Source organism: Uloborus diversus, chromosome 10, assembly GCF_026930045.1.
Source record: "Uloborus diversus isolate 005 chromosome 10, Udiv.v.3.1, whole genome shotgun sequence".
NCBI lineage: Eukaryota > Metazoa > Arthropoda > Arachnida > Araneae > Uloboridae > Uloborus > Uloborus diversus.
In genome coordinates, this window is record NC_072740.1 from 65,852,236 (window position 1) to 65,974,131 (window position 121,896).

The 121,896-nt window shown below is 32.4% G+C and overlaps 1 protein-coding gene across 1 annotated transcript; it reads left to right on the forward strand.

The window, feature by feature from the left end:
• Positions 1 to 61,006: 61,006 nt before the first annotated feature.
• On the forward strand, positions 61,007 to 119,734 carry LOC129231202 (ATP-dependent 6-phosphofructokinase-like). Its single transcript, XM_054865449.1, has 19 exons — positions 61,007 to 61,256; positions 62,865 to 63,016; positions 72,946 to 73,135; positions 76,602 to 76,767; positions 78,217 to 78,261; positions 78,646 to 78,754; positions 83,959 to 84,054; positions 86,466 to 86,558; positions 86,691 to 86,816; positions 88,743 to 88,807; positions 88,892 to 88,976; positions 99,368 to 99,514; positions 99,831 to 99,901; positions 103,224 to 103,311; positions 103,411 to 103,563; positions 104,294 to 104,520; positions 104,668 to 104,779; positions 113,497 to 113,705; positions 119,401 to 119,734. The coding sequence occupies exons 1-19, from the start codon at positions 61,082 to 61,084 to the stop codon at positions 119,522 to 119,524; spliced, it is 2,433 nt and encodes an 810-aa protein (XP_054721424.1). The 5' UTR covers positions 61,007 to 61,081; the 3' UTR covers positions 119,525 to 119,734.
• The last annotated feature ends 2,162 nt before the right edge of the window (positions 119,735 to 121,896 follow it).

The following is a 121,896-nucleotide window of genomic DNA, read 5'->3' on the forward strand; positions in this document are numbered from 1 at the left end:
TGATTGTTCAACTCGAAATTTTAATTCGCAAAATCACTTTATCCTACTTAATCACTGATAATGACTTGTTAATTAAATTTGGATAAAACTAAAAGGTTTTTGTTTGCTTACTGTATAGATTACGTAGATTTTTTGTGTATCATTCAGAATTTGTTAGGAAAAAAGGCTTCTATTTAGAAATGAAGGCTTTTTTTTCTTCTCCTATTACTTAAGTATGTGCGGAGGAGGTAGAGGGATAAAAAATAAGATTGATTTAAAGAATTTAGCCTAGATTTGGTTATTTATGTAGTGTCAATCACTGCAAATTTTAATTTTTTCGCTTTCTTTTAGATAAATAGGAGAAAATTATGTTTAAATAAAAATATAATACTTCCTCTGTCCTAACGTAACCGAGTTGGTTTAGATTTAAAGGCTAATTTCGCGTTTAGTTAAATTTGTGTTCAACTCAAGTGGGTTGTCAGTTACGTTAGGTAGTAGCTTATAGAAGGCTCCGACTTCAAAATGTTATTCAAAATTAAGAGCTCGCATATAATTAATTAGGTATTAAAATAATTCATGGTATAGTAATTAAAATTTATTTTACAATTGGGTGTTCAGTTTATTTGATTTTTGTAGTGGAATTGTAAAATAAATTTGATTTATACGTTTGAGTAGGAAAGTGTATATAAGTATGACTCGTTGTTTTTTACTTTTTATTTCCTCTTTGTTTTTTGAAGTTGGTTTTTTTTTTTATTTGAAAATAATTTATTCATTATTTTCATTTTTTCCTTTTAATTATTTATTTATTTTCTGCTATCATTATTGTAAGAAAAATTTAATTCAACTGCTACTGTTATCATGGAACAGAATGAATAAATTATCGTTTGGTGGTTAATGTGAATTCTCTTAACTGAAAATAAAATCTAGAAAATCACTCCACTAAAATTTGGGTGCAAAAAAAGTCAATGACAAAAATTAACGTAAGGTAAAAGCACCCGTAGTCGGCGTTTTAAGCGCATGATTGCTGATTTTCGTAAAAGTATAAATTTTTGCAACTAGTACAACAACAAAAGCGCAGTAAGACTAAACACTATACTTTCCGGATTGTATTTCCCTTAATGGTTTCATAACTAACAACATTTTTATTCTAAAAAAATAAAACATTTTTAAATACTATCAAATTCTCTGTTAATCGGCTATAGTAATCAAGAGATCAGCCATATATGAATACAGTGGTCGACCATATCGTTTTTATTAATCTAATGGAGTATTTGAGTGAATTTTAACATTTTAATGCGAAACTTCACTGCTGAATAACGCCGGGGACGCCGACCCCCTCCCGCTTTCCCGAAATATTTGATTCCTTACTGAAAAGATGATGCAAATTGGTTGTAAATCTTGAACCTTTGATAAAGCATTCAAGTTTAACTTAGTAGGTAATAGAAAGATTGATTACGAGTTTGATACTCGTTGGCATAATTTGAGCTAACGTAGTTGTAGAAGTAATCTTTCTTTATTCCGTATCTGTGAAAAGTTAACTAATTTAATAACATGTCCATGATAAATTCCATTATTCGCTTCATAATTTAAGATTTGTTAAGAACAACGATTAAGCTGCAGTTGTCAGCTTTAGTATTAAAAAGATCAGCATTAAAACCTAAATTATTGATATATCGGCTGACTGAATTTGCAAAACTAGTTTCCGATTTTTATTCCTGAATTAAAATATATATCAAAAAGAGTACAGTTTCGATTTGATTGCTTTCGGAAAAGTTAAGTCACAAAACGAAACATCAAAATAAACAATGTTAGGAAAAAATGTGTACTCAACGGAGCTAAATTAATATTTTGTCTCAATACTGTAATTTACGCATCATTTGATGAACATTAGTAAAGCTATTTTATGAACGAGGATGGCTACAGGGAAATTAACCAATCACTCCAAGCAGAACAGCATCAGGAATTAGTCTACCATGATCGACTATAAGAAACACAGAACAAACCAATACCCAATGGATGGCCCACTACTTTAAACACGACGTAATTCAAAAATGTTTATTTTTCCATTAAAGCATTTTATTATGCACCCCTTGAAAATTCAAGTCGTAAAAAAATCAAAATAAGACAAAAAAACAAACGAGTAGTTGCTTTTTAAGGAAATTGCTTCCAGTTAACTGAGAAATAAGTGAACAGGCAACTTTAAAGGACGAGCACATTGCTTAAAATAAAATGAAATGATTTATTACTAATTCAAGAAAAATTACCTAAAACATACACTATTGAATGGTTATTGGCTATAGGTAAGTGAAGGCAGGAATGCATCACATTTGATTTTAAATTAGATGCATACTATTTATAGGGATGTTTTATGTCATTGTGGTCGACTTCGGAAACTGGCTGAGCACTGGTATGCTTTGCGTACCCCATACAAAAAGAAATAAAAAGAAGAATTACCTATAGTTAAATTCGAGGGTTTTTTTTTTTTTCTTGCAAGGTTAACCTAACAACTAGCCGTTCTATCGTGGCTTTAATCATTCACAAATGAGAAAAGAATGAAAGTTGAGCGAGTTTAGTTGAGTTGAAAAAGTATGAAGAATCGTATTGCAACTTGCTCTATCCACTTGCACAGATGAGACATTTTTATGCATATATTTGGCCTTTATTCTCGGGATTTTAAATCTTGGCTCGGCTTTCATACATTCGAATACAAGGAACTATCATGTATGATAATAGGAAGCATCTACTTTCTGACAGTTTTCTTGTATTTAAAAAATAACGATTTATACTCATTGAAGGCCGGACGCCTATAAACACCATTACCCCATCTAGGTACCTTGTAATAGTTTTGAGACTCTTGATTGGTCAGTCAACGCAAATGCGTCAGCCATTTTTTTTCCCTTGTCCAGCGTAGGTGAACACAGAAGTTCCTCAGAAGTTCTTAATTCACGTTTGAGTGTTTTAGCTAATCCTCCTCCTCCATGAATAATGTCCAGAAGATCTTGGTTCTAAATAAAAAAGAATAATTAGAGCATGCAAAACAAGCTATTAAGGAGATGTATAACGTTTCTACTTGGTAGCCAATCAGCTGTCTCCAAGATTTTACATGGTCTCCGGCAAAGTACAGGTTGTTTACATGCGCGCAGGATCGTACTGTCACTCCTGCAGCCCGTACAAATTATTATTTCTCAAGCACAAATTTATTTTTAGAAAGTTGATGCTCCATATTATGATACATAAAGATTCCTTTTATTCGAATATACCACAGTTAAAACCCTTAAAACTCTTAGAATAAAAACCAAATATATGCGTAAAAATGTCGCACTTGTGCAAATGGATTGAGCAAACTTAAATTGCTCACAAATATTTCTGAAATTGATAACAGTATAATATACTTCTAATTTACCTAATTTAAAATTACATCAGTTAATTTCAATGCGTCACACAAATTTTTTTTCTATAAATATACTTTTTTAAACAGGAAACTGAGAAATATTTGAACAACATTCTAGTACTTCCTGTATTAAAATATTTTATGCTCAGTGTATAATAATATGCGTTAAAATTTTACTATGTGTATAGAGAAAAAACTAAACATCACTTCAAATTTTTACTTACATAAAGATAACGTTCTACAAAAATAATCTAAATAAGTTTAATTAGTAGAATTAATACTCTTCGTTTCACAAAATATCTCGTTGTTGAAAAACATTCTGCCTTTTGCATGAAATTAAACAAGTAGCTTCCTACGATTATCTTTCTTTGTCGAATCGCTTCATCATCAATTTATGTCAAATTATTGGATTAAAATCGTACATTTTCTTGAGATAGTTTCATGCAAAACACACATGAAATATTCGGAAAATAGAGCTCACGGAATGGTTCGCAATTTAAGATTCTTCACCAAGCGCCGTGCATTCTATTATGTATTCCAACCGCGATGATTCAAACGCCTCCAGGACAAAAAGAATATAAGAATTTCTCAATCCGATCAATTTTTCTTTGCAACGTAAAAGTGGATCTCCGGAAATGAAGACACGCTAGACCTTTTCTTGCAAGCAAAGTGTTTTCTTTCCCGTCCACGTTTTTCTTTCCAAATAACTTATTCTCATACCAAGTAATACACTTGGGGAAGCTTTTACAGGAGACTTTTTTAATACTACAGGTAAAAGAGAATGTATTTATTATAAAAGAATATTATGTTACGGTCTGGGCTTAATTGTGATTTCAATTCGAACTTTTAATTACAAAAAACGTGGAAATCGATTTGTTTCTTTCTACGAAATAAAAAGTAAGTGGTATTTAATACAGAGTGTGGCACGGGAACTTCCTTTTATGTCACACATAATGGGAGATTATACTTTACACTGTTTTGAAAACAATATTTCGTAAGTGTTACCCTCCATTGTCAATACACTGATTCAGTCGAACTCGGAAGTTTTGGTCAACTCTTTGGGGCATGTCGACCGGTATATTGGCAGTTTCGGCTCCGATGCTGTTCTTCAGGTCCTCCAGGGTTTGTGGACGATCGATATAAACCCGCGACTTCAGATAACCCCACAGGTAATAGTCACAAGGGGCTGAATCGGTGAAGCGTGCAGGCCAGTTTAAACCCTCATTCCGATCGAGTGGTTCTTAGAAAAATACGGCTCCACAGTAAAAGCGCGATGCTGTCTCGACCAAAGCATGATGGCAACTGAAAGCAGAATGTAACAATACTTCCTTTTCAGATCTTTCCGTTGAGCCTCTCTCCACCTCTCTGTGATGCTCTCCACCTTTTGCGTGCCAAATTCAAAAAAGGAAGTACTCGTGCCACACCTTGTATCACCGTGTAAGGCTCTCTGTGATGAGCCTTAAAAGCAAAGTGATATTTAGAGATAAAAACCGTTTCTGGAACAAAATGCTTAGCTTAAATAAACTTAAAACCATTTTTCCCTCCATGCATTATGTAATCCGCTAGTAATTGACTGCAAGCTAGAAATTTACAATTCGAATACAAAAATGTTAAAAACAGGAATACATTAGTACATAATCGTTATCTGATTGCTAGAACAAATTTCTAGCATCCCATGAAATTTATAGCAGTAACTAAAGTTTTGATTGAAGGATAGGACGGAACACTTACAAAGCCATGTAGAAAGTTTCAAGGAAGTCACTTTTACTGTTATGAGATAAAATGTTTAATCGTATTTCTTGAGGTTAAATTTAATTCAAAAAGTTTATTAATTGCTGTATGCAGATCATGTATGTTTTTTTAAGCACATAAAAAATAATTTAATATCGAACCAGAAAATTGAAAATTAAAGGAACTTCAATTTAGGTTAAGGTCTTAGAGCGGGAATTAGTAAATTGAGGGAGCAAGTCCTATCACTGGCTTAGCAAAAGCTGAGGTGATGAAACCAAGTCATGTGACTCAACAACGACGAATGGCTGACATTTTTTGCGTGAAACTAGCGAAAGAAACCTGATTTCTTCCTAGATCTTTAACGTGACTTGGAATCTTTGTTTCACGAATGAAAGTCTTCACTCCCTCCATTTTATCTCTTCTTACTGGTTAAGGTACTGAAGAGAAATAAAACTAAAAGACTCAAGCTTAGAGTTTGTTTCAGTAGTCTTTGCCAGATGTCGTCAAATTTATTTAATGCTAATATTTTATATTTCCTATTAAAATGCAAGTTTAATTGCAGTGAAGTAACATGCGTATCCAAATTGTTTTCTCTTTGAAGCAAAATTATAGTCACATTTTTAAACTATAGTTTAGTTTTTCAATTTACAAATTGAAGTACCTTTTTCACATTTCTGTTATTGAATAATGCGACATTATACGTACAATAAATGACACATTATACAATAAAAATGATAAAATAACTAATATAATATAATCAAAATAAAAAGAATAACAGGTTCATATTTTAAGAAATATGAGCTTCATTATTAGATGTAAAACTAAAAAACGTGAAATACTCTAAATTTTATGGCTATATGTAACACAGTTTTACATTAAACCTTGATTTGTCAAGGGACTGAAAAAAGTTATCGTTAAATCAAGGATATCGTTAAATCGAGGAGCATAGACATTTAATACAGTCAATTCCAGACCAGAGATATGTATCATTAAATTGAGGGAATCGTTAAATCGGGTATCGTTAAATCGAAGTTAAGTGAAATCCCGGAACAAAGAAATTCAAGGGACCGCAGACTTTTGTTCGTTGTACTGGAATCCAAGCAATGTTATGGAAATTAAATTGGGACTGAAAATGCACTTCGTTGAAATGGATACTTCGTTGCATCGGTATTCGTTGTAACGGGATTTTCACTGTCTTTACTGATATTCATCAAATAAAGCATTAAATGCATAAACAATTTTAATTCAAGCAAATTTTATCAGTTTAAGTCTCAAAATATATTGCAAAATAATTACTTTTCCGCACTTCTTCCTTTATAAAAGCTTTCACGCTGCTCCAAATCACAAAATTAGAAAAAAATACAACAATAAACTAAGAAAGGAAATGAGTTACAGACATTTTCTTTACTTTTGGACTGACTTCGAAATTTCTAGTTAATGTTTCTCTTTTTTTCTGTGTGTGCGATTCTCTTGTTGAAAACTTTTGAAAGGCGAACCGCTTTAAATGAAACACACTTGAAAAAGATTTAGCTAAACTTTCAAAAAAGAAAATGAACGCTTTCCGCCACTGCATTGAGCTATTTAAATGTAACAATGGCAGTTAAGAAAAAGCAAATTTGAGGTGCACTTTTCAATTTTCGTGTCTTGTTCACTGAAAAGATAATTTCAGTTTATTTCACACTTTCCACAAAGAGCTCGGAAAGAGCAAAACAGTAATTTTTTTTTATCTTACTTCCAGTGCTTTTTTTCATTACTTTTGTATCAAATGTTTTCTTAAACTTTTGCTATTCTATCATCCTGGGTTTTGTCGCACTCAAAAACGTACGATAACGATAAATATTGTTCTGTGACAAACAGATATAAATATATTTCTCAATATTACCAACAAAATTTTCATTGCTGTATGCAATTGTCTGGAAAGTAAAATGCTTTTTATGTTATACTAGAAAATAGTCCGTTAAGGTATGACGGGTGAAAATTGGTTCTACATTTGAACGAAGCAATTGCCTGTTTGGTGATATTTTAATGGTTGACATTTTAGCCCTAACTCCAGTGGATAATCCTAAACTCCAGTGAACAACCCTAAACTCCAGTAGATTGCGTTCATTGTTTACCACTTTTTCGTTTCTTCATTCCCCTGAAATGACATGATCTTACCTGCAAAACAGTTTAGTTACCGGATCCAATTCAGCCTTGTCAAGATCAAGCATTTCCTTGCATATCAAACATTACCAAGCAATATTATAAAATTATCATGCTGTGGCGTGAGTTTCATTATTGGTGGCATCAGGAGTGTTACTCAACCAGTGAATTGGCTGTTATATGTATGAGGATTACTTAGTTAAATGTACGGTTTCAGACTTTAAGAATCTTAAGTCACTAATCAAGCGCTTCTAGCCCACTCCCACCGATCCTCTCTCTGTCGTACGAAAATCCTTCTACTGCATCCTCTTCTTCCTGGGTGAATATGATTTGTCAATCTTAAATTTCACGAATAACTAAAATTTTCTTGGCACATAGTTTTAGAAATTCTCACCAACTTCTTTTTTTTTCATAGACTTCTAACTTGAAAATATTATTTAATATATTTAGCCAGTTTGTATGATTTAGTAAATATTCCTTTGCTGTAAATATCCTCTAAACGGACACCCCTCAAATTTGCACAGGACACCCCACTTATGCGGACAGTTTTTAATTAAACGACAGGTAAGGCATAATGTATTAGAAACAGGGTTGCTATTTTCTCCACTTCTTTGTAAAAAGTCCGGGGCGCCAGAAAAAAATGAACAAAATGGAAAAAAGTGGACGAAATGGACAAAATGGATGAAATAAAAATCAACTATGTTTGATACATCAATTTATGGTGATAATGTAATAAAATTAGTATCTATTTTTTTTTTTCATTATCTATTGTCAGTTAATCATTTAATTGAAATAGAATAATTGTACACTTCACAATCTAATACACCAGAAAAATTGTTAAAAACACATAAGTTCAACTAATTTTATATTATATTTTACTTAATAAAGTGAATAAGCAAAGTTACTGTGATTACATTATTGGACTATTTCACCGTCAAATCTTTAATGTAGAAACTAGCTATGAATTTTGAGTTCTTCCGTTTTCAAAAGTGTCGAAAGATCATTAATTTACGTCTGCAATACTTGAAATATTTCGTTGTAGCATATCTAATAAAGTATTCATAGGTTTCAAAAGGGTTATTAGATGTTTTACTTCTTTATACAGGGTGACAAGAAATAACTTGGACACACAATGTATTTTATTTTAATGCTAATGAAAATATTACAGCCAAACTTCAAAATAAATATGAATACATAATTTTGTGCAATATATTTACAAATTTTCAAAGTGGCTACCTTTAGCCTTAATACAGAGCTCTAAACGTGTCACAAAATTTCAGCTATGGGCCGCAATTCACTAACTGGTATTTTATCCCATTTCTTGCATAAGGATTTCTTTAGGGATGCCAAAGTTTTATGGGGTTTAACACACACCCTTGTCTTCAAGATGAACCAAACAGAATAATCCATTGGGTTTAAATCTGGGGAATACGGTGGCCATTCTTGAGCACCAATGAAGTCCGGAAAATGTGTCTTGCACCAATCTTAAGTGCCTTTAGCTTTGTGTGTAGGTGCGGAATCCTGTTGAAGGGTCCAGTTTTTGTTTTCAAAGAATTTTTGCGACCAAGGTAAGACAACATCTTTCAAAATGAGCTTGATATGTTTCTTTATTAATCTTTATCCCTCGATAAAGATTAATAAAGATCCCCCTTGCGAAACAAAAATTGGTTGAGTGCATACAATATAAATATTTTAAACGCAGAGTCTAAAGTTTATTTATCAGTTATATGTTTAATTTCTCATTTAGATTATTTATTACATTGCATTTAAGAACTTTTTCTTTATGTCAATATTGTAGTTTTTTTATACACTAATCTTAGAATAAGGTTAACAAGAATCCAACGAGCTGATGTGTGCATCACATGACTTCCTTTTACTCCAATTTAATGTCATTTCCCCATTATTCGCTATTTTAATGTGATTCAATATTTATTCTCTAAATATCACCAACAATGGCCAAATTGAAACCAAAAAAAAAAAAAAAAAAACTCCGCCAAATTTGTCGCCAAGTTGGCGACAAAACTTGGCGACCAAAAGACTGGCGATATATCGCCAAGTGTCCGACAAATTATAACGCCACTTGAGTTTTCATCGAAATTAACAATGATTTCCCCCCAAAAAGGTGCAAAAGACCCCCTTAGGAACATCCGAAAGCAACCAAAAGGGGAGGTGCACAACTAGACCCCACTACGAGTCTATGTACCAAATTTCAACTTTCTAGGACATACCATTTTTGAGTTATGCGAGATACATACGCACATACGCACATACGCACATACACACATACGCACATACATACAGACGTCACGAGAAAAGTCGTTGTAATTACCTCGGTGATGGTCAAAATGGATATTTCGCGTGTCTATACATTCTTAGGCACTTTTCCGCATGTGGTCGAATCGAAAAAAAAACTCAACATTCATTTGGGGGTGAGCAAAATGGAAATTAAGGGCGATTTTTGAGTGAAAATTTTTTCGCGAATACAATACTTCCTTTTTTGTAAAAGGAAGTAAAAAGCACACTTATTTTTTATTACCAGTAAAAAAGAGTTTTGATTATGAAATTCCGTAAATCCTTCTCGCCGAATTTTCCTTACGCGAGTTCGAATTAAATCTACTCAACTTGCGAACAGGACCACCTTCTTTTTTGGGTGGAGTGAAAAAGAATTTTCCTCGCATTTGTAAAAGAGCAAGAAACATTATATTACAACTCTTGTCGAATATCAGTAGGGTAGACCGAGGCACGTTTACGCATTTGGTATGTTTACGCAGTGCCCCTTTTCGAAACGAGTTATAAATGGAGAGCCATCAGTCATACCAGATTGATGCTACTCCCTAGCAAATATTCTCACAAGTTTTTGAGCATCAGTCGAGCTTCGATTTAGCATGCGGATAGGAAAATCTGTTTTCTACCGAGCCGAGTAAATTTTGTGTTGAACGTTTTGAAGCTTTTTGTGAACAAATAATACTTTGTTAAAAAGAAATAAATATACAAAAAATAGCAGGTTTTTTTTTTTTTTTTTTTGAGAATTGTATTTATATAGACAGAAAAGTTATTAAATTTTGTTGCACGTTAAAAATAAATCCAAACTTGCCGACGGAGCACGATTACGCATTTTCATTGGAGCACATTTACGCACGTTCTTACTGTGTCTTAATTCTAAACGGGCCCGGAAGCTTTTTTCGCTTTGTACTGTCTCAAACCTTTAGTATTTTCAGTTTATTTAGTTTTGAAAATCACCATCCATTTTTAATTAAGAAACAAATTCGTATCTTATAGCTTACAATCATATAGTGTTGTCTTCACGCCTGTTCAGCTTTAACTTTATTCCCCATTCAGCCTGTAATACATTTTCTTTATTTTAAAGATTTTAAGACTTTACGTTCAAAACACTATTAGAATCACGTTAGATGTCAAAATAATGAAAAGGCTTATCGATAATTCAATTATTTTTCCCACTTGGGTTTCCACATTGTCACATTTGGACTACCCCAACTGAGACCGTTTGAAATAGTAGAACCAAAGTTTAGGAACCAGGAAAGGATTGTGAGCATCCTCTTTTTTTTCCCTAACTGATACTCCGATTAAAGAAGCCTTCAGACAAGATCAGTTAGAAGCTACAAAGAAAAAAATAAAATGGGCAAAACAAAAAAAGAGAAATTACTTTAAAATTTATACGTTTCTATTGAAGCAGAAATAGAAGACATCAAAGAAAAAAGTATGAAGCTAAAACCTGCGACAGGGAAAAAGTTAGTACACTCTTAAAAGAAAATTAATGAACGATTCTGTGTAAGAAGCAGAAAATTGTGCATGCATCTATCGTTTGAAAGCGCACAACCACAATCGAAAAAAGGATAAGACAGGGTTTAATGTCTTAGATGTCAAAATGCAGTCCCATGACAAGTATGCGAAAAGAAATACTTTATTTTTTTAGTTAAATAGAACAGTGATGAAGAAGATGACTAAATAGTTTTTAATCAGTAATAAGCACTATGAGTTTAGTTTTGCTTATAAAATATTCTATAATTAGTTCTTTGTGATTTTCATCTTTTCAAAGTGTTTTAAGAGAAATAAAACATTAAAATTTGGTTAATATCTATATCACTAACTCCTTGGTATCATTTTTATTATGCGTAAACGTGCCCCACTCGATGCGTAAACTTGCCCCGTGTTTGGGGCAAGTTTACGCAATTGACTTGGACTCGAAAAACATTTTTTTTTACGGTTAAAAACACAAGTTGAGCAACAACTAAATATACAAATTTTGACTTCATTAACTGTTTTATAAAACCACAATGTCTAAAATTTCCTAGGTTCAAACATAAAAATTAGAAAATTCATTAAAAAATATCCTCGTAAACGTGCCCCAGTCTACCCTATACTCTCAAAAAGAACCCGGCTCAAAATACACAGAACATATATAACAGTTATGCCGGGAGAAGCTTAAATTATTTAGTATAACATTATCAATCTCTTAACATCTAACTAATGAGCGGCCACTTGACAACTTGGTTGTAATGGGTTAAGATGGTACAAACACTAATACCGGTGTGACAGGACGTGTCATTCGTCGTCTAGAGTTAAAGCTAAACAAAACCATACAGTGGTTGATTTTGTTTGCTGTGTGCAAATGAACTTCCATTGATTGAGGCAGTTAATGCAATATTTGAAATGAACAACGAAAGGAATCGCAAGTCTTTTCATTCAGTAAATTAGAAAAGCTTTAAAGCCTACGAAAATTTACCACTGGAGAAGTTTAAAAGTATAGGGTCTGGTGGGGTAAAGTGGTCATAAAATCGTAGGTTTTCAACTTAGGTGGATAATAAATACAATTAATTCTTTAAACACTTCAACTTTTTTTTTGTTGTTTTTTTACATTGCATTATTAAAGAACACGGTACATTGAATTTCAGGAAAAAAATTATTGATTTAAGTAGTTTTATAATATTTTTATTTCCCTCTGTATTTATGACAACTTTACCCCGTGGGGTGGGGGAAAGTGGTCAGAGCATGCGGTAAAGTGGTCATAGTTAAAAATGAATGCAAAACCATTATAAATAGCCTTAATATTTGTATATTTCAGTTATTTTTATAGTTACAAGTATATGCACAAGTATATGTGTGTATACACGAGTATATACGTTTCGTGTAAACATGAGTAAACATATTCATATATGATGGGATATATGTATCAGATACATGTATGCGCTTGCCAACTCAAGTATATACGTGTATACACGAATATATAAGCATGAATACGTGATTACCTACAGGAGTGTATACGTGTCTACACGAGTATATACGTGTATAGTAGACGTATATATGCAAATATAAGTATACATGCATACATAAACGGGTATACACGAGCTAATTCGTGGATACATCCACTGCGTCTTTGTACGTGTCTACTCATGCATATATATATATATGTTCGCACGAGTACATACGCATGTATACGTGCACGTGTAAACACGATTATATACCTGTATAGACGCATATGCGTGCTATTACGCGCATACACCAGTACATATATGTATACACGAGTATATACCCTTACATAGATGTATGCCTACAGAGTGCATCCAAGCTCTTGGGCAAAAATCTAAGGGGTGTGAGAGGGGAGAATAAGAAGCAAAGAATCATAAAGAACTTATGGTCGCTGACGCACTACATGCACACAAAGCCAAAAACTGATGGATGCAAAACAGGTCACGAATTCGTTGCACAAAGATGATTTTACCCAAAGTTTTAGTTTTTAAGAAATATTTAGAGCAGTTCTTAAAAGTTACGGTCTGTAGTAGCTCTAATACAAACATCGCAACACAGACGCAGCGACTGATGAAAGTTTTTCATAAGTCTTGTTATTGCAAAAGAGAGTGATTTGTGATTGCGGCGGGTGTAAAAAACAGCTGGAGGCCGTAAATTTTCATCAATCGCTTTAAAACTTTCTTAAGACCTCAAAAGTTGTGTAAAACTGTCTTTGTGTAATAAATTTCTGACTTGTTTTGCATCCATCAGTTCCTGGCTTTGCCTGCATGTAGCGCGTCAGCATTGTGACCACATGTTCCTTATGGTTCTTACTTCTTATCCTCCCCTCTAACACCTTTTAATAATTTGCTCAAGAATGTAAACTCACCCTGTATACTTTTATATCATATGCTTGTATGTAAGTGTCTACTCGAGTACCTTCGTGCATATACGTGTCTACCTGAGTTTATAAGTGTTCGTATCTATACGAGTGTAAGTGAGGATATACGTGTATATATGTATGGAATGTATATATGTTTTGATAAAAATACTTGCAGATGCCCTTATACGTATTTATTGGTGCCTTTATGTGAATACATTTATATAAGTGCCTACACGAGTATATATACGCATGCATACGCATATACTCGTATATTTAACCCCGTTTACTGTAAAAACAATACACATTAAGTGAAATTAATAATTAATTTATATCTGCCTTTTATTTAAAGATTAAATGACATTAGAAGAACAATATTCGTTTAAGCCTAATATTATGACCACTTTATCCCATCTTACTTAAACTGTTCTAAAAAATTATCTAAAATGGATTCAGATAACTGCTAATGAGTAAGAGTTCTTGAGACATGTAGGAAGCGACCTGTGCAGTTAATCTGTTCATAATTCCAGCAAACAAAATTTCCCAAGCAAGTTAAAAAAAGGTGTTTAGATTTTTACATTTTTCAAATTCACACATAATATTCTTTCTTACCACGTAAAGTTTTGCTGGTTGTAAAATTTTGTGTTCAAAATGTAGTTTCTAACTGCCCTACTCTAAAATGAAATTTTCACATTCATTCGAACATTTATTTCCAAACTATAGCCATTTATTTGACGAATGACTACTTTACCCCATTGACCACTTTCCCCCACCAGACCCTATATCTTATAGAAGATGCCCTTCAATTCTGATTGGAACAAATCTTAGCTCACGTCAACAATATATTCGCTAGAAATTTGCAAAGATATTTTATTTGGAGATTGCTAATTGAGCAATGTACGCTGTATACACAGCGCGACCACATGTTCACTCTGATTCTCTGAAAAGTATCACTTTAAAAGACGGGCGGCAATTGTTATCTACTTGGAATGTACTACAGGACGAGATTTTTTATTTGCAAAATCTTTTGAGTAATGGCAAATTTCATACAAATATATTGTTGATGTGAGCTAAGATTTGTTCCAGTCAAAGTGGCATCCTCTAAGATACATACATATTTTTTAACTTCACCAGTGGTACATTTTCGCAAGTTTTAAAACTTTTCTAGTAATTAGGGTAGGTGGGGGTAAAGCCCCGCGTGGGGTAAAAACCCGCACCGACATTTTAACTTGATCACCTTGGAGTAAAAAATTTACGTCTAGGTGGTGGGTTTGTCCTATGGAAACCTATTGATCAATGAAATTTTGTCCTGACTAGGCACTCCAGAGACGAGAAACAGGGATAAGTCTGTTTTTACTATTTTGATCTAACTTTTATAATATAGTATTTCAACATTGTAAAATGTAGAATTTGAAAAGATGAATCAATGAATTACGCGTTAATACTGCTACATTAAAGCTTCACTTTCGTGTGAAAACAATTATTCTAATGACTGCTTAAAAGCAACATGGCGCGTTTTTCAGAAAGTGACAAAATGGGGAAAATCCCCGCAGTTGTTTTGGCGTAAAATCCCGCATCTCCAAAAGGTCAAGGATTCTCTCCACTCGGCTTAAAATTGTCTCTTTTTTGAAATATTATTAATATCTTTGTTTAGCATGTGTTTTGTACAGCTTATTCATCTTAAAAAAATAATTGTTGGTGGACATTTACACATGAAGTTTTAATTTGGTTAAGATTTGTTAGATAAAATCTTACATTCATTTTAATTCAAACGTGATTTCACTAATGTAATAATTTCTTCTCCCCCTTTTTTTTTTTTTTTTGAACATTTACGTACGTTTAATTTTTTGTTCTAGTACCTTCTGAAGAAAAACAAATCAGAACCATGATAAATGTCGAGCTTAATGAAGCATGTAACTCAATTGCATGCATCTCTTAGTTCTGTATGGTAGATATTAAAGTTAGGTTCAAAAATATCGATTGAAGACATTTCTGAAAAACGGAACAAAAGCTTGAGACTTCAAAGAAGAAACAAATTTCCCTATAATTTCAAGTGAACCCGCAGAGAATAACTCGAAGCGTATCCCTGCACAATGTGGCCAAGATAACTTCAATATGACAAGGAGGAGGTTATGTAGAGTTTTTTTTTTTTTTTTACATAAAACACCTAGAAGCCTGCAAATGTACTGAGACACAGGAAGAGTCATTGGAAATGAAGACGTTATAAATAAATAGTCGTAACCTCAGCAGGACACGGTTCCATCCACGACGCAATAACATTTTTAGAAAACTCTACTTAGTGTACTGTTAACTTAAAGCACTGGGTACTAGATATTCAATTAAATTATAGCTTCAGGCATTTAAATTATTTTTTATAATGCAGCTGTCATTTTTTCCCGGGTAATTAATCCTCCTTTTTTGGAGAAGAAAATATTTTTCTGACAAAGTTAAAGAAAATTGACACAACTTTCACATATTTGCTGACTGTCAGAAACATTTTCCTGCTTAACTCCACGTTTAGAAAATTACGTAATTTTTTTACCACGCTTACTGCATTTATTTCTCGCCCTAAGTTATCTCTGACACCTTTAAATTATTTTTCCATGGCTAGTGATATTTGTGAAGTTTTATCCCGAACAGTGTTGTTCTCCTCGAATAACCTATCTAACATTGATCCATCACGCAATCGACTAACAAAGACATGCTACAACATTGCATTTAACATAACTTTTTCCTTTTCATAATGTACGGCCAATGCTCTAAGTTCAGCAGTGTAATAACTAATATGTGTTGTTTCCGATTTAAAAACTTATGAAGTGACAGAATAATAAGCGGTGTCGAATTTAAATGTTTTCATAAAATATCTTTTATGTTTTCAAATTTTTGGTCAGAAGCAATTTCAGGAGCCAGCAATTTTTTTAAGATCTGATATAAACCGGGATTCAGTCAGGATATGAAAACATTGTTTCGAATATCTTCAGTCACATTCTGAATGTCCAAGTGAGTGCCAAATCGCTCAATGAAACTATCAAAAATTCCTGTGTCTTTATTAAATTTTTCAGACTGAATAGTTATTTTCTGATTAGGTGCTTCCTCGTTCTGAAGCCTTGTTCATCGGCAGCTCGTTCTATTTTAGTAATGCTTCAGTCTGCTGTTCCTTTTTTTTCCCTCCATTACAAAAGAAAAGATTAAACCATTTACGTTTTCATTCTTCAGGCATTGTTCTAATTCACAATGAAGCTGAATGAATTCGATATTCACATCGTTGCCAGTTAACGTGTATTCGAGGGGGGGGGGTAGTCTATACAATGATGAGGCACTGAATCACTAACATACTTCACTGCTGCTTAACTTATTTACAGGCTATGTACACCTTATACCTGCATGTTGCGTATTGGAACGAACACTTAACTCGCTCAGGAACCAACCGACATCTATAGTGTGGACATTCCATTATATTCGTTTAATCGATGTCTTGCTTGGACGGTTATAGTTACACCAGGGCTTACACAGTTACATTCCATAGATCAATACATAACATGACATGACACCACGAAGTCCCTCCACTTAACCATTTTCACGGTTCATCGATTAATACATAACAGGGGTACAGGGGACAACAACACCATTTAAGAATACACAAAAGCATTTTGATCATCTTTAGTCGTAAATATTTGGAAATAAGCGAGAAAGAACGACTGTTGATCAAAATCCTTTTTTCATTCTTCAATTTGATATTTGTCCCCTAAGTGCATAAGTGATTTAATTTTTATTGCGAAATGTAAGCTGAAACATGTTCTTTATAGGACATAAGTTGCGGATTGGTGATCTCTTATCTTTCGAGAAATTAATAAAAATTTGCACTTTTGAAAGTGCCTCAATACTTTTCGTTATATAGTGTACTTCAGACCTTAATACGGCTTAACATAATACTAAGTTATGCAAAATAATTTGAATACCTACTACGTTAGTCAGAATGGGAGGTCCGTTTGTCAGTGTTGCACTCTGGACAGCAATTCCTGACCATCTGCGAAGGGTTTTTTGGTCATAAACAGCCCATATATATATATATATATATATAATATATATAATGTATGTATGTATGTATGTATGTATGTCTGTTTATTTTTAAACTGCAAGACCTTTATTTTCGAATCCGTAAGTCCTAGATGTATAATAGCAAAAATGTTCAAAATCAGATGCAGAGTTAAGATAGTGAAAGTTTGAAGCGAAAATAAAAATAAGTCAAAAAATACAAAACTTAACATTTTATATGGGCCCCAGGTCCCTTAATTTATATTTAAGTAAATAATCTGCATTAAAAACTATTACTGACACAAAACACTTGACATTTGTGCGACCAAAACTCAAGGATATATTTGAGTTCAAAGTTTTTAGGGACTATACCGAAGATGAGATTGGAACTTATCGCCCTTTCAGGGGTTGTCAGGTTGTCGAAGTAAATAAAATAAGTATTTATATTTTTCATTGCTATTCCAAAATAAAAGCAAATGTTATGCCATGATACGCAAAAGCACACTACAAAACCTCGAACAAATTGAAAAATCACGCTATATGCACTCATATAATTTTAAACCGTAGTTAATCGCTATATTTTCCCTCTCTCATTGCTGGCAAGTGTAAAGTGGTGTAAATCACAAAACGCTGCGTTTCATAGCTCGGTGAATATTGGTCGTACTAATGTCAAACTTTTACTGTAGGAATGATTTTTCAATGGAGAAAATTTTCCTAAATATACCAAAGGAAACCTTGAGCCCGTATAAAAAGTTAAATTTTGTATTTTTTGACTTATTTTTACTTCAAACTTTCAATATGTCAACTCTGCATCTGATTTTGAACATTTTTGCAATTAGAAGTACACTGCAAAAAATAATTGTTGTTTTTACAGTAATATACTGCTTTTTCCTACAGTTTAATACTGCTCTTCTAAATAACAGAAAAAAACTGTAAAACTGTTTTAGATTGCGCAAAACGATGCGCAAAAGGTGTTTCTTTTCATACGGGAAGAGAAACTAATGAATTCAAAGTATCGACAGCCATGTTAGTTATTTTTCGGGTGTGCTGAGACAGGACTGCTCAGCTGTAATCCAAGTTAAAGGTAAGTGCTAGTAATATTATTCATTCCCTTTTCTTAAAATGTAGTTTTTTTTTATCATCGATAATGTATGTAAAATAACAGTATTTATTTTGAAATCATAATTCGTATTCCAATATTCGTTGACGTTGACTTTGCAATTTCTTTTAGTTGCTAAGTTGTAGCGATTGCTTTATAGCAAAAATCCGAGTAGTTGTTGTGATTCTGAATATTTTACTGCCCGTATGATAGTTTTTAAACATTTTCTGAAACTCAAATTTGATTTAAAAATAAATCAGTTCCTTTCTTTATCGTTTTTAAAGTTATTAGAACATTAGATTTTGTTTACGATAATATTTTGTGTTATATAGCATGTGAGTACTTAAAATTTAAATTCTTATGTCTTCTAGTAAATTTTTAGCGAATCGCGATTGACTTCTTCCTTCTGGTTTTTTTTTTTTTTTGCTTTCTAATGTTCAGTTTTAAATTCTTTAACAGTTTGCATTTAACCATTTTATTGATAAACTTTACGTTATAGCAATGTAAATAAATAAAATAATAACGTGACCGAGAGACATGCAAACAGTATCAAGTTTAATGATATTTTTGTTGAAGAATTTGCCACTCTGAAAGACTCAAAATTCTCTGAAATCTGGAGCCAGCTTTCATACTTATCTAACAAAACTAAAATAATTATAATTAAAAAAAATCATCAATGAAGCACTCCAAAAAAATAAAAAAATAAATAAAAATAAGCATCTTTAGATACAAACACGAAACCCTTGTGTTTTAAAAGTTTTATATTTGCGTCAGTAAGAAATTAAAGTTTTACTTCTGGAAAAATGCACTAATAGCATTGAAACTTGTCAACTTAAAAATAATTTTAGAAACCATATTCAATGGCACTCGATGGGAGGTCACGGGAAGTCACTATAACCTCCCCAAAACTGCCATATTGGGAACACTTTGTCTGCCGATTCGGAAAATTTGGGGACATAATTGTAACGATTCAAATTTTTGAATTCTCGAATGTCCAAATTTCATTAGATATTGTACTTAATTGTGCGTACTTAATTTGTGCATGCACCAGTATTTTATTAATCGGCAAATATGTAAGTTCCGTTCGACAAATTGAGATTTGTCATATTTTCTTCGCCTTGAAGGACATGCTCATTTAGAAAAGTTGATACCTAGAACTACAGTAGAATTTGAAACTCTTTTAACCTTGAAATCGTCAGTTTCCTTATGTTTTAACTTTAAGAACCCTTTGAGTCTTAAAGTTTGGTATCAATGCGTTTATGAGGAAGACAAAAACTATATTATAAATACTGAAAAATGTGATTCTGTACTTCACTGTCTTTCACTGGATATAAAAAGTAAAAATATGTCAGATTGTTATCCCCGTAAAAAGAAAAATTGCAGAATTTCGTTTAAACCTGTAACGGAGATTCAAGCCAAAGCCGGGTAAGATCTTTTGCATTTAAATGCGATGGGTTCCTTAGCAGTTGAGTTCTTTAGGGGGGGGGGATTATTTTCCCAATAATAGACGATTTTTCAAAAAAGTGAGGTTTTCGAATACTTTGTCAGGTTTCAAAAGAGAACAGAGAAAATTACGGGAAAGATTCGATTTCAAAAAGAAACTTCTGAACACCCGGTTTGAAATTTAAATTAGCGACCAAAGCATAAGAATCAAAAAAACCAACAAATCCTCCATTTAACAAAGTAGCGTCATAGAACATTATAACTAAACATTAATGAATGGAATTAGAACACTTTTAAATGAATCGGGTTTGCCTCAGCAGTTTTGAGCCGAATCAGCTATGTGCTTCCACTACTTACGGACTAGAGCGGTTTTAAAAGGAAGAACCAAAACCTTTTTAAAACTATTTGAGGGAAGAAAGCCATCTATTAAACACTCCCGTGTTTTTTGGCTGTATTTCGTATATTGCACTTCTAAAACAGAAAATAAGCAAATTGGATATGAAAGCTAAACAGGGAGTCATGGTAGGATATGCGTTTTATTTGAAAGGTTATAGAATTTGGGATCCCGAAAATAGTGAAGTGACAGAAATGCTGAATGTTAAATTCGATGAAAATAAATTCTGGGCGGGAAAAAAATAGGAACGGGAAACAGAGGTATACCGTTTTATTTCACTTCTGAGTAAATCTGAAGTAGAAGAAGAATATCCTGAAAATCATGAAATAGCATGTTATGAGAATTAAATTGGTTGAAGAAATACCAAGGCAAAGCATATATTGACACGACGATTCTAAAGTCCGAATCGTGAAACCGAGGTTAATTGTTCTGAAAATAACATTGAATATGACCCAAAATATTTTGATTTCATTTCTGATGATAATTCAAGAAAAGTATCAGATTCTGATGAAGATAGGGGGGATAATTCAAGTAAACTAGAAACTAACATTTCCGAAGATGTAATTCCTTCGAATTTGAAACAAAGTTTGAGAATGCCAGAAAGGGAAGATTGGCAAAACGCAACAGAACAGATGAGCAGAACGAAATAATTCGCTTCAAGGCCAGACTGGTAATTTTAGGTAACAACCAGCTATTGGGGGGGGGGGAGACTTTTCGCAAGTGTTCTCTTCAGTAATTTCCTTTCCTTTGGTTGAGGCTTTCTTTTCAATTTTTGTGTATAAGTTACATTGGGTTCATTTCCGAGCAGATGTCTGCAATGCGTATCTATATGCGGATTTAAAAGAAGAGATTTGTGAGACAACCTGAAGGGTTTGTCGGTCCCTGAAATCTAAATTTTGTCTGTAAACTGAATAAATCATTTTTATTCTGATACAGATTACGCCTCAAATCAAGACGACTGGAATATAATGAGGGGGGGGGGCGCTTGTAATGTTTTTGGATAGGGTACGAATAATATGGTGTACATTCAAACAAAAATACGTAGCACTCTCAACGATAGAAGCAGAGTATATTTCAGTTAGTGAACAATCTAAGGAAGTTATGTGAATAAAAAGAATTTTAAATGCCACGAAAAGAATTCAGTATTTTAGACTGATTGTCACAGTATAGAGTGCTATTAATCTAGTTGCGATCGATTTTTCTAGTTCTGCAAGAAAAAATTGCAGAACTAAGCAGATTGATGTGGGGTACCATTTCCTACGGAATTTGATTGATGAAAATGAATTTGGAATAAATTTTGTTGAGAAACTAAAAATAATTTAGCTGATTGTTTCACAAAACCTTTCTGTATTGAAAATTTACGTAAAGCTTGAATTGCAATGACATATTTTTCTAGAGTTTTTTTTTTTTTTTTTGAAATGTCTCAATTATTCTATTATGTTTAAGCTATAATTTGTGCACACAAACGGATGGACTATAATATTTTTTAATTTTTTATTCATGTCTTAATGTATTTCCTTTTTTCGGTGTGCTGGCGTGCCAAGAAGGGGGAAATTTGCTAGCGAATATTTTGTTACTGTCCCTCCAGCGCACGAAGGAAAAACAATTGTAGTTGATTTCATTTTGAATTTGTGCCTGGTGATATGGTTGCGGTTAGGTATTTCGGAAAAATTTAAACTATAAATTTCATTCTAGCCGCCTGAATTTACTTCATTTAAATTTATTCACTAATGCAATATCATTTCTTTATTTTTAGTGGTATGCAAATGTAAAGAACTACGTAACTTGTGACCAGAACTGAATGGAATAATGGTTGTCTCATTTTATCAAGATAACAGTTCGCGGTTGTGCTCCGCTTGGAATTTCAAATAAGCCTCTAGTCTGAACGATGTGCGATAATTCACTTAGTGACATGAATGCCGGCAACGGAAGTTTATAAGTATCTCTTTTCATTTATATTTTTGTGTTTTCGGATGTAATTTGTAATTACCAATGCTTTTGAGTTTTAAAGCGTTCTTAGCCACGTAAGCCTATTCGACGGTCTGCGTGCCATATTGGACACCTGAAGCTGATTTTTGTGGCCCGTTGTCAGGTTCTATGTTACAATCAAGAACTATCTTTTGGAAGAAGTTAAACTCAATTTTATTTTGTTTTGATTAAAATGTGATCGGTCATACAATTTATTTAATTCTGAATTTTTTAAATTTGTAATTCAATATTATATTTTACGGGTAATTGAATATTATCACTTCAAGAATCACCGGAATATAGAAATTTCTGTTGCTAGAGCTAAATTAGACGTAAATTTCTTTCATTATTATTTTTTTCTAATTTTCCAGTAAATTTTGGAACACTGATTCTTTGTTTTTACATGTTATTAAAATCGAAGGAACCAAAACAGAATGTTAAAAGTACGATGTATTACAGCGTATGAAACTTTCTTCGCATATTCAGACTTGCAAATGTGAACATGTTTAAATCTACAGTTAAAAGTGGTGCGATCTTCCGGCAAAGCATTTTCAAGAAGGATAGCATTGTTTATAACAAGGACGGTGGGCCAAATGTGGACTTGCAATTCCTTAATCATTAGAACTGGCCCTACCAGATTTACTCTATTTTGACATGTTTGACTATTTATTATTTTGTTGAAAACTTTAAACTTTTCTGACCGAATTTTCATTTTTTGCTGAATTTACTTTAACTAAGCCATTTTGATTTTGGGAATATAGAATTGTTTCTTCCAGAATTCAGGTACATTCCGAAAAACTTAAAGATAAATTGCCTATATCCTCGCAAAAAAAGTGCCACTTAAAAAAAAAGCCGCTGGTGGCTTAAATGGGGACATCGATAGTTGTTCAAAACGGGTGTCGGGGCGGGGGGCTTCCCCATTTTTAAAGACATAGAATATACATGAAACATCATAAATTATGCTTAAATATTAAGACATATATAAGATAGAATGTTCTTACGATATTATTTTATTTCAACTCAAATGACTCTTCAATGTGATTTCTTTGAACTTAAGGAAAAATCTCCAAAAAATTAAATTTTAACAATATAATAACACAATTATGGATTAAAATGCTATTAAATTTCTTTCATATAATTAAATTTCTAATAATGGGCAGCTGTCAAAGAAAAAGAAAATGAAGCTGGTATCAGTTGAACATACCTCGAGCTGTTAACAAGTGTTGGAACGGAATATGGGTTACAAAAAAAAAAAAAAAAAAAAGAAAGTAAAAACATCTACGGTTTTCAATGCTACTGTAGCAACTTGGGGGGGGGGACTAAAAGAGGCTAGATACAGTATTCATTGTTTTGAATGAATACCCCAATATTTCCCAATTGGTTGTCCTAAACTTCGACCTTGCTCCATTTTCTAAAAAAATATTTCTCTACCTTATCCTTATTTTCGTTTTGAAATAAACATATTGCAATTCGATAATCTGGAGCCTATTATAAGAAGAGACTAGTTTCAAGTTGTATCGTCCTTAAAACATTTTAATTTTTTCTTTAGGCCAAGATGTTAGTCCCATTTCGGAAAACTTTCCGCTGCTTTTTTTTTAATTCTTCACTTATAGAAGGAGTTACTCTCCCGATCACTTCAGTTAGCCGATCAAAAAAAAAAAAAAAACATTATTCTTAATCAACAGTCTCATATGTAATTAAAAATCCTTCAAAAATGCCGAAAATTAAAAGGATTTTTCTTTAAATTGTACTTCAGAAACCAGTACAAGTGCGTTTCTTTGTATGGAAGAAAAAAATGTAAGATATTATTTTCTTTCTTTTTTGAGTTCTTATGTAAAGTATCCAGATTAAGTCTACTTTAATTAGACATTAATAATCACCGTTACAAATGCTTAGCTTGCAAATTGCTGCCAAAAATTTTTTTCTCTCCTTAAAACAGCATAAGCGCTTAACTGGTTCCTGAAATAAAAGGTTCAATTACAATTTAGGTATATGTTGAGAGGTTACAAAATAAAAGCAACTCCCAAGGCAATTTCAGATCATTCAGAGTCATAATTTTAATCATGTTAGGGCGTATTTTTATACCTACGTAATTTGATTTTTCCATGTATGTTTTTTGATGTCTACAAGTTTTATGAGATTCTAACAATTTTTTATTTTGACAGATGCTTTCATAATATAAGTTCTAATGATGGCACCGAAGTCGGCTAAGGTGTCACAAAAAAGAAGCAAGTTTGTGATGTAAAAACGCTGACCTTGAAAAAATTAGCATTCGATTTTAAATGAATTTCTGCAATTTCACTGTAAAAACTACTAATCGATATTCAAAGGTGATGTATACGAAATAAAATAATTTGGCAATTTTTATTGGTGTGAATGTTTCGTTTTTTCTCATGAAAACATTATAACAGAATATAAAGTTATATAATTTTTGGAGTAGTAAAACCAATTTTTAACTTAATACTAGTAGTGATAAACCTGACAGATTTTATTATACTAAGTGAAAAATTGTTTCTGTTTTGTTCTGCTTTGGAATTTTGCACCGTCATATATTTGTTTTCATCTATGAAAATTTTAAAAGGCTAATAGGATAAAGTATTATCTAATCTATAATAATCAGTTTACAATAAAAACCATTCTGTGCAGTCTCAATACTGCACATATGGTGTGAAAAGAAGTTGATTTGTTACTAGTATTTCTGAAATAAAGTAGGTCCATATGCAACTTATAACATTAAAAAAAGAAAACCATAAAAATATTCTGTTTTACCAGAAAAAGAAAAATAAATGCACTGAATTGCATGTATAAAGTTAAAATAAGCTTAAAAGTTTAATGGATTGCATACAGCAAAACATTTCCCACGTTATGCTGCACATTTCAGCAACTCGATGCTGGAAGTGAAAAAAGTACTTTTAGTGAAGATACGATGTAGTATTTTCAGTTATGTATAAAAAACTTTCTAATTTTTAATACCTTCATGGATCAAAAAGGTTTGTTTTATGAAAACGCTATAACTGTTCTGAAAATAAAGCTTCAGACCATATTTTGCAATTTCCTTCTATTTGTAAATTTTTAAGTTTGCAATAGAGCTAAAAGTTTTTTGTATAAATGAAAATGCGCCACTTTTTCTTCTTTAACAGGTATTTGTTTTGTGTGCAAGGAAAATATCAATAAAACATATATTTAACAGCAGTTAATTATTTTTATGTAAAAGGCTTTTATATTTCTTTACTTGTCGCTTTTCATAGCCTAAAACATTATTATTATTATTTTTTTTTTTTTTTTTGAAAAACTTTAGAAAAGGAACCGATTTCGTATGTAGGCTGATTTCTACAACTTACATACAAAATCAATTGCTTTACTTTTCTAAATTGTTCTTCAGCTGTAAAAGCAGTGATTTCGACTATGAAAAGAAACAATGATAGGGTGAAAAAACCCTTTTGCATAAAAATTGATAACTATTTATTTTATGGTTTACTGCTGTTAATTTTACTGTACAAATCATTTTTTAAACCGTATACTACTGCTGCTTTTATGGCGCAATTTAGCTGATTCCGCAGCATAATACTGCTAACTTTACAGTTTCATACTGTTAATTTTGCTGGGCAATTCCGTTAAAAAACAGTATATTACTGTTAATTTTACGTATTATCTCTGTTAAATTTACAGGTTAAGTCATTCCTAAAACAGTATATTACTGCTAATTTTACAGTTAGATACTGTAAGCTTTACAGGGCAAATCCATTAAAAAACAGTATTTTACTGCTAATTTTGCAGTTAATCATTGTTAATTTAACAGGGCAATTCCATTAAAAGACAGTATATTACTGCTAATTTTACAGTTAGATACTGTAAGTTTTACAGGGCAGTTCTATTAAAAAGCAGTATATTACTGCTAATTTTACAGTTTATCGCTGTAAATTTCACAGTAAAAGTCTGTTATAAAACAGTATATTACTGCAAATTTTACAGTTTAGAATTGTAATTTTTGCAGTTTTTCTTTGGAATGCGAGCTGCCAGTATTTTACTGTAAAAACAACAGCTTTTTTTTTGCAGTGGACTAACATCTAGGACTAACGGTTGCGAAAATAAAGGTCTTTGCAGGTTAAAACGGAACACCCTGTTTGTATATATTAACTACCGTACTAGAAATGATAATATGTGTTTAAACCAAGGGTCCTAGATCTCCCTGTGTCACTGCTGCGCAACCAGTAATTTCCTTCTGGGGGGGATTTTTCGCCATAACAGCCCTTATACGTACATAAAGTATCGTAGTAAGATTGGTAATATATGTCAAATTCAAGGGGTCTAGTGGGATTCTGACCCCAAAACCACCCCCTCAAAGCCCCACTGAGTTTTTTTTAGCTCTTGCCTAAGCAAAAGATTATATATATATATATATATATATATATATATATATATATATATATATATATATATATATGGTAAATGATCTCCGCATTGGTTTTCGCTACAATATTCTTATGAATGCTCAAAACATACCCATCTGTATTATGCAAATGACTCTTATGGTGTTGAATATCTTGAATAAAAAATAAAAGATGTCTTTACCAGACACATTGGAGAATTCTTACCTGAATCATTCAGTTAAGCATGATTAAGTGAAAAACAAAGAAAATAAGAAAAACAAAACTGCCCGAAAAAGAAAATCATCCCTTGGAAATCTCAGTAAACCAAACAATACAATTAAGACCAAAAGTCATTTGGTTTGAGAAAAAAAACTTCTAATCTGCGTTTTACTCGTACTTTGCCTCTAGAGAGCTACATAGATAAGAAAAAGTAAATGAAAAAGCTTAGCACCTAGCTCTTCTGCTAGGATAATACAAGGAAACATAATGGAGGAATAAAAGCTACATGTGCGCTTGCGTGAGCTAATGTTTTTATGCCGATATATGAAAAGTTCAAAGCTAAAGTGGATCAAGTTCATGAACGACTTGATCCATTCTACCGCCAAACACCTCATATAATACGATCCCAAAGTGTTTTGTGTTGAGTGAGGCATTTAGAGCTGAAGTGGGTTAAGTTGTTGATGGTCATGATTCACTTTTGCTCTGTACGCCTCGTATTGAAAGCAAGGTTTTATGTTTCGTTAGCTGCTCAATTTCCTCGAGTATGAAAAAACTATACCCAAGATTTATCTGTCAACTCCTCTCACCTATTTCAGATTTTTTTTCTACATTATTACATTATTATTTTTAAAAAATGCACAATATTAACGAAAAATTTCTTTGAAGCATGATTTAAATCAATTTTTAAATTAATGCTGTGGTTTGAAATCGAAGAATATCATTATGCTTGAAACATTAAAACAAATGTTCTTTGCTCTTCATATTCTGCACTTTTCTAGCCTTTCTGAGTCATTTTGTTCAGCTCCTTTTAAGATTCATTGTCAAAACTATAGTCGATTTTCTATAACTCGAAGCCTTATAACTCAAATATTCCAATATCTCGAAGTTTTCACTCGATTCCAAAATAATCGAGTGTTTTCAATACAAAGTTGAATATATATCTCGAATATACTCCTCTTTTTAAGTCCAAGTTTTATGAAAATTTCGTTTCCATCTTATATGTTAAAAACTGAGTATTTTTGTATGTGACTATTTATCCATCTATGTTACTCTAACTGCTTTGAAACGCAAGAGAATTGACCATCGAACCAGGTAAAGATTGATTTGTAATTTTTTGGATATGATGTTTTTGCAATTTTCGGTTTTTTACTACTTAATTAGTGGAGATATCAATTAAAACGTCAATTCTCAAAGCGTTTCCACTTTTTTTGGCACCACCTTCCCGTTTATCCTACTCATTCATTCTTTCCCAAGGCAGCTTTTGCCTCAACAAAATTATGACCATTTTTTTCTTCTGCTTATAATTTCTCTTTCTTTTTATGCTTAAAGCGGAAGTGTTTTGATCTTTGAATGGTTCGAGCTTCTGGTTAAGAGCATAGACATGGGAATCAGGTGTCTCGTGTCTATGGCTAAAAGGTGCGGCGTGCGAGCAATGGAATGGTTCTAGAGGTGTGCCGCGATCAAGATTAATTTACAGTTCATTATCTAATTCCAGTTGTTGGTAAAGTGGGAATCGGAATGGAATGGTTTCAAAGATGCGACGGGTTGAAAATTAATGACCTGGATTTTAATTAATGCACCGCCGCTGGCGGCAAGATAGGGGTGAAGCCCCCGAAGTACACCGCCAACGGCGGCGTACACAGATCCGCCACATTAGCTGTTGCACCAGCCTCTATAGGCGGCTAATCTAGCCACCCTGGAGGCTAGTTTAACACTTATTAGTCCAGTCATTTAAGCTTAAATTAGGTAAGAATCTCGGAATTCGAGATACCCAGCAGTAAGTCTGTAAATACTTGTATATTGACACCCTAAAAGTTGTCTCAAAACCTACATATGGTAGGGTGTAAGCAACTATTAAATTTCAAGGTCAAAGGTCACAAAAATCGGTTTTTTTTGCGCTTTTTTGTAAATATCTTATTTTCTATGGGTTTTTTGCTATTTGTATTTATTATCAATATTGTAGAATACAAAATTCTCTACAAATTTTGTTAAAAAAAATTTATATGGTGAACCGTTTTCGAGATAGAGGGCGGAGAGCGTGCGGTCACAGTATCACTTCAGGTCAACCGGTGCCTCCGGTCGAAAACGCGCCACATATAGTTGATGAACTATCGAAAAATCAATGATTATAAATATTTGTCAATTTTTATTAACTATTATATTATATTTTATCACTTTCTTCATGCATTAAATGATGATGCGGATGTTCTTATTGTTGGAACTGCAATAGAAGAATCAAAGTCTGAAAAAACTGCAGTTATAATAGGACAAGATATTGATTTACTTGTCATTTTGATTGGGCGTACACTGTCTTACGAACAAGAAATTTTCTTTAAAAAAGTTGGGAAAGGAAATGTAAAAACGGAGATATACTCGACTAAAAGTTTTGATAATTATCCTCATTCCAAAACACATTTTATTTCTGCACGCATTAAGTGGCTGTGACACAACTTCTGCGCTTTTTAAAAAGGGAAAAAAATCATTTTTAAAAGTTTTTGAGGAACTGACAAATTTGAATGAACTAGCTGCAGCATTTGAGGAAGAAAATTGTTCGGCCCAGAGATTATTAGAGAGTGGTACTCAAACTTTATTGGCAGTCTATAATGCTCCGAAATCTGTGAAAAGTCTCGATCATCTTCGTTATATGCATTACGTCAAGTCTACAAAATTTAATAAACCTGTGCAGCTTTCAAATATTCCACCAACAAGTGCAGCTGCTCATCAACATTTCAAACGTATATATTATCAAGTTCAAACTTGGTTAGGGCATGATTTGGAACCCCAGGTATGGGGTTGGGCAATGCGAAACGATTTTCTGGAGCCTATCATGACAATTTTACCACTTGCTCCAGAAGATTTGCTAAATACAATTTTCTGCAACTGCAAGAGTGGTTGTGGTTCGCGATTCGGATGTAGGAAAGCGGGCTTGCAATGCTCTTTAGCTTGTGGCCAATGTGATGGGCAAGCTTGTCTCAATGCTCTACCATATCAGAGCGACATTAACGAAGATGGAATCTTTGACCCCGAAATCATGGAAGAAATTGATACAAATGTCGTTGAAGACGATAATGAAGACCAGTTTGAAATTTACCAGCAGCCGGAAGACGACGATGAAGAGGAAGAAGATGATTAAAATTATAAATTGTAGTTTTTGTACTCTTTATTCCATTTTTTACTTTTAATAAAAATAAATGTATTGAATGATAATTTTTAATAAAAAGATTAATTCATAATTTATTTGATTTTTTTTCATCCTGTAAGAAGTTATTAATATTAATTAGGTTAAAATTCAAATATAATTCCTATATTTTCATTAACAATTCGGCAAATACATGGGCAGGTAAGTGTTGTTAAGTAAATTAATACTGAATAAAAAGTGGATAGGTTAGGAAAAAAATGGTAAAATATAATGTAATAATTAATAAAAATTGACAAATATTTATAATCATTGATTTATCGATAGTTCACCAACTATATATGGCGCGTTTTCGACCGGAGGCACCGGTTGACCTGAAGTGATCCTGTGACCGCGCGCTCTCCGCCCTCTAACTCGAAAACGGTTCACCGTATAAAAAAAAATTTTGAACGAAACTTGTAGAGAATTTTGTATTCTACAATATTGATAATAAATACAAATAGCAAAAAAAAACCCATAGGAAATGAGATATTTACAAAAAAAGCGCAAAAAGACGATTTTTGTGACCTTTGACCTTGAAATTTAATAGTTGCGTACACCTTACCATATGTAGGTTTAAAGACAACTTTTAGGGTGTCAATATACAAGTATTTACTGACTTACAGCTGGGTATCTCGAATTCCGAGGTGAACTTACTATAATGACTGGACTATTATAGTATCCAAACTATAATGAAACTATTCCTGAAAAAAAAAAGTCTGGGAGATGAACTTCCGATTACTCGAACTACCGTTTTCTCGAAGGTTTTAGCCAGTCTTTTGGGACTTCGAGCTACCGAGAGTTGACTGTGACTGAAAAAAAAAGACATGTTAAAAAGTTCTGACCAGGGCTTGATTAACGAAAGTTCCCACGGATCCGCGCACCTGAGACACATAATTTTGGGGGCAACAAAATATGCTAAATTTCTTTCTTTTTCCTTTTTTTTTTTTTTTTTTGGAAACGGCTTCTTTGAAAATGTGCAGATTTTCTTGTTACAGGGGCACCAAATTTCATTAGGGCCAAGGCATCATTTTGTCTGGATCGGGCCCTGGTTCTGACAATCGCATGAATAATGACCAAATCATGCATCTGCACAACATTATTTATTTCTAAAAATTTTTTTTTTCAGTGTATATCGGAGTTTTAAAAACGTTTGCCATATTTTCTGTTTGTATCTTAATATTCTATTCTATTCTATTCAAGAGTCACAACTGACTACAACTGCATTTATGTCGAGGACTGCATACTAAGTGCCTTGCCTCCATTGTTTTTATATACCGATAGATGGCAGCACCATCACCGGATCGAGCAGTTAATGAGAATTTAGAACTAGTCCAAGAGCTAATAGCTACCTGGTACTAGCACCCCCAGAGGTATCGTTTCACTTGGAGGACATTGAGACCACGAGCATATTTAACGTCGCCCAGTCCCCTTTAATGACGACGGTGGGTCTTCGACCAGCAAGGATCGAACCCGAGGCCCTTCGGCCCCGAGTCCAATGCCTTACCGATCAGGCTACCACGGCCCTGTATCTTAATATAAAGGCAAAAAGGAAGGCGATGCCATACATTAAAAGAGAAACTTTTGCATGCTATCTTAATTCACAGCTAAATTTGTTACATTTATTTAAAATAAAACTTAAACATTAAGCGATTTCTGTGAAAATTGAAAATTTTATTTAACATTTACCCATTATTATTTAGGGACATCTCAACACCTTCAGCTGAAGTGATGAATAAAAAGTTCATATTTGTGGATTTAATCATTTGTTTTTCCATAAAATATTTCTTCATATATTCTAGTAGTATCCCACTGTGCGAAAGTTTGGTTTGGCCTAATAATTGTAGAACTCAATAAATATAATCAAACACCCTTAAGTCAAACATCCACTTCTCTCTTATCTGCCGATCTCGACAGGTATCTGCAGGACGAAATTGGAAGATTGGGCGCGGCATATTGGGCGCCGTCGATTGGGCAGTTGCTGATGGGATGAATGATAGAATTCCTTGACCTCCTGTGTCCTGTAAAGCAGGAGTTACCTGTGATTGAAGTGAAAAGCCAACGTAAATAAAGCACAAATTTTAAACAAAATACAGCATATAGCTATTTCAAGGCTACAATGGAGCCTCTTCATCAGTGCAAAAAGCTCGCCAACACAACCAAAAGTCGCGACATTCGGTTGTGTTGGCGAGTGGCGGTTGCAATAATCCCTAAAAAATCACGGGAGCTATGTCGAAAAATACGGTGAAGGAGGTAGATTTTTATGCAATCAATTTCTTTGCTCTATCCCACTGTACTGTCTTTTTTAACTTCATAATGAAACTTACTTTCCGAACGACCCTCGTACATATATACACTCGCTTTTTAATATATGAGATTAGGAGTCGCATTTTTTTTTTCTTTTTAATTGGCTCTACAATTACGGGGAGGGGAGGAGGGGATGTGATCACTCTTGTGAAGCCTAGCCAAAGTTTCTGCAGGCTAAAATCTGCAAAAGAGAACTGCCATTAGTAATTTTATTAATTACTTCCATTCTTATGACATTACATGAGAAAAGCCCATGTTTTTGAAATTTTTAGCTTTTATTTTCGTGAAATAAATCAATCTGTTGAGTAAAAAATCATTTTTTAATCAATCGTTAAATTTTAACTCTGAAAAGTGAATGGGCAAGGCCAATTTTGGGAAATGAGGGGCAGTTTCCTCCCTTGCCTCCTCCCCCCCCCCCCCTGTATGAACCGCCAATGAAAACAACCATTTTTTTTTACTGTCTAGACTAGAATATATCTACCCTAATCTGTAAGCACATGTTATAGAGAAAAGGTGCGCTGTTGCAACTCTATACCAGTTTTTTTTTTCAAGTGTGTACTGTTTAAGGGAGCCGGGGTTTCTTCAAATGTGTCCTTAAATTTCTAAACTAGGCACTGAACAAAAAAAAAAAGGGAAAATGACTACTCCCTCCATTTACTACTGTAAAAGCATTAACTTTTTATGGTGCAATTTCATTCATATTTCAATTTTAATTCTTTTCTGTCACTCGATGACTGAATTCCGAACTTTTTATTTATTTATTTATTTGAAATCAGAGTAAGAAAAGGTTTCATTAATTTTACTCAAATAAAAAAAGTTTTGTTTTTTCTTTTCTTCTATTTCATTTGCGAAAAAGTTATAAAACTAGTAATTTTTTGTCTTGAAAGCAAAGGTTTTTTCTAACATAATTTTTTAATTCTTCTCTGTTATTTCGTGAAATTTTTTGGGTTGTAATTTATTATGTTTTAAACATTTGTTTTCAAGGCATTTAAAGTATTTTTTCAAGAATTATGTGTGAATGAATAAAACACAAAAGGCAAAAAGGGAAAAGTAAATAAATTGAATATGTAGGAAATTCCGCTTAAACGCAAAAATAGATGGCACCACTTCTACTATTTTGAACTGCTTCTTGCATAATTCAATAGAGTTTCATATTAATAAGGACAAACCAGAAGCCAGTAAATTTCACGAAATCATCAAAATTGAGGCATATAATTTCACACGTTTCTGTTACCCATCCATATTCTAGTTTTGCATGTGGTTATCCAATACTTTTTCTTAAAGTTTTTTTTTAATGCTGTGTGAGCGTTCACAACATTTTTTCATGACCATTGAGCACTTACATTTTCATGTTAAAAATTAAATTGTAACATGAAAAAACAATGCGAAAAGCGAAAACTACTTAACGCAAAAAAAAAAAAAAAAAAATCTACGGGCAAAATGCTTTTAATTATAATACAAGTAGAACTTTATAATTTTAGGGAAGAGAAATGCCAAGCGCCCTACGGTCTCATGGGGATATCAAGCTCGTGTAGCGAAGAGGAGATAAATTAAAACCTCATAGAAATCTAAACATTCACTCTCAAAGAATAGATGACGCCACATGCTGAGGATTAATTTTAATTTTGAGGGACATAGCCTAGATACAGTGCCGGAATTTTCCAAGGTGGAGCAAAACTTTAAAATGCTCCCCCCCCCCCCCTTCCTGCACACACACAAGTTCATCTTGCTTCAAATGCTTCTATCAAGTCGTATTTTTGAATTTTAAATTTTCTGTAGAGTACGATTAAAAATTCATTTATGCGAAATCATTATGAACAATTTTTTCGTTAAAACGGAAATCGACCCGGATCCTAGTAAGCAAAATATCTTGCCTCCGTATTGCATCAACAGCGAAGAGGGAGAGAAAGAGAGAGGAGGGAATATATTCGAACGGAAAGAGGGATGCGGGAAGGGAATAAAGATTGACATGCAAGAAAAATCATCTTGCGCTGCCTCAGTATTGTTATGTTACTCCATTTATGCTGTCAGGAGGTTGCCACAATATTGACTGACAAGGTGTATGCAGCATAATATCAGGAAAATTTCAAGGTAGGCTGCTTTTGTAATCCTGCATACGTATTGATATGACAGGATTATATCAAGATGTTGTCATGACAGCATGAAATCAAGGTCTAGGCAAGATGATCTTGCTTTTGTAATTTTGCATACATATTAATATGACAAGATAATATCAAGATGTTGTCATGATAGCATGAAATCAAGGTCTACGCAAGATGATCTTGCTTTTGTAATCTTGCATACGTATTGATATGACAGGATAATATCAAGATGCTGTCACGACAGCATGAAATCAAGGTCTAGGCAAGATGATCTTGCTTTTGCAATCTTGCTTACGTATTGATATGACAGGAAAATGTCAGGATATATTGACATGACAGTATGAAATCAGTACGTTTGCAAGGTGCTTTATCTGTTTATTTATTTGTATTATTTTCACTTCAAACTCGAGAATTTAATTACATTCTTCAATTATTTCTGTTGTTCTTCAAGACTGATTAGTTTTCTAGCCTAAGAATATTTTCTTAAAGCTGACATCTGATCGGAAATTCATATAAAGATATTAATAGTACTCTCGCAATTTAATTTAAAAAATAAAAAGTTCTTCGTTTTGCATAATACTTGACTTATTTTTTAAAATTCGTGCTTCTAATTGTGTTATTAAGACATAAAATACTTAGTAAGGAATAATTGTGGAAGTTTTTGTAGCACACTAAAGAGTAAAGATAGCAATAAATAAATAGATACAATAAAGTACATTTCGGAATGGATGTCAGCATTGAAAATATCCCGGTCTAGGAAGATTGGGCGCCGTAAATTGGGCGCCGCATATTGGCCGCCGGAAACTTTGGGCGCGGAGCATTTTGGGCGCCGGGAACTTTGGGCGCCGAGCACTTTGGGCGCGGCGAACTTTGGGCGCCGAGCATTTTGGGCACCAGGAACTTTGGGCGCCGAGCATTGTGAGCAACGGGAACGTTGGGCGCCGAGCATTTTGGGCGCCGGGAACATTGGGCGCCGAGCATATTGTGCCCAGTATTCCCGGGGCCTAAAATGCTCGGCGCCCAATGTTCCCGGCGTCCAAAATGCTCGGCGCCCAATGTTCCCGGCGGCGAATTTTGAAACGCACTCAATGCTTACGTTACGGTAGCTACCGGTTAGTTAGCCACGTGACAGCTAATGATCACGTGCTCCAATCAACTGCTTAGAATGGTAACCGGTTGATCATAGAACGCTGCGGTTAGTAACCGGTCGACCGGTGAGGTTCGTCTAACGCAAGGAATGCTTGCGTTCGCCGAGCTCAACTGGTAGCTACCGGTTAATCGATCACGTGACACCTAATGATCACGTGCTTCATATTAATACGGTAACCGGTTGATGATAGAGCGCAGCGGTTAGCAACCGGTTACTCAGTGGTCGACCGGCTAGGATCGCCGAACAAAACCAATTACAGTACATTGGCGAAATGAGAAATAAAAACGAGCGCGTTCTATTAAACAGCATGGCAACCTGGATACATTAAAGCAACCCCGAGTAAAATGTAAACAGAGCCGCCCCTTTAAATTGTGAGGTAGAAATTGCAATGCGAAATATTGCTGTATAAAGTTTTAGTTCGTTTTAATTTCACGATTTGCTGTTTTTTGTGTTGTGAAATATTTCCGTTTTTGTAGGGTTTCTTCTGAATCTTAATTTACGTCTGTATTGTTGTTATGTTTGGAAAATTCTGCTTGCTGTAAACATTCGCAATAAACTAACATTGAACGAGACAAAGAACAGATTTTAACATGGTAAATCTGTAAGTATCAGATAATACATGCTGTTTCAAAATGAGTTTCATTGACTGTTGATTTTTTTTTATATTCTTGAGAATAGTAACTGAAATACAATCTGAGTGTGCTTCTCTTCTGTTGTTGATGTTTTAATTTATTGGTTTTCTCTGAACAATATGTTGAAGATTTTGGTTAGTTCATAAAGTTTTTTAACAATAAAAATGTCGTGAGAAAATCTGTAAAAAATACTACCATTTAATGATCTAAGAAATACATTTTATGTCAGGAAAGAATATAATCCTTTTCATTTAATTTAATTTCACCTTCATCTGTCTCAGTTTTTAGTTTTATAAAAAAAAATAAAAAGGGGAAAGGATGGGTGTGAAGATGTTGAGTCACTGCTCCTATACTCTGTGGGGCTCGTGAGAAATTGAGCGACCAGTGTCAGCCTTTTCACACTCCCCCCCCCCCCCCATTTCCTAAAAAAAATTAAAATGACACGTTTGGCTACCACCAACTACTCGCATTCAGTAGTCATTGGCCCCAGGAACTGTAAGCTGTTCCATTTCAATTGTTTTATGCTCCGAGCTTGTGTCTCTTCTTAACTGTACTAAATCATTATAGTCTAATAGGTGTGTGTGAATTCATTTGTATGCTAATGATAATAATATATTCAGAGCTCTAAAAAAAATTTTTTTTTTTTTTTGGCCTTGTTAATTTTGCCTAAATGAACTGATAATTGATAACAATTTACAGATTGCATCAAAATCTTAATTATATGAAAATGTTCCCTATCAAAGGAGTTTACAGCAAATATTGTATAATTGACGTTGAATTCATAGCACCTGTGATAGTTAAGTTAGAGGGGGGAGGGGAGCCAAAGTGAGTGCCCTTGGCTAGTGCATTCTTGCACCCTTTGAACTTGTTCGTTTCCGTTTTTTTCCCTTACATTCATGGCATGTGAAGCAATCCGGAAAACTTGCAGAAGGGGTTGCTATTCATATTGTATTGTAATTAACTCTGAATTTGGAGCACTTCAGAAGTGATTGGTTGTGGGGGAAAGGGTTCCAAACATAACAATACAGACGTAAATTAAGATTCAGAAGAAACCCTACGAAAACGGAAATATTTCACAACACAAAAAACAGTAAATCGTGAAATTAAAACGAACTAAAACTTTAAACAGCAATATTTCGCATTGCAATTTCTACCTCACAATTTAAAGGGGCGGCTCTGTTTACATTTTACTCGGGGTTGCTTTAATGTATCCAGGTTACCATGTTGTTAAATAGAACGCGCTCGTTTTTATTTTTTATTTCGCCAATGTACTGTAATTGGTTTTGTTCGGCGATCCTAGCCGGTCGACCACTGAGTAACCGGTTGCTAACCGCTGCGTTCTATCATCAACCGGTTGCCGTATTAATATGAAGCACGTGATCATTAGATGTCACGTGATCGATTAACCGGTAGCTACCAGTTGAGCTCGGTGAACGCAAGCATTCCTTGCGTTCGACGAACCTCACCGGTCTACCGGTTACTAACCGTAGCGTTCTATGATCGACCGGTTACCATTCTAAGCAGTTGATTGGAGCACGTAATCATTAGCTGTCACGTGGTTAACTAACCGGTAGCTACCGTAACCTAAGCATTGAGAGCGTTTTAAAATTCGCCGCCGGGAACATTGGGCGCCGAGCATTTTAGGCCCCGGGAATACTGGGCACAATATGCTCGGCGCCCAAAGTTCCCGGCGCCCAAAGTGCTCGGCGCCCAAAGTTCCCGGCGCCCTAAATGCCCGGCGCCCTAAATGCTCGGCGCCCAAAGTTCCTGGCGCCCTAAATGCTCGGCGCCCAAAGTTCCCGGCGCCCAAAGTGCTCGGCGCCCAAAGTTTCCGGCTCCCAAAATGCTCGGCGCCCAAAGTTCCCGGCGCCCAAAATGCTCGGCGCCCAAAGTTCCCGGCGCCCAATAGTCGGCGCCCAATCTTCCCATTTCGAAAATATCCCCTGGACAAAACATATGAATTTATCTTAAAGAATAACATAAATAATCATTGAATAAAAATAATCTAACTCGTGAGATTAAAGTGATAATAATACAAAATTCTCGGCTGCTGATCCTTTGTTTCAAAGTCTAGGGACGGTCTCTGCCATTTCTATCATTGATCGCACATCGTCTGCGATATGGCTAGTCTAGTACTATATTAACAAACAAATGCAGTTATCAGTCATAAGTTATTCCTTAAACAATACTATTCCACAGGGGCGGACTGGCCCTAAACTTTTGATGTGGAAAAAAAAATTCATGCCGGCCCCATCCAAAAAAGTTTGGCTGTAGTTTTCCAAACCTAAAAAGTTTCTAGTGGGATTTTCAAAAAAAAAAAGGTTCCTCCCCCCCCCCCCAGCAGCCCTCACCTCTCTCCTCCCGCTGAAATACCAAGATTTTTTTTTTCTTCCATAAATCCTTATTTAACTTTTCATTTCAAGCAAACTAGTGGGCAGATTGATTTAAACTAAGCATACAGCAAACGCCCATAATATACAGATGATATTTCAAGGATCTAACTTTCTCAAAAATATTTGCAAGCTTAAATTGCTCTACGCAATAAAAAAAACCACTGTGAAAACTGTGTGGCTTCTTTGAAAATCCGCATTTAGGAGTATTTCGTTTATGTAAAAATGAATAAAAATCTTATTTAAAACAAAATGTAATACATTTGAGGTAGTGAGAAGCAAAGGGGTGTAAGTAGACATTTTCAAGTTTTGAGTAAAATTCGTATAAAGATTACATCCTAGGTAGGCTTTCATTGATTTTTTTTCTAAATCATGCTGTACAGCGGCACCTACCAGGGCTGCTGGTACTATCTCTTGCCCCAAGACAGAGGAGGGGTCCACCTACCATTTGTACGGGTTATCTCCAAAATTTCAATTTTTCCTCTTGCATCCCTTGCTTCTCACTACTTCATATGGCCATGAGCGGTAATATTTACCCTTTAGAAAAAACTTTATTTTTTAAAGTCTTTTCTTAAAATTGTATTGTACGTATTCAAACTGATGAAAAATTTCATGTAAACCAAACGTAATATATCCGTTCAGAATGAATACATCACAGATCATGAGACAGTGAGAACTGATCGGAAATATCGGATAAGCCCGAATTAATCTACAAAAAAAAAAGAGTTTCGCCGGAAAAAGTCGGCATTTGTCTCAGTGAGAAAACTGATTTTCAAAGGTATCTCTCAAAATGTTATCTAGTGAATGAAATTTATTTTTTAGGTTCTAAGAACTAAAGTGAAAATCATGGGATATACACTTGGGATGGGGGGATTGCGGTCTCCTCTCCGGGCCCTTGGTTTTAACGCAGATTTAGATTGCCAATAATTTTAATACAGTAGTTTATATTCATGTAAAGATGGTTATGACCAAACTCCCCTCCCTTCTCCACAGAAGGCAAGTTCTGGCAGCGCTTGTGCTTTATGGTATACGTGTGGCCTATGCTACATATTAACTTGCCTTTAATAATAATATTCCACTGACTCACAACGTTTTCAAGTAAGAACAATTTATTTATCAGCTTCCAAGATTTAAAGTGAAAACGAAGAAATGTATTGGGAAAAGCAATAAGATGTGCGTATTCTTTTTCGTAAGTAAATATGTTCAACTAGAGTTTAACCTACGTAGATGTTCAACAAAGTGAAACTCAACCGCTTAAACCAAAAATATAACTATTTATACTTCTGTTGTACGAGTTTACATGCTTGCTGAAAATAAATAATAATCGAGTAACGAAAGAAAGCACAACACAGAAATGGTCCGACTTAAACCTTTTTAATGACATAAATTAAACGAAATTAATGAAAACGAAATAATATTTGAAAAAAAGCTACTCAAGAGTAATAAACTAAAAATGACAAAAATAATATTACTCTTCAAGAACCAGTAAAAATGTCTTCATACCAAGCCCTAATTTCGTCAAACTGAAAAATCTAATAATAACTTTGGTAATTTCAAATTAGTGCTAAATCTTATCATTTTATCCGGAAAAATTTTATCCGAAATTTGAATGTATGCTATTGAACGAATTTAAACATTGCATTTATCAATTTGACACTGAATAATAACATTAAAATTGAAAAGTGACATGGAGATCAAGCACCGAAAAGGGTTGTCTCACGGTAATGCAGACGCTTTATCAAGGAAAGAGCCGTCATTTTATCCATCTCGTGACAGCTCATGTAGTTTGTTAAAAACTATTAAAATTCAAAGGTAATGAACAAAGTTTTTTGTCAACAATTTCAACAGAATTGTGTTCATTACCCTTTGAAATTACTATTTGATGTAAAACATATGACATGACATGTGCGGGACAAATTGTCCATTTCTTCATGGAATGGCGCCTTAACACGTCCTTACTGAGACATAAGATGCAGTTTCAGTTTTTTTTATTTCTATTTTTATATTTCAAGAGTTCAATTTTATCTCTATAATATAAAATGAAGTCCCCAAAAAGCGTCTTTGCGTTTGAACTCACAAAACTGGAGAACTACCCGGTCGATTTCGCTGAAAATTTCGCAATTTGTTCCTTTAAGTCCTGAAAAGGTTTGCAGACCAGTTCGAAAAAAAATCGATGAATAGTTCTTTTTTTATTCCAATTTAGGCCCAATTTTCACATAAATTCCCGAATATGGGGGTGAAAAATTACTTGCATATATTAATATTATGTATCAGTGGAAAGAGTAAAACTTCCCGCGTTCTACGCAATTTGTTTCAGTGCTCTAACTTACTTACGGTGGGGGTTGTTTGTTTTCTTAGCTAAAATTTGTTTAGGCTTAGCTGAAATTTAGGCACTACTTTCTTCATTAAATCTATCAATAAAGAGTGAAGGAATTGTACCAGAGTTTTCTTTTTGACACCATTGTAAAAAGCGACATTTTTTACTCCAGATCTATCTCGTCCTACGGTCGAAAACTAAGCTTCTACCTCGAAAAAAGGTTACAAGCCTTTTTAAATTAAGTTCAAAAAATCTCATTTCCATTCAAATTGTTAACCATTTTCTTTCGCATTTTAATTCCTTAAAATTATCTTATTTTGTGTTTCCATGGTTACGCTTTTTAAATCCATCTTTCTCGATTTAATTTCTTTAAAGTATTTTAATATCTATCGTCATTGCTTGGGAGGGAAATTTTGCATGATGTTTTTATTTATTTATTTATTTAAGCCTGATTGTTGAATATACGTCACTTGACACAGTTTTTATTTTCAAAGTGGACTGAGCAAAGCCGGGCAACGCAGCTAGTATATATATATATATATATAATGAGTTTGGTCAGTTTACAGCAAACACTGCGAGTTAGGAAATTTTAATGGAAATCATTACATTAATATCTATTTCTAAGACATTAACAAATGATATAAATTTAAATTATTTATTCAATAAAATGAAAGAATCTTGATAAAGTAAAACTGTAGATGGAAGCTTTTTTTTTCTATCTTTTAATCAGATTTCAATAGACGATTTTTCAAAGCATGTGAAGATTTTGAAACTAAATGTTTTTTTTTTTTTTTTTTTTTTTTAAGAATGTAGGCATATTTCTTCAGTTGTCATTATTGTTAATATATTACTGTTGTTTTGCATAATCCCTATTCAGAATCCGCTTTCTTTTCCACCTCACTGAACTTTTATAGACCTCTGATCGGGGAGGTTGAATTAATAAAACAAATCAAATCACTAGGGAGGTGGGAGCATTGAGAAGGAATACTAATGGAGGGAGCCATAGCAAATGTCTCAGTGAAATAATCTTGAGGTCCAATGTTTCCCAGGTCAGGTGACTTTTTTGGCTGGGAAGTTGTCGCGTTTAGGCACGCAATCGCTCTTTTGGCATTAATATTTTTCAGACGACGCGATGGCGTTTATTATGAAGTCGGGGCTACAAATCAGAGCAACTCTGGCTCCAACTCCTTTACCGAATAATAAATAAATAAATAACGGATACAAATACAGGCCTATCATTCAAATTCCCTCTCCCCACTTCTTTCCGGATTTTAAAATATAATGTAATTGCATTTTTCATGTATTTTGATGTTTATTCCCTAAAATGAAGTTTTGCCACGGTTTTATCAACATGATTTTTGAAACTGGAGAAATGTTAATAATAAAAGGTAATTAAATATTTTTTTTTTCCAGAAGCTACTTTTTTTTTTTTTTTTTTTTTTTTTTTTTTTTTTGCTTTTTTCAAAATTTAGACGACATTCAATAATGTGCATGTATTCAACGTAATGAACTCAAAATAAATTGTACTAACGTTTCATTTCTTTTCGCCAACAAAACTCATACTGATAAAGCTACAGTAATGTCAACCCCTACGAAATTGAGATCATACTACATTGGGGAGGGGGGGGGATCTCATGCTTGGGAAACAACTTTTCTCTTTTGCCAACCCTTTTTTGGGTTGTTTTGGTGCGTAGGGGAAAAAGACCCGGTAAGGAAAAAAATTAGGGAAAAATATCCCGCTACTGTCCCTATTTGACCCCCCCGTGGGTTTGACTGACACCCAACCCAGCCCATGGGGAGGTACCCACCCATCAAACTCGGAGGCCAGTTTTCGCGGAGGCGAAATGTCTGGGACACCGAACGGCAGGCCTTGATAAGAACTTTTTTTTTTAAATAAAATTGAGGAAAACGGCACGTACACATTGAATGCACAGAAAACGGCTCGAGTTAAGGACGGCCCATGTGGAATTTTCCACATCTCACACGTGGCCAGTCCGCCCCTGATAGATAGATAAATAAAGATATTGAGATATAAATAGATAGATAGAGGTAAGTAGATATGTAGAGAGATAGGTAGGTAGGTTGGTAGATAGAAATTCATAGGTAATTAGGCATATAGCTAAATATAAATGTATAGGTAGGTAGATAGATAGAAATAGATAGGTAGCTAGACAGTTACATAGATAGAAATGTAGATAAATAAATAAATAAATAAATAGGTCATGTGTAATTTAATATATGATATAAAATAATAAAAGAGAACGAAAAAATACCCAGTATTATGCTAAAAAGTGTATATTTTGCAAAGGAAAAAATAAAGAAAAAATATAAAATGAAATATATAAATAAATAAACACATAAAACTATCTGCATTACAAAAAAGTACGAAAATAAAAATATCTCAAAGAAACTTTAAATTTATTTTTAAATAAAAAGGAAATTTTGTATATGTTCATTCACTGGTTTTTCGTAATTTTTCGTATCCAGTGAATGAACATCCCTTTACCTGAAAAACTACGCATTCTGCATTGACTGAAACAACTTAAATCGGTAGTCTAAATATGCATACATAATTTAACTTTCGCAGAATTAAAAAATTAAATTCATAAATACAATTAATATTGATCAAAATAGTTGCATGCACGAAACCAGCCTTGTTATTTTGGCAGAGAAAAAGAATGATGCACAATCGTTAACATTCTATATTTTTTTTCAGGAAAAAAATATGTGACCAAAGAGTAACCAATCAGGTGTCAGATAGCTTAAAATATCAATAAAGAAAGCTATAGTAGTCAATTGATTTAGAAAAAATCTTTTGGAAGCTTATTTTTTAAAAATATTACGAGTTTGTTCATTCACTGGGTAGTGTTCAGTCACTGATCAGTATACCCTAGCTCTTTAAAAAAGTGCAAGAAAATATAGAGAAATTAACACGAATTTGGAATTAATGAATAGAAAATAAAATTTTCCAAACATTCTCAATATGTAACGAATCGCATTTGCAAGAACATGATTGAAAATGTTTAAGATATAAAAAGCACATATGGTATACAATTACCTTTTGCATTAAATAAGGTGAAAAATACTCGAAACATACACTGCTGAGTCAAATGCTGTACCGGTCGAAATGAGAAGATTGTGCGCCGTCGATTGGGCGCCGGGAACATTGGGCGTCGTCGAGCACTTTGGGCGCCGGGAACATTGGGCGCCGGAAACATATTGGGCGCCAAGCATATTGGGTGCCAGGAACATTGTCCCCAATGTGCTCGGCGCCCAATGTTCCCGGTGCCTAAAATGCTATGCGCCCAGTGTTCCCGGCGTTCAAAATGCTCGGCGCCTAAAGTTCCCAGAGCCCAAAGTGCTCGGCGCCCAAAGTTTCCGGCGTCCAAAATTCTCGGCACCCAATCTTCCTAGATCGGTACCGGTTACATTATACATGCATACCGATTAAAGAAACAAAACAACATGTTAGCACTTGATATTAATGGCAGTTTTGCAGATATTACACTACAACACTCTACGAAACTAAATACAATTCCCCTTTAACACTGAATAAATGGCGGTTGCAAGTTGTTCGATGTGTAAAACTTTTAAGGAAAGGAAAAAAAATATCATTTGTGTATTTTAATTTATTGAACGAAAATTAAAAGCTCTCAAGCTGTTATATTTGCAGAAACTCTTGTTTAACTGTTAATCTTTCTGATAAATCTGGAAAAAGCATCATACGAAAACTTGTCTTGTCACCATGGAGCTTAGTCATTCATACTACTCTCGATCATCCTACTCATCCAAGGGCGACTGACAATGAGAGATACTAGAGTCCCTATATGAAAACGTAGTTTTCAGAGTTGCGACAACGCGGTATCATTTTCCTATTGGTCGAAGACCGCCTGAGGCAAGGTTTCTTCTTCTCCCGTAGGATTAACATGGAGCGTATGACAGTGCTGTGGAAAAACCCAGAATCTGAAAAATTAAAGGTGAGTCCAGGATTTTAATGCTCATATTACTGTTCTGCAATGTTCAAATTATACGTGTGTAGCTTTACTTGAGTGAGTCCATTCCTATTTCTTTAACTATCGCGTAATTATATCAAGAACATGTGTTCCGGTGTGCTAAAATTCCATCCTGACACTTTATTTGGGTCTTTTATAGTTATTCTTTCTGTTAAATCGATGATTCCAATCACAAAGTTATTCAAAAACAACACTTTAAGACAAGGCAAATGTTTAAATTGTGTAAATTAATTTTTTTTAACGATAGATCTCTGTATTCGGTTTGGCGCGATCAATTTCGTTCTTGGCGACGAGTGGAAGTAAACAAAACATACACTTGTGATGTGAAGAGATCTTAACTTGTGATTTGTATTATAAATGCTTTATGCTGCGGAAATTTTTATTTTAAATGAATGTGACTTGATATTAAAACCCATTTTAACTCATGTTTTAATGTTAAGGTTTTTATTTTTCCTGATCATTTCTTAGACAAAAATTGACTAATGTATCGTTTTTCATGTTCCTTCAAGCAATCTTCACTTTATGCAACGTAAGTATTTACAGTGTCAAATTTTTGTTTTTTGAAAGGAGATGCAGAGGAAATAAAATGCTTATAAATTATAGGACTTTCAGTGCTTGCTGGCAGTATCTTTTAATAACATTTTGATTTATGGAAACGTTTTGTTATGATATTCTGCTAAATGTTTATTAGTTAAAATTTGTTTAAAAAAATGTCAGTTCGATTATGAAATTAATGTGACCACTTGAATTTGCCAAAGCGTTTGAGGTGGATATGAAGTACAACACTTGCTTGACACACAGTACAGTTTTTATCGATTTTTTAGGTTGAGCGAGCCAATTTAAAATGTATTATTTTATTAAAAATTTAATGAATTGTAGGTAGTTTTGGTTAGTTTGGTAATTTACTCTTTTTTATTCAACAAGCATGCCAGTCGCTGTGTGTTCCATCATAAACAGAAAACTGAGGTGTTCTAAGTTCGGTTCAAGTAGTGTGTTGGTACATTTTATTATGCTCTAATTAGGGTTTACTAATTTTTAGGTTGCCTTGTTATTTCCTTTACCTGCTATTTCTTTATCACCTGAAGAATCAAGTGCATGCTATCACCCCACTTCAGGTTAGTAAAAATTTCTATTTTTATTGAGAAAATGATTTTTAATAATTATGGCCATGGTTGATACATAATTAAGTTTTAACAAGTTTTGAATTACCTTTGAGGTAAGGACTGTTATCATGGGTTTTTGAGATTATAAAAGTCCTCCCAGCCACAAAGCTCTTGTCAGTCAGAAATTAGGTACATTTAAAGTTTTGCGGGTTGAAATATCAATACTTTTATAATAAAATGCTGAATCAAAGATTTTTTAAGTGAAACTTTATGCAAGGGCTTTGAAGCTATATCCAACCTTTTTGTGTGATGAAAGGTGGTGGGGATAAGCAATGTCAGTTAGAAGGAAAATAGTGGCTTGCTTGCCTTCAGATATTGGAGGAAAGTGAGACCTTGCGCTCTTCTTGCTTTCTTTCTCATTTTGTATGGTTGCATGTGCTACGTTTAGGCAGCGCGGAGATCAATATGTACATTTGTAATTACTTACTTTAGCTATCGTAAACAGATCATTTCTCTTCTTAAGAAGGAAGAAGATGATCATTATAAGTGGACACATGTATATAATTTTATGTAAGAAAATTAATAAGAAATACAATCTATTTAAAAATGTTTGATGAACAATTAATTTTGTTTCGCGTCTATCGTGTGTCATTATGATACAACCCGTTTCTTGGAATCAAACTTTAGAAGAATTCTACTCTTCTAGATCAGCAGAAAAATAAAGTACATGAAGCTCTCACCCCACATCAATTTCGTAAAAATTTCGATATTTGGTGGAAAAATGATTTTTAAATAATCCTATCTCGATTAATGTGGAGTTAAATTTTAACTAGTGTGGCATTTTAAAACAAAGGCTGTCATAATGGGTTTTTGAGATTATCCATAAAGATCAGGGTTCGAAAATATCCGATATTTTGATATATATTGGATATTTTGATATTTATCCGATGTTTTCAATCAATGCAAAATAAAGTCTTTAGTAACTACTTCCTTAAATCAGAGTTGTTTATTTCTCTTATATTATTATTATTATTATAATGCATCCACTTTAAAAGTAATGTTTCTTTCATTATTTATATTCATTTATTACATGTTCGTGATTTTGCCTCACCCACTCAAAAGGTAATTCAATTGCATCCGAGTTCATTTCAACCACTCATAAAAATAAATGTATAAATAAACAAATATTCAATTTATCAGAGATTATCTTAATTTGTTAATGGCTTTAGAAAATCCATACTTTTTTCAGGAAATAGAACATTGAAATAAAGGGGAATTCAAATGCTCTAAGACAATGGTGCGCAATATACGGCTTTCAAAACTGATTCATGTGGCCAGCTGAAATATCTGGTATAGATAAATGAATTTAATGAAAAATGTGGCTTTATTTTAAAGAATCTAAATTTGAGCATCAGTTATATTGCATTCTCTATATTTTTACTTCACTTAAATTTATATGTTAAAGCCAAACAAGAACAGTTTATAAATAGTTTCTACAGTATGCACTCACATTTTTTCAATCACAAGCACAAGTAAGCTCTTTGATGAGGTAGTAGCATTCACGTAAAAGTTTAAGACAGGAGTTTAATTTTTTTTCTCCTCAATCTTGACTAAAACCATTAAAGAAATTAATTTATAGTTTTCTGAAAATTACTCAGGACTGCTGAAATAACACTTTCTGGAAAAAAATTTGTTCAATATAACTGTGCCATGTGATTTCGTGATAGGATTTGTAGGACCATAGGAGCTATTTGTTGGTCAGAAAATAAAATAAAAAATATTAATATTATTAAAATAACTGGGACTCGAACAACCTGCCCCACTGTCCAACATACCCCACCTACCCCTACAATTTTGCTGTGGATATTCCTAAGTGAAATGCAGAAAAAACAAGCAAGTTTTCTCACGGTTCCTATAAAATTTGGAATCACGAACAATCATTACTTATTTTAGTCATCATAAACTGATGATTTCTCTTCTTAAGAGCAAAGATGATGCACACTAAAAAATATGTACATAATATTATGTACATAAATGAATGAAAAACACAATCTATGCTAGTCAAAAGAGATTGATGAATTAAAATATTCCCTGTAATATGTGTTTTACTTTTTCATGTGTTTTTAGAACACCCTGTTATTTGAAATTAAACTTTACAACACACTTAATGCAAAGTAGTTGAAATACAGCTCTATTTCAATTAAAGTATGTTTATTTATTTTCCATTTATAATTTTATGAACTACTTTAAAAAACATTCCTGCCAATTCAAAACATCAGCCGTATTGATGATTTAGCACATTTGAAGAGTTTTACTTCAGCTTTTAAATTTATTTGCCCTTAATGTTTTTTAAGTTTCTTCCAGATATTCTGCAACTTAAAGAAAGCTCAACTACTAATTGAATTGTAGCTCTGATGCAGATGTTCTAGAAAACTCATGATAATATTGTACTGTTTGCTTAAAAAAATGTATAATAGAAGGATCTCCAGTATTAAGTTTACAAGGATGTCCAGAAATCATTTTCGAAGTTTTCTTAGCTTGACAGCTTTATTAAAACTAATTTTAATGAAGTTGTTTAAAAAAAAATAAATTTCCATGTATAATATGCCATTCATGTTTGTTATGTTGAAAACTTCAGGAAATTTGTTGCCGAAATGGTCTTTGGACTTTCAACAACGACATACAAACCAACGAAAATTTTGTGTTTAAATGCTAAATAGTGTAATTAAATGAAATTTTGATCTTCATACAGACAATGCTGTATTTCTGATTTGTTACGCTTATTGTCAAATTTATTATCATTCATTTGTATAATAATATTGAAATGTAAAGAGGTTAAACAAACAATACTTTTGCAACAGAAATTTTGCTGGAATTCTGTTTTGATTCTCTAAATTTAGAGTTTTGAATTTGTTTTGTAAATCAAGTGCTTTCTTTAGGTTTATGCTTGTTTGTCATGTAAAAATATTGTTTTCAATTCAGATTTATAATAAATTTTTTGATATTTAACGCAAGGCTAAAAAATTTAGGTATACATAAAATTATGAAAGATGTATTTAGGTTTGTTTATTGTTATACCTTATTTCAGCATTAAATGAACAGTTCATTTCTGCTTATTCTGTTCCTGTAGAACACCCCCCCCCCCTCTCAAAAAGAGATTTTTCTCCCCACTTAAACTACAGGACAGAATTTGAATAACTGCAAATAGCTCCAATTTTGGAAGGGATTGGTAGCAACTGTTATCTTAGTCCACTTCTGACTGTCAATGCACCTGTTCTGTTTCTGACTGAGTTCTGGAAGCATTTTTCAGTGTATTAGAACATGTGTCGTGTTCATCCATCCATGATATGGAGTAGTGAATGGAATAACAATCTATATGAAAAAGTCTGAACAAAAAATTGAATTTATTTCAATCAAGGGAGTTTTTTTCCATAAAAATTCACTTCACGAATAGTATAAGAGAAAATAAATTACAAGCATCAGTATATTTTGCCCTGTCTAATCGAAACTCCCTGATTGAGTACATGGGAATAAAGTCTATAACAAAATTTATTTTCTTTATGTTTATAAGTGACTGAAAATTTTGATTAAACTAATGTTTTGTCCATAATTATTAATTTTAGGAAATGATACTTTGGAGTAAGGAATTTTTTAAAATTTGGTAATAATAACTACATTTTGAACATCTAAATATTTTGACGTTACGTTGCATTTCAGAAAACACAAAGATTAATCTTTGCCTATTTTGTTACTTAAGCAGTTATTAATAATAATAGTTTGTCCCAAAATCTATAAAAACTACAAATCCTGTTTCGATACCCTGAATTTGAGTTTGATTGCCTAGTTGAGAAAAATGTCTTTGTTTTCTCGTTTTTTCCTCGTGTAAAAATGTTGGAAATTCTGTGTTTGAAATAAAGTTTACAGATGTAGCAACACCACAAAAATAAATTGAACATTAGAGACTTTGGTTGTAATTTTTATGTGGTAATGACCTGAAGACTTAGTATGGAATTAATGAGTTTTCTTCATGCTAAGTTGTATCTAAAATATCTGTCAAAATTAAATGTAAACATTGCTTTTCCACGAAAATAGAAAATAAGTACTAGTCCTCTACTTTTGCTGTGAATGATTTTTTCTTTGTAATATTGTTTTGATGTGAAAATATTGTTCAAAATTTAAGTAATAGATGTATGATGCAGAGAAATAAATAAATACCAATAGATACATTTGTTTCTTATTCATATGAGTTGAAAATAAGTAATGTTTAAAATTACACCCCCTCAACTCCTCAATTTATTTCTGAATATTTCTATCTACATCAAATTAAAGTAATAATATTCAACTTTATTCAAATTAATATTTTAACCAAGAGTGCCTAATGAACCACTAAAATATTTAGAGGTTCTTGGTATTCTTTCTTTCTTTTTTTTTTGGGGGGGGGGGGGGGTTACCTCGTTTTGACCATCTACCTATTTCTAGTTTTGAACTTTCAAATTTTCTTTTGCATATTTATCTTTCAAATTTTTAATTTAATGTTTAACTTAATCACATTTAAATCAGAAAATTGTACAGGGTAAACTTAAACATGCAATTTTAATTAGCATTTTTTTAAAATAGAAGACCATTTTAATTAGTGATATTGCTTTTTAGATGGTTACAGGAAATATTGTTAGATTTAAAACTCTTTACAACGTTTGCCTTTCCGTTCATTTATTTATTTTCATTTTCTTACCTTTTTTTATTTCTTTATTTATTTTGAATCAATTAAATTCTAACACATGGAGGTGAGAATTCACATGCTGCTAACCAAAAAAAAAAAAAAAAAAAATTATTACAAAAAAAAAAAAAAACTGTCGGCAGATTTATATGGATATATTTTTGCTGAAATTAAAAAATAATAAATTATCACTTAGTTTTAACTGTAAAAGGCATGTGACAGCAAAGTTGCACTTTTTGAAGATTAGCCCATTAGTGACTGAAGTTTTTAATTAAACTAATGTTTTCTTTTTCGGATGAAAATGCTGAAAATTTTGTGTTTTAAATAAAATTTATAGATACAATAACACCAAAAAGTAAATTGAACAACAGAGATATGTGTTGTTTACAACAACAACAAGATTGCAACAATAAGATCATGCTATTGATCTGAAAACTTAGCATGAAATAAATGAGTTTTCCTCATGCTAAATTGTTTTCAATTTTTAGTTTTTGCTTTGTCATAAAAATTCAAAATAAGTACAAGTCCTTTTTTGGTGCTCTGAATTGTTTTAATTTTGTTTCATTAAAAAAATGTCTACTATCTAACTACCTTTCATTCTAGTATTGTTTTGGTATAAAAATGTTGTTGAAAATTTTAAATAATAGATAGTGTACTTTCAAGAAATAAATATAAAATAATGGAGACATCTGTTTCTTATGCATATAAGAATGTTGAAAAAATATAATGTGTCAAAATACCCCCCCCCCCCCTCCTTTACTTCCCAATTTATTTCTGAATATTTCTATCTGCATCTAGTTTCAAATAAAAATGACCTCTGATTAATATAATTTCAGTTTTCAACTTTATACAAATTAATCTATTAACTGTGTACCCACTAAACCATTAAAATATTCAGAGATTCTTAATCTCTTTTTTTTGGAGTGGGTTGGGGCGAGATTGGATCCCCGCAGTGTGGGGTTCAATGGCCTCTGATATTAAAGAAAAAAATTGAAAAAACCTAGCACTAAGACTTATTTAACGTTACAAATATACACTGATGGCCTCTGGGGAGGGGCTATACAAATTTTGTTGCAGGAGGCCTAAAATGTATAGATCCTGGCCTGGATAGGATACCTTGTTTTAAGCTTCTACATTTCTAGTATTACTCTTTCAAACTTTCCTTTGCATATACATGGGTGCCACACCCCTAACAGTACTCCCCCCCCCAACGTATGTGGGCATCCCAGGCATATATTTCCGTTCAGAATTTTTAAGCTAATGCTAAACTTTGTTCCATTTAAATCAGAAAATTGTATATTTTTCCTTTTATAGAAAAAAAAAAAAAATAAGTAATGCTTTTGATATCAATATAAGAAATATTTCTATGTTCAAAAATCTTTATAGCTTAATTTAATGTAGCAAAAACAAGCAATTTTTTTTATGTTCGTTATTTGTTGCTTATTTATTTATTTTCATTTTCTTAATCAGTCTTTATTCTTTCATTCCTTTTGAATCAATTAAAATTATTATATAATTTTCGTTGTCTCGGAATCTTTTGATTAGTTTAAAATTGATCGTATTAAAGAAAATAAGATTTTAGAAAAATCTGCTCTTAATTCTGCTAACACAGGGCCATTTTGTCCTTTTTTTAATGTTTGAATCAAAATCGAGCGTTTCACTTATTGAACAGCATGCATTTTCGAATCCGCGTGCTTACATCCTTCAGAACCCGTTTCAGCCACTCTTTCCGCTCCCGTTTGCGACTATTTTTTAAAATGAAACTCGAAAGCGAACAAGGAGCCAATCTTGCAGCTTGGCGGCAACCCTATTTTCCCCCTGTAACCGGTAGCGCTTTCCGAGCGTAGCTGTTGTCGCAACTCTGAAAACTACGTTTTCATATAGGGACTCTAAGAGATACCAGATACGGAAATATTTTGCAACATAAACCACTCGGGGAAACTGACCCTGAGAAGAGTACATTACTAAATTACTACGATCTGCTATGATCCAAGTAAGTTCTAGCTACATTTTTAAAGGAAACTTGGTATTTATCGGCACGAAAACAATTAGATTAATCAGTGCAAATAATAATATGCAATCTTCTTGTGTAGAAATAAACACCAACAGTGACAAAGGTACATAAACAGCACAAATCGTCCCTAAATCGTAGAAGTAATGTAACATCAACGTGATCACATGTACCGAAATCCTCTTAAATTCGTAGAGAACTGGTTGATAAAATAGCAAAATGTCCGCCCAGCACAGCGATTTTACGTGAAATCGCTGTAGATATGATATGACTTTCAACATTTTTGGGAGCAATTATCAACGTTTTTTGGATGCTTACAAAATATCAACGATATTTCTATGTTGGTTATATTGTGCTCTGGAGGAGTTTTCAACGGATTTTAGAGGTTAAATGGATTTATCTACTAATATAAGATGAACTAACAACCTGTTTCAGTGGATTTATCAACGATTTTCTCATGTGTTTGTGTCACGAAATATCTACATAAATTGCATCTTGGTAAATTAATTACCAGTAATTTATAGACTGTTTGCACACTTTTTGAAAGTCTTAAAAACTTTTTTACCCTTAAACTTTTTAAAACAGTAATATACTTAAGATTTTCTAAAAAATCATTTGAATAAAATTCAAATTTGGAATATAACTCAATAAAATAATTAAGAAAGACAAGAAAAATGAAATAATTTTTAAATTAATTTCAAATATAAATAAATATGTATATTTTATTTAAATAATTTAAGAAAAAATGACGAATGTTAACGATTTTTTAGCGTTTTAAAAAGTAATTTTAAAGATTTAAGACTTCCAAGAAACATGTCAGTAATCTATGAATCATTGATAACCTATTTTGTGTTCATATTTAAGTAGACAATAAACCATTTCTTTTCTATGCACAATTCACAAATTTTATTCCAGCAATAATCTGAACAAAAAAACCAAAATAATAATAATAATAATAACAATAATAATATGAGAATTTTTAATTCAAAGCTATCTCTACGTCGTTCTTGACGATCAGAACATTGTTTCTTGAATTTAGAAAACATAATTTAAAAAAACTTAAAAAGCAGGCAATTACTTACTTCACGTTAATACAAGAAATCGCTAATTCATTTACACACTCACACTCGCAACAATACACAACCCGACAACTGACCACGTGGAAACATAGTCAGTAAATAGCCATTTTTCTAAACTGAAATTGTTGCGCATAAGCAGATTAAACAGTTTTCAAACATGTAAAAACTCGTCAAAATGATTACAAAAATTAGAGATACGCTATATACTATAAATGTAAACTTTCAAACATATTTTGGATTTATTTTGAAACCTGTGCCAATTTCGTACTTTTGTCAACCATATTTGGAAAAGCCCAACTACGTGAGGAAATCTACATCGCGGCGATATCCGTTTGTGATATGTTATGAGTTTTGCACCAGTTCAACGATATAACAACGAATGTTGGAAGATCTGTGCTGTCTGGGTAATCATTAAGTGCCGATTTACACGATTCCCGCTTTCGGACATCTGACGTCATTTTGAGCTCGAAAACCAGTTTTCGCGCCTCCAAAACCTGCCTGACTTCGTCGGGAATGGGTTGTGGATCGTCCACAACTCCAAGTCAGAAAAGCGAAGTCCGACGTGCAATGATTGGCTATTGATGTCACATGCTTTCGTTTCTATGGTAACAATAAACCTTCTAAAATCAGGGAAAAGGTAGCCATCTTTGTGTCTACGGTAATGATTTTGATAAAGTGAATTTCAAAGTGTAACTTCGAAATTGAACAAAGCTACGTAAATCATTGATAATCGCGCGAAATGAATGAGCCTCTTTTTTATGAAGGACCATCATGCACTGGAAAAAAAGCGATTTTAAACATGCTAGGAACTGCAGCGTAGCATCTATACGAATTAGCTGGGTAACTCTTATCGGCAGGATCATTTCTGTATATTCTGTCATAAGAATTATCTTGCTGGCAAAAAGAAGATATTATAATTTTATTCTTGCTTATGGAGGCAATGAGAAGATTTACTAGATTTTCAATGTTACACCTATAACCTTTTCAAGTAAGTACCATTGTGATTGTTTATCATACAAATACTTTGTGATATTACTTAGATTATTATGTAATAAAAATAATGACATTGTTTTCATTAGTAGCTAGAAGTGTTTAAACAATGTTTTACGCAATATTGTAATAGCTTCATTTCATAACAAATGAAGAAATCTTTAAATAATTATCAATCAAATGTTGTAAAGTCACTTTTTTCATAGGAACTTCCAAGTAGGTACATATTCTCAATTATGGGACCGCTTATAGTGCAATGGATTCTTTTAAATTTACTGTGTTTTATTCTAGGGCATAATTGTTCGTAATTTATTATGGGACATAATACTATGTGTATTGTAAAAAAAATATTCACGACAAATTGTTATGTGCTGAATCAGTTCATGATTTGGCTGGTCTGAAGCTCTGTTCCACTCCTATTTTTAATCAACAATTGTACTAAATGTTGAAACAACAACAAATTTTGGCAAAATATTCAGTATTCAGCTGAAGATAAGGACAGAATTTTAACTTAATGTTCGGTATTCAGTGCATCCCTAGTTTTTGGTTTATGCGGTCTTTTAAAAAAAATTCGAGTTTACGGAAAAAACACACACAGGTATAAATTTTACATTTAATGATAATGATAAAAATAAATACAATGTGTACAAGTTAATTACAACTTTTTTCTTCAATTTCCTGATAAATATTTTCCATGAACATTCAACAGGAGTTGAAAAGAAAGTTATTATTCATTAGTTGGCTACATAATAAGAATATTAAATGCAAAAATTTTGTTCGATATCTTTCTTTCCAAAGTTACATCAACATTGGAAAAGGATAGGCATTACTTGCGAGCGTCAAACTATCGTGAAAGGTGGGTGGACGAAAGGAAAACAATCTCAATGCATGTTACGCATGTTCATTTTAAGCTATATTTATCTGATTTTTCTGTTTATATACAGGAGGGGGTATCTTCAAGGGGTTTTTTTTCCTTGCCATCATTGAATAAAAAATGACCATAAACATCTTTCATCTGACTAAAATTTCAATGTTTAAAATAGTTTCCTCTCACATCCTTCACAATTAAACCTCTGGTTTTGCTAATCAACTTTAGCTGAGGGTAAAATATTTATCTTCGTGTTTGTTGTTTCTATATTCATTTCCTTTTGTGCTTGCAAGTAGCGAGAGTCAAAAAAATAATAATAATTTGAATTTTGACATCTTGAATTCAAATTATGTTTTTCGCAATCACGAGTGTGTATGTAGGGGTGTGTGTTTGTGTCCAGGCATGAATGTGGGTATATGTGTGTATGTATGCGTGTGTGTATGTGTCTGTGTGCAGGCATGAGTGTATGGGTGTGGGTGTGTATGTCTGTCTGTGGTGTCTGTGTGCAGGCATGAGTGTGTGGGTATTTGTGTGTGCATGTAGTTGTGTATGTATGTGCGTGTGTGTAGGACATGGATGCTACCTGGAGACGGTTTTGGCTAGGGGAATAGCATCGTGAAGAGCCGGTCGACAGTGATGCTGCAGAGGGTGCTGGTGGGAAAATAAAATCATAGGATATCAAAACAGTCAAATGAAAGCAATACGCAATCATGATTGCTCAAAAAAACCATAAAGATACACTTCTGAACATTTCTATGGTGCAGACTGCGTCATGACCCCCCCCCCCCCCCAGTAACTTCCCACCCATAGTCACTTCTTTGACCACCAGACAAGGCGGTTGGTAAAACTAGCATTTGTAAAAACCCCAACTGGATTTTTAAAGGAGCACCTGGATTTTTTCAGGTAACTTTTAAATTTTGGTTTCTTTCAAAATTTAAACTGATTATTTTTCAATTAAATTATGGAAAAAGTTAAATAAACAATAAAAGTAAAATCTATATATCTAAACAAAATATGATGTATGTTAGTGATTGTGTGTGCTATGTAGTTTATACAAATCCACAATTAAGGCCAGATTTTTGCCAAATTTGTCACAAAGGTCGTTTGATACTTGAGAATTTACATGAGGAGTTTCACCCCACGGTGCACAACCATGGGAGGGGGGGGGGTCCTTACACAAATACAGTTTATCAAATCTTGTGCAGAGGCAGTGGCGTAGCTACATTTTCTGCCGCCCGTGACAATTCCTCAATTTGCTGCCCTTTGGTTGAGAAACAGTCAAAAGTATTTAAAGGAAAAATAAGAACTTAATTACGAAGAAAAATAAAGAATATGCTCTATTCAGAAAAAATTTCTAAATTAGTCCTAAGAATGCATTTTAACCTTTTGGTGACACCAGGCAGGAGCTTAGAGGCCGCCGCTCTGCAATTTTATGGTTTCTTTGGTCCTTTCAAAGGGGGTAATGACATCCTTTTGGATCCGTGCTGGGGTGCCTGTCTTAATGTTGAAAAACTCGGAAATTGCCGCTTTCCTAGATCCAATACTGCCATATTACAGAATTTGGATGGTTTTCTTTTTCACTGATACAGGGTGATAAGATTAATGAGCCCTATAAGTTCGATTAACCATACTGATTCATGAGAAGGAAAAGTTGTGTATTGAAAATCATTACTTTCCATGTGAATGTGAAAGGTTTACTTAGACATCAATTCACTAATTAAAAACCTTCTGCTTAAATGAATGTCTCAGTTTGAAACTCGCTGTTTATAGGAATTTTACTGATATAAAGCAGTAAGATTAGTCGCAGTTATTATTTGAGTTGTGAGTAAGTACTTTTATAAGATAAACATAAAATTAATTCTGGTCTGAATAAAAGTTTTGTAATAAGTGACCAATTAAAGCAATTTCTGAAACAGATAATGCTACCCCAAAGATAAGCAATTAATTGCCCAGACCTCTCTTTTCTTACTCTTGTTGTAACTTTCCTCAAAAAAATAGTTTTTTTTTAATAAGGTAGTTTTCGAGTAACTTTCTTAAAATCAAGTGCTAGTTTCATATTATAACGAGAAGTTTTTTTTTTTTTTTTGCCTCCAGTAATTGATCAGAAGCATGATTTCCCTTTTAGCAAATGTTGAACTTTTTTCACATCAAGAGCATGAAATTGCCACCCCCCCCCCCGCAAAATGGTGCCCGGGGCGGACCAACCCCTCCGTCCCACCTTAGTTACGCCACTGTGCAGAGGTCGTGCAATGCTTAGGAATACACATAGGAGGGTATTCGTCTACCTAATGGGGAGAATCCCCCATAAGGAGTTTTCCTTATACAGCTCCATAACTTACAACAGATCTTTGCAAAATTTGGCGTCTTTTTGCGATTTTTAATTTGTGGTAATTCATCTGCTTCGTGTTATCATACATAAAAAATAGTTTGCTCATATGTATATTATTTAGATGTGCGTAACATTTACTGTCTGGCCACGGATTGTATGGAAAGACAAACATCCGTTTTACAGCCGGAAATGGACAAATCTATTATTTTTTATCGATGCCAGCTTTTGCAGAAGCAGAGTCTCATTCAAATGAGTGGAATACGGGCATCAAATTTTTACTTTTCCCCCTTATTCACATAGATTCGTCTTATCTGGACGTATAAAAATTCCATGCAATCCGTGGTTGGACAGTATGTACTTCGGACAATAATTTAGGTTAACTTTTTAGTTCTGAAAAGTAATGACTTGAACATAATTATTCAATTCCCCTCCCCCTCCCTTTATTTCTTTTACTATTTGTGTATTTAAAAAAAACCTTGGAAGGACTACATATTTGTTTTAGATATTAAATTCAATGCCTCTTGTAACAGTTCCGTTTTCTTGTAACGGCTGCATATTAGCCATTTCCCATTTTTCAAAAAAGTACTTATCAGACTAAAGTAAGCAAGAATTATTTCAATCAAATTCCAAGACGTTTTTTTTTTTAAATTGTTGGGGGGAAATGCTTTGATTAACTGAAAATGGCCATATTTTTTTTAACAACAGCTCAATGCAAGGTTTCCAAGAGAAAAAGCCATAATTCAAAAGTCAATTCCGATCACCCCTCCCTTACATCCACCCTTACTCGAAACAACTTCGAGATGAAGAGATAACTAACTCCTGCTCAAAGGTAAAAACGTACACTGTGTTCAAAATGAAATATATGTACATTACTTTCCTTTTGATACATCAAATAAATGCCAAACATATTTTTTCAATACTGCATTTGTCTATAAATCCTCACCCCAGGAGTTAACTAGAATTTTCTCGAACATTAATGCAATAAAGGCGCTCAAAAGACATTTGCACGATGGCACCGATCAGGCTCGGTGCTGGCCTGCATACACGTAGATTTGCACATGTGTTAAATGTAGCCTCCCCCCCCCCCCGAAAAAATATTTCAACACCACTGTTAGTATTATTCCACAATAACATGCAAAGCAGTTCTAAAAAAATATATATTTTGATACATCACTACAAGCATTTTATTAAACAGTGAAACTTCTCCGAGAAGCCACCCCTTCGTTCAGTGAAAATGTGGACACAGAAGGGGTGGCCATACTTAAGAGTTTTCGTTATTGAACTCGAGCTGTACTATGAATTATATAATTCAACACTTTTTAATGATGTTTCAAGAAAATAAAGGGGTCAACATACACAGGTTTCACTGTATCACTAAATGAAAAAATGCTCCTCATCGAGTTCTGAAAATGTAATAGCAATAACACAGCAAAAATTATCAACTGTTGTTTTCCGAGCGGCTATCCGAAAGAAAAACTTTTGCACACTGAGAACAGTGGTGTTCCCATACGGTATATTCCATGTATGCCGTATATTCTCAATTATTTTTTAGACATATAGCGTATACCTTCAAGTTTCAAAAATTTCCATATAAACACATATTACATATATCGTTGCCTCAGAGCAACACTAAGACATCTAATCCCCGAAATAACATTAAGATATCCTACTGTTGCTCTGAGGCAACGATTTGATCGCATACAAATATTGTGCGTAATGGTTTACTGGGAGTATACCCTCAGAAAAATGCATACAACAGCAGCATGATGTGATAAGATCCTAGAACATACACCATTCTATTTTTTAAATTAATCTTTGAATTTCAGGGGGGGGGGAGGGAATGCTTGTTCGATGAACCCAGAATTATCTTCTATTTATTTTTTTAGCCTGGCTTAATTGTGCACATGTTATGTATTGAATATGCACACAGATTTAAAAAAACCAGCGGTAAACCATTACCGCGAAACACGGGAAAGCACTGTTTGGCAAATTTAGAATTTTTTACTTCTATTTTTAGCGTGGCTCAAAAAAAAGATTAAAAAAAGCGCTATCCAAGACATGTTTTCTAAAAAATAAACCTTCAACATTTACGGAAAACACTTCAATTCTTTAACAATTAAAAAAATAGTAGGAAATAACAGAAGATTCAACGGAAGCAAATATAAACAAACAGGTGCAGACGCCCTGTCAAAACACCGAACCGGTTACGAAATTTGCATACGCTTCCCGCTTTCCGCCTTCGTGTAAATGAGCAACGATTTTCCTCTGACTTGTGACGTCACATGTCTGCCGTCCGATGTCCGAAAGCGGGAATCGTGTAAAAGGGGTCTTAACCACATACTCACATACTAAGCACAAAATAGGAAAACAAGGCAAGAATATCACTAAAAACAATTAGAAAAGCATTGATTCATTGCCAGCTTAATACCGTAGCAGAACATAGTAGCAGAAAACTGGTTTCGTTTTAATCCGATTTACAACGCTACTTATTAAAGTTACTTCCTCCCAACATGATTATACAACGTGGAAGAAACGTTTCGCAGTGTTTCTTAGGAGGTTAATGAGTAAGCCTATTCGAACGTGACCAATACGTATTCTATGCACCCTCTCTTATAATAAGCAGGAAAATACAGTAAAAACTGTCAATAGTAAACAAGAAGACTACATGCATAAAGGTTCTTCGTTGCTTCAAAAAATATTTCATATTCTGCAAAAAGCTTTACTTCTTGTTTCGTGAGAAGAGTTAACTGCCAACCGTTGTCGGCTATCCAAGGTCGAAGGGGACAATTCGTGCTGTCTGCTAGTTTGAAGAGTGAGCGCGTATATTGTCAGTTTGCATCAGAATTCCACATAAGTGGAGGCAAGAAATACTGACTTGTCAGATAAGTTATAATATAAATCCGTTGTACAAAGGCATTTTTTTGAAATCATTGATTATTTAAATTATTTTTTTTTTGTTCAAGTGTTCTATTTATTTACTTCCAAATAAATTTGAGAAAAATGAGTGATCGCTACTGCAGAACTGATACAGGAGCTATGCTTTCGCCCGATGGAGAAGAGGGTAAAATAGTACCTTTTGCTCCAAGCAGAGAAGGCAAAGATGTTCCTCGTGGTTCTTTTAGTGATAAAAAAAGTCGAGCAATTGGTGTTTTCACAAGTGGAGGCGATTCCCAAGGTAAGAAAGTTCTAACACTTGAAATGAAAACATAAGCATTTCACTCACATTATCTTTGCTTACATGATCAAGATCACGAAAAAAGTAAACGTTAAGGCTGGTCATTTGGAGGATCGGTGGGAGTCAATTGCCCCCCTACCCCCAATTTTTGAAACATAATGTTATGCAAGTTTAGTATGTATTTTGTTTGATACCCTTAGCCCCCCACCCACCCACAGAGAACTCAAATGACAGGCCTGTAAACATTTGCTTTAAAGAGCTTTATATGCTATTTGATTTTTATAGTGCTTCAAACCCCTATTTTGCTGTAATTGATCATTTATATGAGTTTCATTTTTGAAAAACTGATGCTAAAGTTAAAGGTTTTACAGCACAGTTCGTGCCTGTGATGCAGATAATTATATTATTAATCATTTGAAAGTGGTTTGAAAAAAAAAATCAACTGAATTGGAAACATTCCTTTCACTGATGCTAATTATTTTTTGTTTTCAACTCATAGGAATTTAAGCTTTTTTTTTTTTTTTTTTTTTAAATCTGCTGGCATGGCCTGAACAGGGGAAAAAAAAAACATGGCTTTTATTGACTCTAGCTCATATTATGTTCTGACAAAATGTTGCATATTTTATGAATCTGTGTATTCAAACTCATGTCTCACAATAGTGTCATCTTTTCATTTTCTTTTTCTTTCTTCCTTTATTTATTTTATTTATTTATTTTTTTTTTTTTTTTTAATTTTGAAAATGCAATTGACTTTGCAAATGTTTAAAGCAGTAGTTGTTTTTTACTTCCTTTTACAAAAAAAAGAAGTATTGTATTCGCGCAAAAATTTTCACTCAAAATGCGGCCTTAATTTCCATTTTGCTTAACCTTAAATTAATGTTGAGTTTTTTTTTTCAACTCAACCACACGTGGATAAGTGTCTAAGAACATATAGATGTGGAAAATACCCATTTTGACATTCCCCGAGTTAATTACGAGTTTTCTCGTGATGTCTGTATTTTATGTATGTTGCATAATTCAAGAACAGTATGTCCTAGAAAGTTGAAATTTGGTACGTAGTGGCTAGTAGTGGTGTTATAATTTGGCGGACACTTGGCGATATATCGCCAGGCTTTTGGTCACCAACTTGGCGACAAATTTGGCTTTTTTTTTTTTTTTTAATCTGGTTTTAATTTGGCCATTGTTGGTGATATTTAGAGAGTTAACTATTGAATCACATTAAAATTGCCAATAATGATGAAATAACCTTAAATTGGTGTAAAAGGAAGTCATGTGATGCACAGATCAGCTTGTTTAATTTTTCATAATTCATAAATAGATCTATGATTATAGATTTTGGGGATCTATTAGTCTTACATGAAAATGATGCAATAAACAAAGTTTTTAGAATTTCTAATAGTTTAGAAACATTTTTTTTTAAATGTGTATTTTTATGATAGATACATTTCTGCATATGCAGATTTCATGTATAGTTGAATTTTGTGAACAAGAATCTTGTAGAAAATTTACATTAGGTTTTCCAAAACAAGTTCTAAGATGCATGACTGTCTATACCTTTTTTAAATCTTTTTAAATAAAAATAATCAAAGCTCTTGTATGTTTTCAAAGGTATGAATGCTGCTGTTCGAGCTGTTGTACGTATGGGAATGTATATGGGTGCCAAAGTGTTTTTCATCAAAGAAGGCTATCAAGGAATGGTAGATGGCGATGATTATATTGTTGAAGCAACATGGGTTAGTGTGTCTGGCATCATTCATAAGGTAAGCTTTATCTTCTAATAATAAAATTAGAGATGTTTTGATACATACACGAAATAATATATATTTTATTGCTTCTTACTAAAAAAAAAATTGTGACATGACTAGCAAGCAGTCACTGCCCAGCTAGACTGTTAAGTAAACTAGGCTATTGTTCATGTTAATTGATTAATCCCCATCGCACGTAAAAGGCCCCCTAAAAGTTACTTTTCCCATTTTGGTTAACAACTGCTTCCAGTAAGATGTTCTAAGTGTTACCATACTGATCTATTTTTCCTGATTTCAAGATCAGCCTAAGATTTGAGAAGCTCAAAATATTTTCTTGTTCTTCTTCGGATGTAAAAATTTAGCTCGTCAATTTCTTTTATTTTTATGAACTCAAACAACGAAATTGTGGGAACTGATGTGATATACCCCACCCTTGGCGACTTTTTCCTGTTGGCGCAAAGAAAGCGTCGCCAAGAAAACGATGTATGACGACATATGTCATACATCGTTCTTAGCGATGCTTTTTTAGCGCCAACAGGAAAAAATCAGATAAGAAAACATGATCAAAGCACTTCAGAACACAATATATATAAAAACAACATAAAAGCACAACAAAAAGCATCACGAATATATGCTTCAAAAATGTACAGGGCCGGGGTTTTTTGTAAACATATTAAAATACAATGAAATAAATTATTGTATTAATTACAAGTCGAAATTAATGCATTAATTTTTTTTCATCATTTCTCCGGGATACGAGCCCTCGGTCTCATAGTACTTTTGTAATGAGACCTCGGCTCGCCGGCCCTGTCTCGGTCTCATTACAAAAGTACTATGAGACCTCTGGCTCGCCAGGACCTCGCTCCGCTCGGTCCGTTATCCCTCCGACTGTTAATATACATTACAGTCGAAGTATGATCACAGTTATGTATACTACAAGAACCCCTCAAGGATTTGTAAAAACAAAGAATTTTGGAAGTGAGAGGTTTTTTTTGAATTCTAAAATAAAGAATTTACCTTTTTATTTGGTATAAATATTCACACTCAGTCTAAAACAATACATCATATGACAATGGCACGTTACAGATACACACCACGTTGGAGTTAACTTTTAATTAACCTTCAAGTTTGAAGAAACTGGCATTTTCTAATGTTTTTACTTCAAAACACAACTACTGAATTTAAACTAACACAAAATAAGCATTCCTGTAAGGTATATTGCACGAAACAACACCACGTCATAAAATCCCCCCTAAGAGCGGAACATATGTGCACCTACCTCCACGGACACACGTGCGAAAAGAATTAGTTCACATCTTTACTTCCCAGGTATATTCTGCAGGGTTACTAGGGCTACCGGAAAAAGTTTTATCGCCGACGTTGGCGATTTTCGAAATGAGCTAAAAATTCTATCCTCGCCAATGGGGGGGTATATCACATCTGTACCAAATTGTGTCCCATCTGACTCTTTGCTTCAGACCATGTATATTTTGCTTTTTGTCATAGTCTTAATCTGAAATTCCACTTACAAACCTATTAGTTTTCCTTTAAACCCGTTCCAGTAACACGATGGTGCCCCCTGCTCAAGAGGGATGGCACCAAAGACATATGGGCAGTTCTCAAAAGGTGGGAGTAAACACAACTTTGAAACTTCAACACCAAATAACTTTCATTTTAATTAACTCAAAAAAATTTGAGTTAAATTATAATACTGTATAGAGACAAGAATTGACATAAATTATGGAAAAAATGCTCTTCAAATACCTTTAAAAAGATATTTTCTTTGCTAAAAGGCACAATTTTGGACATACCAAAATGTTAACTGAGCAAATGTACCATTAAAAATATTTTTTTTTAAATTATTTCCATACGTTTCAAAAAAAAAAAAAAAAAAATTAAGGGTAAGAATCTCAAACTGAATAATTTTTTGATAATATTTTCCACAAATTAAAAAATTAAAGACAGATTATTTATTTTGTGAACAATTTTAGAAAAAATGGAAGTTTGATGTATGTCCAAAACTTACGATCTTGACAATGCTATAATTTGAGAACTAAATATATGATTTATATGTTTTAAAGGTATTTTTCAATCCTCAAAATGAAGTTGTTATTTATTTTAAAGTGTTTTCATTTGTTTTCATGCAGTATCTTTGAAGAAAAATCATTTTTCTTAAACATACATGTAAGATGTCCAAATTGTGTTACAATGTAGACGCCGATAATTCTGTTCAATTATTCGTTATTATAAATAATCTTCTGTCTTGTAACCTTAATAAAAAAGGCTAATATAATGTTAATTCCTTCAATCCATTGACATTTTGCACAATTAATACGTTATGCATTGAACATTACATTAATAACAGTAGAAACACAAGTTATGATCGTAATGGAACATATTTAAGTAAACAAAACGGCACAGAAATTGCCAAGCAAATTTCGATTGGCGACAACTCACAGCATACGATAAGCAAAGGGTTACCAGCCAGAATTCTGGTTTTCGCCAACAGCATCAGTTTTGGCGACTTCATCACCTGCGCAGGCAAAATGGTTGGGGGGGGGGGGGTTCGGATTCTATAAAACTATAACAAAATTTTATTATTTAAAGGCCAGTATTTAAAGTCATTCAAGTACTTTAAAGCCTTTATTTTTCATTGCAGAATGTAAAAATAGATAAAATTTTCATTAGAAAAGTTCAAAAACTGTGAAACTTACATTAGGATGATGTCCAAAATCTGTTATCTACAGGACAACAATGTCCAAAATCTGTAACCTACAGACCGATCATTAAATTTGCTATTTATTAATTTTTATAAATACCTGCTTCTTTTTATGTTTGTATATGTTGTTCTAGGTGTACATGCTATGCAATAAAAACAAAATTGATGTCAAATTTCAAAATTTTAAAAATTGTTCAGAATTAACTTTTTTGTTCCCACCTTTTGAGAACTGCCCATATTTCAATGTGAATTCACCCTGAATGGGCCACCCTTGAAGCTGTCTATTTGTACCATTAGTACAGCGAACTAACCCATGGATATGCTTACACTGTTTCCATTAAATTGCTTCGCTCACTCCTCACAAACCAAAATATTTTTTTTTTTCACTATTGAAGAAAGAATCAGTACACTGGTTTGATTTGAATGATTTCTCCTGAAAGTTTTCAGTACTGAAATCTTAAAAATAAATTTTAGTTTATGTTTGGTAGTGATAACAGATATAAAAAAGGGGGAAAGAGCAAGGGTTCCTTTTCAAATTTTAGGTTTTCTTTAAAAAAGATTTCAAGGACACACCCAGAAAAAAAAATTTAATTGCAGTTTTAAGATCACAATTTTCAGACTATCTTTGTCAATGAAAACGTTTCAGCGGGGGAAGGTAGGGAACTCAAAAAACATTTCGAAATTGACACGTAAATAAAAGGCGCAATTTCAGACAATCTTTAATATTAATGTTAGGGAAAAGTGGGGTTTTAGTGGCCTCCTTTGGAAATTTTTCAAAATTGATGTCTGGAAAACAAAATTAGACTCTTTTTGACAAGGCGAAATTTAAGGGGTCGAGGATTGTCCCCAGAAATGTTTTGATTTTGAAGTTTAAAAAACCCAAGTTTAGGCTATATGTAAAAGATATTAGAGAGATGGTGGCAGTGGGGGCTTGCTTTCTTAATTTTGTCAAACTTCAAGGTTCAGAAATGCACTTTCTAGCTATGTTCAATGTGGTTATGGAAAGAAAAAGGATCTGGTTGCTTTCTCTAAAAACTTTTTCGACATTAAAGCTATAAAATGTAAATTTTCAGCTGCAAGATTGTTTCCGTAATTTGCTTTTTGCATGTCAAAGGGACTTCACCCATTTATATTTATCCTCAGTTAACAGAGGTATATGGGGACAAGTTTGCCTGTTCAACACATTCGATGTAGTACAGGGAGTTTATTGCCGGTCAGAAAGAAGTCTACAATGGGGGGGGGGGGGGACAAACCGAGTAGAAAACCAGTGATTATCCTTAGTTGCCTGTACCACTTTTGAATGTGGAAAGGACTAGCACTTGTTGCCATACATCTCTATCAACTGATGATAAATATCCATGAACAGAGCCCCTTTAGCATGGAAAAGCAGTGAATTACTGAAGGAATGCTTTAGTGTTTTTATTCGTTTCTAAATTGAGCCAAAAGTGCTTATCATCTCTTTATATTTGTAAACCAGTCCTTAAAATTAATCTCAATTGTAGAACATAAAATTTACTGTGTTAGCTTTCTATGTTTCCTCCTTTTGTGCCGTATTTTTTTTTTTGTATTATCTGCAGCGGCATATAATCTGCAGGTCCTAAAATCAGCCTGGAGAAAGAAAAGGCTCTGCATAATCTGCGGATAATCTGATGTATGTAAAAATTGAAATTGTTTTGATTTGACAATTTTATCAACTAAACTAAAACCGTGAGGAAGTAATAATTATTTAGGTATAATCAAAAGTAATCCAAAAAATAGTCTAAAAATAATGATTTCATGATTATAGTACGCTAATGCCTTAAAGACAGTGAGTCAAGACAAAGGAGCAAACATTCCAATCGTGTGCAAATGGAGACTTCTTCTTTAGCTGTATAGTTGTTTATTTTACTCAGCCTGGATTCCATAAGAGGAAAATTTAAACTATGTAAAATAAATAACCCTACAGTCAGCCAAACGGTCTTTATAGGTGAATCCTGCTGCAAATTGCGTTTCAATGAGTTGGCGTTGAGGAAAAAAGCACAGATAACCAACGGCAGCGTATAAGTAGCACCTCGATAATCTGATAATTTTATACTTTTTTATCAGATAATATGCAGGAAAATACAGTGCTTAAGTTCCTATAGAATACTGTGCATGTGGTTGAGGAGGAGGGCAAAGGGGCCCGGACTCCTCTCAAAACTAATTTAAAACTACTCATTGTGAATAAGGATTTTGATGATTTCAAGCTCAAATTTGGAAAGTTCTCATATTAACCTTTGGCTACTCCCAAAATGAATTCCTATACATACTCCTGGTGTGTACATCTGTTAATGTTCGTCAATTTGAAACTGCTTTAGTATTCTCTTGAAACAAATATTTTTAAATTAGCTTCATAAAAAGGCAATGTACATGCTTTAATAATATGTTGTTTTTTTTTCAATGTTTGCACAGGGCATATTACCCAAAAAGCTCAGGAAGCTTGAACTCTCACTCAGAATTTATAGGGGGCCCAAATATGACTAAAACTGCAGGGTGGCGACAAATCAGGGAAAAGTCAGGGAACTTTATCACTCAGGGAAATATCAGGGAATATTGAAAAAATAACAAAAATTCAGGGAAAATTGATCAAATGAAGAAAAAAAAAATTTCTTTGCAAAATAAAGTTTTTTAGTTCCCTACAAATTTTTCACCAATTATTTGTTGTATTAAAATTAAATTTTGACTGAAAATCAAATTTGTTTTTTGCATGGTATTATTCGCTGTCACTTCAGATTACACGCAGGGTTTTTTTTTTTTTTTCAGACTTCAAAACTCTTTTATTTTAAAACCATATACATGTATATTTTGAAACTATTACTAATTGTTTTTTTCATTTCAATGTTGTTTTTTACTAAAGTAATATATGATTTTTTTTCGACAACTAATGAAATCATTTGAAATTGAGTTGTGTAAATAAGTAAATATATTTTTATTATTTTTTAATAGTTAAAATGCTGTATCCATTCATCAAAACCTAAGTTCTTGATAAGGAAAAAGCTCAATGTGACTAGTTGTTGGTAGATTTCAATTTGTTTTACATAAATATGTCTATTCTGCCCTGTGCAGGTAAAGGGTAATAACAGCAGTTTTTTTTTTTTTTTTTTTTTTTTGCATTTTTGTCATTCTATGGTGCGTTATCTTTACTGCACATACTCACTTATTTAGTTTATGCTGAAAAATTGGCGTGAAAAAAAGTCTTAATTCTAACATTTTCCTATTGTTAGTACTGAATCCACCACACATTTCTTCAAATATCTCGAAAACTAATGTCTGCAGAATGCAGATACCTACCGTTTACCTGCAGATGGCAGTATTATTTACGTAAGTCAAACTACATTACTTCTATACTTTAACTATCACTTGTTATTCTTGTAGCAACAATTATGCTGCTTGAAAATTCAGTTCAAGATTATTTCCATTTAAATTTTTTAGTTTTACCATGATTAGATATGTCTTTAAGAGTGGTTTTAATAATTTCTTACAATTCTTATTTCACTGGTTCCTGAAAGTAAAGTATTTGTTTTAGATTTCCTATAATATTTCTCTGTCGATAATTTAATCAACTATTTTTACCAAAAAAAGGGGGGGAGGTATTTTTTCAAAATATATTTTTAATTAACAGCTTAAACCGTTTTAAACAGTGCATTTTATTTAATATGCAATGCTTTTCAGGTAGGGCAAAGAAAGGAAACCATTACTATAAGTAACGTAAATCAGGGAAATTTGGTGAACTTAATCAGGGAAAAGTCAGGGAACTTTTTTTTCCAGTTCCTGTCGCCACCCTGAACTGCTTAAGAACTCTAGTTTCTGCTTTTAACTGCATTTTTTTAGATGTTGTAAACATTAGAATTTGCAAAACAAAAATGTTTGAAAGCATTAAATAATTATAGAATTATATTTGATAAAATGTAGCCTCAAGCTAGATTTTCAAATGTGGGATTTGATTCAACTATGTTAAAATGTACTTTTATGACATATAATTTCTTTTGTAAAGGTCAAATATGATTTGACATGTTACTACCCATATTTCCAGAGAATTGAAGCGAAACATATGTAATAAACTTCTGTCAGTCGGTAAGGTGGAATTAACTTGAATTCTGCTTGTCCTTTTCATGTTAGAAAGTGTGTGTCAATGCATAGAATGTTTAGAAAAATTTCCCCAAACGAAAAATGGGGGGCTCCAAAATCAGGGCTGTGGAGTCAAAGAGTCGGAGTCGAACTGATTTTGGAGTAAAGGAGTTGTAGTCGTTCAAAAACATGCCGACGCCGACCCCAGGTTTTTTTATTTCTTTAATTTTCACTGACTCTCCTTGCATTTTTTTTTAACTGACTACCTATTAATTTGATTACATGCTACTAATAAGAAAATGCTTGTCATTGTGGCAACCAGCTGGCTTGATTGTTTATCGATCTTTCTGTAACAGCTATACCTACGCTGTCTCCTAGTTTGCTTATTTTTTTACTTTATTTAAATGATAGCAACTGTCAGCAAACAGTTTTGTTGCCTAACATTTCCTAAGTAATCACTTTCAAATGAAAAATATATTTTTTTTTATCCCTATCTCAGTTATAAAATAGTAAAAGGAATGTATGAATCGCTTGAGCTAGTCTGGAAACTTCTGAGGGTGCTTGGTAAATTCAAATAAGTGCTTGTTTGGCCCAAAAGTGCAAATCCAAAAAATCCGATAAAATATAATTTTTTTTTTTTAATCTAAAGACTTTTTCTAAGAAAGCTTGGTTATCACTAAAAAGTTCAAAATAAAACCAGTACATGATTTATTGATTACAACACTCAATAATTGCAGTTAATGTTAAAATCTTATTAAGGTTAATTCTAAAGCTGCCAATGAAACAAAAATTAAAAATTGAGTCAAGAAATGTAGCTATGGTAAAAGCTATTCATACAAAGCTGTATACCGCCGCATTTTGTGTCACATTTGCTCCAGACGTACATGTACTCGACCTCTCCCTGCAATATAATGCAATATTTTCATTGAAATTTTTAAGATGAAATTTAAGATTTAAGGGGATATTGTTGGGGAAATTTTTCAGAATTAAAGATTTTCAATTTTTATAAACTCGGAGATTAAGTTGAGGTGGTACCCACCAGATGGTTGTCACCCGGGAGGGGGAAGGACCGCCCCCTGTCAAGAAAAGGTTTTTGTGACTAAGCAAAAAATAAATCCCTCAAGGGGGAAATTCAAAAAATTAAAGGAGAGCAAATTAATCCAATTAAATTTTTTAATGGGATTTTTAAGTAATCTCGCTTTAGAAATTGCAACTATTACTATTGGATAATTTGATTTTCAAATTGAATTTCTAACTTTGTATAACATCTTAGGTTTACAATAAAATACAATGCAAAAATTTCATAAAAAGGAATTAATATTTTCATCTCTGCTTAGGGGTTTTCCCCCCTTCCCATGAGGGAGGGGGATTTGGAAAAAAATAAATAAATAAATAATAAAAAAGCTGGAATCAGACTTTTCAAAATCCAGGAGTCGGCAACTTTTCTTCCGACTCTGCAGCCCTGCACAAAATAAGACCAATCTTCCCCTAATTTCAGAGATTAATTGGGCCCTAGGTTTGTAAAAGTCAATTCAATATTCTTTAAGAGGAATTTTTCAATATTGTTGTGTAATGATGCTTAAAAAAGTAGCAATTTTTCAGAATTAAATTATGTTGCTCTTTAATGTTGTGAGAAATGCAAACTGTTTATGCTAGTAATTACCATTTATCATCAATTTTTATTTCTTTATTTTTTATAACTTTTGTTATTAACTCTTTGAATTGTTGAAATATTATTCAGCATTTCAGGCCCATGTCCAGGTTTTCACAGGAGAAGGGGTTTGAAAGCTCCTACGTCCGTACCACCAGAGGAGTGTTTGGGGGAGGGGGGAGTTGAATCCCTCACAAGCTTTAGTTTTGTGCTGAATTGTGGATCCCATTATGGCATTTCTACACCTGTAAAGACTTCTTGTAACCCCTCTCTACCCTTGAAGGATAATTCTAGCTGCACAAGTGACTGCAGTAAACCTTCATTTTACAGTTACTTTTAATTTGAATTGAATCTTGTTTGTTTCTTTTAAAAACTTTTTCTTCATTTTAATCAAATCTATTCACAATGTGGTATATTGCAATCAGTATAATAAATGTCCACAGATTCTTAATAAACTAAACAGGAAAAAGCTTATTGCAGATGCAAATTACATTTCCAAACTCAATCACTAATGGATTTTCATAGCTGCAAGATATGCCAAGTTCATCAATACCTCTTGTAGCAATAAAGGCTTTGTATTGACAAAACATTGAGGGGTTCTTCCACCATACTGCCGTGCTAAGCACAAAAGTCGTATCTGCACTTTTTATCAAAATTGAGTTAAGGTCAACAACGAATTCTTTGTCATGTATTTTACCTAAATACTGTGTTTCATGATCATTTGTAAATAGAAAATGTTATTAAAAATTCAAAAACTGTGACATTCGTATCAAATACATGGAGGCACACAACTTTATAAATGGCAGTTTCTCATTTTAAACTGGGATGCAGATACAACTTTTGCGCTTAGCACGGTGGCATAAATTTTTTTTTTATAAATATTATTCCAGTTGTCAAAGTTCTAACACTCGTAAATTGCAGAAAAACTTCAGTAAGAGTATTAAAGAAGCGCTGCACACAAACTTTCACATAATAACTAATAAAAGTCAAATATACATTTTTTTCATTTGGCTTATTATTTTCCCCCAAAGGGAAGGGGTTTAACCCCTAAAACCCTCCCCTTGGTCATGGCTCTGCAGCATTTTGTATTATTCAGAAAAAGTCTGGAAAGAATTTGTTGACACATACATTGACAGTGTTCTAAAAGGCCATAGAGATACATGTCCAAGCGCAATTAAATCTGTTGGTTTAAAATGTTGATTAAATTATTCCTTAACTTTTTCTTACTTACTTCAGCTGTTAGTTTTGTTGTCCTTTAACTGCAGTTTTAAAAAAAATTATTTTTTAACCTGATTGTTTTTATACCTTTCATAGAAGCAGGTTTAAATTAATTGCTGCTCACCCTTTTTATACTACACCCTTGTAGTTAGTTCTGTTATTGTGCTTTTCATATACATTCTAAAGAATTTTTTTTTTTTTTTTGCTGTCAAGTATGTCACACAAAAAAATAGTATTCAGATTTTTTTTTTTTTTTTTTTTTTTTTTTAGGGTGGCACTGTGATTGGCAGTGCTAGGTGCAAAGACTTCACAACGAGAGAAGGCAGATTAAAAGCAGCAGCAAATTTAGTTAAGCATAGCATTACGGATTTGGTTGTAATTGGTGGTGATGGTAGTTTAACTGGTGCCAATATATTTCGTCAAGAATGGTCATCTTTGTTGGATGAATTAGTTGAAAAAGGTAATCTTTATTTCAGTTAAAAATATTGGTTTTTTTAAAAATTCTTTTTGCTTTGTCAGAAGAAAGTGTACAAAATAAGCCAGCAAAAGCTCAAGTATAATTAACACTCCATGCAAAACATTTTATGCCGTGGGACGAGCGATAAGGCTAGTGAAACTAGTAAAGTGCTAGTCAATGCTTCTTCATAAAAAAGATCAAATTCTTCTGAAAATGATTCTTAGTTGTTTCTTCTTATAATTTATTAGGTTTGTTCCGTTGTTTTTCTGCATTTAAATGGGGAGAAAATTAGTATTTTGTGCAGTATTAAAATATTATCATTGTGTACATTGATCCTATATTTTTACAATGCTGTTATTTTGAAAATTACTAGAAGTTATCTGAAATACAGTATATGTGAAACATTTTCTATTTTTCAAAGCTATATCCCTTCCTAAAATAAATCCAATTGTCAGAGCGTTTGACTGTTTGTAGTACTTACAGGGCTCTAGTTTGTGTGTAGCTATTAAACTTAGTACACAAGTACAGTAAACTCCCAATTATCCACAGAATAGGATGGCATGGTAATCTTGAATATGCAAATTTTGTAAATTATCAACAGAATAAGTAAGAAACTTACTAGTCTATACAAAAGCTAAAACAATCAGTAACACTCACACATACAGTTAAACTGTAACTTAACACAATAACAGCATATGTAATATAATGTATGTAAGAGCAAAAGCAAAGACAAAATAAATCGCTCATTACTACAAGCAGATATCGTACATACACAGCAAATTATGCAAACATGTTTGCTAAAACATATCAAGTTAGGTTCCACTGAAGTTGTGTAGGGGCAAGAGCAGAGTCTATGGGGATAACCCCTCCCCTTCCCTGGTGTGTCATTTTTTTGATGGAGTGGCGAGTGCTTTTGCTGGAGGAGTGAATTATTTGAGGAAGATTTTCTTTTTGCTTATGGAAAGTCAATGACAATTGTGAAGTTTTTGGGGAATTTGTAGGCCCTTATGAAACTTTATATATCAAGTCAAATACCCTATTTAATATACTACAAGTTGTTCTTGTACACCTTGACTTATTTTTTTCAATGTTTAAAAGAGCTACTATGATGAAAGTGTGCAAGTTTGGTGGTCTTCAAAAGTTGGTTTTAAATTTACAGCCATAAGCAATATATGTCCACTGCACAGCTCATCACAAAATGTAACTGGGAAAATGTCCCAGTGACGTGGCCTAGTTTACTCAGAAATTATGTATACCAACGTTTAGGTTATTTCATCTTAAAAGTGCCATGTCACATACTACTGGTTTGTTTCAATCATATACACCAGAAAATATGTAAAATAGCATTTTCAAAGTTAAAAAGTCAAAAAATTTTGCTGCACTCCCTTCACATAGGGGGAGGGATTCATACTCCCTACAACCCCATCAGGTTTCATCAAGTCATGTTTCAGTGACATAGGAAGGTTTATTGTGGATGGAAAGGAAGTGGAGGAAATAAATTAGAATGTTAAAAAATAGATTTTTTTTTTCTTGTTAAGTTCAAATTGTGTGTGATTTTTCTGCATTTAAACAGCATCACTGAAAAAAATTAAAAAATGAAAGTGAAAAACTGCAGATAAATCTGAAAGCGGATAATCAGGAGTTTACTTTAGTAGTATAAAAGGCCAAAAACTTGTCTTCTATTTGGATCTCCCTCAGTAGGCAAGATGTAAGATGACAGACTTGGGAAAAACCCGTCCGGATATTAAAACTAACTGACATGCATTCCAAACTTAGAATTATTAACCTCTAGGATGGAGCAGTAGTTGATTTGGGGGTAGAAAAATAGAGGGGAAGAGGTTTTATGCCTTTATGAACCAATCAGAACTCCTCTGTTTGCATATTGGTTCATCAGTTTTTTTCTTATTCAGTGTCACCTTAGCGAAGTTGCAATTTGGCTGGGCCTTTGAAATCTCCATGTTTCTCTGAGTTTGCAATTGGAGAAAGCTTTTGCTAGCTAGAGGTGCTGCTATAAATTTTTTAATAACATTAAATAGCTTTTGTTCAGCACCTTCTATTAGTTATATAATCTTTGAATAAAGGTAATGCATGTTTTTAAATTATTAATGCAATAAAGTTTGCAAAAAAAAATATATATATATTTTTATCTTTATTTCGGACATAAGGTTTAAAAAAAAAGATTTTAAAGTTGTTAATTACGAAACTTGATCTTTTTTTGGAAAAAAAATTTTTTTCCTTAAAGTTTTGTGAATTTTAGCAGTATGCCCTTATTGTATTCTAGGGGTAACAACAATACAATACTCATCAAATATTTTCAGAAAGAGTCCTGTAATGATTGCAAGTATACTGTTATGTTACAGTCCTGAGTCAAAATTTCCACAGCTCTGTTTAATTTGAAGTGTTATTTATATTTAAGGTACATTTTTAATAACAAAAATAATTATTTGCATTAAAATCTGAAAATCAATTTTTTTTAATTGTAAAACATCCTTAACCTACATAATGAAAATGTATTGAGAGGGTGGTTGTTAACAACACTCGTCAAGAGGCCTGAAGTGAAAGAGATCCTTTGGAGATAGTTACTTCATATACAGAAAAAAAAACTTGAATTTAACATTGATTTGCCCCCAAAAAATGAGTAAATAACCTTTTGGAATGTCTGATTGCAATCAAAACAGGAAATGCACGGTATGAGTCATATATATAATATGACTGCATTCTTGTGTTATTTGAAATACATACAAACATAGGCAGGCACACAGACATAAATGTCACAACAAAGTTCTTCAAAGCAGATTCTAGGATAGCTAAAATGCAGTTTTTGGTTACCTACAAATTATCACACACAAATATATACAGATACTAGTCAAAGACCGTTTAGGGGTAATTAAATGTAAACTTTATTGAAATTAGAGTGAAGATAACATTTCCTCCATATTGTACTAGGAATTGAAAAGTACATAAACTTATGTTGTCCAAATAGTTCAAATTTTAATTACTAGGATTTTTCCGGATGATATGAGCTTTCAATAATCCGTGTTAGAGAGAGCCCCAATTACCTCTGGTTTTTGAGACTCTGTATGTTTGTTGTAAAACATGAGACTAAAAATGCAAATGAAATCTGTGTTGTGTTTTCAGTTTATGATAAACTAATCTCAATCTTACTAGTAATTGAACTAAAACAAGAAATAAATTTGTCAATACTTCTGTTTTGTATTTTCCTTATTTGAAAATTTGGGTTTTATTTATTTATTTATTTTTTCTGTATCGTAGTATCCAAAAGCTCTGCTATGATATGTAAAGCTATAAAATATTTTTTCCCATGATTAGATTTAATATAAATTATAGAATATTTAAGCTTAAAAATTATTGTACTACATCGTTTTAGAATTTTCAATTTTAAGAATCTTTCATCAAGAACCTTTCAAGTGAGTTTTATATCTTCTTTGAATTCTTTAAATCCTTACAGATGTCATTACACGTATTACAAGAGCTGAATGTGGACATTTGAACATTGTTGGAATGGTTGGATCTATTGATAATGATTTCTGTGGTACTGACATGACAATTGGCACTGACTCAGCTCTGCATCGCATTATTGAATCAATTGATGCTATTGTTACTACAGCTTCTAGGTAAGTTTCATTGATTTGCAGAAATGAAGTCATTAGTTAAAAATGACTCTAGCTTGTATGGCAGGACACAGAGCCATGTTGCTCTTTTGATACACCCTGTTGAAACTTTGAAATGTTATGATGCCTTTTGGGAAGCACTAACTTTTTAAAACACCTAGCAATAGCAAAAATAACTCCATGGCTTTTTAAAAATTTGGACTAAAATGACTCGGCTCAACAGGGAGCTCAAGTCTTCCCCTCGATGTTAGTAACTTCTAACTTTTTAACAAATTCTGAGCTAGAAGTGAAGGAGAAAACCTTTTTAAAGCTTTTAAAACTAGAAATGAATATTGTCTGATGGCTGTTCTGAAATTTCTTTGCTTTAAAAATTTCATATCTCTAATTCTGCTTTGAATTTTCTTTCAAAAAAATTTTGGATAATGGGTTTCCAGCCTTCTGATGAAGAAAATGAAATGACAAATCTCCTTTGTCTTAAAGGTGGAAAAATATGTATCTCAAATTAACATAAACCATAGACTTTATATTGTTATTCCAGAGTTCAACTTTTCAAGTTTAAGTTTTAACTTTTAATAAGTTCAGTAACATTATAAAAAAAATATTTTCAGCCTTTAAGTTTATGCATTATTTTTGTTGTTTTCTTTTTAAATAGTTTTGCTTTTTTGGGTTGGGGGGAACCCCTCACTGGAAGCTTTGGGGGTCTAAGTATGCAGATCCGACCCTGTTGGGCATTATTTTTAAATTAACCGAAATTAGAGCTGTCATTACAAGTTGGAGAATAAATTTTGCCATTTTCATTATGCATGGTGGACTTGAAGCCATGCTAAAAAGAGTTCAACTTTTGCATCCATTGCCTGCAGATGAATTAGAATGATTGTTTTGGTTTTCACCATAGCTTTTCATCGGAAAATTCAACTGCACTTAGTGTAAATCATGATAAAGAGTATATGCCAGGGGTCATCAATGAATTTCTGTAGAGGTCCCGATACTTGCGAAAAAAAATTTATGGGGGTTCAGAAGAAACTCATATTTTACACTAACCATTAAAAACTTAAATCAGTCGTGCAATTATTTCAAAAATACTACAAAACATGAAAAAAATGGCTCCTAAAGATACTATTGCATTCATAAAAATCTGTTCAAATAACTAATACTTTACTTTAAAAATATTTTTAGCTGTCTAGTTTGTGACCTTCAGCAAGAAATTTAAGATTTGCCATCAATTCATTAAAGAGACATTTGATCATAAAAGTTTATTTAATTTCAAAAATTAAATGCTTTTATGAATTAAAATTTGAAAATATTTTTGTGAAATTTTCCCCTTAGAATTTGTGTAAAAACTGATATAAAAGAACAACACTTTGCTATGTATGCAGAAAAACTTGAATTTAACACACAAATTTTAAAAAATAACTAATATTACTCTAATTGTATATCTTTGTTTTTCTTTAGTCATCAAAGAACCTTTATATTAGAAGTAATGGGACGACATTGTGGGTAGGTTAAATTCTATTTTTATTGTTGTTTATACGTTAGTTAAAAGGTGTATCGAAAAAAAAACATTTTTTTGGAAATTGTAAATTTCAAGTTGATAAAAAGTTACCCCTACCGACCCACATATATCACAAAATTTTTTATTCAAATCACAAAATATTTAGAAAAATGATTTTTTTTTTTTTTTTTTGGAAGATTATAAAATTTAGGCCTTTTGCGGGGTAACTGAATTTTGTGGTATATGTGGATTTTAAGGGGCAACTTTTTATCAACTTAAAATTGTGAATTTCCAAAAAGAGGTAGTTTCGATGCACCCTATTTATTAAGTCCTAGAGCTATTCTGTGTGCATATAATTTACAGTTGCCAAATTTGAATTCATTTTTTAGCTATTTAGCTCTAGTTGGGGCTTTGGCAAGCGAGGCTGACTTCGTTTTTATCCCTGAATGGCCTCCTGAAAGAGACTGGCCGCAGATATTATGTAGAAAATTACAACAGGCTTGTATTTATTTATTTTTTGAATGTATTTATACATATGTATGAATTGAAACTTTAAATCTTCATGGCAAATGAACATAGATTGTTGAAATGTACTAAAATATTATGCCTAACATTTTGAGAGTGAATTTGATATTCTTTTAATATTTATTTACTTGTTTTATTTTTATATTTTAGTAAGTAATGTTTTTTTTTTTATTTTATTATTTATTTTGATAACTTTTAACTCTGAAAAGGGTATAGTTTCATTAATTTAGAACCTAAAACAATCGAGGGAAGGATGCTGTTTGTAAATGGATGTGTTAACATTTGCAAAAGTAAGCTTATTTAGTTCTAGACGAAATTTTTCTGTATATTTTCAGTCACTTATATATATAACATTGGCAGGGCTACCAATGGCTATGATAAAAAAACTAAAGGAGCTTTTTTGAAAACCTCTATATCAATCATTTTAGCCAAAATGAATGCAAAAATGATTAATTGGTTGCCAGGGTTGTAAATCGGCAACTATTTCTGCAATTTAGCTACTTCAGTAAAGAAAAACTAAGAATATTTTTCTTTTTCTCAAGCTACTTCTAAATTTGTTCTCTACATTTTATTTTCAATCATCTCAAAATGCAAGTATAAAAGTTTTTCCAATCAGCAAAAGCTTCCTTTTTAAAATAAACCAAATAAAATCTTATGTCTTCCAAATTTTAATATTTTTCTTATGTGGATATCACTTGACATACATCCATGAATTTTAGCTTGAAATGTAGTAAAAAGTACTTATTTGAAAACTGCAAAGCTATATTTTAAAGTTCTAACTATAATTTCGCTTTGGTGCGTACCTGCCTTCTGCTATGTTTATCCTCCTTTCTTCCAACCTTGCCAGGCCCGGATCTACGTACCCGCTGCCCCCGCAGTGCATAGAGCCCATGTCCTTAAGGGGCCCGACGGCCCAAGAAATTTTTTTTTTAATTGAAAAAACTTGCACTAAGACTTATTAATGTTGCAGATGTACACTGGTGGAGGTACCCTACAGATTTTGTTGCTCAAAATTTATAGATCCGGACCTAAACCTTATCAAAAACAAAAACAAAAAAAAAATTCATTTGAACTATGGCATTTTGAATTCAAATTATGTTTTTCGCAATCACGAGTGTGTATATGTAGGCGTGTGTATTTGTATCGAGGCATGAGTGTGTGGGTATGTGTGTGTGTATAGGTATGTGTATGTATGCGTGTGTGTTTGTATCTGTATGCAGGCATGAGTGTGTCTGTGTATGTAAGTGGGTGTATGTATGTGTGGGTGTTTGTGTCTGTGTGCAGGCATGAGTGTGTGTGTGTGTATGTGTGTGTGTATTTGTACCTTTGTACAGGCATGATAGTGTGTGTATGTGTGAGTGCAGGTGCGTGTATGTATGCGTGTGTATGTTGGACATGGACGTAACCTGGAGACGGCTTTTGCTAGAGGAGCAGTATCATGAGGCCGGCTACGGTGGTGCTGCAGAGGGAGACGGTGGGAAAATAAAATCATAGGAACATCAAAACAGTCAAATGAGAACAATAAGCAATCGTGATTGCTCAAAAAAAGCTTCCAAAGCAAGCATTTTCCAAGCCTTTAGATGTTAAAAGTGTGTAGATGTTATGAACATAGACTTTCAAAAAGCTTTCAATAAAATATCATGCATTATTTCTCTGTGAACTGATTTGTGTTGCTGTAGGAGGGAAAACTTGAATTTGGGTCAGAAATAGGCAGAATAGGTTGAAGTTGTTAGAGGGGTAATCATTGTCATGGACTGATATTTTAAGGGGTATTTCACTTGTAAGTACTTGTTGCTTGTTATTTTCATTAGTAATATTAGTAGAAAACTTCCTAGAAACATAGGTATAGTTAGCAGTTACTGCTGTGTGCCAGTAAATGGCAGTATCTGCAGAAATGAGTTTTCGAGATATTTGAAGAAATGCGTTTTGGTTTCAATACTAACAATAGGGAAATGTTGGAATCAGACGTCTTTTTCGTACCTTTTTTTCGGTGGAAACCGAATAAGCGAGCATGTACAGTAAAGATAACGTACAATAGATGACAAAAATGTAAAAAAAATGAAAAATTTGCCGTTACTGCCTTTTACCTGCACACGGCAGAGTAAGTTACTGTCCCTAAACCAGGCATAATACGGAACTACATGCTATATACCAGACGACTCGGTTATCACATCTAGAGACTACAGTTTCATTCTTATTAGAACTCCTCATTCTGGCTTAGTGAATAACCGAGCTGGAGGCAGATGTTAGTGGCAACAAACTGGTAGAAAAAGTAAAATTATCTTACCAGCGAGTCCCCATATAGTAATTGACAATTTAGTTTGATGTTAAAAAACTAGCAACCTTCTGGTTACAAGTTAGGTTAAAATATACATGCTAAAGCAGCATATTTATTAAGTGTTAAAAACATTTCAACGAATTTGCTCTAGGTGATTTGGTTGTTTTGCAATTAGTGATTTTCTTCATATGGGAACAAAATCATGCTATTTTCTTAAGAAAACATTGACTATAGATTTTTTTCAAATTATATTTTTAAAAGAATATAATGTATTATAGCTTTTAAAATCCTATAAAATATACCAATGGGATGCTGTGCGTAGCTTAATTGAATAGGGAACTTGAAATTGGAGAGTTCTAGGTTCAAAGCCTGACATCCCAAAATGCCTACGGAGTATGTAGAGTACTTTCTCATAAAAACCATGGGTTCAAAAGCCATGGGGCTCGTCACCATCAGTTACCTCCGATGCAGGGTACTATATACTTCTCCCACTCCCTTTCAGTAGTATTCTGAAAATATGAGGTCTCCATGATAGTTCCCCATGGTATTTAAACCCAATATACCTATTGCATTACTAGACTCCATAAAGACCCTGCATACAAAATTTCAACCTTCCACAGCACATTGTTCTTGAGTTATGTACGATACATACACTTAGATGTCGCAAGAAAAATCATAATTTGCTTGGGAATGGTCAAAATGGTTATTTCAGCTGTTCAAAGGTTTGAAATACGACTGAAAACCTAGAATAGCATACTAGTTATTTTATTCAACTTTATTTTACTTTATATTTTTTAATATAGTCAATAACTGTAATAAAGTGTCCAATTGCTGTGCATTTGACATTAGTATTTTTGTATTGACTGAATTCAGGATATATGTACAAAAAATGTTTTAAAATAACATGTTCATAAATACATTAATATATTATCATTAAACATTTTTTATGCACATGAAACTGTTTCATGTCTTTGAAATTCAAACTTATAGTCATGAAGTCGCTTAAATAGCCATTAGCTATACCTTTTCCCCTATTTTTGCAGTCAAAGTTATGGGAATTACTGACTACGAAGCAAAGTGAAAAAGCTTTAAAACAAGATTTAGATAAAATTTTTAAGTGAGACTTGAAGTGGGGTACATCATTCAAAGTTTGGAAATGTCAATTGCTTTTGAGATTGCCATGGAAATAAGCATGTAAGCTATTTTTTTACAGGCATCCACCTTTAGCAAAGTAAAAACAGTTGTTAATCGGATTGTTTTAAATAATCAGTACTTAAAATTTAGTCAGTAATGCAACATAACAATTAACAAAGGCAACAAAGAATGTTGGTTTTTTCATATAATCCTGAGGAAGTTCTACCTTTATAAGTCTGGTGAGACCTCAGTTGAAATCTGCTGTTCAGTTCTGCTCTCTTTACTCTAAGAAAATAGTAACTGATTGAAAAGAGTGCAAAGGAGGCTTATAGGAAATGAACTTACTGGGATAGAAAATTGACTTTTAGATTTAGATTATGATTCCAAACTTGAATCATTATCTAAAAGATTGATTCAGCCTGGAATGCCATCATCAAGTCTTAATATGTATGCTCTTGAGCAGTGGAGAGTCAGAGTGGATGTGATCCAGTTACTTAAACTTATTAAAATGGAGGATGTTGATGGGCTAAATTTCTGTGCAGATGGTAAAACCAGGGATCATTGTTTTAAGCTTTTCAAATCTCGAAGCTAGTCTTGAACTGAGAAGTAAATAGCTGCTTCTATAGGGTTGTAAGCATTTGGAATGGTTTATAGGAAGCAGCTGTTACTTGCAGTGTAATGATGGTTATAAGAGGTCTCTTGTTCTTCATTACAGATTTATAAATTGACTAAATCCAGCGGGGTTGAGAGCCCCCGCTAGTTGTCCCTTTTACAGTTGCGTTTTGAAACAAAATGTTCAGATTTTCTTATTTTTGCCACTGTTGAGCTTTTCTCCAAGCTTTATTCTGCTTAGCTCTTGAAAAACGTGTTCAATCTGAAAACTTTTTTCTTTAATGTCCGGGGAAAGGCTTTCGTAAGTTAAAAATTGATTGCGTTTTGTCAATTTTATTATGGTCTCTAAATATTCATAGCTGCTATTTGGATATTGTTAAAATATGTCAGCTGCAAAACCAGCTACTAGGCTGATTCTAAAGTTTTACAATTAATTACTTAACTTTACTTCTTCAGTTAACTTTGTTGTTAACAATCTTAATTGTTAACTTTAGAAACCAAGCATCAGAAGTGCAAGCTATCATTGTGAGCTATTCTTCAGCGAATACTTTGAAACTACTGTGATTAAAACATTTTGTCAAAACTATTATTGGTACAGTCATAACCAGCATAAAATTTAACATTGATGTTAACTGTCTCGCTGTAGTGTTTGGGTCTACCGAATCCAGCACCTTTAGTACAGCATATGTTTTACATTTCATTAACTGTGTTATGGAAGAACTTGAACTCATAGAGAAAAGGTTCTCCTAATCTTTTAGTTTTGTTACTTATTTTTAACGCAACCAATTTACAAACCACAGATGAGATCTTAATGGTGTTGTGTTATAAGCAAGCCTAATACAATTTTTTTATCTTGTAATCATATGCATTTCATGCTCATGCAAATAATCCGCTGTGAAAATTTACATATGCCAAATATTGTGAAACTTTTGACTCACCCTAGTATAATGACACCTCTCCCCTAGGTTATGTAATTTTATGCTCATTGTGTTATTAAAGTATAATTTTGGTAAAATAAATAAGAGTCAATCTTAGCAACTACTTTGGTGCACAGGGCTGCTAAAGTGACTATTTTTTACATCCCAACTCTTTAGAAGCCTTGCATTGGACAAAAGAAATACATTTTTATTATAGAAATTTTGAAACTTTACAGGAACGAGACAATGGTCAAAGATTAAATATCATACTTGTTGCTGAAGGTGCACAAGATAAAGATGGCAATTCAATCTCTGCTGAACAAGTTAAAAAGGTTGAACTTTTTTGTAAGCTATGAAGTTTAAGTTTTTTCTTTCTTTGCAGTAATTTGGACTTTTTTATTACATGATTCATACTTTATGAAATTCTGCTGTAATACTTTTGTTTGTTTAAATTATATAGTCCTGTGTTTATGGTTATGAAAATATTAAATAGTAACTTGTTTGTCCATTCATATTCAATATGTTTTGGATATCCAACACGTGCATTAATTTAACTATATCTCAAAAAAGCAAAGTAAAGAAGTTAACAAAAAATATCAATGCCTGACAAATGCAGTTCCAAATATATATTGAAAAAAAAAGTAAAATGTAAAGAAAATTCAAAATTAAATAAATAAATTTGAAATATTTGGAAAAAAAATTAATATATATGTTTAGAAAAGTTCCTATGTATTCAAACATAATTTACAATGTGAAGAAACATTGACTTGATGTCTGAGTATCTTTTTAAATGTTATAATTTATTCAATCAAATTTTGGTTATACCATATTCATATTGAATTTTGTATTTTATTTATGTTTTTTAGGATGATGTACTTAGTTCAAGTGTTTCCATTAATTCTTAATGTTTGATTTTTGGTCATATTATGTATTATTCTTAATGAGCTTAAAATAACTGATATAGTTTTATACTATAGTACTTTGATATGCATATACAAAGTGGGGAAAATAATCAAATGTATGGTTCCTATTTATTTTATTTTTATATTCTATAAAATCTCTATCCAGTGAATTCTTTCAATTTTAGAGTGAGTTTCATGGAATGAAATAAGAATGAGCATTGCTTTTCTGATGTTATTCCCAGTTCTGCATCAAATATTTTAATTCAAATTCATGTGTAGGAACTTAAGCATTTTGTTACAAAAATGCTTTGAAGCACAGTTGATCCTGTCTTTCTCAAGTATTGGGAGGACAGAATAATTCCCCAATGGAAATCTACTGAATAAATTTTGGTTACAAGCTTTTGAATGATTTTTGTGCACAATTTGAGACAAATGCAGGAAAAATTTCCCCACTGAGCTTTGTCAAGAGCTTGCATGTGTGAAACGCAAAACTGATGAACTTAAACTCTCAAAAATACTAGAATGTATTGACAACCAGAAGTACTTTATGCTCTCAAAATTTCAGGCTTCCAGTGTGATAACATTTTCTGCAATCTTCGTTTAAAAATTGCAGTTTGGTACAACAAGACAAAAACTATTTTCTTTTCATCCTTATCTAAAAAAACACCATCAAAAAGAAAAAAAAATTGGTAGGATTTTTTTTTTTCTTTCTTTTTTCTAATGGTACTGATGAAAAGAGGGTGCACAAGGTGGCAAACTTGAGCAATTATTAGAGTCACTTTGGATGAGCCTATCTTTTAGAAAACCAATATTTACAATCAGCAGTTGTAACCCATTAAAAACAAGCATCTTGATTATAGGATTGCTCAGTACGAGCCTTTGAATTATTTTTGCTCAGAATTTGTAACAACCAAAATCCAGGAAATAATTTCTTCGCTGTGCTTTTTCGTGAGCTTACATGTGTGCTACACAAAATCTAATGTGCTCAAACTCACAAAAATACTTTAATGTATTAACGGTCTAACATACTTTTAGCTCCCAAAATTTCAAGCTTCCAGTGGGATAAAATGTTCTGCAACTTTAGTCTAACCAAAGCAATTTGTTTCACAAAGCTTATTGTCCATTTTAGAGCACTTTTTTTTAGGAGATCCTAGATCCTCAGGGTTTGGATCTCAAAAGTGGAACATTTGCATAGGTTAGATTCAATCTCTGCACCTCTATAAAATTTAATCCAAATCAGAGATGATTGAACTGGGACTACTAGGTCACTTTACAAGGAATGAATCCTCTGTAATCTACAGTTGTGGAGCTAGTTTTCATACTGCACTCACTCTGCTACCCTCCTCACTGACTTCTCTTGATCAGAGCTACAAATTTTTTCTTTGCCATCTGTTTCTTATGGGTATTTCATTTTCTTCTTCCTTCTTTTGCTTTTTAAAAGGTGAAAGGAATGCAAAGTCATATTTCAATTTTGCGTAGTGGCTTAGAATTTTAAGAAGTTTAAGTTTCTCAAAAAAATAATAATAATAATAAATAAATAAATAATAATAATAATAATATAGTGAACAGGTGTATTTTAATCAAAATTGATTGAAAGTTACAAAATTCCATGCTATTCAGGTTTTAGATACATATTTTGAGATAGACAGGGTTAACTTTTGCTCTCTCTATGATATTATTCAAACAATTTATGTCACATATGATTTTGTAGCACACTGTTCAAAATATTTGTTCTAGAGTAATTATTAGTATAAAGAAAACTCAAATTAAATGTGATATAGAATTATTAAAGCTTTGTTTACATTTTTATATGTGATTAGAGATCAATTTTAATTCAACAGGTAATAGAAGATAAATTACAACAAGATACTCGTATAACAGTCCTTGGGCATGTTCAGAGAGGGGGAAGTCCTTCAGCATTTGATCGAATTTTAGTAAGTAATTTTTCTTGGAGCAGCATTAAATTTTCTTACAGCAAATCATTATTTAGTTAATTTTTGTTAGTTTCAAAATTTGAATTATATATGCAGTATTTTTCAATTTGTTACTTCATTTTAATGTAATAGGGTTGTCGAATGGGTGCAGAAGCTGTTCATGCTTTGCTTGAGGCAACTGCTGATTCTGAAGCTTGTGTAGTATCTTTAGATGGAAATCAAGCTGTAAGAGTTCCATTAATGCAGTGTGTTGAGAAGGTATTTATAAAAGTTTTATTTAAAGAATTTTAAGTATTTAATACATCAATGTGTAAGCACCTAATGTAAAAATCCGGTCTTAAATTTGTGTGTATTAATGAAATCAAATAAACAAAATTCTTTACTTTTGATTTATTTCTTACAACATAAAATGTTTTGATTTCAAATTTTTGTGTGTCATTTTTATGCTTATCGTTTGTTGCAGTAAACTTTTTTATAATCTTGTTTATAATTACGAAGTTCTTAGATGTTTTCTTTAAAAAAAATTATTGTGATACCAAACAAAAATTAGGTTTCGAAGTCGATTTTTTCATTGTGGTATCTTTTGTGTAAAGTTTCTTCTTTCAAATTACCCAAAGGTCTTCTATTGAATTCATGTCATAAGAACTGTATGACCATTCCAAGATGTTTAAGCCCTGCCCACCAAAGATATTCTTTGCTTTCATAGATGAAAATGTGGCATGGATGGGAAAAATAATCTTCAAAACACATCTCTTAACCTGTAAAATACGCTGCACAAGACTATTTTGGGATGTTTTCCCTATTAAAGCTCTTCCCAAAAGAGATAGTCAATGAATAAATGTAAATACATGAAAGTGCTTTGAGCTAAATTTGTTCCAGAGCTTCAAAAACTTTACATTGATGGCACCAGTGTGATCTTGTAAGATTTGGTATCATACCAAAAGAATTTCTTCATTCAGAAGTGCCTAAAAGCTTTGGAAATGCCTCACAATTTGTCTAACCTTAACTCAATCATAAACCACAATGCAATTGACATGCAGAAAATTTCCAAGAAGGATTATGCTGCAAAGGAAAAGTTGATTTCTATTTAAATCAATGTTTAGCTTCACACTGAATATTTTAATATTTTATATGCCATCTTACAAGCAAAATTTTTTGCATTGTAACAAATAAACAAATAAACCATGTTTCATGAGAAGTTGAGCTTGATGTCATCAATTTACTCAAAAGAGTATACACACACACACACATATGTATATATATATATATATATATATATATATATATATATATAATATGTGTGTGTGTTATTCTGAATCTTGTTAATTTTGTAGTTCAAAACGGGTTCTGAGAGCTTGTCATTTTTTGTTTAAAGTTCCTCCATTTAAGATGTGACCCTAAACATATTGTAAATACTTGCTGCTGTTAGTAATTGCTTTATAATTTATATCTTAATGTTGTATGTTTTTCTGAAAACATTAACTGAATTAAGAAAAGCCATTTCTCTTCTTTTCCCTTTTATCAATGGTAGTTATATAAAAACATTGTATCTGGAAAACAGTAATTCCTTCGATCAACTCAGAGAAAAAGTTAATCTTCTTAAAAGAATGTTACCCATTTTAGTGTTTAAAAATGGGATTGAAAATTAAACTCTCTTTCATGGTAATAATCACTGTTTTGAGTCACAGAGCAAGAGTGCTTATGAGAAATACAAAGCTACAATACTCTCTTCAACTTGATTTTTGGCTGCCGGATGTGAGTCTTTTTGCTGCTGCTGCTTGTAGCTGATTCTCAAAACTTTTGACCAAATTAAAGCAGTTATGCTGTTGTAAAATTATTTCTCACACTTGAAGTGTTCCTTTCAGATTCTATTCACTAGCTTTCTGAGTATTTAATATGTGGAAAAATATAGACAAAACAATGTTCAATAAATTTTTATAATGTTGTCCATTGATTGAAAAAAAAAAGTCATTGTTTAACAAATTGAACATTTTAAATTGTTCCCAGTATTATTTTGGTAACAGTTTTGTAATGAAATTTTAATTTCTAAACAACTGTAGAAGTGCAGTCTTAATCATTTTATGTGTATAATTCTCACATGTTTACACTTCATCAGTTTTTTATTAAATTAAACCCAATTTCGATCTACATGCGAATAATTTTGCTTTGTGTTCACATTCCTAGACCAAAGCAGTTGGTTCTGAAATGCAAAGTAAACACTGGGAAATGGCTGTGAAACTTCGAGGAAGGTAATTGTACTTGAAGTGCATTTTGAAATATATGTAGTTATTTTATTTTTTGAATGATTAATTTTAACCCCTTTTACTAATTAGGAGCTTTGAACGAAATTTGCAAACATATAAGATGTTAACTAGGCTAAGACCACCTAAATCTGTATTTAGTATGTATGATGGAAAGGTAAGTAATACATTGGCTTATTTCAAATGAAATTTGATTTTTTATCATTTATTTAAAATTTGTCTTATCAATGTGAATCTTCCATTATCTTATTCATGTTATGCACACTGAATCCTATTTATATTATGCACATTGGATGAACACATGTTTGGATCAGCCAACATTTCCCCTTTTTGCTGAAGCTTTTCTTAACTTTATTTTCTGCCCTCTGTATGACAGAAGAAATCTCCCACATTTTCCCCTCTCTCTCTCTCTTAAGAACAAATTCATTACATAATTAAAACAATTTCAAAAGCCAATATGGCTTACCTTACATTCTGAAGTGATGACCTCATGGCCGGTTTGAACTCTCTGTGACATAATGAGCTCTGCACCAGCACATCTTTGTTTGTGTTTAAAAATTTCCACATTGGCCAATAAATTTCTTTCTGTGGCATAGTGCATAAAAAAAAATCAAACTGAACTAAATGTTTATTTTTAACTCCAATTCAATTGCTAAGGACATTGATCTGGATTTTAATAGTTTATTTTCATTCATCATTTGGTTCCCTTTATTAGTTCTGAAAAATATGGACAGGCCTTGGAACTAGTCTCTTTTCTAGCTATTTGTCTCTTTTTTATTTGAGTGTCTCTTAAGTCTCTATTTTCATGATTTAGTCTCTAAAATCTCTTTTTTTTTCCCGCGAGTGCTTGTTGAAACGATTTCAGTTCGCGGAATTTCGTTTAGCAAACGTACGCAGCTTGACCAATCAGATTGCTTCGAATGATCAGAAAAATGGCGAAAAAAAAGAGCTTTGTCAATGGAGAGTAGTGCAATAAACCACTCCCCTATGTGCAGTCTTTTTTTTTTTTTCAAAGAGCTATTGTGTGAAGCTTGTGGGGGGAGGGATAGTCCTTAAGCCTTTTGTGTCGCCATTTCTAGGATAAGCTGTATAGTTCAGAAGCTATCAATACAGAATAGACTTTTTTTATTGTGCAAATGTAGTTTTATTTTTCTTTTTTTTTTTTTTTTTTTTTTTTGCTTTTGTTTAATTTCAGGTGGAAGTATCAAATTTGAAAGGGATAAACATTTGCTTTTCAATTACTTCTGAATTAAAATAGAATATTTGTTGAAAACCTGTTAAAAAAATCGAAGATTAAAACGATAAAAAAAGTGCAAACATGGAGCCACGTGCTTCGCGGAAAATTCGTTGCTGTGTATAAGATATCAATCTTTTTGCATCCTTTAAATATTTCAATTATTTTTCAGTATGGGAGCTCTTATATGCAAATGTAGGACAGCTTTTTTCATTTTCATAATTCATTTTATGATTATTACTTTTTCTTTTAGTGACCTTTATTTCAGGGAATATCGTATTGGAAAGGCATAAGCATTTGATTTAACATCTATTGAAAAGTTGTTTAAAATAAATTAATGAAAGAATAAAAGTATGCGAACATGGAACCACGTGCTTCGCGGAAAATTGATCGCTGTGCATAAGATTTCAATCTTTTTGCATCTTTCAAATATTTAAATTATTTTTCAGTTTGGAAGCTATTATATGCTAATGAATGATAGCTTTTGGTTTTGATGTAATTTATTTTATTTTTGTGAACTTAATTTCAGGGAAACATTTGATCAGAAAGGAATAAGCATTAGGTTTTTAATTTGTTGTGAGCTAAAATAGAACATTTATTGAAAAGATGTTAAAAATAAATAAAGTAATGGAAGAATAAAAGTTTGCGAACACGGAGTCACGTGCTTCGCCGAAAATTGGTCGCTGTGTATTAGATTTCAATCTCTTTGCATCCTTCAAATATTTCATGTATTTTTTACTTTCGAAGCTCTCATATAGAAGTATAAGTTAGTTTCTTGTACTGCAATAATGTATTTTAATTTTATTTTTATTATCGTTTTTTTCTTTTTGCAAACTTAATTTCCATGTAATATTTCATTCTTTTTGCATCTTTCAAATATTTTTTAGTTTTGGAGCAATCATATGTCAGTGTAGGATAGCTTTTTTTTTCATTGCAATATAATGTATTTCAATTTTATTTATTTTTTTATTACTTTATTTTTTTATGAACTTAGTTTTAGGGTAGAAAGAAATAAGCATTTGATTTTTAATTTGTTTCAAGTTTAAATAAAACATTTTTTGAAAAGCATTGAAAAAACAGAACTGAAAATTATAAAATAATAATACCATGCCAACTTAACATTGTTATTTCTTATTTTACTTTTCATGCACAAAGGTATTTATTTAACCAGGGGTGCCGACCAAGGGGGGGGGGGGGGGGGGTCATGGCACAGACTGCGCCATTGAAATTTTTTAGGAGGGTTGTTTTGAGAGTTTTTTTTTTTTTTTTCATTTTTAGGGGGGGAGGCTCTTGATTTTGGGGGGGGGGGGTCTTTGCAAAATTTAGCGGCGGTGTGCCTTTTTTCTAAGGGGGAGGGGACACCCCTGATTTAACTTGAGCTTCGCAGAGAACTGATTATTGTATTTTAGACTTCAATCCTTTTGCATCCAAAAATAATACCATTATTAAGTTTTAAAACTATCACATCCTTGTATGAAATGGCTTTTTCATTGCAATAAACTTACTTTAAGGAAAGTACCATATTTGAAACAAATTAACATTTGATTTATTATTTGAAATTAATTTAAAAATAATGAAGTAATAAAAAGAAGTATGCAAACTTAGCAACATGTGTTGCAGAAAATTGCTTGCTGTATTTCAGATTTCAATCCTTTTGCATAATTTATTATTATTTTTGTTAGATATTTTGAGGAACTTTTCTTTTCAGTTTTGTTTCAAAACTGAAGTAAAAGTTAGCTGAAAAAGTGTTTTCTTCTCAAAATTGATATTATAATCCTTTTCTATCCTGCGAGTATTTCAATTAATTTTAAATTTGGAAGTTATTTTTATCATTTCAGCTTAGAATACCTTTTTATTTTAATCTATTCTTAATGAATTATTGATAAATCTTTTTTGCAGACTGAACTTGAATGAAATTAGCACTTTTGTTTGATCATCATTTGGAAAAAGAGAATAAATTAAAATTAAATAGTTATTTCAAAATTTCTAATGAGATATTTGGATGCCTCACTTGACAAATTGACTAACTCCATTAAACAAAAGTAGATAATAGTTATGAAGAAGATGGTGTTTTCCATAAGAGTAATGGCCCTCGTGTTACATTTTCTGCCATCACATGCTCAGAAAGATACTGAACCCAAATTTAATATAAATTCACATACTATGCATTGATAAAAGACTATTAAAGCAGAAATGAGGATTTTTTTTTAAAGTGTAGTTAATCGATTTGGCAATTGAGGCATCCATTAAAAAATATATATAAATAAATGAAAAGCTTCCAACTTTGTATGCTTTGTTGAAAAATGTTAGCTGTGTTAGAAGTTGCATCCTGCAGAGTGTAGAATTCATATTTTTTTTTTTTTTTTTTTTTTGAAGTATTTTATCAAAACCTGCACTACAGATCTCTAATTGCTAGTCAACAATTAGCCTAATTTTAAAAGTTTTAGCCTCATTCCAAAACTTTTAATAACTAAATTTAATAAATTTTTAACGGTGAATATTTGTTTTTTTTTTTTTTTTTTTTTTTCACTGCAGTCAGAAAACTGGAATAATTTTATAAAATATGCATTGTAAGTGCTTATTATTTTCATTATGCAGTTTACACTTAAGTTTAATAAACACTTAATAACAATGCATTAGACATTGAGTTCCTAATTTATTATTTTTTTATTACAGAATTTCTAATAATAGTTTTGAGGATTGAGGAAAAATCTTATTTCTGTTTTTTGTGGAAATTTCTAAGAATTTTATGTTAGACAATATTTTTGCCCAATTGAAATTTTTTCGCTGTTATAGTTTTATAGCATTTGGCGTGGTGACAAATGCTTTGCGCAGGCTCTGTTTTATCATACCAAACCACTGTAGAAATCATGTTGCTATATTCCTGGCTTAGAATGAATTATTTTTAATAACTTTTCTTGTTTTGCTTATTAATGCTCACAGTATTTTAGATTTGAAAGACTGAGTTATTTGGTTGTTATTTGTTTTTAAATTAAGATAGTATTTTGAAACCTAACTTATTTGTATGATATTTACTATCGCTGTTTTTCAAATGGAGAAAAAAAAGAATATTTAAGAACTTTAAAAAATAAAGCAAAAAAAGAAAGAAAGAAAAGAAATTAATGATTTGCTCTTGATCTCTGATACATTAAGTAAATTAATTTTAGTTTTTTATCTATTAATGAAGAATTTTTTTAAATACTAGATTGAAGGTAAAATTTAAATTTTATATGTTATCAATACATTATCTTTTCCTTTGCATTTTTTGAGAGAAGGAGGGGAGAACCCAAATTTATTCAAATTGTCATCATTCAAGTTATTTCTAAGGTTGTCATTGGGTTATACTTTTTTAAATTCATGTTAATCCAGTGTTAATCCTGTCCAGTGTTAATCTTAATAAATGAACCTATGAGTTTTTATTGAGTGTTTATAAGTTGTATTTCATGTGGCAGGGTTTCAGCCAAATATATTCTCTTGGGCATGTTTTTTGGAAAAACATTAACTAGACTACATATATTGAGCAATTATACATTATAGCATTTATTGTATAGAATAATGTTAAAACTTGAATTTAACAGCAAGTGTTCTTTTTTGTTTCTGAACTCATTATGCAGTTAAGATTACATTGGTACCATTTACCCATTATGTTATAGTTTTGCTGTTTATGTGCCATGTTTATTTCCTTTTTCCTTATAAGTTCAAATAGCAGTCCTCAATTCAAATTTGTATCCTGAAATAAATTCTAAGCACACAGGCACACACTCACCTTGTCATCTTACTGATCTTATCAGAGAAACTTCGGTGAATGAATTGAAATATAAAATTATTAAAATGCGCCTTGAATCTGAAGTGAACTAGTTATAAAGCAAAATGTATTCTTTTTTATACAGATTCGAATATCACTCTTTTGGCATATAACACACAGTCAGTGCCTCGGCTACGATTGTTGAGCAAACTTTTTTTTTCAAATACAATATGATTTTTATACAATACTTATAAAGGTTTTTTTTTTTTTTATACTATTAAAATATTTAATGGATTAGTCAAATTTATTCTATCCGAAAAGATGGAAGACACATGCCCCTTCGCTACTGCAAAATAGGCCTGAACTTGTCTACTTTTAGTCTCTTTTTTATGGTTTAAAGTATCTTTTCTCTACTTTTTTGAGTGCTTATTTTGTTCCTAGGCCTATATGGACAATTTTCTTTTTTTCTGATCAGATACATAAGTTAATATTTTGGGGAATTTATTCTGTTGAATGAATTTCCTTGCATAGTTTGATCCAATCTTAACATTAACGATCACTATATGCAAACTATGCCTTTGTAAATTCAATAATGCACTTGCGAGAAAAAATTTAAATTGTCTGCCATATAAACTTTTTAAGTGTATAAGAAGAAGCATGAGTGCATCGATCTTCTTTGATTCCAAAATCATCAGAAATCAGTGCCCAATGTAATGTGGTCTAGCATTCAAAATTATTTTTCTAAATTGCAGGAAAACAGTTAATAAATAAAAATATGATAATAATAGTTTAGCTTTGATTATAGAAATTGACTAAGAAATTGATTTTGAACTTTTGTAGATTTACAGTAGAAATTCCTTTCAATGAGATACTTATGGTCTAATTTAACTTGTAAACAAAAAATAATTGCATTAATTATAAATAATGAAAACTCCTAGGTTTTTGATATTGATTTAATAATACTGTTAAGGAAGTAAATATAGATACTGGTGTGTGTATCCCTCATATAACACTGTTAATTCATTCCGTGCAGTATTGAAACCTTGTTTGCGAGACTTTTTTAAAAATAACTTTTTTAATTATCTTTTAAACTAATTCATCATGTATATAGTAAAACTCTTGTCAATATGTACCATGTCGTATTAAAAACCGTGTTGTACAAGATTTAGAAATAATGTAAATCGAGGGATATGTACTGTGTTATATTGAAAAGTTTTAAGGTGCAAATTTTATACTGTAATTTCGGGTAGATAAGCTGCCGTATCGTATAAGCCGCATATGCAATAATATACTAACTAAAAACAAAAGTTCATCGGATAAGCCGCCCCTTGGTATACACCGCAAAAGAGCGTATCAAAACATGGCACCCTGAACTCTCTCTCTCTCTCTCTCTCTCTCTATATATATATATATATATATATATATATATATATATATATATATATATATATATATATATATATATATATATATATATATATATATATATGTATGAATGTGATCATTTATTATAGTTAGAACGAAACTGTAACAAGCAACTGCACTTGTTGATGGATAGAAATGGAATTAACTTCGTGTTTAAAAAAAAAATCGGAAAATGCTAACGGTTAGGCAAAAAACTAGTGTTGCCAAATGATATCTACATTTGGTTGGATGAGAGTTTTCAAATCATTGTGTTATACTTAGCAGTTCATCGAAAAATTGTTTAACTTTTATCAATTGATTCTTTTTTTTTTAAATGTATCATCATTGAGACATTTTAAAGCATAGGGACTCTAACTCAGACAAGTTAGCGATTCCTCCATTTTTCAGCCTCGTGAAACGTATGTTACCATCACGAATCTGGCAACACTGAAAAGAACAACAGCAAACAGCGGTAAAATCGGTGCAAACTAACGCAGATTCAAGGGTGTGAGAAATTGAATTTAATGAGAAACCTGTTTCATGGTGCAATTTGAGAGCTCTACTAGCGTTTATTAATGAATTTTAACATTACTGCTCGATTGGGCGAACATGAGAAACACTAAGAAAGAAGGGGGGGGGATTTCTTCAGATACACTGCCCTGGAAGATACCCCGCCTATGTTAAATTTCAACTTTAAAACACGGATAAGCCGCGGCCTATCTACCCGAAATTACGGTAATCGCCGAAATTTCGGCTCAATAGAGCATGCAAACGAAATTTGGCAACCAAAGCATACAAAGGCTCACTGATCCGAAATTAAAGTTGTTATAAGCGATACAACTTAATTATTTTACATAACTCAAATTGAAACTCTTATGAATAACAAGAAAAAAACATTAAATTTCTTGACTAAGAGCAAAATGTCTGAGCTTTTCTATAGCAATAAAGTTTGTCTGAGCAACAACAATGAAACAAAATATAAAATAAAATAAATGGAATTATTCTGTTAATTTTACTTCATATTTTGTTTTGGCTATATTTTTTTTATTTATCGTTTTCTAAATTTAGCTTATAAGTTTAATTCTGATGTTAAAATCTTGCAATGCATTGAAAACAAAATTATTTTCATCTTTTCGTTTTTAGAACCCTGATGAGAAAAATTAAGTTTTTAAAAGTTGAAAATTAGTGTAGTACCTTAAAAACCAACTTTCGAGTCGGAAAGTGAGATTTTTCCGAATAAGTTTCATAAAAGCAAAGTAAAAACTTATTAGAGTTAATATCATGCCTTTGTTACAATGTATTAAACATAAATGAAATTCCATCTTTTTCAAAAATAACTTTTGTGTTATATCAAAACCCTGAAGTATTAAATTCAAGTTCCGTACCATGTAACATCAAAACTATGTTATACTAATCGTACATTTGGTTCCGTGTTATATCAAAACTGTGTTATACAGGGGACTCCTTTAGTACGATTTCAACTAATTTTATTAGTTTACAAAACTGTTTGATTTTATTCTTGCAAAACAATATCATTTAGAATCTTCTGAAATGTTATATATACCTTCTGCAATTTTTATGCCAATTTTTTTTTTTTTTTTTTGAAAAGCGATGTTGGCATGTATGCCCAACTAATAACAAAAATTATTTTACTTTTGTGTGAAGATAAATAATTTTATAGCTGAAGTAACAAATACTTTTGAAAATTAAATTGAAAAACCACTATATAGCACTAATAGCAAAAAACTGCATGTATTTGTAAAGGACTACAAGGAACCTATTTATCTAAGCGTAAAGCAGAGTTTAATTATTGCATTCTGATGCACACAGTTTGAGTGATTTCTTGCAGGTAGTTGAATTTTAATGTTTGCAATTAAAACCTTAAAATTCTATATCTAGTAAGCAAAGTTTTAGATCAATCTGTCTTCCATTTGTAAATTTCTGGAAAAACAGGTGTTTGCTCAGACTTTGGATAAGGGCTGAAAGTTGATCTGGAATTAATTCTCAAAATCTCATTTTTCATTTATAAATACAAGTATAAATATAAAATTAACAACTAGCCACAAGCTCTGGGTCCAGCTGGGCTGGCCTTAGTCAATTAATCAGTTCCCCTATATAGATCAATAGCCCTTTTAAAGCTATCTACCCTATTGTTCTTTAAAGCTTCATCAGGCTAGCTGTACCAAGTGCCTAGAAACTTGCTGAAGTAGTAATTTTTCCTCATTTCCAGACTAGCCTAAGATTTGAATAACTTAAAACAATGGTCCTTTGATCTGCTTTCCATGCAAATGTTTAGCCCCTTCATTGTAATAAATTTGAACAATTTAATCATATCCTCTCTTTTGCTTGAGGTTAAATGATCATGAGGAATGAATGAGGCATTGCTATGTCCTTTTTTGTCTGATATTGTAATCTATATCTATAAGTCCCCTAGCCAAATATCCTTGCTTTGAACCGGTTCTGCAAAGAAATATCTTCCTTCAGATACGGGCACCAAAGCTCCAAAGCAGGTCTTCTGGACCTAGACCAATAGAACCTCCTTAGAATAGAATTTTCTTGATTTTGTTTTTAAAACACCCTAACCACACACTTTTTTTGCTTCATTAGTGATCCTTGTAAATAATAGCCCTGATGAATTTACTCCATTTTAGAAGGATTTGCTCTCACAACTACTCTTTGTTTTCTTTCAGTCAACCAATTTCTAACCCAAATTTAAGTTTTACCTCCTTTTCTTATACCAGCAAATTGGCTTAGAAGAGCAACTTTTTGAAAATCAATATAAATTACATCTACACATGATATCCTTGTCATCAAAATGCTGTAAATTAGTAGCCCATGATTTACCTTTCCTTAAACCATACTGCAAACTAGCCAACAGATGGTTAGTTCATAATATTCGAAAAAAAATTCGAACCACTGAAGTCATATTCACACATATATAAATGCTTGCCTTACATTTAGACCCTTTCTTGAAAAGCAGCATGTTCAAAACTTGTGCTGATGAATTCATCAGCATATATTTCTGCAATTCTGAGATCCTCTGAAGCTTTTGCACTCGAAATTCTCAAAATTCATAATTGTTTATTCCTCTTGAATTTGTTTAATGGTCTGTGAAAGTAATCACTTTCTGATTGAAGTTTCAAAGATTTGTCTTTTAAAAGTTATTTGTCAAATGCTTTTTTGTTGAAGAAAGTCATTTATTAAAATTTCATTGTTTTAAGTGCATCACTATTGATTTACATGTCCAATAAAACTTATTTCTGAAATGTTAGTCATATATTGTGGCCATTCATGTCTCTAGCATCAAGAGTTTTTATGTTCTTGCTCTGCTGCCTAATTTCTTAAGTAGGTTGCCTTTCAGCATTCAAATCAGTATTTTCACTGATTACTTGAATATTTTTAAAATGTGAGCTGTTTAATTGCTTTTGAAAAACTTGCTTTTCTACCAAATGAAAAAGTAAGTATTCTTCCCTTTCTCCCATATTTCACTTTCATCCTCACTTGTCAGATTTCTGTTTTGTATCCTTTGGCTCTTGAGATTTGTCTAGCACCATCATTGACTAGAATTATGTGACAAGTCTATCTCCTGTTTACTTTTATATTTGCAGAGGAGCTGGAAGTTTAAGAGAGTTAGGAAAAAGTTACAGCCTTTCTTCTTGATTCTAAATGCTCTTATGCATGTTGTCAAAAAAAAGCAAGAAAGAAAAGTAAAAGGAAAGTAACACTTGGATATGTGCTACTAAATAATATTTTCAACATAATAGTAGAGGATTTCCTTATAAAATGTGAATTTTGTTGTTGTTTTTTTTCCATCACCAAAAAAACCAAAGCCAAACTGATAAATACTAGAACCCTGTATTTTGAATTTGATGCTGGGTAGCTAGCGGTGCAGAGCAAATAATCAAACATTAATGTATGTAAGCATTATTAAAATTGAACAACTACGTACTAAAATTTGTGTGCATAGTGAATTGTTTGTGTGTATTCATTTTACTTTGTTTTTTTAAAGCTTTCTTATTAAAATACAATTTTGTTATTTTTTGTGCAATCCATTGTTTGAATGACAGAAGGTACGTTAAAACTTTTTTTCACAAGATTTTTTTTCCAAGTCGTGAAACTTTCAAATAGAAGAGATGTACATTTTTGTTTTGTTTTCTTACCACAGGGTGGCTATACGTTAGCAGTTATCCATATTGGGGCTCCATGTTGTGGAATGAATGCAGCTGTTCGTTCATTTGTAAGAAACTGCTTATTTCGTGGCGATACAGTTTATGGTATTCATGATGGAATTGAGGGACTTGTTCAGGGAAACGTAAGTAAAAAATTTACATTTCTGTAAAAGTTCAAAACAGTCAAAACTCATAATATTGAAAATGCCTAATTTTAATAACTTGATTTGTTCTTTTAAATTATACTTTTCTAAATGGCTTCTAACAAATTGATCTTTTAAGCAAACTTTTATACGAAGAACACATTTTTTGCATGTTTATGCTGCCTCACTGAGATTTGATTCTATTATAACTAATGTAAATTGACATTTATTGCTTTCTCCCATCTCTTTTTCCATCTCTCTCTCTCTATTTTGTTTTGTCAATAAGGTTGAACTTACTATCATGCTTTACTTTCAGATACAAGCAATGCAATGGAGTGATGTGACTGGCTGGGTAGGACAAGGTGGTGCCTTTTTAGGAACAAAGCGGTATTTTATTTGTTTTAAATGCTATGTGTCTATTCAAAGAGGAGAATCAAATAATAATGAAAAATGCTTTGACAATTTAAAAAAGACTGAAAAGATAGAAACACAAGCTGAAGAAAGTTATTCAAAATAATAATTATAAAAATTTATCAAGACTATCTCTTTAAATGTAAAAAGTTATACAATAAACAATATGTTAAGTTAAATGGAATCTAATCGCAACCATATAGCAACTTTACTTCCTTAGCATATTCAAACCAATGTACTTTATGAATTACATAACCTCTCTAGTCGAGGTGTTTTGATAAAGAGCATTCCACTCTTACAAATTATGCCATATTTTGTGCCTTAGTAAAAACTGTTTATTAATAGTTGTATTACTTATCTTTGCTTATGGTGCAAGAGGGGCTATACATAGAGCAGTTACATCAGTATGAAGTCACAGTTAATCACACATAAGTGATTAACTGCAACATCTTACTTTCTCTCTTCCCTAACTGACTAAAAATATGTTGTGACTATCTGAGGCTATAAGTTCTGAATATTTCCTAAAACATTGTTCGCTAAATCACCAAGAATTATCTCTCCTGGCTTATGATTGTAAATAGAGTGCATTGTCTGTATATTGGTGCAGAAAATGTAAGATTGATACCGAAGAACCATTCTGTAGTGTTATTATAGAAAAAAATATGTAAAATGAATTTATTTTTAAAAAATACGTAAATGTTCTGCTTTAAAGGGTTAAAATATCAAAATTGAGCAAATAATATGAATTTCTCTGGTGATCAGAGGAGGTCTTAAGTATCATACAATATCTTTTTTTTTATATGAACAAATTGTCTTATTGTGCTACTATTTTTGCTTCAATTGATGAAATAAAATTGAACATAAAAATAACCTAAATATATTTTGATTTCAAAACTAATTTTTTTTACGAACATTTGATACCAATACACATTTTCCGCCACAGACATTTTCGATTTAAAAAAAAAAGTTATAATTGACCCACTCTAGTATATATCCCAAATATAGACTCTTAGCGTTTTTTAATTATACTTTTAGCTATCTTCATTCCATTTTCTGCCTGACCATTGAACTTAGGATATCATGGACTGCTATACAAACAAATTATGACAATTTACCGTCACCATGGTCGCGCCGTCCCTATGTGCAAGGTCGTGCGAAGCACGATGGTGCTAGAGCCAAAAAGGTGCCGAGCTCTGCCGATCAAATATGCTCCAAATGAAGGAGAAAAAAAATCTGTAACCAAAAAAGTAAAATGGAAATCTTCATTACATTTAATGGCAGCGGTGAAATTATACTGCTCATTGAAACAATTAATCCGTCTCGCTGAGAAACTAAAAAGAAAAAAATATTGAGTTGTTGTGTCTAAACATGCTGTTCAAAAGCGCTCTTCACACAGAAAACAAGTGACTTGATTTTATACATACATTAGCATTTTCTTAATGCGGAGCCATGAATGCTATTTCGAATGTAGTACACCAGGTTGAGCATACAAAGTGCAAGAAATTTGCTAATCCCCATTTTGGTTCTTACGTTGAATATCTTGTTATTATATTTTGTGCAATCATAGTCTTGTGATTTTTAATTCGTTATAATTTCACTGCTTTGTGTTATCATACATAAAAAATATGGTAAGCTCATTTGCATATTATTTAGTTCTGCATAATATTTATATATTGTAGACAATAATTTTGGTTAACTTTTTAGTTCTGAAAAGTAACAAGTTGACCATAATTACTCACTTCCCCCCCCCCATTAATTTCTTTAACTATTTGTGTATTAATTTCAAAAAACAAAAAAAGAAAGTCTTTGGAGAGACTGTATTTGTTTTGGATCTTTAAACTGAATGCCTTTTAAAACGCTTCCATATTTTAGAATTTTTGATTTTACCGGAAATTAAAATTGTTAACTTTGATATTTTAAGTATTTTTTTTTTTTTTCAAAAACATATGAGCATATTAAAGGCAGGATTCGTCCAGCCTGAAAAAAACTGCCCCTTTTTTTTCAGGCAGGCATACATGAAAAAACCCACTATCTCGGTAAAGTAGGGTTTTCACAATTTTCTAAATTTTGAAACATTTTCTTTAGAAACAAACTTAATATAGATCAATACACAGTCCAGAAATAGACATCTAGCTTTCTGGACAGTATTTCAAATATTAAAAATTTAAGCTGCGTAATAGCCGTTTCCTTTTTTTTTTTTTTTTTTTTTTTGAAGTACACTTGTAAGTCTAAAATAAACAATAATTATTTCAATCAAATTCCAAGATTTTTTTTTTTTTTTAATCATTGGGATAAAATGCTTTGATTAACTGAAACTGGCTAGCTCTTTTTTAACAGCAGCTCAATGCAAGGTTTCCAAGAGAAAAAGTCAGATTCCAAAAGTCAATTTCAAATGCCCTCCCTTACATCCGCCCTTACTTGAAATAACTTTGAGATATGGATTAAAAACGTACACTGTGTTCCAAAATTTAAAAAATACAGATTGTTTTTCTTTCGATAAGTTATATGCCAAAAGTACTTTAGAAACCTCATCCTAGGTGTTAACCAGGGGCGTAGCTAAGGGGGGGGTTTTGGGGATAACCCCCCCCCCCCCCCGAAACGTTAGTCTCAAAAAAAAAAGAGAAAAAGAAGAGAGAAGAGAAAGTAAAAAAAAAAGAAAAGGAAAAAATTCCAAGCGATTATATAATATATATATATATATATATATATATATATATATATATATATAATATATATATATATATATATATAATATATATATTATATATATTATTTATATATATATATATATATATATATTATATATATTATTTATATATATATATATATATATATATATATATAAAAGAAGTAACCCCCCCCCCCCCCCCCGAAAGTCGGGTCTAGCTACGCCACTGGTGTTAACTATATTTTGCTTGAACGTTACTGCATAAAGGCGCTCAAAAGACATTTGCATGACAGCGCAGATCAGGCTTGGTATGGGCCTGACTGTCACTAAAAGAAATTAGCAATAAATTTTTCTACATGCAAATTCATAGTTTTTGACTGTATAAATTCTTCAACTGACATTCTTCTACTATTGAATAATAAATTACTAAAAAATGGTTAAGAATTTTTTTTTTTTTTGTCTTTCTGTAGACATAGCATATTTCTTACTTCCCTGCTAATGTGTGTGCTTATCGAGCTCATGTCTCTTTCTTTGTTTTTAATTTGCATTAAGTTGGAATTATATTTTATGCAGTATTAGTGCCTCAATACTTTAAAATATATAAATATTCTGTTTCTTTTTGAATTTTAGTACTTTGCCTGAGCAGTACATGGATCAAGTTGTTGAACAACTGAAGAAATTCCATATACAAGCACTTTTGGTTATTGGTGGATTTGAGGTAAATTAAATTTCCCTATGCATTTACTCAGATATTTAGCTAGGACTAGGAAGCAAAGTAATATATTTTGAGCTAAGTTTTGCTTTTATGTTCTTGCAGGCATTTCATTCTGTGCTACAGTTAGCAGATGCAAGGAAGCAGTTTCCAGAATTAAGAATTCCAATGTGTGTGATTCCAGCAACAATTAGCAATAATGTTCCAGGCACTGATTTTTCCTTAGGAGCTGACACTGCAATTAATGAAATAACTGAGGTATTTTTAATTTTCTAGATATGTCATAGTAGTTCAGTCTGAGCAGTTGCAACTTTATGTCTGATGTTCAACTTTCATTGAAAGGACAGTATTCTAAAACTAAAATGGATTTAACTTATTTCCCTAAGCTTATATATCTGTCTGTTTGTGGAAAACAAAATTATGCAAAGAAGAGACCAAACAAAGCTAAAGTTTAATTGTGTTCATTATTAAATGTATATGTATTATATGTTATTTCAGACATAAATGTATTTGAAAAAGTTTAAACCGGAAGGATACTGTTCCTGAAAAAAAATTTGAAAGCATGGTTGTGAAAAAGCAAAAATTAAATTGATGCTGCAAAATACATTAAATTTGCAGAAACTGTAAAAGTTTGAAAGGGAAAAATAATTAGCCAGTTAAAACATGGAAAAATCTCTCAATAAACATACTCAATGTAAAATAATATAGAAACTAAATTTACTTCATGACTGTCTTAGTAGCTAATATTGTATTATATAGTGTAATTAAGAGAAAGGGGAATAAAGGGATGACTAGGGCTTTCAAATTCATTCTTTTCTCTATTTAAAATATTGTGGTTTGTATGAATGTAATGTGTTTTAATTATTCATTTTGGCTTTGACAAAGTTATTCTTTTTATGTTAACACAAAAAAGTGTAAAATAAAATAATCCATGTTTAATCATATCATTAAGTAATTTCCTTTTATAATGTTCTTCAAAACTTTTTAGATCTGTGATCGTATCCGACAATCTGCCCAAGGTACAAAGCGGCGTGTATTTGTTGTTGAAACAATGGGTGGCTATTGTGGATACCTAGCTACACTTGCTGGTTTGGCTGGGGGTGCTGATGCAGCTTATATATTTGAAGAACCATTTTCTTCGAAAGATTTGATGGGTGACGTGTTCCATATGCAGTCAAAAATGGCAGAAGGTGTTCAACGTGGACTAGTGCTAAGGTAATTATGACTTTTTCTTTTTACTCTCATTTGTGTGTGCTTTAATATTATTTGAAACATTTATATGTTTGCCATATTGGTTTCCATAGATGTTTTACGAATTCCTTTTTTTTTCTTTTGACTAATATTTGTTTTCTGTTTCTGTAGAAATGAAAAAGCTAATGAAAATTATTCTACAGATTTTATCTATCGTTTATATTCCGAAGAAGGCAAAGAAATATTTTCAACAAGAATGAATGTCCTAGGGCATATGCAGCAGGTACATATTTTATAACCTTTTTGTTTTATTGTAATAAAGAAACAGTATCTCTCATAACATTTTTTTTTCCATTAAATTATGCATAGGGTACCACAAGTATGATTGTAATGGGCCAAATTAATTTTGCTTGCGTCATTCCTTTTACTTTTTTAAATGATCACAACTGTAATCATTTTTAAAAAAATATTAGGTGATATAGGTTTTTTTATATTTTATATTCTCATTACACTTTTCTTAAAAACAAGCTCCAATTTACCCGCAATCAACTTTACAAAAAACTAGCAAATAGGAAATTTGGTATTTCCCGCATTTGTGAAACAGTCAGCCTTTTACTTTAATTAAAGCTTTTGAATAACAGTTAGATAAGAGTATGATTCTCTCCGAAAGTATCAGAATCTATTTATTTAGCGTCTAGTCAAAAGATGGGCTGTAAAAAAATTTGATTGTAAGTGCTGCATTTGCAGAAGGGCAAGATTTCCGAAAATTTAACTTTCAAGCGTGAACATTGTGAGGTTGCTTCCAGAAATTACTGTGCTAATTATGTATGTATGTAATTATGTATATATTGCAGTGCTCTAGTTTATTAAAAATGTTTAAAATGTGTAGGGGAACTCACGAAATATAAAACGTGGTTTGAAACCAATTACCATTACCTTTGCACTACTTGAATAGAAAAAAACAAATATCTTTGGGGACCTTACATTTCCCTTCAGGGTCCTCCTGTACCAACCACTGCATGGGGTTTAACTTGTTGAATGGGGCCTGAAGGCAGCTCTATTTATTAAACCAGCTCAAGAGCCAAACAACCCCTGCTTCAGTGCTGCCAGAGGAATGGGTACTTGCAGGACTTTGTGTGCATGACATATTTAACTTGTCCCTTTCACAATTATTGAACATGAAAGATATTAGAGCAGCAGGCATTGAACCTAAATCCTTCCAGTCATGAGTCAAACACCTTTGCCGATCAGGCTATGGGCCAATATATTAGGGGAGGGAACTCCCCGCATATGTACATGCAGTCAATTCTGGTTGATCAGACCAAATTTGGATGGGATAATTTTGTCTTAATAATCAGCTGGCCGGGTTATGAAGTGGACCCGTGTAACGGGACTGAACATGCTAGAATAAAACATTTAAATGCTATTATGATTATTGTGATGCCCTATGCACGGTAAGCATACAAAGGAGAAATATTGCTGTTTAAGAGATTTTTCAAAGAAACTTTTTACATTCCTTCAACAACGTGTTCAGACCAATACGGTTTCATTTACATTCCTTTAAGGCAATATCGATTCAATTCAATAATCAGAAGTAACTAAAAATGGGAGAGTGAAAAAAAACTCTAAACAGTTACAAATAGCTATTAAACTTCAGTAAGAGGTAAATTACATATTTTACAACTTAACACATTTTTTTAAAAATACAAATCATATTCTGTGCTACCTGAACCAGCAGAGGTCAAAAAAAATCAGTGAAATTTCAAATTTATTCAGTCAACCTGAATTGAATAAATTTGAAATTTTACTGTTTTTTTTTTTTTTTTTTTTTTTTTTTTTTTTTTTTTTTACCTCTGCTGGAACAGAGCTGTTCTGCATTGGTAGTTTCGTTAAGCATTTTTTCCTGTAAATATTGCTGGCATTAATTTAAAGTTATAGGAACCATAATTAATTTTTTTGCACTAACTTTCAAGTTGATTGACCCATTTGAAACTAGCTTCAACTGGGTGATTTCTATTTTTTTTTTCCATGTTCCTTCGTCAGATTTAATAGATTTTTGTCCCAATAAGCAAATAATATTAGGTTTGTGTAATGGTTATGTTTTGGTTCTTTAAGATTTGATCTGAATAAACGGCTGGCCCAATTAAGCGGATTCCACTGTACTTGCATAGAAAGTTATCAGAACGAAACAAAATTTTACATAATTAAGGATTTTACTGATATAAGAAGGTGATGACAAAATGAATGCAAAACAATTATTAATAACGGGGAAAATCAAAACGAAATAGAGGGTTTTGTATCCTTTTGTGCTACCTCTAACTTGAATGCACAAGGCCATACAGAGGAGAATTGAGTCTTGTATGATGTCCTATTTCATATAATTCCACAGTTATTGTAAAGGTATCAGTGATTTGATGAAACTCGTAGACTGCTTAACTTACAATCCCAAGTGATCCCAGATATGCTCAATATGTGGCAAATCAGATGATTAAGCAGGCCAGAGGACGTGATAAAGTGGTAGAGGAAGTTCTGGAAAACCATTTCTGTGTGTTGCCATGCATTGTCCTGCTAAAAAAGGACTCCTGGAAGCCCTGTCATGAGTGCCATTACATGTGATTGAAGCAAGTGATGAACATATTGCTATGCTATCATGATGTTGTGGTGTATTGAGTTTGACTATGTATTGCATGCATTTGACTATGTATTGCATGCAATACCACCCTGTAACATCACTCCGACTGTGCTGGGGTGCCCATCCCCCCCCCCCCCTCCCCCGAGTTCAATGGCAAATTCCTCTCCAAAAATTTTCTCGCTTTCGAATCGAGTTAAACATAAGTTTTTAAAGTGTTTAATTCCCAGTCGAATTCACGGGAGGGGGGGTAGCGCTAACATTGAATTTGAACTTAAATATTGTTGGATTATTCTGCCTCGCCTTTTCAAAATTTACAACGTGGACCTTGAGTAAACAAGTTTTGGAGATCCCCGAGTTTTGCAGCACTTTTTTATTTTTCAAACATATGAATAATTACAGGGAGAGTGATTCAACTTCGTTTAGGGCTGGAGTCATTACTAGATATATGCAATATGAACCTTGAAACGGAAATATAATAGTCACTTAGCTAGGAGGTCCGGGAGTGTCTCTTCTGGAAAATTTTCGAAATTGTAGTTTTAAAACCAGTTTTAGACGATCTCTGGTGATGTTTGGGGAATAAAAGGTTCGATGGCCTCTTTCCGGTAATTTTTCAATATTGAAACTTCAAACACGCAATTGTAGATAATCTACCATTGTGTTAGGGAGAGGGGCAGGTTCGAGGGCTCTCCTCCGATAAGTTTTCAAAACTAGTTCTAAAAACGCAGTTTTTGACTATCTATGGTAATGTTAGGGAAGAAAGAGATTCGGGAGCTCGCCCCCGGAAAATTTTCGCGATAAAAGTCTTAAAAGTCCTATTTTAGGCTACCTATGGTTAGGAGACAGACAGTTTTCTGAAACTGATCCTCTAAAATTACAATTTTAGCCGACCTTTGTGACATTAAAAAAAGAGTTTTCAAAAGCTCTCCCGGAATTCTCTCGAAATTGAAGCCCTGAAAATGAAATTTAAGACGATCTTTAATAATGTCGACGAGAGTGCGGGAAGGGAGAGGGGCGCTCCACTTAAATTTTCGAACTTGTAGCTTTATGTAAAAACGTAGCTTTAATAGATCTTGATAATGTTGGTATGGTGGAAGGTGAGTTTCGGCGCCCTTCAACCGCAGTTTTTCAAAATTGATACTCCGAAAATGCAATTATAGGATTGTCTTTGATTGTGTTAAGGAGAGGGGGGGAATCAGGGGCTCTCTCTTATAAATTTTTATAAATTGCAGTTCTAGAAATGCAGTTTTAGATGACTCTTGATGATAAAGATGGTGTTATTCGGGCGTTACAGTGAGGGGCGCTCTCCTGAAAGTTTTCCAAAATGGAAGTTACATAGTCAAAAAGGATGGATAGCACGCAGATACCCTGTGAAAGATATTCTTCGGAAATCCTTAAAAATGAATTCAGCTATTCAGCACACATGGAAAATCAGAACTTGAGAATTTTAATGATATATCCTTCTATGCATATCAGATACCTTCTATGCTTCCATCAGCAAAAACCAACATCACTGAAAGTTTTAATAAAAATCATCTAATGATAAATTGAACCAATCAGTTTAAAAATGGTAGAGAAGATGATAGTAAAGTAAAATGAAAAATTCTACATAAACTTCAGCTAGTTTATGAAAAAAACTATAGTAATCGTCTATTAGAGGGATTAAATATATGTTATTCGCAAACTGCAAAACTAGTTCATAACGATTGTCAAGGTGCAAATGAATCAATGAAAAACCAGTGCATAGTGGTCAGAATTGTTACAAACAATAAATTAAGGAGAGGGGAAAACTTTTTATTTTAGTCATTTTTGATCTCTCTCATCACTGTCAAACGTATTTATCATACAGAACTGTGCGACTTCCGGAAGATTTGTAATAAATTAAATAGAAAGCAAATCGTCTGATCAGGCTTTGAAACGGGCACCAACTTCATCCCGTCTCTGATGTTCCCTTTATTGAAAAGAGATACGAGTATTAAATTTTGGAAAGTTTATGTGAAAAAAGTATACTTATGCAACTATTTCTTGTTGAATAAGTTTAAATATTTTTTCCTTCCAAAAATCAAAATTTTCATGTTCTAAAAAAAATCAAAACTTCTGGAAAAGAAATCCCCCCCCCCAAACATTTTGATGGCGCAACTTGCATCATATTCCCCCCCCCCCCCCTGTGGGCACCCCTGCGACTGTGAGTGAGGTATGCTGTTGAAAACAAAAACAATACTAAGGTATTCAGACTGTCGCCTTTGTTTGGAGTTGTCCCAATTGACAGGAGTGGTCTGCAACCGAATGGAACCAGATTCTTCAGCAACAATTCCATATTTGATTTGGGCAATGATGAAAATTGCACAAGTTGCTGATTTTTCAAATCATCCCTGCTCAACTATCTCCAAATTGGATGAAATTTCTAAGAGGTGTAGGGATGCTTTTGAAACTTAACTATGCAAATTTTCAGCTTCAGAGATCTATATGCTGACCATCTAGGATCAGCCAAAAAAGTGCTCCAAAATGGCGGATCAGCTTTGTAAGACAAATTGTATTAAGAGAAAAGTTTTAAATTATATTTAGATAATAGTTGAAAATTGTATTAAGAGAATGTTTAGGCTAAGGTTGCAGAAAATTTTATCACACTGAAAGCTTGAAAGTTTGAAAGCCAAAAGTAAGTTTCATTAATATGTGAAACAAAATTTTCTGCCATCTTTATCTAAACATGCAATTTGTTGTGACAGACTGTTTCAAACTCATTTTTTTTATCCTTGTCTGAAAGAAAACCATGGGAAAAAATCCTATTTTGATAGGAAAAAATATGTTCTTTCCAATAGTACTAACAAAAAGAAGATATGAGGTGAGGAACTTGGGCTACATTGCATTGAAAATATGCTATTTTTCATGAGAACAATTTTATAGCCACTTTGAATGAAAATATCTTTTAGAAATTCGATATATACACTCTGCATCTGTAAACCATTAAATAAGGACAGATAATATATTGACACTAGAATTGACCTTCGAACTAATTTTGTTCACAACTTATGACAACCTAGAATCCATGAAAAAATTTCCCAATCATGCTTTTTCATGACTACACAAAATCTAATGAATTCAAATTCACAAAAGTACTAGAAGATATTAAGCAGCTAAACATACTTTAAGCAAAATTTCAGGCATCTATTGTGATAAGATTTTTTGTAATCTTAACCTAACGAGGCAATTTGCTACAAAAAAGCAGATTCTCCATTTCGGAGCACTTTTTTTAATGGAGACATAGATCCTCAGAATTTGGATCTCTGAAGCGAAAAAATTGCATAGGTTAGTTTCAAAGGCATCTCTACACCTCTATAAAATGTTTCTCCACAAGGACGATGGTTAAGCAGATACTATTAGGTCACTTGACATAGAGTAGGTGATTCATAGTGTTTAGAGGCCCCATGGTAAAACCCTAATAGGGCCTTTTCTTTTCAGCAGCATGCTGAGGTAATGAACTATCTATAAATATAATACAGCTGGCTCTCTGTTTAACGACTTTCCAGGGACCACAAAAAAATCGTCCTTAAGTAGAAAGCGTCCTTAAATAGAATGCTTTTAACATTACAGTGGTCCATCTGGGACCATGAAAAGCCGTCGTTAAATAGAGAAAGTTGTTAAATAGAGCGTCGTTAAACAGAAAGCCAACTGTATAATCCTATATCATAATAATAAATAGGATTCCTATTATGATCATTTTGTAGTTACTTTCTTATGTCAATGTATCCTTATACATGTAAAATTTTGTTTCATTCTGGCAATTCCTTCTCGGTGTATGATTTTTTATGCCAAAAGTGTATATATATATATATCTATATATATATATATATATATATATATATATATATATATATATATATATATATATATATATACCCGGTAGCAGAAACTTTCTAGCCAGTCTGCGACACTATTTTGAGCAGTTGAAAATAATCTGCAGCATTATTATCAGTTTTAATCATTTTAAAATTTCATAAAATACACAAAGGTCAAGACTCAGAAATTTTCCAACTGGCCAGTGGCCCTTAGACATGAAAAACTTAGTGGCTACCACTGTTGCCGCGTTTTAAAGCATAAAAAGGGAGGGGGGGGGGGGTTTCACTACTTTCAACAAAGCAATTGTGCAGGTAATAATTCAATTTTTATGAAAATCATTTTTAAAAAAAACATGATTTATTGTACATTATATGTAATCTTCAATAGTTTGTATTGAGGTAAACATCAAATTCTGTTTTTGGAAACTTAGGGAAGTAATAGTCTCGTCTATTTCCATCTTGCAAATGACCAAACATGTCGTCAACGCGAAAAATGCATGATTCTAAATAGATCTATGAATTTGTAACATAAATCTAGAAAAAAATTCAAAATCCTTAAAAAACTACAACTTAAATGAAATAGTCAGTTTTTAGCACATTAGCCTCTAAAGCAATGAAGATAAGATAACATTCTGAAGATAAAATTTTGCATTTTTAAGACGATAATTAAGAATTATCCGAAAAAATGGCACATTTTGCATAATTTTCAGCAGTTTGCGTTGCAATAAACACCCACCTATGTTTATGAAAACGTAGGCACTTACCAAATCTTGCGTACCAACATCTTGGGAATAACCAAACATGGCGACTACGCCAAGAATTAAGATATAAATTTTTGAATTTGTTGCAAAAATAATTATCTTCATGAGATTACACTTCAGTTGAAAAGTTTTTAGCGCTTTTGCGTCCAAAGCAATGAGGATAAGGTGAAATTTTAAATCTAAAACTTTTCATTTCTCAAGAAAATTACTTTAAAAAATAAAAATTAAAAAAAAAAAAAACGATTTTCTGCACATTTTAAGTTCTTTTCATTAGTTTGCTGTTAAATAAATATCCAATTCTGCTTTGTTTTTGAAAACTTAGGCACTTAAGCATCTTATCTACTTCGATCTTGTGAATGACCAAATATGGCGACTATGTTCTAGCTGATATACTGAAAGCATCCATCGACTTTCCAGTCAAAAAATGATCTATACACGTTCTTTGTCAAGTTTTTTTTTTTTTTAATTTTATTTATTTATTCTTTCTTTTTTTCTTTTGTAAAATTGTCTGCAGGCCGCTGAAAAATCTGCGACGCACGTCTCGCGTCTCGCAGTTTCTGCTACCGGGTATATATATATATATCTATATATATATCTGTATATCTATATATATATATATATATATCTATATATATATATATATATATATATATATATATATATATATATCTATCTATATATATATCTATATATATATATATATATATATATATATATATATATATATATATATATATATATATATATATATATATATATATATATATATGTGTGTGTGTGTGTGTGTGTATAAATATGTATATATCCATACAATGCACATTAGGGTGTCCTAAAAAAAAAGTCAAAATTTCAAGTTGCGTACCCTCTTATATTTTTTCTTTTGAGTCAAAACAATTGTACAAAAAGTTAAAAAGTTTCATATAATTTGAACTACTATCTCATGACGTTTGTGCTTGAAAGTGTAATACAGCACTGTGTGCTAGGCCGAATTGAAAAAAAACTTTTTTTTTTTTTGGAAGTTCGAAATTTTATGTTAATAAAACATTGCCTATGTAGCCTACATGTACCACAAAAAATATTTATCCAAATTAAAAAATATTTAGATGTCTAGCAAGAGGCCTAAAATTTAATTTTTTTCAAAAAATTGCTGATTTTATTTATTTTTTTAAAAATATAAAGTTTAAATAAAATATCAAGTTCAAATATTATTAGCGAACACGTTTTTAAATTAACATTTGCAAATGAATAGTATTAAAATAATGTATTTAAAATGAAAATCTTAACTTAAACTTGAAAAAATCCATATTTTGAGTAAATATTGCAAAAGAGCAAAAATTTCTATTTAAATGCTGATGACCAACTTAACTGTTTATATTTTGCCGCTTGATATCTTCTTCAATTTACCTTACATTTTTTTTTTAAATATAAAGAAGAAAATTACACAAATGTTAGGCCTCCTGCTGGACATCTAAGTATTTTTTAATTTGGATAAAAGAATTTGTGGCACTGTAGCTGTGGTATTTTAGTACTGTGGGGCTGTAGGGGTAATGTTTTATCAACATGAAGTGAAACTTTTTTACAATTGTTTTGACTTAAAAGGAAGTGCGACTTAAAAATCGACTTTTGTTTTTTTTTTTTTTTTTGGGACACCCTAATGCACATTTTATGCTCTTATACATTTTTTAAAATTTACTATTCTTGCAAAGTATGCTGTTTTGGTTTGCATCAATGACATCATAACTGGAAGAAAAAATAATTCCCCTCACTCCTTTAGGGTGGAAGTCCTTCTCCATTTGATCGAAATTTCGGAACAAAAATGGCAGCCAAAGCTACTGATTGGTTAATAACTCAGTTGAAGCAACATAAACTTCCTGATGGCACTCTTTCATGTACTGGTCCAGAAACTGCTGTTCTAATGGGGCTTGTGAGACGTCAATATTTATTTACACCTGTCCAAACTTTAAAAGCTGAAACTGATTTCAAGTATGTTTTCACCCTATTTATTTTTTGATAATGTTATTTCATTCTTATATATCGTTGCTATTCTGTAGTTTGAATGCTTCATGAAATGTATGAAACTCTAATTCTGCCTAAAGTTGTATTTCATAGTAATACTATGTGTTTCATAGTAGTACTTATTTCACTCATAGCATATTGTAAAAAAAAAATCAAGCTTTTTAATTGAAAAACTATTATTGTTTACCAACCTACATGAAACAGAAAAAAGTGAAGTAATGAGTATTAAGTGAAGTATATTTGCAGTTTTAAATTTCTTGTGTCATGGAAAAAATATTTTACTGCATTATACTGCTGTGTATGAGTTCGTTAATGAAAACCTATTTTGTTTAAATATTAGTTAGACAAATTTTTGAAACTTGTTTTTTTCTTTTTTTAATTTTATTTTGCTTATTTATTTATTTATTGATTTTTGTTTTTATTTATTTTTGACATTTCTTTTATTCATAGTGTTTTAAAAATACTTTCCTGCTGCATATATATATATATATATATATATATATACATATATATATATATATATATATATATATATATATATATACATATATATATATATATATATATATATATATATATATATATATATATATATATATATATATATATATATATATATATATAATATATTTCTTTTTCATATCAAAGTAAACTAAATTCTATTTTTGGTCCAAAAACTTGAAAAATTAATGATATCCTTTAGAAATCAGAAAACAGACTATATTTAATAATTGAGAATAAATCATTATTTTGTTATGTGTTAAATAAATTCAGTACCAACTTTAGCAAATGTGGGCCCCAATTAGAGAGTTGTGGTGGGGCCTTTTACAGAATGCTCGTACAAATTTCAGCAGTGCCTGATTGCCGATTTTTATAAAGCTAGCAAAGATTTGAAACTGTTACAATTATCCGTTTTCCTTCAAGTTTCTGCATCAGGATTTATCCATATTAATTTTTTTTTGAAGGAAATGAATGAATGAATGCCCATTAAAATGAGAGCGAATTTTAAGAGTGTAAGATAAGTTTAGTTCTGAGATCTTTATGCTCAATTTGTTGCACTGACAGAAAAGTGCACCAAAGTTTAGAAGTTCTAAAAAAGCAATTTTATGCTTCTTTGGTGATGTCAGAAGCAGAACAAAGTTGTAAAGAATGGGGGATCTGCTCCTAGAAGTTTTTAGAAGTTGAAGTTTAAAACAGCAGTTTTTGTGCAAAAGATGAGGGTGGGAGTGTTGGTCAGATAAACCTCCCATGGTCCCTGAAAGAATTTTTAAAACTGAGAGTCTTAAATTGCAAATTCATGCAGTTTTTCGTGAAATAATGGTAAAGAGATGGAACCCTACCTACCGAATTGTTTTGGAAATTCAAGGTTTCGACTAATTTTAATGATGGTAGGAAATAAGAGGCTCCCCTCAGAATTTTTTTTTGAAATTGTGATCCCAATTGTAGGCGATGTTTGAAGAGGGAAAGGCAATTTGGTGATCTCCTGTGGAAAGCTTTCAAAATCAAAGCCTGTAAGGGGCAATTTTGTACTAACTTTGGAAAGGTTAGGGGATTTGGCGACTCTTCAATAATTTTTCAATATTGAAGTGTTTTTTAACACTTAAAAAAACGCAATTTTAGGCCATATTTGGCTACAATAGAGGAAAAAGAAGGAGAGAGTCCCTCCAGATTTTTTTCAAAACTGAAGTCAGTTTCAGGCTATCCATAGGAAGGAAGAGTTTGGAGGCTTGCTATTTGGTAATATATTTTCTGAAAGCAAAATTTTAAGCTATTGTGCGGACGTTAAGGAAAGGGGTCTTTAGTTAGGGAGAGGGGTTCAGAGAACTTCCTCTGGAGATGTTTCGAAATTTTAATCTTTAAAACACTATTTTAGGCTACCTTTGGAGGTATTAGGAGAGACGAAATGAGAGTGAAATTATACAGTAGTGGACAAAATTGTGGAAACCTTTTAAAAAAAAGTAGATCTTAGTGGTTTGACGATTAATAACACCACTTTTTTTTAGTACCAAATCTATAAAATTATACATCATTGTAAAGACAAATTAATCAGGATTGTAAATAAATAATATTTAAGACTGGTTTTTTAATAGAACAGCATTAATAAGGAAGAAAAGTGACATACATGGAGAAATCAAGGTGTGCAAAAATTTTCACCATTCCAGTTAATATTTAGTTGGGTAACCTTTAGCCTTAATTACAGCCTTACAGCGCTGTCCCATGGAGTGAACTAAGTTCTTTAGTTCAGCAGCTGTTATAACATGAAACCAAGATTAAAGTATTGCTTCTATTAATTGGGTTTTATTGCTAGGTTGCTTCTGTCTAACAAGCTTCTTTACCCGGCTCCAGAGATTTTTGATTGGGTTTAGGTCTGGGCTATTTCCAGGCCATTCCAGCAGTTGAATATGATTATTTTGAAACCACTTCTTACACACACCAGCAACATGGCATGGAGCAGAGTCCGGTTGAAATATAAATGCTTCATTATTTTGGAAAAGATCACTTGCAGAAGGCAGCAACTTGGGACCTAGTATTTCCGTTTATGTATTTTTTGGGCATTTATATTCTCACCAATGACACCAATTCTGCCCAAACCTCTTGATGTCCTACAACCCCAAATCATAATACTAACTGGATGTTTCACTGTAGGTGTAATGCACTCAGGATGGACATCTTCTCCAATTCTTCTCCATACGTATTTTATGCCATCACTACAAAACAGGGAGATTTTGGTCTCATCACTCCAAATTACGCTGTCCCATTGTTCAGTTAACGTGAGCTTTAGCCCAGTTTAATCTTTTTAGCCTTTGTTTTAGAGATAAAAATGTTTTTTTTTTCTTGGAATTCTGGCATTTAGACCAAATTCATGCAGTCTGCGTCGAACAGTCCATGCACTTACTGTCACGTTGCATTGCAGCATTTCATCTTGTATACATCGAGATGATTTTTTTCTATCATTTAGGCATAGTCTCTTAATTCTTCTATCGTCAGTTGCTGTTGTGCACATTTTGCTGCCCTTACTAGCCTGATTTTCTAAACTCTAAATCTCGTTGTATCTCTTCAAAAATTTAGAAATTCCTCCTTTGGTTACGTTTCCCCAATATTTCTTCTAATTTCTTCATAACTGTAGTCTTGTTCACTTAATGTTAGCATTTTACATCACTTCCTAGGTGACCAGTCAACCCTTTGCGCCATTTCTTAAATTATGTATTAATTATTTCTTCATTACGTTTCCCACAAGTTCACTAGTAAATCTAAAAGCACAAAGCAAAAAAAACAGCTTTATAGCAATTGTTAAGCATGCTACTAAATTTCAGCGGTCAGTTGGCACATCTCCTAAACAAGATAACATCTGATAGGCTCTGTAAACACTCATGCTCACTGGCTACATTAATATGAAAGAATGCTTACTTCCTGCAAACGTGAGCAAGCTGTGCTTCTTTCCTTTAGTTATTTGGCTTTTGACATAATATAGATAATTAGAAATACGTTATTGCTTCACAATCTTGATTTAATTATCTTTCCAATGACATATAACTTTATAGTATTATTACAAAAACAAGTGGTGTTATTAGACATAAAAACTAAAATCAACTTTTTCCGAGGGGTTTCCACAATTTTGTCCACTACTGTACATAAAAGGGATCTATCTCCCTTGGAAGTGTGTTGAAATTGAAAACTTAACCTCAAAATTTTATTCAATCTTTGGTGTTTGGGAAGCCTCCTCCTGATTTTTTTTTTTTTTTTGAAGTTGAAGTTGAAGTTTTAAAATTGAGTTTTAAGTTATCTCTGGTCAGATTAGCAGAAATGTCAGGGTTTGGTGGCTGCTCTTAGAAATGTTTTGACATTCAAGATTTCAAAACCACATTCCAAGCTATGGGTAGAAACATTAGGAGAGGATTGTGTACGGCGGGTAATTTGTTTTCATTAGGATTGGTATAGAGTTGTTTTATGCATGTCAACCACGCTTTATATGAATTTTATTATTCTTTTTTTTTTTAAATGCCAAGTAGATTAGTGTTAATTGTATGTTAGAAAAAATGTCATTGCTGCTGAGTTTTAGCACTTTTTTCCAAAGCAAATTAAGAAATAAAAATAAATAAATAAAAAAGTGAATATATAAAAGTACATATACAAATAAAATAAATTTAAAAGACAGCTTTGGGAGTTTAAAATTAAAATAAATAAAATTTGGTGGCCTCAGGTCAATTCCTGCATTGCCCATGCGGCAGTTAGGTCCTTGGGATGGGGTCTCTTGACCCTTACATTATTACCCACTGACTATTAATTGATGATAATCATTAAAAATGTGTACATTGGAGTCCCATTACCTAATTCCTTTCTCTTGACCGGAAGTTATAGGGTTTAGTCAAAATGACCTTAAATATGGATTTTAAAATGTTCAATTCAATATATGCTTTAGTGGGAGCATCACCAACTCCTTTAATCGGACTGAAAGTAGGTTTATTACTTTCAGCTTAAACATCATTTGAAAATTACATTTGAGCTTTTTATTTCATTTTTTTTTTTCTTTTCTAAGGGGAAAAAACTGTTTTAGAGCTTGGCCCACTTTGGGTTTTTTTCATTCTAATCCACCTTGGACCGGCTCTGAATAAATTGCAATTTTTATGCATGCTTTAGGTATATTTATATGCACTATATTTCGTAAATGTAATTTTTGATAACCTTCTCAGTAAGCTGAAGTCATTTTGTGTTATGTGTTTCATGTTTTATCTTAATCATTTGAAACATAGGACACTCAAATTAGTTGAAATAACATGGCAGCTAACTTTCAGGTCCAAAGAAAAACTTTGTATAATGTTTTATACTATACAGAACTTTTAATGCTCTACGCGAAATACACCGCCAGCTCAGTCAATTCCAGCCGAGGACTGCAGTTTCGTGCTTATTAGCACTCATCAGCCCGGCATAGGAAAGTGACTGAGCTGGAGATGGAAAACCTCTTAAGGAAGCCAAGAGTGCCAAACAAAATGGTAGCTAATACAGAGACTTATTCTGCCATTGAAAGGTAAAGAGCAGAAATTAGGTTTTGAGATATTTGAAGAAACGTGTTTTGGATTCCCCACTAATAATAGTGAAATTGTTAGGAAACTCATTCAAATAACTTAATGTGAATTTAAATCTAATACTGAATATTTTAACCGCTTTAAATCAGAAGCAAAAATTCCCAACTTTTAGAAACTTCAGATGTCTACCAGATATTCACTCAGGTTGGACAAAACAAATCTATTACTCGGATTAAAATCTTTCACTAGTTTGCGGCAAAGAATAATCCAAAACAAAATTGGACGACTTTCTTACCTGTACAAGTTGATTTTGTCTTGCTAAGCATAATGTAGAACACTGAAAATATGATGATATAACAAAGCAGAAACATTAAAATTCTGAACCTTTTTTTGGTTCAAAATATTTTTTACATGTAGTAAATTTTACAGCAAAATTTTTCTTTTTTGTGCAAATTGCTGCTTTATTTATTAAGTATTGGAAAAAAAACACTCCAGCAGACCCCAAATGTGTCATTGCTTTCACTGCATGACATATTTCTATCATTTTAATATTTTAAGTATGAATTTGGTTTTTCTGTAATAGTAAAATTACTATATCTTTTCTTTTTGTGAGTTTGACTTTTTGTTATTATTATTAGGCATAGAATACCTAAACATCAATGGTGGCTGAAATTACGTCCTCTACTAAGAATTCTTGCAAAACATGATTCATCATATGAGACTGAAAGTATTCACTGTGCAAGCATGCCTGAAGAAGATTAACTGGGTTTTGTGAACAATAGAAACAAATAGTGCTAGTATATGAAATAGCAACGGGTAAATTATTGTTGTTTCATTTATACAGTAGACTCTCATTTTACGTGGGTTTATTTTACATGAATTTGACTATAGGCAGCTTAAGATTTGACATTTTTATTTTGTTTTAAGCAAATGAGTTTTGGTTTTGCATGGAAGTGGTATTGCAAACAAAGAAAATTTTCCTCCTTCAAAATCTCAGCTCCTTAGGTTGCTGACGACTTGCAATGAGAGGTATTTTGGTGCGCTAATAAGCAAGCTTGGGTCACTGAAGACTTTTTTTTTTTTTTTTGCTATTGGTTCCAGAACTCTTTCTTTTTAGAAATAAAGTTATTAGACTCATACAATTCAGAGCTCACTGAAGAAGCGCTTTTTAAAAAGACATTCGAGAGCGAAACTAACGAGGATACTGACATCAATGACACACAATCAAAAACTTTTACATTGATAGTTTTGAGACATTCCTTGACAATGGCAAATGATCTTTCTGATTTGTTAGTGAAGGGAAATACCCTCATGGAAGTGATGCAAGAAATCATGAATGCATTAGTACACAACAAAAAAACTATACCACATAAATGATAAATGGCTGCCAACTAAACTATCATAACTAGATATTTTTTTAAACAGTAAGTGTGTTCATGGTTTATTTATGCATGTCAATCATGTGTATCAAAATAATTACACATTCAGTTTACTATAAATTTGGGTATCACTAGAATGATATTTTTTTCAGCTTTGGAACATAACCCCTATTTTACCACTAATATTAAATCTTAATTTACACAATTTTGATTTACACAGCATTTTCGTGGATTGTAACCCCAGTGTTCAACAATAGTCTACTGTATTTCAAATTTAAGAACATTTAGGATTTCCAAAGTTTAAATGCTTGACAGTTGTTGAGGAAAAAGATGAGACATTTAATAAAACAGTATCATGATTGTAAGAAGTGAAATGGTTTCAAAACATTCTACTAAGGTGGCATTCACTAGACACTATTGTAACCTGCATAGCCTTGCATTCCTGCTTTTTATCAGTAACTAGCAAACATACCCAGCATCAACTGGATCAGTAATAATATTGAAAAACAACCTTTAATTATTTTTAGTTGTGCCTCGTGGTCCCCCCCCCCCCCGCACCCCCACGTTAATAAGACAACAATGTATTAAAAAAATCTTAAGTTCATCAGGCTATGATATATATATGGTAAAAAATTACACATTCTTATCTACATCGATATTTTCCGCGAAATAATAAAATCGAAAAAGAAAATTCAATAAAAAATAATTGAAAACTCGTGATAAATTAATTAATTTTTAAATGAACCAGGTAATAAATGCTGAAAATCTGCCATCCCGCTGCTGGGTTCGAACCCAAGACCCTGGAGTTGCTGGCTGACAGCTTTAGCGACTGAGCTATTCGGACAACAGAAATTCAAGCTATTGATGCAAGAAAAAATGCATCATGATTATTATTGATTTAATTTCAGCTTATTGCTTCTCCTTTCCTATTTGTCACAGCTACTGTTATATAGCCTATAGCCTTCCTCAATAAATGGACTATTCAACACAAAAATAATTTTTCAATTTGAACCAATAGGTCCTGAGATTAGCACGTTCAGAAAAACAAACTCTTCAAATTTATAATATTAGTATAACTTATTGCTCCTCCTTTCCTATTTGTCACAGAATACTGTTATATAGCCTATAGCCTTCCTCAATAAATGGACTATTCAACACAAAAATAATTTTTCAATTTGAACCAATAGGTCCTGAGATTAGCACGTTCAAACAAACAAACTCTTCTAATTTATAATATTAGTATAGCCATGGAGTTTAATTGTCCCTGCTTTCAGCTAAATATTTGTGGGGATTCTACGCACCATGCAGTTTTCAAAATTGTTGATGCCACCGGGTGAAATCACTTTCTAAGACCCAACCTCTTTTCACATGTTATATTTTTTGCAATATTTTTTTAATCAAAATTGAAGTGGGATATGCTTGATAGAAGAGTGCTTTTTGGTTGAAGCTAATGGGGCAACTTTTATGTAGTGGCTGTAAGACTTAACTGAAATTAAACTTAGTGATGCAACAGTCCATGGTGGATAAGGTCTACTGTACCCATCTCAGTTTTTGTGACCAAGTGCACTTGAGTGCAAAAGGAAACGTTCCAGTTGGTGGTCAGCCGAACATGGAATCCCCAGTGCTTAGTTCTCAAGCATGCTTGGTACTCATTCTATCGATCCACTGAAGAGATGAAAAGTGGCTAACCCAGGAATCAAATATGAGTCTGTGACATGGAAGTGCAAAGCGCTACTGAAAGCCCCTGGGCTTTAA

What these genes read in the sequence shown, in the direction of transcription:
- LOC129231202 (XM_054865449.1), top strand. Translation starts at nt 61,082, where the DNA reads ATGAGTGATCGCTACTGCAGAACTGATACAGGAGCTATGCTTTCGCCC. An exon ending in ATTGTTACTACAGCTTCTAG is followed by an intron (nt 76,768 to 78,216) that starts GTAAGTTTCATT and finishes GTTTTTCTTTAG; the next exon opens with TCATCAAAGAACCTTTATAT. An exon ending in CAACGTGGACTAGTGCTAAG is followed by an intron (nt 104,521 to 104,667) that starts GTAATTATGACT and finishes CTGTTTCTGTAG; the next exon opens with AAATGAAAAAGCTAATGAAA.